Genomic DNA, 121,423 nt, shown 5'->3' with positions numbered 1-121,423 from the left:
ATAATGATAATCACTCTTCAAAGAATTGAAGTACCTGTATTCTAGGACAAGAAGTAGGGAATTAAGATCTGCCTCTTGCTCATTTGGTTATTCTTAAGAATTTTAGGTTCTTAATCTGACTAATGTGCTACTATATGTTTATGGTGGTGGAGACACTAAGAATGTTTGAAAGAGGGAGTAAGTTTGACTGTTCCTCTTCTAATCTTTTGTGTTTAGATTGGGATAGAAGGACTCTGACTTTATTTTGTAATGGGAGGAAGAAATTTTCCCAGAGCAAACTTCGTTTTTCACCAATGAAGTAACAGTGACTTTAAAAAATGGTAATAGTGTTGGCAAGGAAACAGTGAGACCAGGTACGTTGTTAGTAGGAATGAAAACTGGGATAATCTTTCTGAAAAACATTGTCAGAAACCTTAAATATTTCATGCCCTTTGATCTAATACGTTTTTTGAAGGAATGACCATAAATGCAGGCAAAAGTTAGGTATAAACATGTTAAGTTTTATTTATTTTACTTCAGAATTAGAAACCAGCTAAATGCCTTCTGCAGAATTAACTTTTGCTGAGGAGAAATGGCACAATACTAATTGAACAATTCAGTTTAACGTATTTATTGAGTACCTGTTATGCATTCCGGGAAAAAAGCAGGATACAGAGCTGTAGGTACAGTATGATCTCAGCTTTATAAACACATTTTATATAGAGGTAGTACTATGTATTAACATAATGTAAAGAAAACGCACCAAACGTTAATGGTGGTAAGAGTGATTATATATAATTTTAGTTCTTTTTTGCATCCTTATATGTTTCTCAATTTTCTGTAATGAAATTACTTCCATAATTTAAAAAGTAAGCTTGAAAAAGAAACATCTCCAGCAAGCATCCCATTTCAGTAAAGGTTTGTCGTCTTTAAAAACATAGCAATATGTGAATAAAAAACCAAGTTTGCCTTGAAAAAAAATCAAATAGAGATTCTTAGAGAAACGTACATAAAAGAATGATTCAGTCTTTGAGTAAGAGGATCCTTCATCAATTTTATATTTTAAAAAGTGTGCATGGTAAATTCAAAACCGTATGGAAGGCTATAAAATGACATCTTCCTCTTTGTATCCTATCCCCAGTTCTAGTCCCCAGAAGTAACCTCTATCAACAGTTTCTTTTGTAGTTTTCAGAAAAATTTTATGCATACATAAGCAAATATGTAATCTTTATTTTTTAAATAAATGGGATCATATTATATATATACTACTCTGCATCTTGCTTTTTTACGTACACAGTCTTGAAGATCTTTCCCCATCAACACATAGCTACCTCATTCTCATTAATGGCTGCAAAGCATTTCACTTGATAAACTTACCCATTCTCTGGTTGCGTTCATTGGTTATTACAGTTTTTGTGCTTGTGTTTGTTTTTCTATTACAAACATTGCTACAGTGAACATCTTTGGGAAGGTGTCTTCTTAGCTGTGGAAGTATACTTGAACGTCACTGAGTCAAAGGGTGTTTGCAGTTTGGATTATAAAAAATGCTGGGGAATTGCCTCCTGTAAAGGCTCTGTGAATTTACAGCAGCTAACAGGAGGATGTTGATTTCCCCACATCCTTGGCAGCACTGTATTATACTTTTGCATCTTTGTCAACATGATAAATGAAAAACTGTATGCATTTTATATGCATTGTGTTGATTTTGAATGAAGGTGAGCATCTTTTAATATTATTGGTTATTTTGATTTATTTTCTGAGAACTGCCTGTGTTTTCATTTTGTGTTTATCATCTTTTTCTTACTGATTTATAACAATTTCACGTATATTAAGAAAGTTAGCCCTTTGTCTAGCATATGCTATACATATCTTCTCCATGTTCATCTTTTGATGAGTATGTTGATGGTAATTTCTTGCCAGAATTTTTATGTGGTCCTGTATCAGCGTTTTTCTTTATGGCCTCTGGGTCTTAAGTCTTGATTATAAAATACTTTTCCCATTTCAGAAAGTAATTTAAAAAAAATTTACCCATCTATTCTAGCATTCTCGTGGTTTCATTTTTTTACATTTACATCTTGTATCCGAGTAAGGGATGTGGCTCCCTTTCCCCGCCTGTGGCTAACATCCTCAAGAGCTAACCTGTGAGCCACCTCCATGTATGGAGTGGTCCATCATCCACCTGCCCCCCGCCCCTGATTTGGCAGGCCGCCTCTGTCATGCACCCTGTTCCCACGCATGGCTGGTTTGTCTCGGCTCTCTTTTCCTTTGTTGATCTTTCTATTCTCTCTGTTTCAAAACTACTTTTTATAACTAGTTTTATAATATATTTTATATTCTTTTTCCCCCCAGATTTATCCTGGATCTTTTCTCAAGTTTGTTTCATGTGAAACTTTATATTATTCTTTTTCATGTCCTGGCCCCCCCACCAAAAAAAAAGTTATATTGACTTTAGGTATAATTGAAAGCTTATGCGAATGTCTCTGATATCACTTTTAGAACCATCTTCACCCCATCTGATAAACTTTTTCTGTCTATTGGTAGGAGAAAAATGCTTGTGCCCTGCACTTCTGACTGTCAGGTTGGGGCCCACGGCAGTGGGACATTTTGATAGGAATTTTCTATAGATACAATTCAGGTAAGGAACACTTATAAGAAGCAAAATTTCGAGTGTGATTGGCCTTTTAAAACCAATTGAAAACTGCTCTATTTTAAAAAAAAACTTTCTCCCAGATATCTAGGAAGAATATATAGACTAAACAAGTTTGAGTGTTCCATACTGTGACTGTCTGATTAGCACCTCCAAGGGGCATTGATAAAGACTCGCTGCTACTCAGCATATGTTTTGTGAATGAGCACACAAATGCAGCGGGTGTGTTTCCTCTGCCCTGTCTCCAAAATGTGCCTGCCAGGGACACTGAGACGTGGCCCTCTGGCCTCCAAAAGCTAACAGCAGAGGATTACTGTGGTGAAGCTATACAAGCGGACAGTCATAACTTCTGTGGAACCTGCCTTCTCAAGGAGAAGCACCCATAGAAGATAGACAGGACACAGTTAATAGCACCTTTTTTAGTTTCTGAGGAACACAAGGTAAGCGTCTGGGAGGGAGCCTGAAGAGAGGGCAGGAGGTGACATTGCAGTTGAATTTTTATGAAAAGGATTGATATGGTTCTTACTAATGTTTTTGCCTTTAAAATCTCTGAAAATTAAAACAGCCCAGTTCAGTGGCTCACAGAACCAGTAGACGCATTCAGTATCTACTTATTTCCACAAGAGCCACTCGCAGGGTCATCTAATGCGCACGTGAATTCCTGATACTGGGGCAAGGTGGAGATATTTCCATTTTAATCAGAGACTTGAAATCCTTCAAGTTTAATTAGTATCTAATAGTGCAGAGACTTTTACAAACTCTGTTATGGGTAAATTATAAGATCCTCAGTGGTCCTGGAGGTGGCAAAGGCTTCAAAGAAACTAGGCCTATTTTGCAGAACTGGAGGAGGTGGTAACTTGAGGTCAGAGTGAAGAACTGTGGCTCAATTCCTGTTCACCTGGTTGTGTTTGCTTTTGCTTGGAGTGCTTACAGTACTTGTAGGACAGAAATGCCACACCAGAGACTCCAAGAAGCATTAGAGCAAAGAGTACATACAGTGCTGTCTGGGCCTCTGTTGTACCCAGCCTGAGCCCCAGGAACTGAACGTCCTCTTCTCTCATGGGGCTGGCGGTGGGCTCAGCATCTAGGAGAGGACAACAGAGGCAGTGTGTGCATTGGTACAGACGGAGTTATCAGATGTATGTTAACCTAGATTAAGCCCGAGCCAGATCCTTGCGGTAGAGAAGCTACAGGGTGAGCATGTTGCGGAGGTGACGATACGAATCCTTCACACTGAGTTATGAGCCTCTGAAGGAAGTCACGTCATTTTAGTTTTGAAGCATCCCTCTGAGTGATTAGAGTATAATCTATACTGGATAATTGTCTCTTAATTTGTATAGTACTTTATACTTTTTCAGTCACTCAGCAAACATTGGCCACCTTACATTGTGCCAGGCACGGTGTTTGATCCTTGCATCGGCCCAGCGTTCGCTTAGTTTCTTGCCTAAGGCTGCACAGCAAGTTAGTGGTAGGGCTGGGACAAGAATCTAGACCTGCTGTTCCCAGACCAGGGCCTAGTTTCTCGATGTAACTTTAACCCTAATTCCTTTGTTCCATCCTAAGAATGTCTGGAGCATTCAAAGAACAGAAATGTTGGTTGAATGAATGAAGGGGATGGAGAGGCAGAGAGGAGGGTAGTAAACTAGAAGAAAATAGAAACAGGCCCCCTCGCCCCTCACCCTCTGGCTTTTGTCCCTCCCAGAGCCACGTCTCACCTTGCTGCAGACAAGGGTGTGGCCCTGCAGTGGGGTCAGGGAAGCCGTTGCACCGGACTATGGAGGCGTAGAACTTGGCTGACGCTTTGGGGATCCTTGGCAGAGAAGTGTCAGTATAGTTCACGAAATGCACACCGAACTTCTCTGCGAAGCCTGTGGCCCACTCAAAGTTGTCCATCAGAGTCCAAACCGTGTATCCTCGAAGGTCCACCTTATCCTGCACAGCTGCCCAAAGACAGGCCCCAGCTTGAGCTTCCCTGGTCTTCCCAAGACACCTTTCCACCAGGCCTACTGAGGCCGTGCCTGCCCACAGCTTTCCTACGGTCCCTGCATGCAGGTCAAGGTGAGCTTTTTTCAGCTCTTTAAGAGAGCTGCCCACCCTTTGCATGCAGGAATCGTTAGCTGGTCCTCCATGGGTGCTCCTGCATTTTCTAGAAAGGCTCAGCCCTGAATGGGAGTCAGGAACATGGGTAGAGACTAAATTAATCCTCCTGGGTCATGTGTAATCCCCCTTGTCTTCACATCATGGGTTATTGGTCTTGGACAGAGCCTTAGAGTGTTAATGCTCTTCCCTATAGAAAAATATTTTGTCTGGAATAAGATTTTCTAATCGTTTCTTTTTGCTGCTGCATTGCTCATTTTCTTTTACTCAGCATTACTTACCGTTTCTGTGTCATAGTCCCATCCCAGGTTGTTCTGCTGAGCTAAGGGCCTCAAACTTTTGCTTGGGGAACAAAAGATCGTACAGACAACCCCTCCAGCCCATTCCATGTGGCCCCCACCCAGACTGTCCTCAGGAGGGCACTGCTGTTCAGGGGCATTGACATCAGAGGATCAAGCAGAGCAAATGACAGGCCAAGAACTCGGGTCTTAGCTGTATCAGGCAACAGGGTTTGCTTGCTGAGCTTATATCTAGGAAGGAAGACTCTTAGTGTGCAGCCCCAAAGGCTTAAACCCAAAACGAGCTAGAAACCTCATCTTTCTCATCTCGGGCTTGTGGATGTAGTACTGCCCTGACTGCAGACGTTAGCATATGTTTCCAGCAGTGAAAGGTGCACTTGGAGGAAGGGCGGGGGCCTGGCATACCTTTGAGCGCCTCGTTGATGTAACTGCGGAGGTAGTAGATCCTAGCAGTGTCGTTGAGGTCTGATTCTTCCCGCTGGGACACTCCATTTTCTGTTACGTAGATCGGGGGGTTGTTGTACTCCTCCTTTAACCAGTTCAGGATCCTCCTGAAGCCGAAAGGTGTCATCTTCAGCCAGAAGGAGCCAGAGTCTGGCCAAGAGCGATCTGTGACGGAGGCAACTCCCCTACGAGTTAAAACGCTAAGGTTTAGGTCTCGATTTGTAAATCCCAAGAGGCCCTCTGCACAAAACAGGATTTACACTGGAAGAAAACCTAGATTTTTGCCTAGACTCGAGAGTCATAGCTACACCTAGAAGGGTCAAAAGGCCTCGGATTCTCTTTTCACTAGTTGTAGTGGCATCAGTCAGTGCTGGTGTAACTTTGGACAGGCCACCTAAGCTCTCTGTTCTGCTTTCTACCTGTACAGAGGAATGGTCTTACTCATGGATCTAACCCTCCACGGCTCTGTTAACAGGCCACACCTCACACTAGATGTGAAAGGGCTCTGAGCTTCCCTTACCGTAATCTCCCATGGGATGCGAGTGCTGTCTTCAGAGAAGAGGCGCCCTTGAGTCACCTACGTCTGGTCGACGCCACCCGCAGGCCACAGGCACAGCCACAGGCACCAGTATTTGGGCCTCCATTCATGTGATGATGGGGTAGATATGCTGGGACCTGCCTCAAGTGCCCAAGACCCTTCCTCTCTCTCCAGCGATGGGCAAGGAGAGGGCATCAGGTTGTGCCAGAGGGAGCTCTGCGGGGGTGCACAGAAGCTCATGCATTTCATTAGGAGGAACAGCCATTTAGATATTTCTTAACGTCCAAATCCTTCAGGAAAAAAAACCGTTGCGTTTTATCAGGAGCTGGATTTATTGTTCACCTGAACTGCATGTGGGGCGTTTCATAAGCTTGAGCACAGGTGCCTGGGGAGACAGTCCCAGGACCCATGAGGCAGCAAGAGTCGAGTGGGTGCGTGAACGGGGACCAGCAGGGAGGCCTCTCAGCCCTGCTCAGCAAGCCTGACTCTGGTGGTTGCAGGATGCAGTGGGGATGTCAGCGCTTGTTTCCAGAGAAAGAACCCGGACAGAGTCACAGCTACTGATGGGGAAAGATGCTTTGTCAGAAGAGGGACAAAACAGTGTGCACACATAGTAATCCTGATTTTTTGTAATAAACATTTCTGTATAACTATATACTATATAAACTGTATATAATATAAATATATAGAGAGGTAGTACACCCATACACACACACACACACTTCTGAAATGACACAAGAATTTCCTGTTCTTGCTTTCCAGTGTTTCTACTGTGAACATATATTATTTGTAATACAGAAATAATAGTTTAACCTTTACCCTCAAAAGGAAAAAAGAAGCTTGTTATTTTGACTGAAATAACATCTGGTAAGTGAAACAAATCTGATGAAAAAAGAAAACCGAAAGAAAAAAAAACCTTTTTTTCATGTTTTTAAAAACTCTTAAGCCTGTCTGCTTTTTAAATGGAAAGCATCTTGGAAACCCTAGCCTGAATTACTATCTGACTGATAGAGGTTCTTTTAGGTATCTCAGGAGATGGGGCTTATCTTGCAAAAACCCCAGGATACACAGCATGAGGAGGCAGTTTCAGAGGCTGTACAGGCCTCTAAGTGAGAGAAGAGGAGCACTTTGCTGTCTTTTCCAAAGATTGTTCCAAGCACCCTTCCTTACCTGTCTGCATCGAAGGAAGAGATCCAAGAGGCATAGTTGAGATCGTAGGCCAGGACAGTGGTGTAGTGATTGAACCCAAAAAAGTCATAGGTGCCGTTGATCCTCCTCTTCTCACTCTCTGTGAACTCAGGGAGCCTGGAAGGAAAGGGCCATTAAGGACGTGGGGTTTGGGAAGAGAACGTGCTGTGGGGTGTTGGTGGAGGGCTCTAAACTCAGGTACCTGGAGGTGACTACGGGCCTCTGGCCGGGAGCAAGGAGAGGCCCTCCCAGCTGCTGCTGAAGGCACCTGAGCCTCCTTCTACCAGACCACAGACCTCGCCTCCCTCTCTCTCTTCCTGTTGCAAGTTTTTACTGTGGTTTGTTTAGGCGTGCTATTTTTCTCCAAAGTCATCCTCATTAGTAGGGGAAATACTTTTACAAATTGAATTGACTGAACTTTTGAGATTTGGACTTTTCTGCTCACATGATTTCACTGCACTTTTTAAAAAATTAGTTAACTTATTTTTGACTGTGTTGGGTCTTCGTTAATGCAAGCGGGCTTTCTCTGGTTGCGGTGCGCGGGCTTCTCATTGCGGTGGCTTCTCTTGTTGCGGAGCACGGGCTCTGGGCGCACAGGCTTCAGTAGTTGTGGTTCACGGGCTCAGTAGTTGTGGCACACGGGCCTAGTTGCTCCGCGGCATGTGGGATCTTTCCGGACCAGGGCTCGAACCCGTGTCCCCTGCATTGGCAGGCGGATTCTTAACAACTGCACCACCAGGGAAGCCCTGCACTTTCTTTTTAAACATCTGGTGGAACATTTTCCTTGTATTCTTTTTTTTTTTAATTGAAGTATAGTTGATGTACAGTGTAGTGCCAATTTCTGCCGTACTGCAAAGTGACTCAGTTACACACATGTAGACATTCTTTCCATGTATTCTTAGTGAGACTTTTCTATACAATTCAATCAACATGCACTTGTGTGCAACACTTAGAGGTTCATCTCAGCCAAATCCTGACTACATGCTGCAGGTTTAGGGTTGCCTAGAGAATGCCCTGCTTAGGTGCCTGACACCTCACCTTGACCTTTCTGCTACCATTAACCTGGGGAAGAACCTTCCCTCCCTGGGGTTTCTGAAATACTGGGGCAAAACTAAGCCCCCGTGCCCACGCCTTTATTTCCCCGCTCAGGAGCCAGCAGGGGTTCCTCAGGTCCCGTGGCGTCAAGGCTGAGCCCCTGTGCTCGGCCTCCAGGCCCGGCACCATGTGGCCTTGGCCCTCCCACCGCTACTGGGCCAAGTCTCCCGAATTCCAGCTGCAGGTGTCCCACTCATTCCAACCTCTAGGCCGGTGCTCACACGCCTCCCCATTGGATGGAAGGGCCTCTGCTCTCCCAAATGCTGTTCCTTCTCAAGGCCCAGGCTCAGCTGATGTCCTGTCTTGTCCGTGAAGTCTCCTGGGTCTACCCAGCCTGCCCTGATCTCCTCTGAGTTTTCCTTGCATGAAGAAATTGGGGAATAGAATTCCTTGGAGTGATGAAGGTCACTGTCTTCCCAGCCAGTGTGTCAGCACTTGAGGAACCATATTTGGAACCCCCTCTTTGTGTGGACCTTGCCGGGCCTGGCCCTGGCCTGGGTACACAGTAGGTGCTCAGCAAGGTTGTGTTAATGGACTGGAGCACTCACTTGCTTGTTGGAGACCAGGGTTGACAGATCAGACCTTTTGGCTCAGCAGGACTTAACCCTAACCAGGCCAGCACACACGTGCGTTTTAAGGGCCAGGATGGATTATTTCATCCTCACAGGTATAAGACTCAAAGGCTGTGTTAGGAATGCTTGCCTTTTGAAGTTTTACCCTAGCCTCCCCTTCTTATGGTCACATGAGCTACCTTAGAGCTTGTGGGTATGTTCCCAGAAGGCCAGGGCACTGCGTCCCCTTCCCCACGCCACACCTCTAAATCCCCAGCCGGACGACTCTTAAACGAGCACGGGCCCTGCAGTCAGCCTGCTTTCAAATCCCAGCTCCATCACTGAACAGCTGGGCAGTCTTGCCATAATCTCTGTGCTTCAGCTTACTCATCTTTAAATAGGAGTGAAAGTGCCCACAGAAGATGGATCAATGTTAGCTGTTGCTGACGTTGCTGTTACTTCCTTGACGGAAGTAGGACTGCCTCGGTGCAAACCATTGCCACCCACTGGCCAAAGGACAAAAAGCACTCGGCTAAGAGTCACCCATTGCTACCCACATTCACTCCTAAGGTGATGAAATAGGATAAGATGAGCTGGGGAATTTGTCCTCGGAGTGAGATGGTGGGTCGCTAAGAAGTAGGTGCCCTGGGGACGGATTTCCTGGCTATTCTGAAGAAGAATAATAAGGGTAACTGCCTTTTGTCTTAACTGCCTGTCACAGCCATGCCAGGTCCTGGGCTAAGCAATTCACATACACATTCGCGTGTAATCTTCCCGGCAAGCAAGGAAGCTCAGACACGCCTAAGACACGCCTCTCTGACCCCAACAGCCATGCTCTCGTCACTGTGCCGTACACCCAGGAGCCTCAGTTGGGCACCACAGAGCAGACATCCTCCCAGCTCTCATGGCTGAGTGCGTGGCAGCGCCAGGACCTACCGAGACTTGTTGAGGCCTGCCGCCAAGCTCCTGTCACGGACCCGTGTCTTCATCACCTCGGGGTAATCCCCATTCTTGAAAATCGGATGTGCGAACCAGCCTCCCATGAACTGCGGGTGGGGTTAAGGGGGAACAGTCAGTGCCGGCATTAACAGGCGGGCCCACAGGAGCCCGGAGCTCCCGGCTCAGGTGTCGCTGACCCCAGGGCCCCTTCTCCCCAACCCAGTATGAAGCGTGCCTCTCTTCTGCGGCTGTTCCCATATTGCAGCTCAAATGCCCACAGGTCTTGTCACCCCGCTGGGAGCTCACTGTGGGAAGGGCAATGTTCTCACCCACTGTAGCTTGAGGGATGTGAACCGATTTGGCCCTGGACTTGACAAATGCGGCTGGCTGCCCTTAGGAGGGTCCTGCAGAAGAGGGGGAGAGACCCCAAGCCTCCAGGCCCTGATTTCCTCTCTTACCACAGAGCAGGTCCTTCCCCGTCCTCACGCCTAAGGACCCACCAGAACCTCTGGGAGGAACCAGGTGCAAGGCTGGTTGCCCAGGCAAAGGATGATTCTTCATGGGTTTTGGACTCGCAAAGTGAGGAACTTTTCAGTCTGTTTTCTTGAATGAGGTCCAGGCCATCCTTACCCTTAGGGGGTGTATGTGGCAACCAAGTGCTATGACGCTGTGGGTCCTGAGAGGCTTCTTCTGTCTCGACATCCTCCCCTCACCTGCTGGCTACTCCCTGAAATGTGGGTTGAGGACAGCCTTCCATTCCCAGTCAGATATGAGGCTTGGAACATACTCACTCTGGTAAAAGAAGCTTCAGTTCACTCTGAGGTGAGAAATTGTTTCTGTGGAAGCTGATTTTATTAGGGGACATACATATCATAGTCCTGAGCTGCAGGATCACAGTTCATGGACGAGCTGTGATAATGAGACTACAGCCTAACATTTCCTGAGGTTTGTTTTGATTTCAGAAAACAAATTATTGCTCTAACTCACCAGTTCTGTGAGTCTGAAATGAGGTAATGAATTAATTTTGTTCCAAGGCCTTCCCCCTAGCTGGCTAGCAAATGGGACATTAAGTTCTTGTTTGCACTTTTTAATTTGACCACCTTTGTCAAGTTCGTTTGTGAAGAATTTGGCAAACCAAGGCCATTGGTGTCCTTTCAGAAATGCCACAGTTTCCGGACTCCTCCTCAGAGCCTTTAAAAGTGGGGAGCAATCTGGAGAGAGAGAGAAGCTTGCTTTTTTTTCCTGATGCTGAAACATGGGAGAGGGTGCCTTCAGACCTCTTCAGAGACAGTAGCAGGAGCTAGGGAAAAGCTATGGCATGAAGAGCACCGTTCTCTCTCTCGTCTTGCAGGGGCCCAGGCTGAAATAAGGGTGGGCCGTGTTGTTGGGACCTGCTTACTTGTGCTTCCACTTCCCAGGAGCAAAATTCCATGACCAAAAGATGCATATCCTTATGTGAAGCTCATGGAAAATTCGGGGCGCTAATGAGTTTCACATAACCTAAAGCCCCCAACTTAAGGTAATTCTTAGGCAGAGTAAGTAAAATCAGATGGTGACACCTAGAGGCGAAATGTGACATTGCAGCCCAGTTCTATTAGCTCCTATAGTCAAACCAGATTGAAAAGGCAGAATTTCTTTCTGTTATTTAGCTTCAAGCCAGTGTTGCATCCAGTAAGAGCTATATGTATAAATTATTTTTTTAAGACTTGAAAGAAAACAACCCCAAAGAACTTTCATCACAGCAAACCTATGAGGTAGTTAGGTCACCTCCATTTCAAAGATGAGAAGACTACAGTACAAAAAGTTTAGATGATTTTCCCAAGGGCACAGAATAAGGTAATAGCAACGCAGGGCCTAGTTCCTAAATCTTTGTTTCGCAGTCTAATTCTGTTTCCATTAGATCGTGACAGGAGGGGAAAAGAGCAAGAGTAAGAACAATGCCCAGAGGAAGAACAGACCTGAACGTATCTCCTGGCGGCCTCCACGTCTTCCTGGTTGGAGGGGTCTCTAGGCTCAGCCCAGTCGCTGCTGATGGTGATGGAAATCATGCCACCTTGATGGGCGCGGTACACATTGTTGTACAGATGCCAGGCCTCAGCGTGAGCCTTTATTAGGTTGTGGCCAGCAATGTAGGGACCAGTGCCAGGCCTGGAGGAGATTCCTGGAAATATACACAGAGATGTCAGTGAAGAATAAATGTGGCCAAGAATATCACTTTCTGCCTATAGATGGCCTTTTCGTGTTTGGAAGAAAGGCTGAAGATTTTGGCTTGAGGAAGTATGGAATTCAAATCCTGTCTCCACTTTTTAAAGCTGGCCAGGTAACTTTGGGTTGAGTAATTCAGTCTTTCAGTTCCTTCCTCTGCAAAATGAGCAATAGAGAGTTCTTATGAGAAGGAAATGAAACAGTGTGTGTGCAAAGCACCCAGAAGTACTGTGTCTGGCAAAGAGAAGGCACTTGATTGACAGGTGTTGGTTTCTGTACCCCTCGCCCAAAGAGTGGCTCATATGTAACAGGCAAAGTACCCAGAAGAGTGTGTGCCTCAGGAGGTGACATCCTGGCACTCTGCGGGGACCCACAGTGAAAGTAAGAGTTGGAGAGTATAGCTGATGGAAGCATCTGACACAGAGATTCCTTGAGAGCAAATGTTATGAGAGAGGCTGCCTCTCATATGTTGAAGGAATGATAAACCAAAGTGTCAACCAAGGACCAATGGGAGATACATCTGGTAATGGGTCAAAGCAGATCTCCCCGTGGCTCTTTCCAGCTTTTACATGTAATCCCAAGGAATCACATAAATGAACACGAATTTACTCTCTAAGGCTCAGAACTCAAGAAAAGGAAAATTGGAGGGTTCTCAAGGGACAAGGAGAGGTCCACAATTCCTTATTAAAAACTCTTAGGAACACAGCACTGTAAATCAACTATATACTTCAATTAAAAAAAAACAAAAAACCCAGGGTTTGATGTATTTTGGGATTAAAAGGTTTCTGTGTCTTGGAAAAGTAATAAGTTGCATATAACATAGTTACATATGACCCCAGCAGGGCCCAGACAGCTCTCCACGATTAAGGACATTAATACGTCTGCTGCTGAACTTTTCCAATTTTAGCATATGTGCTGCCGAAACGAGCACTGCTCGTGCAGAACTTCTGAATGTTCACTCTAAGTGGGATGTCACCTCACATTGGTTCAAGTCAGGTTAAGCCCAGGTCAGCCAAATCATATATTGGAAACTTTTGCATTTTTGGAGTTGCAAAAACCACTGTGGATCTGTACAGTCTGATGTATTGTCCTTTCCTATATTGATTAGTCCACACCCTTGATCTCAGGCAGCTTCCTATCTGAGGCAGATCAGAGGTAGAGAGAGAGCAATGAAGCCATTTGGATGTATTGAGACGTGAAGTTCATGTTCAGCAAAAGTGGTGTCAGAAGGGGGAAGCTCTGCTGCCTGCCAGGCAGCCCTGAGCAGAAGGCAGGGATTATGAAGCACTGCCTTCGGGCTTTCGTAGCCTCCTCCTCCAGGGCTACCTGGATTTCATGTCTTTGTGGTGCTGAGAATGCCACACTCCAAAGAGCTGACAAGGGGGGGGTCTGGGACCTTTACCTGGAGCTGCTGTCCCATAGCCATAGCCCTGGTTAGCAATGACAAAGGGCTCGTTCAGTGTGATCCAGAACTTCACCTTGTCCCCCAGCCTCTGGAAGAGCACATCTGCATACTCCTTAAACCGCTGTACAACCGTCTCATTCTCCCAGCCTCCGATGTCCTGGAGTGCCTGCGGCAGGTCCCAGTGGTAAATGGTCACCTGTGAAAAAGCAAGATCAGCATTTCCATCAACCTCCTTTTCATGGGAAGCCAGCGATGCTGTATGCACCAGCGTAAATGTCTACTGCTAAAGCTGAGGATGAATGATGTGACAAATAAGCCTCAGGGTTCTCTGGCCGGAAGGGTAGGACAGCAGTGTTGAAGTGTGAGAAATTCATACCTCTGGCTCAGAGAAGCCTGGGTTTGAGTCTCAGCTCTGCCACCTACCAGCCATCTGACCCCAGGCTCAGGCCCTGAGACCTCCATGTCCCGGAATCGTTGTGAGGCCGAAATCACATGGCAGAGGACACAAAAAGTGGCTGACATCCTGCCATCTCTTCAGCAAATGTTAGCTATGGTTGTAGTCAAGGATCAGAAATGCTAGAGCTTCAGAACCACCGGGATAGACTGCACTGAGAGTCTGAGGCTCTGAGGCATTTTGCTTGTAAAGGGGCATCCCCATGGACATCTGTCTGGAGGTTCTTTCTGAGGACCTGGGAACCCTTTGCTGGAGAGGGGCCCCTATGGCCATGTCCGTGTGGTAGCCTTTCCTCTCTCCGGGTCTTCCCTTGATGCTCCTGACACACCCCCTCTTGGCCACGCCGGGGGTCTCCACTGTCCGCAGTCTCCACTGGGCTGCCAACCATCTTCAGCTCAGGCCCAGTCTCTCCCTTTGCCTGAAATGCCCTTCCCCTGCCCACCCACCCACCCAGACTGTCCTCTTTCTTCAAGACCCACACCTCCTTGAAGCTTTTTCCGGCCACAGCACTTTTCTTTTCTGCGGTGTCTCAATGCCCTTAAGAACTACAGGGAATTCCCTGGAGGTCCAGTGGTTAGGACTCCATGCTCTCGCTGCCAAGACCCTGGGTTCGATCCCTGGTCGGGAAACTAAGATCCTGCATGACACGTGGCACAGCCAAAAATAAATAAATATTTTAAAATCTATTTAAAAAAATAAGAACTACAAAATCATTAAGCCCTGAGTTCTGTTCTTTCTGATGTTGTGAATTGTTATGTGTAATGGAGCTCGTTTCCCCCCAGATCTTGGGCTCCTGCAGGGCAGCCACTGGCCATCCCCTCTCCATCACAGCTAGTGGTCACACACACTGTAATAAACGCCGCATGGATGATTTGTTCCTGCAGTGTTAGCAGTGTGAGAAGTCCAGGTAGCACTTTTATTTGTAAAAATCTCTGCTTTTGGGGTGGGGGGTGGGGGGGAGGGGTTAATGCGGAGATTATGCTCTGGCTGCAGTGCATAATCTCCAATCAATACAGCAGAGGAAACACACAGTATCATAGAACTAGTGCCCTCCAGCTGTTTATCATAAATGGCCCAGGGGAAAAGGAGAAGTATTCTTATGCTCCCAAGTAAAATGTAAAAGATTTGGTGACAGTAAAGAAGCCCACAAGTGAGCTTCTGTATTATTCATAATAACTCATGGCTTAAAAACACGTGCACTTTTGCCTCAGCAGTTCTGCTCCTAGAACCATATCCTACAGATAAACTTCCACCCTAGTGTAATTATGCATCTATGGTTACTCATTGTAGTGCTGGTTATAATGGCAAGAGTGGAAACATCACAGGGAAGAGTGTCCATTAATAGGGAAGTGATTAGAGAAGTAAGGTACAAACGATTACCACATAACTAAAACAAAGCAAAAAAGCAACAAATGAGGAAACTATGTATGGATATGGAAATATCTGTAAGAGCCCGCCAGCCACAACTAAGGAGCCCACGTGCCACAACTAAATAGCCTGTGAGCTGCAACTAAGAAGCCCACATACCACAACTAAGGAGCCCGCCTGCCACAACTAAGACCTGGCACAACCAAATAAATAATAAATAAAAAATTTTTTAAAAAGCAAGTATCAAACTGTATGTATCATACCATTAGGAAAAAAGAGGGGAAAAGGCATATACATACACATATACACATGCCTACTGGTCACATACACAAAAGGACATGAGAACCCAGCAAACTTGGTCACCTATGAGGGAAACATGGCTAGAGGTCAGCGGCAGAAGGAAAATCTTTACTGATCATTCAAAAATTAAATTTGAAAACAGCATTTTTTTCACACAAGAAATGTTCTCTCCAGCCCAACTGGCTCCCAGGGGACTTGGCCAAGGCCAGGTCAGGGCCCCATCTCACCTGGGGCTGGATGCTGGCAGCCTGCAGCGCGTCGATGAGCCGCATGTAGTAGTTCAGGCCCGCTTCATTGATGTATTTGGTAGTTCCGTCAGGGAGGATGCGAGTCCAAGAGATGGAAAAGCGATAGTGGGTCACACCCAGGTTCTGCAGGGCGACCACATCCTCGGCAATCTTGTGATAACTGTCACAGGCCACGTCTCCAGTGTCATCATTCCCAACTCTCAGTGGTGTGTGAGAAAACGTGTCCCAAATACTGAGCCCTTTGCCATCTGCTCTCCACGCACCTTCGATCTCAAGATGACAAGACATGGTCTAAGCAAGTCATGTAGTCAAGCCCTTCCCAGTCAGTGGGTGAGTCCTGACATAAGTCAGCATCACCTTCTCTGCCACCCCTCGATTTCTGAACTCCTACAGCTTCCTGTACATACTTTCTGAACATCACAGCACTGTCATGCTGCACTGCACAATTATCCGCTTGCTGACTGGCTTTCTTCCTACAAGACTGAGGTCTGGGCATTGCGTCTTTCATCTTGGTGGCCCAGCAGTCAATGCAGCAGTGTCTGGAGTATGGTGGGTGCTCACTAAAAGTTTGAATGAACAATTCCACATGCCTCAACCCCAATCACAGCCAAACAAATCCCAATGATGCCAGATGTAGAGGCAGAGTTTCTAATCAGGATGTGTATCACTGTTTCTGTGCCTCCTTTTCCTCCTCCCACCTAACCTATAAACTGACCACAAGCCACTGGGCAAATGCCTACCTATGGGCTTAGGTAGTCTGAGAGGTGTAATTTCCATAATTTACTTTAAAACACTTAAGCATATATAGTGTGATACTGTGTGATTGGCTGCAGCTAAGGTAGTGCTGGCATTCTCAGCAAGAAGACATGTCCAGGCTTGGCCTGCACAGCCCCTCTGAGAGTGGCAGGCCCTAGGTCAGCGGGAGTGCACCCCGTGTGGCCCATCTGGGTGCAGGAGATGGCTTGGTGGTTGGGAGACTAGTTAATGCAGGGGGACTAAGAAAATAAGTGACTATGTTGAAGATATTAGGAACTAGATTTCTCATCATTGGAGAAAAGAGATACAAATATGAAAAGTGGGAAGGCCAGCATTAACCCTGTAGAGTTGGATTGCAATGGAGGTATCTGTGTTTTTTAACATAAAGATTTGGGTGGATGTAGAACTAGATATATACGCACGTGTATGTGTGTGTGTGTGTGTATGTGTGGTGTGTACACACACATGCATTTCCTAGCTCTGTCCACTGAGCGGGCCTAGAAGTAATGACACCCCAGTAGCAGTGAGCACACCTAGCACCCAGGTCTTGGTTTCTAAATGCCCTTATCCAATAAAAGGAACCAGGGCTCATTAGAGAAATGGCTGATTACAGGGCCGGAGCAGAAAAGATACAAGATGAGCCTGGAACATCTTGTTGCACCAGAAAGAATTAACAGAGTGCTCAAAGAATGATGGGCCATGTCAAAAGGACACAGGATCCAGCTAAAGGACAATCCACCAGGCAAAAGGTGGACGATTTAAGCATCTGCATACATAATAATAGCAAAAGTATAACCCATTGGAAAAAAAATAGGACTTCACAAGGCCATACTGATGATATATATCAATATATATTTACATATAAGTAAAATGTAAATAAGTAGGAGAAAAGACAAAGCTTGACCTTTCTTTTGAATGCCACCTAATAAATATAAAAGCAATGATGAACTCAGAAAATCACCATTTGTCAACTCTCATAGTAATAAATGATTCAGGCCTGCAACCTGTGCCCTAGAATAAGTCCCTAACCCTAGCCCTAGAATAAGTAAGTCCAGCTATAAACCTGTGGGGCAGTGGTTCTCACCCAGGGACTATTTTGTCTCTGAGGAGACACTTAGCAATGTCTGCAGACATTTTTTTAGTTGTTACAGCTGGGGGAGGAGTCTACTGGCATCTAGTGGGTAAAGGCCAGGTTTGCTGCTAAACATCCTACATGTGCACAGGACGGGCCCATAACAAAGAACTATCCAGCCCCAAATGTCAATCAGACCCAGCTGGAGAAACCCTGCTACAGAAGATTCTGTCTCCCTGGAGCAACAGGATCCTGTCTCTGAAATCTTGGCATTTCCTCAAGTGCACCTTTCATGCACAGTGTTGACCAGAGCACCGAAGAGGACCAAGAGCTGAGGTTTTCTCCAGGCCATGGAATAGGATACATGAATAGTTCCTGTGTTAGTGTGCTTAGTTAACATATGTCTGGATATGGCAGAATTTGGTCTGAGACTTCATTATACCTTGGTAGTCTGGTCGTCTGGGGGTAGCTACCCTCACCTTCCTCAGAAACATTTTCAGCAGCTATGGTCACCTAGAAAAAATCCAAGGGCTGAGCAACCCAGAGTCAAGTCAGCGCAGACCACTGACCCCACCCAGGTTCCACACTGAGAATACAAACCCCTACTCCTGTATCAAAGAAAATAAATGGAGGAAGAAGATGTAAGGCAGGGTCACACCCCTAACTGCCTGGGCAAGTCACTCTTCGTTTTTTATCTTTCTTTTTTTTCTGAGGAAAAGTAAATCCTCATATTTTCTGTATTAGTGAGCTTCATTTAGCATGAATAAAGTAGAGGTATGATGTTATTAGGACATCAGAAAACGCCCAGGCCCATGTGATAGCCATTTTGATCGAACTGTCTGCTGGGAAGAGACTAGGTGAGAAATAAAGGCATCCAGCTGAGAATCTTCATATTTGCATGTCTTTGCCTAAGTATTTCTTCCAGGCTCCACCTGCTCCATCTGGCCTGCTAACACCCATCTCAGCACAGCCCTTGTAACTGTGATGGCCCACCTGAATTTGGGGATGTGAAGAAGCCAAGCTGTCTGGGAAAAGGGCTTCCCAGACTCCCCCCGCAAGGTAGCCGTACTTCCCTCCCACAGGTCTATAAAAATCCACTGCTCCCACCTGCCCTCTCCAGCCCTGACCCCAGAGCCTGGCACATAGTAGGTTTGCTGTAGATGGTGAATTGTCCTGAACTCCTCACCTGATATGAAGCGGTAGCCACACTCCAGCTGAAGCCCTTGGGAAACTGTCCATAGAGAAACTCGTCTTCCTTGGGCAGCGGCATGCCGTTACTGATGATGACCTCCGTGTAGTACCTGGCAGAGGCTCTTGCTGTGCGAGGCCTGTTCACGTTATTGAAATCAACATGGTACAGTCCAAACTTGACCGTGTAGCCATTTAGCCACTCAAAACTGTCCATCAGGGACCATGCAGCATATCCTCGAAGGTCGACACCGTCGAGCCTGTAGGCTGGGAACGTTCCACAGACAGCAGAGGAGAGCTTTACACCAGGAGGACTCCTCACTGCAGGTAGTCCTAAACCACCAACTTGTGCACACAAGTAATGTGTGCCCTGATAGATCATCTTGTCCCTTTCTTTTTGTCAACACTGATGCCCCCATAGCAAGTATTAATGACTGATCTTTGCAAAATCAAATTCTTTTGTTGGGGTAAAGGGACATGTCTGAAATTCAAGAGTCTCAGCCTACTTTAGAAGTTAAATACAGAAATGTGAATTAGAGAAGAGTTTATTGCTCTAGGGTGCATGGAACCCACCAGAATATAAGCTCCGTGTCAGCAGAAAGTTGTTTATTTTGTTCACTGCTGTGTCCCCAGCACTTAGAATAGAACTTGTCACATAGTAGTTGCTCAATAATAAATGAATGGACCCATGAGAATACTCCTGTGGGACCCTGTGTGTACATTTGGGGAGATGGCCATTGCTTTTTTCAGATTCCCAAAGGGATATGTAACCCCAGACCGGAAAGAATTATGGAATTAGGGTATAAAAGGGAGACCTGTTGATGGTGTGTAATCCACTCTGCCAAACCATTTCAGGCACATGACATGTGGACGTTGGGAGATTTTGTAAGGGGGACATGAACACTCACGTACCTTTCAAAGCTTCATTGATATAGGTTTTGTGGTAAAATATCCTATTGGTATCTTCCACTCTCGGATCTGTCAGCCCTGCTCCGTTTTCAGTGATGTAAATGGGGACGTCCCCATACTCTTCCTTGATCCAGTTGAGCAGTCTTCGCATCCCCCAGGATGCAGCTCTGTTCACTGCCGTGGAGGGCCAGGAAGAGTCTTCCCTCTCGGTCAGCTCCCGATCATCTTCATAGGAGGGCGGGTTTAACCTGGGTGTTGCATGCCGCACGATTCTGGAGGAGTAGGTGTTGAGGCAGAACACGTCGGCCGTAGCTGAGATGTACCTCTTCTCTTCCTCAGTGAAGCTGGGCAGGCGGGAGGTGGCTAAGTGCTGTAGTTCACTCCTGTTCCCCACTTTCCACTTCATGGCATCGGGATAGTCTCCGTTTCGGAAGATGGGGTGGGCGAACCAGCCCAGTGAGAACTGCAGCATTCGGTCAGCTGCCTCCACATCCCTGGGGACCCCCGGCGACTGGGGCTCTGCCCAGTGTGCACCGAGGCTCAAAGAGATGACCCCCTTCTGCTCTTGCCTGTACTTCTCATCGTAAGTGTGATAGACTCTGGCATGAGCTTTGATGATTGCATGGCCAATTCTGTAAGGTCCCCAGCCTGGGTCGTTCACATTTGGGGGAAATTTCCCTGAGCCATACCCCAACCATGCCTGGGATGTGGGGTCGTTAAAAGTCATCCAGAACTTGACTCTGTCACCAAAGGTCTGGAAACAAAAGTCTGCATAGCTGTTAAACAACTCAATCAAGGAAGGATTCTCCCAGCCTCCAATATCCTGGAGGGCCTGGGGCAGGTCCCAGTGGAACAGTGTCACCATGGGAGAGATGCTGCTTGCCACCAAGCCATCAATCAGCCTGTTGTAATAATCAACACCACGTATGTTGACAGAAGTGTTTCTTCCAGTCGGGAAAATCCGAGACCAGGAGATGGAGAAGCGATAGGCCTTCACCTTCAGAGCTCGAAGCATGTTCAGATCAGCATCCAGATGGTTATAGCTGTCACAGGCTATGTCTCCAGTAGCACTGTTTTTCACGTTGCTCCCTGGTGTGTGGGTAAAATTATCCCAGATGCTGGGGCCTTTGCCGTCAGCATCCCAAGCTCCTTCAATCTGATAGGCTGACGAGGACACGCCCCACAGGAAGTCATCCCGGAACGTGCCGTGGTAGAACAAATCTCTTTCAAACTTGGGTTGGTTGGAGAACTTTTCCCAGACTACTTTAGCCTTGGAGGGTACCTCGGATGGAAACGTGAAGGCTCTGATTTTCCGGGGGACGTTTGCTTTACTGGATGGTGGCAGTCTTTTTACTACCTTGGTGAGGAAACCATTCTTTTCAATCATGCTGGTGAAAAAGTAGGCAGATTTCCTGGGAGTCCTTGGCCTGCTGCTGTCGTTGAAGTTGACATGGTACAGCCCAAACCTCTGGCTGTACCCAGAGGGGCCTTCGAAGCCGTCGATGAGGGAACGAGCAATGTAAGATTGAACATCCACTGAGTCCTCCTTGACAGCTGTGGAGAAAACCAAAATTGGGATTGTTTTAAAGTCTCTTACTGATGTTGCCTTTTATTTTTATTATTTTTAAAATAGAGGTGTCTATTTTGGGGTTTGTTAGCACTGCAGCCCGGGAGACACAGAGTCAGGAAGCACTTGAATTGTGTTCCACTATAAAATGGGGGACGCTTACAAAGGCAAAAACTGCAAGGTTACATAAATTGTTTGTCGAGAATTAGGATTGGAGCTGGCAAGAAGTAAGGGTGTGTGTTAAGCAAGGATTGGTTGGGGTCTGAAATGATGACAGAGTTGCAAAGGGCTGATGTTACTTTTAAAAGGTTTTCCTTTTAACATGAAAGTTCGGGAGGTGACTTGGGTTACCCCCAAGATATTAACCCTTTTTCCTCCTCATAACAAGTAAAAGGAAAATCCGTAAGACCCACACAAAACATCAGGCCACATCTGTGGCCATAAGTCTCAATCGAAAGGTGTGTCCCTACCTTAAAATGAGTAATAAAGAAAAAGTGCCCCGGGCTTCCCTGGTGGCGTAGTGGTTGAGAGTCCGCCTGCCGATGCAGGGGACACGGGTTCGTGCCCCGGTCCGGGAAGATCCCACATGCCGCGGAGCGGCTGGGCCCGTGAGCCATGGCCGCTGAGCCTGCGCGTCCGGAGCCTGTGCTCCGCAACGGGAGAGGCCACAGCAGTGAGAGGCCCGCGTACTGCAAAAAAAAAAAAAAAAAAAAAGAAAAAGAAAAAGTGCCCCATCTGCTAGTGTCAGGACTCCTTGGTTTAATACAGAATACATAAATCATTTAATCTTTAAAAAATATGCTTTTGTTTTTTCTTCTTTATGTTTAGTAATATTGACATGAAATAATCACGCATTCCGTTTTTAAAAGGAGAAATAAAGCCTAAAAAAATGTATTCTCTGATTCAGTGGCTTGAATTGTGGTCCCCAAAAAGGTATATCCAAGTGCTGACCCCTGGTACTACTGATGTAACCTTATTTGGCAAAAGGGGTTTTGCAAATATAATTCACTAAGTTAAGGATCTCAAAATGAGACCATCCTGGATTAATCAAGGTGGGTCCTAAATTCAGTGACAAGCATCATCATAAGTGACATAGGGGAGAAGGCCATGTGAAGGTGAAGGCAGAGATTGGAGTCATGCAGCCACAGCCAAGGAAGGCCTAGATCCCCCAGAAGCTGGAAGAGGCAAGGAAGGATTCTCCCTCAGAGGCTTTGGATGGAAAGTGTTCCTAGTGACGTCTTGATTTTGGACTTCTGGCCTCCAGAACTGTGAAAGAATTAAAAATGTTCTAGTGAGTCAACCAGGAGTCAGAGCAATAGCTGTGGATGACTGTGTAAGAGGTAGGTAACGTCGCTCATTCACTCAATAAATAATTTAGTAGGCACCTACTTTATCCCACGCTGTGCTAGGCTCTGGGAACATAAAGATGAATAAAAGCCTCATAGGTTAGTGGGCAGAAGGAATTGCTGAGCCAGAAACAGAAGGGCCTATGGCTCCACTCACTGGATGTCTGGGCATATCATTTAATCTCTCAGAGCATCGGTTTTCATAGTTGTCCCATGAAGATAATATCTGCCCCTATTTACTGAACAAGGCTGTTTCAAGGATCACTTGAGATAATGTCTTAAAGGGATTCCTTGATACTGAGGAGAGTACAGGTGAAGTCTGACCTCACTAACAGTGGGATGTAGGTCTCCATTCCTTACTGCAGTGCCCAGGGCAGGGGTCACTTCTAAACTCTTTCTCTTTGATTCTAGACAAGGCCTCGAAATCTTCTCAACACAGCCCTCTAGGCAGACAGCTAGCCACTATCAGTTGATTAGGACTGACGTACTGAGATGAAACCTATTTGCCTCTCCTTTTTACTTGAAATAAAAAGACATATAAGGTAAAAATGAGACTGTAGATATAGGTTAAGTGGACCAAAGTGAATGATGTGGAATGTAGATTTTATACCCCGTCGAAGGAAATGAAGATCAGGCCAGGCTGGAGCGATGGGGGAAGATTTAATGGGCTGGAGTCCCACCCTGAGTGTCCTCATGTCACCCTGTAATGCCATCATCACCATATATTGCACTTTTCTGTCTGCGTCCCTCTGTAGACTCTGAGTCCCCTCTGGGAAAAGAAGGTGTTGGTTCAATATGGTACCCCTACTGTCTTGCACAATGTCTGGCATGTAATGGGCACTCAATAAATATTTGTTAACTAAATGTGTTAAAAGATGATGAGGTTTGATGGATAGATAGGACTCAGATAGGCAGAGTGTAGAAGGGAGCGCTGTAGGCACTAGCAATATAAAAGTAAAGGCTTGAGGCCTTTGAGGGAGAGAGTTAGGAGGCTGATATGAAGGACTCACACTATTACTACAAATACTACTTTTTGGCTTCATTTTCTTGGGAGACTGTCTTTGTCCCTCAAAACAAAACTCTGAAGACTTGATGAAGTACCACCCACGTTCCAATCACCAGCATATCCACATTCTTACCCTTGAGCACCTCATTGATATATTGATTGAAGTAGTCAATTCTCAAGGAATCATTGATGAGATCTTCACTTTCCCCTATGGGCATGCCATTCCCAGCCAGGTAGATTGGAACTTTGCCTCTTGTGTATTCCAAGGATACAAACTGCAACAGCCTCCTTATACCCCAGGGTACCACACGAATCCAAGGGGATTCGGTCTGGGGCCACGCAGGGTCCACGTGTTGGGAGAAGCCTCCAATGGTATCATAGCTGGGGACGCAGGTATCTCCTTGGGCCTTGCTGATGAGGCGGGAAGTGTAATGGGACAGACCCAGAAAGTCAGCGGAGCCCTTCAGGAGCTGCTTCTCTGCTTCGGTGAACTTAGGGAGCTGGGCCACAGGACTGGGGCACTGTTTGTTTGTCTGTTGGATCTGGGTTCTCAGGGCAGCCGGGTAGTCTCCATCCACAAAGATGGGGTGTGCAAACCAGCCCAGCATGAAGTGCAGGAAGCGTTCAGAGGCTCTCCGGTCCTCAGGCCTCCCTGGGGACAGGGGCTCTGCCCAGTCTGAGTTCAGTACAATGCCTACTCGCCCCTGCTGCTGTGGGCGATGTTGGCTGTTGTAGTGGTGCCAAGCCCTGGCATGAGCCTTGAGCACCACGTGAGCCACCTTGTGAGGAAGAAAGAAGGAAATACAGGTCTTAGTGACAACAACAGCACCCACAAGCCAATAACAAGTCAACAACAACGTCAGCAAGTTGACACCAAAGTCAGTAACGGTAGCAAGTTAATAAAGTCAACAGCAACAACGTCAGCAACATCCACAACTGTGTCAACAAGTCAATACCACCATCACCACCATCACCAGGTCGATAGCGACAGCACCACAACCACATTAACAATAACAGGTGTCAATGGCTTATCTTGTGTGATCCTCACTTATGTGGCAAGTACAAATACTATTACTATGATACAGGTGAGGAACACAGGATCCAGAGAAGGGGAGAGCACAGGCAGTCTGACCCCAGGCCTGGATCATCACCCAGTTCCTCTGCCTCTGTCCTCAGTAAGTGCTTTTTTTTTTTTTTTTTAATTTTTTAAATCTTTGGTTGCATTGGGTCTTCATTACTGTGTGTGGATTTTCTCTAGTTGTGTTGAGCGGGAGCTACTCTTTGTTGCGGTACGTGGGCTTCTCATTGCGGTGGCTTCTCTTGTTTCAGAGTACAGGTTCTAGGCATGCGGGCTTCAGTAGTTGTGGCACGCGGGCTTAGTTGCTCCGCGGCATGTGGGATCTTCCCGGACCAGGGCTCGAACCCGTGTCCCCTGCATTGGCAGGCGGACTCTTAACCACTGCGCCACCAGGGAAGTCCCAGGAAGGGCTTATTGACTAGTCCACAACTAATTGGCAGGGGCAATCACTTTAGTTAACACACAAAAGAGGGGGAAATTATTTCTAGCCTTCCTGTTCTCCTTTCTACTTAATGAAGTCTAGGAAGAGAAACCACAACCAGGATCTGCTGTAGACTTAACTCATGGTCTTACAAATGTCAACATCTTTCCTTGGTGGAGCACCAGGAGAAACGTTAAAGGTGGGGTACCTGGAGTATAACAAGCCTACATCTGAATATTGACTCTATCACTAACATGCTCAGTAAACTCAAACCATCTTCTCCCTCGACTTCAGCTTCCTTGTCTGCAGGAAGTGGGTAATTATGGATCCATCCAGGAGGATTCAATGCAACTGTGTACATACAGCACAGAGCAGAAACCTGGAGTGCAGGAGGAGGTTTGCTACAGCTTAGCACCTTTTTCTTTTCCTTTTTATCATGTGAAGATGATGACACCTATGTTTGAAGAATTTTACACCCAAAACGTGCTCTAGGAAGAGAAGCTCCTGACTGCTTCTAATGTCCCAAATGTTAGTTCTTAACTGGGTGGGTCCTAATCTCCAACAGCAAAGTGTGCTCCTTTCTAAAAGGCAGGAAGGCTTCCCTTCTAAGCTTGCTGGTGTTGGGGCAGGGTGCTCAGTGGAATACTAGGCAACCATCAGAAACAATCACTGTGATCACGTAATGACATGGAAAAGGTTTAATGACATTTCAAGTAAAAAATGGGCACTAGAATGATAATGTGTCGGTGTATAGATCATTGTATATGTCTTTGATTGTAACAAATCTGCCGTGCAGGTGGGGGATGTCGATAACGGGGGACTCTATACATGTGTGGGGGCAGGGAGTAAATGGGAAGTCTCTGTGTCTTCCACTCAGTTTTGCTGTGAACCTGAAACTACTCTAAAAAATAAAAAGACACATGCACCCCTATGTTCACAGCAGCACTATTCACAATAGCCAAGATATGGAAGCAACCTAAATGCCCATCAACAGACGAACGGATAATGAAGATGTGGTACATATATACAATGGAATACTACTCAGCCATAAAAAAGAACAAAATAATGCCATTTGCAGCAGCATGGATGCAACTAGAGATTATCATACTAAGTGAAATAAGTCAGAAAGAGAAAGACAAATACCATATGACATTATATGTGGAATCTAAAATATGTTCAAAAGAACCTATCTACAAAACAGAAACAGACCCACAGACATCGAGATCAGACTTGCGGTTGCCAAGGGGGAGGTGGGGAGGGAGAGGAATGGACAGGGAGTTTGGGGTTGGTAGATGCAAACTATTACATTTAGAATGGATAAACAACAAGGTCCTACTGTAGAGCACAGGGAACTATATCCAATCTCTTGGGATAAATCATAATGAAAAAAGCATACTTAAAAAAGAATGTCTAGGGAGCCTGAACCAAGATGGCGGAGTAGAAGGAGGTGCTCTCACTCCCTCTTGTGAGAACACCAGAATCACAACTAGCTGCTGGACAGTCATCAACAGGAAGACACTAGAACTCACCAAAAAAGATACCGTACATGCAAAGACAAAGGAGAAGCCACAATGAGATGGTAGAAGGAGTGCTATCACAATAAAATCAAATCCCATAACTGCTGGGTGGGTGACTCACAAACTGTAGAACACTTATACCACAGAAGTCCACCCACTGGAGTGAAGGTTCTGAGCCCCACATCAGGCTTCCCAACCTGGGGGTCCAGCAACGGGAGGAGGAATTCATAGAGAATCAGACTTTGAAGGCTAGTGGGATTTGATTGCAGGACTTCGACAGGGCTGGGGGAAACAGAGACTCCACTCTTGGAGGGTACACACAAAGTAGTGTGCACATCGGGACCCAGGGGAAGGAGCAGTGACCCCATAGGAGACTGAACCAGACCTACCTGCTAGTGTTGGAGGGTCTCCTGCAGAGGCGGGGGTGGGGGGGCTGTGGCTCACCATGGGGACAAGGACACTGGCAACAGAAGTTCTGGGAAGGACTCCTTGGCATGAGCCCTCCCAGAGTCTGCCATTAGCCCCACCGAAGAGCCCAGGTAGGCTTCAGTGTTGGGTTGCCTCAGGCCAAACAACCAACATGGAGGGAACCCAGCCCCATCCATCAGCAGTCAAGCAGATTACAGTTTTACTGAACTCTGCCCACCAGAGCAACACCCAGCTCTACCCACCACCAGTCCCTCCCATCAGGAAACTTGCACAAGCCTCTTAGATAGCCTCATCCACCAGAGGGCAGACAGCAGAAGCAAGAACTACAATCCTGCAGCCTGTGGAACAAAAACCACTTTCACAGAAAGACAAGATGAAAAGGCAGAGGGCTATGTACCAGATGAAGGAACAAGATAAAACCCCAGAAAAACAACTAAATGAAGTGGAGATAGGCAACCTTCCAGAAAAAGAATTCAGAATAATGATAGTGAAGATGATCCAGGACCTCAGAAAAAGAATGGAGGCAAAGATCGAGAAGATGCAAGAAATGTTTAACAAAGACCTAGAAGAATTAAAGAACAAACAATCAGAGATGAACAATACAATAACTGAAATGAAAACTACACTAGAAGGAATCAATAGCAGAATAACTGAGGCAGAAGAACGTATAAGTTACCTGGAAGACAGAATGGTGGAATTCACTGCTGTGGAACAGAATAAGGAAAAAAATAATGAAAAGAAATGAAGATAGCCTAAGAGACCTCTGGGACAACATTAAACACAACAACATTCACATTATAGGGATCCCAGAAGGAGAAGAGAGAGAGAAAGGATCAGAGAAAATATTTGATTATAGTCGAAAACATCCCTACCATGGGAACGGAAATAGTCACCCAAGGCCAGGAAGCGCAGAGAGTCCCATACAGGATAAACCCAAGGAGAAACATGTCGAGACACATAGTAATCAAATTGGCAAAAATTAAAGACAAAGAAAAATTATTGAAAGCAGCAAGGGAAAAACGACAAATAACATACAAGGGAACTCCCATAAGGTTAACAGCTGATTTCTCAGCAGAAACTCTACAAGCCAGAAGGGAGTGGCATGATATACTTAAAGTGATGAAAGGGAAGAACCTACAACCAAGATTACTCTACCCGGCAAGGATCTCATTCAGATTCGATGAAGAAATCAAGAGCTTTACAGACAAGCAAAAGCTAAGAGAATTCAGCACCGCCAAACCAGCTCTACAACAAATGCTAAAGGAACTTCTCTAAGTGGAAAACACAAGAGAAGAAAAGGACCTACATAAACAAACCCGAAACAATTAAGAAAATGGTCATAGGAACATACATATCGATAATTACCTTAAATGTAAATGGATTAAATGCTCCAACCAAAAGAAACAGCCTTGCTGAATGGATACAAAAACAAGACCCATATATATGCTGTCTACAAGAGACCCACTTCAGACCTAGGGACACATACAGACTGAAAGTGAGGGGATGGAAAAAGTTATTCCGTGCAAATGGAAATCAATAGAAAGCTGGAGTAGCAATACTCATACCAGATAAAATAGACTTTAAAATAAAGACTGTTACAAGAGACAAGGAAGGACACTACACAATGATCAAGGGATGAATCCAAGAAGAAGATATAACAATAAGAATTATAAATATATATGCACCAAACATAGGAGCACCTCAATACATAAGGCAACTGCTAACAGCTATAAAAGAGGAAATCGACAGTAACACAATAATAGTGGGGGACTTTAACACCTCACTTACACCAATGGACAGATCATCCAAAATGAAAATAAGGAAACAGAAGCTTTAAATGACACAATAGACCAGATAGATTTAATTGATATTTATAGGACATTCCATCCAAAAACAGCAGATTACACTTTCTTCTCAAGTGCGCATGGAACATTCTCCAGGATCCTGGGTCACAAATCAAGCCTCAGTAAATTTAAGAAAACTGAAATCATATCAAGCATCTTTTCTGACCACAATGCTATGAGATTAAAAATGAATTACAGGGAGGGCTTCCCTGGTGGCGCAGTGGTTGAGAGCCTGCCTGCCAGTGCAGGGGACACGGGTTCAAGCCCTGGTCTGGGAAGATCCCACATGCTGCAGAGCAACTGGGCCCGTGAGCCACAATTACTGAGCCTGCGCGTCTGGAGCCTGTGCTCCACAACAAGAGAGGCTGCGATAGTGAGTGGCCCGTGCACCGCGATGAAGAGTGGCCCCCACTTGCCGCAACTAGAGAAAGTCCTCGCACAGAAACGAAGACCCAACACAGCCATCAATCAATCAATCAATAAATAAATAAATATTAAAAAAAAATCAATAAAAAAATGAATTACAGGGAAAAAAACATAAAAAACACAAACACATGGAGGCTAAACAATACATTACTAAATAACCAAGAGATCACTAAAGAAATCAAAGAGGAGATCAAATAATACCTAGAGACAAATGACAATGAAAACACGATGATCCAAAACCTATGGGATGTAGCAAAAGCACTTCTAAGAGGGAAGTTTATAGCTATACAAGCCTATCTCAAGAAACAAACAAAATCGCAAATAAACAATCTAACCTTACACCTAAAGGAACCAGAGAAAGAAGAACAAACAAAACCCAAAGTTAGCAGAAGGAAAGAAATCATAAAGATCAGAGCAGAAATAAATGAAATAGAAACAAAGAAAACAATAGCAAAGATCAATAAAACTAAAAGCTGCTTCTTTGAGAAGATAAACAAAATTGATAAACCATTTGCCAGACTCATCAAGAAAAAGAGAGAGGGCTTCCCTCGTGGTGCGGTGGTTGAGAGTCCACCTGCCGATGCAGCGGACACAGGTTCGTGCCCCAGTCCGGGAAGATCCCACATGCCGCGGAGCGGCTGGGCCCGTGAGCCATGGCCGCTGAGCCTGTGTGCCTGGAGCCTGGGCTCCGCAACGGGAGAGGCCACAACAGTGAGAGGCCCGCGTACCGCAAAAAAAAAAAAAAGAGGGAGAGGACTCAAATTAATAAAATTAGAAATGAAAAGGGAGAAGTTACAACAGACACCACAGAAATACAAAGCATTCTAAGAGACTACTACAAGGAACTCTATGCCAATAAAAGGGACAACCTGGAAGAAATGGACAAATTCTTAGAAAACTATAACCTTCCAAGACTGAACCAGGAGGAAATATAAAATATGAACAGACCAATCACAAGTAATGAAATTCAAACTGTGATTAAAAATCTTCCAACCGGGCTTCCCTGGTGGCGCAGTGCTTGAGAGCCCGCCTGCCGATGCAGGGAACGCGGGTTCGTGCCCTGGTCCGGGAAGATCCCACATGCCGTGGAGCGGCTGGGCCCGTGAGCCATGGCCGCTAAGCCTGTGCGTCCGAAGCCTGTGATCCACAACAGGAGAGGCTACAACAGTGAGAGGCCTGTGTACCGCCAAAAAAAAAAAAAAAGTCCAGGACCAGATGGCTTCACAGGTGAATTCTATCAAACAGAGAAGAGCTAACACCCATCCTTCTCAAACTCTTCCAAAAAATTGCAGAGGAAGGAACAACTCCCAAGCTCATTCTATGAGTCCACCATCACCCTGATACCAAAACCATACAAAGATACTACAAAAAAAGAAAATTACAGACCAATATCACTGATGAATATAGATGCAAAAATCCTCAACAAAATACTAGCAAACAGAATCCAACAACACATTAAAAGGATCATACACCATAATCAAGTGGAGTTTACCCTAGGAATGCAAGGATTCTTCAATATATGCAAACCAATCAATGTGATACACCATATTATCAAATTGAAAGTAAAAACCATATGATCATCTCAATAGATGCAGAAAGAGCTTTTGACAAAATTCAACACCCATTTATGATAAAAACTCTCCAGAAAGTGGGCATAGAGGGAAACTACCTCAACATAATAAAGGCCATATATGACAAACCCACAGCAAACATTATTCTCAATGGTGGAAAACTGAAAGCATTTCCTCTAAGATCAGGAACAAGACAAGGATGTCCACTCTCAGCACTATTATTCAACATAGTTTTGGAAGTCCTGGCACGGCAATCAAAGAAGAAAAAAAATAAAAGGGATACAAATTGGAAAACAAGAAGTAAAACTGTCACTGTTTGCAGATGACATGATGCTATACATAGGGAATCCTAAAGATGCCACCAGAAAACTACTAGAGCTGATCAATGAATTTTGTAAAGTTGCAGGATACAAAATTAATGCACAGAAATCTCTTGCATTCCTATACACTAATGATGAAAAATCTGAAAGAGAAATTAAGGAAACACTCCCATTTGCCACTGCAACAAAAAGAATAAAATACCTAGGAATAAACCTACCTAGGGGGACAAAAGACCTGTATGCAGAAAATTATAAGACACTGATGAAAGAAATTAAAGATGATACCAACAGATGGAGAGATATATCATGTTCCTGGATTAGAAGAATCAATATTGTGAAAATGACTATACTACCCAAAGCAATCTACAGATTCAGTGCAATCCCTATCAAATTACCAATGGCATTTTTTACGGAACTAGAACAAAAAATCTTAAAATTTGTATGGAGACACAAAAGACCCCAAATAGCCAAAGCAGTCTTGAGGGAAAAAAACGGAGCTGGAGGAATCAGACTCCCTGACTTCAGACTATACTACAAAGCTACAGTCATCAAGACTATAAGGTACTGGCACAAAAACAGAAATATAGATCCATGGAACAAGATAGAAAGCCCAGAGATAAACCCACGCACCTATGGTCAACTAATCTATGACAAAGGAGGCAAGGATATACAATGGAGAAAAGACAGTCTCTTCAATAAGTGGTGCTGGGAAAACTGGACAGCTATATGTAAAAGAATGAAATTAGAACACTCCCTAACACCATACACAAAAATAAACTCAAAATGGATTAGAGACATAAATGTAAGACCGGACACTATAAAACTGTTAGAGGAAAACATAGGAAGAAAACTCTTTGACATAAATCACAGGAAGGTCTTTTTTGATCCACCTCCTAGAGTAATGTTAATAAAAACAAAAATAAACAAATGGGACCTAATGAAACTTCAAAGCTTTTGCACAGCAAAGGAAACCATAAACAAGACGAAAAGACAACCCTCAGAATGGGAGAAAATATTTGCAAACGAATCAACAGACAAAGAATTATTCTCCAAAATATATAAACAGCTCATGCAGCTCAATATTAAAAATACAAACAACCCAATCCAAAAATGGGCAGAAGACCTAAATAGACATTTCTCCAAAGAAGACATACAGATGGCCAAGAAGCACATGAAAAGCTGCTCAACATCACTAATTATTAGAGAAATGCAAATCAAAACTACAATGAGGTATCACCTCACACCAGTTAGAATGGGCATCATCAGAAAGTCTACAGACAACAAATGCTGGAGAGGGTGTGGAGATAAGGGAATCCTCTTGCACTGTTGGTGGGAATGTAAATTGATACAGCCACTATGGAGAACAGTATGGAGGTTCCTTATAAAAACTAAAAATAGGGCTTCCCTGGTGGCACAGTTGTTGAGAGTCCGCCTGCCGATGCAGGGGACACGGGTTCGTGCCCCGGTCCGGGAAGGTCCCACATGCCGCGGAGCGGCTGGGCCCGTGAGCCATGGCCACTGAGCCTGCGCTCTGCAACGGGAGAGGCCACAACAGTGAGAGGCCCGGGTACCACACACACACACATACACACACACACACACACACAAAACTAAAATTAGAAATACCATATGATCCAGCAATCCCACTACTGGGCAAATACCCAGAGAAAACTATAATTCAAAAAGACACATGTACCCCAATGTTCATTGCAGCACTATTTACAATAGCCAGGTCATGGAAGCAACCTAAATGTCCATCGACAGATGAATGGATAAAGAATATGTGGTATATATATATAAAATGGAATACAATTCCTTTTCATAAAAAGGAATAAAATTGGGTCATTTGTTGAGACGTGGATGGATCTAGAGACAGTCACACAGAGTGAAGTCAGAAAGGGAAAAACAAATATCGTATATTAATGCATATATGTGGAACCTAGAAAAATGGTACAGATGAACTGGTTTGCAGGGCAGAAAATGAGAAACAGAGGTAGAGAACAAACGTATGGACACCAAGGGGGGAAAGCAGTGGGGGGGGTGGTGGTGGTGTGATGAATTGGGAGATTGGGATTGACATGTATACACTGATGTGTATAAAATTGATGACTAATAAGAACCTGCTGTATAAAAAAATTAATTAAATGAAATTTAAAAATTAAAAAAATAACTGTTGTCTATCAGATTCAGAATAAAGACTAAATACCTAAAAAAAAAGTCTATATGTGTATAAGTGAGTCACTTTGCTGTACAGCAGAGATTGATACAACGTTGTAAATCAACTATACTTCAATAAAAACAACAACAACAAAAAGAAAACAAGGGCACTAAGCTGAGTGCACACTGTGACTACACTATGAATGTAAGGAAGCCATGACTGGAAGGAAATACTAGTAGAACTATGAAAAATATCTTTTCTTGGAAATTTTTCCTTAATGGTGTCATAATGTTTTATAAATAAAAGGAAGAATTGAAAGAGAAAAGTGAGGTGGGGCTTCCCTGGTGGTGCAGTGGTTAAGAATCCGCCTGCCAATGCAGGGGACACGGGTTAGTGCCCTGGCCCGGGAAGATCCCTCATGCCGCGGAGCAACGAAGCCCGTGTGTCACAACTACTGAGCCTGTGCTCTAGAGCCTGCGAGCCACAACTACTGAGCCTGCGTGCCACAACTACTGAAGCCTGCGCGCCTAGAGCTCGTGCTCCGCAATAAGAGAAGCCACCGCAATGAGAAGCTCACGCACCACAACGAGGAGTAGCCCTCACTCGCTGCAAGTAGAGAAAGCCCGCACGCAGCAACGAAGACTCAACGCAGCCACAAAAAAAAAAAAAAAAAAAAAGTGAGGTGGACTTTCTCATAAAAGTCTCTGTAGAAAAGTCTCAGGAGCCACGGCTGTAGGGATAAGAAGCCTAAGGTGTAAAGGCTGGGATGAGTTTTACAACAAAGACAAACAGAAAGGTTCAAGCTTTCCCCTTTCAGAAGTGTTCTCTGTCTCCGTGGGTACGGTCACTTGCTGAACAAGAGCAGAATGGAAGCCTTGATTTAAGTGCTATATTTTGGCATTTATTCACAGTATTCCAGCTCACTCTCGTTGTGGGTATTTTGAATTGTTCTCTAATTGACAGTTAAGTGTCTTGATGGCACTTAACATCTAGCCTGGGGCCCAGTGAATGCTCCTCTTTCAGAAGAGAAGAGAACCCAAAAGGTGCTGGGGGAAAGCTAGACTAATTGTCCTGAAGAATGCAGCCAGGGAAGCTGGTAGGTTTCCTGCGAGCTTTTGAAGAAAAAGGGAAATGATGGATGGGACCCATGTTAAGCCATTTTAAATTTTGTCTCAAGGATACACATCACCTTCTTGTTGAAATGATACCCTGATTGCCCTCTGGAAAGACCACCCTCCCCACTGCCACTTCCCTGTCTCTCAGCCAGTGTGTTGAGGGGTAGAGCTGGGACCTGGGTCAAAACCAATCAATGCCACACAGTCCCCTAGCCTAGACCCAGTGACTGGTTCAGGGATGGGCACGCGACCCATGCAGAGACAATGAGCACGGGGAGAACTTTCCTGGGAACGCCAGAACAGAGGCAAGCTGTCTTTTCTGTTTTCTGCTGATCTTGAAATATGAGAGAAGGATTGTGGCCATCTGGCTACCAGCCAGCCCAAGAATAAAGCCAGTGAGGGGAGCAAGAGAAGAAGAAAAATCGAGTCCTGGTAACATCATCTGTGGTCTAATCAAGCTCCACTCTGATCAGCTAAAACTAAGACTCTTCAGTTTCCAGAACTCAGAAATTCCCTCCTTGTTTAAGTCAGTTTGGGTTGGGTTTTCTGTCACTTGCAATTAAGAGTCCTGGCTGACATGGAAAACTTGCTTTGGAGTCAAGGGACTTGGGCTCAAATGTTGGCTTCACACTGCTAACCCACTAGCAATGTCATCACGACCAATTGCTTCTCCTCCTAAGCCCCGATTCCCTCATCCATCAGAGCCGTTCTGAGGAGGTGGCAACAATTTTTAAAGTGCCAGAATAGTGTTTGGACAAATAAGGTGATTAAGAATTTATGGTTCCTTCCCTCCCTCCCTCTGATTTCCTTTAAAGGAACAAGAAAGGAAAGACTTGCTGATGGGAAGGTAAAATAAACATTTTTCCAACCCAATGTCCTTTCTCTTCTAACAAGTAGGCATTGCAAGGATGGGAAGTACCTTAAAAGAGGCCATCCCTGGGTTGGAGATGCCTGGTGCGTGTTGGCCGGTGCCGTAGCCCGCGTAGCTCATCACCCACGGCTCGTGGAAGGTCACCCACAGCTTCACACGGTCCCCAAAAGTGGAGAAGCAGAAGGCCGCATAGTCCAGGAAGATATCCACCATGCTCTCATTCTGCCACCCGCCGCGATCCTGCAGGGCCTGAGGCAGGTCCCAGTGGGACAGCGTGGCCATGGGCTCGATATGCGAGTCCAGCAGCCTGTCGATCAGCATGTTGTAGTAGGCGACGCCCCGGAGGTTGGGGCTCTGCCCCTGCCCAGTGGGGAAGATGCGGGACCAGGAGATGGAGAACTTGTAGACCTGGGCCCGGAGGCCACGAAGCAGGGCGACATCAGTGTCCACCTTGTGGTAACTGTCACTGGCCACCTCTGGCGTTGCTTGGCCCTTGCCGGTGTTCTGGTGCCCAACTCTGTCCCAGATGCTCGCCCCTCTTCCGTCCTCGGCCCAGCCTCCTTCCACATTAAAAGCCCCTGTGGAGACGCCCCAGAGGAAACCCTCAGGAAAAACATCCTGCAGGAAAGCATCCCTTTCTGCCCTGGACTGGTTGGCAAACATTTCCCAGACTCTCTGATAGGCTGAGTGGGGCAGAGAGGAGTCTACTGCTGTCTCCGGGTCCAGCTGCAGGAGAGTCTGGAGGGTCAGGTTGTCAGTCAGAGAACAAGACCAGCTGTAGGAGTGAAGTGACATAAAGGGACATAGTATAAGTAATGACTCTGTAAGTTACAAATGCCCCCAGACCGATGAACAGTGACAATGTGTGTAATCAGTAAAGATTCCGGAAACACCGACCCAAAGTCATGGGCAGCAAGTAGATGGGAAAATTATTATTATTGTCTCTTCTTGGTGAGTTATCATTGCTCCTGCATGAGTGAAAATACTGTACCAATGCTACTGTTTGCTACATTAGATCACCCTTGAATACAGTCTTCAGTTCTAATGAAAGTTTTTCTTCTTATAGTGTATATTTATAAAACATAGCTAATAATAATGACTTCAATTTACTGAGACTTTTGATTCTATGGTGACCACTATGATAAAAATGTATGTACATTATCTCATTTAATTTTCAAAATAAGTGTACAAGATAAGTACTACATTATTTATCTTCTTCCTACAGAGGAGGAAACTGAGACTTAAAGAAATGAGTAACTTCGGGCATCAGGGGGTCAGCAGCTACTTACCAGCTGGTACAGAAATATTTCAATAATTGAATGACTGGTACATCTCTACTGATGTGTACCACTCAAATGTCAACCCTGACTATAACCTCCTTTCTTCTTCATGCTGCCTGGATTATGGTCATAATGGCAGGAGCTCAAGCATCCATCCTGCACCATGAGGTAGAAGTTTTGTTAAGAATAACAAAGCAACAAGATAGGAGCCTGGATTCCTGATGATTTTTACCCACTCTAGACTGTCCATCTTCAGGCTTTATTTATATCAATAAACTTACATCTTGTTTTTTTTAAAAAATGAGAATTCCTCCTAGATTACACAGCTTGCAAATGGTACAGCACAGAATCTGTGCTTTTAACCACATATCACTATGTATGTGTGTAGACGTGTAGACATTTATGTGCATGTTATGTTTTATTTCAGAAATAAATGTATCTGAAATAAACATCAGAAATAAACATAGCTGAAATAAAGCATAACATAAAAATGCTATTCTCATACACAATGAAGTCTGATATATTCTATTTACTTCTAATCTGTTTTCCTTCTCTCTCCTTCCTTCCTCCTTCCCTCCGTCCCTTCTTTCTTTATTGTTTTCTCTATCTGAGTCCTGTCCTGCAGGCTGGAAAGCAGTGCGTGATAACATGCAGCAGTTACACCAGCAGAGGGCAAACTTGAGGAAGGATTGGTGGAGGTGGGTGTGTTTGGCCTGGAGAAGAGAACACACATGAAGAGAGGAAGTGGAGTACAAGAGCATCTCCCTGTCCTTGGGCCATCGAGGGGCTGACACTTATACAAGGTTGGCCCAGAGCACAGAACCGGTAGAAGTGACGGAGACACTGCAGAAAAGACCTCCCTCCCGTGGAGTGGAGCCTGGACCTTCCAAATTTAAGCTCCTCCTATTTTATTAAGCATCAACTCATCCGCATTTGGTAGAAAAGTGGTGAGGGGAAATGATAGCCTATAGTTGTGGATTACCCAAAACAGATGCATGACTCTGGAGCACACCAGGGGCATGGAGGGGTGCCCACTCAGCTGTTCTGACCCAACCCTTCTGACTATGACCGTCCTTCTGGCTTGGGTGAGAAGAGGTCTTAAAGAAACAAACTGCCCCTGGATAACACAGAACTTGCCATACAGGCCTTGGAGCTGGGAGTCCTGGGTTTGCCTAACTTGGGAAGAGATTTAGCACAGAAAGTCTCTATGCCCAGCCCTCCAAGTGTCCTCCTTCAGCCACCCCTCACCCCGCACTCTAAGCCACCTCAGAGCATCCCAGGTAATGCTCTTTTTCCCTCCTCTGGGGAGCAGTCTGTATCTCCTGCCATACTCTGTGCTAGAATCACTGGCGGGCCTCTCTGTCTCACTTCTGAGGCCTAAAACACTCCGACAAGAAAATGATGCCCGTCCTCTCAGGACGTGCTGCCACCTGCCCCTGCAGGTTCTCCATCAACATCCACCTGAGTGAGAACCCCCCGCCCCCACTCTCGGTTTAACGTTAGCCAATGTTGGATCTTCCCTGCATGCAAGGTACTGAGAGATCAAGGTGTTAGAGAATCCTGGAGCCGGTGTCTCATGTCATCTTGTGGTTTTGCAATCATTGTGATCTCAGGGTGCCCCCTTTCTTTTTCTTTTGCCATGTCATGCGTGACATGTGGGATCTTAGTTCCCCAAGCCGAGATGGAACCCGTGGCCCCTGCAGTGGAAGCACAGAGTCCTAACCACTGGTCCGCCAGGGAAGTCCCCAGGGTACCACGTTTATTATGACCTCTTGAGTTTTATTTTCTGAAAAGATAGCCCAGCACTCCTCAGCTGACTCCACGTGTGAACAGAGAGCAGTTCTGATCTACTTGCTCATCATACTGTTCATACTCCCGGCACAAAGCCTGACATGTGCAGCTGCTTAGGGTCTGGTGATCTGAACTGCTGATTTGAAGTGAGTTGAGAGGACTGAACAATGGAAGGAGACACAGCTGAGGACAGCCAAATGCTGCAAGAGAAAAAGTGCAAAGAGGTGGTGGCAACTGAAGTTTATGATCTTGGACAGAGCTGTGCTAGAAATGTCTGAGGTGAGCTCTAGCTGAAGGTCTGGGAAGCCAATGATTGCCTCCGGGCCTTGGTCCTTCCTTGACACACGGTATATGATGCTCAGGTGTGTAACATACCCCCACGGTTCTGAGAAGTTCCCTGCACTGGCTTCCACACCAAACTTTTCTCGAGAAGCGCATTGGAATATAAGTGCATGAGAATGATATAATTATGGAGATAACCTCAAATCTACTCTAATTTTTTTCAGTATGTCACTTACAAATTTTGGTACTTTAGTCATGTGCAAAGAAATTATTTGCAATCCCACAATAATTTAAAACCTTTGTCCTGAGAAACTGCTGATTTAGGCTTCTGCCCTGCTGCACAGCTGGCTTTCCTATCTATGCCATCTCCTCACGGGTAAGATGTTTCACATTTTGTGTGAGGAAATGGTGCAGAGAACTCACCTTACTTACTCAGATCACATAACTTCAGGGATGGGCAGATCTATCATTAACCCAGCCTGCTCGTCCACAACCTCACAATGCCTCCAACAAGATCTAAACTAGAAGGCAGGGGTTTAAACACCAGCTCTGCTAGCTGTGTGCACTTGGGTGAACTAGAGGAGAACCATGTGGTGGCCAGAGACACTGCTCCCTGCTTTCCCCTCTGAGCCTTCATCTCTTGTCTCTAGAATGGCCACAAAGGACTCACTGGTCCAAGAGGCAGATGACAACAGTCCCCTGTGTTTACACATGTGAAAGAACAACAGAGTATTCTGCAAATATCAGTTATTGGTAGTCCCACAGGAAATCTAACATTACCTTTTCTTGGAACTTGATGAACTGCTCAGGAATGTACTAAGATCAAACCCAATGGTGAGCACTTGTTCTTCCCTTATGGCTGTAAGAGAAGACATTTAATTCACTCCACCTGAAGCCCAACCAACAATATGCATGACTACTATCAACAGTTTTCCTCACTTATACACCACACCCAAACCCCAAGCAATGGCTCCAAACCCCTCTGGAAAATTCCACAGGCTAAAGATTTATAGAACTCAAAAGTGATAGAACAGTGGTTCTCAAACTTCCATGTGCATCAGCATCACCTGCAGAGCTTGTTCAACACAGGTTGCTGGGCCCACTCCAAAGTTTCTGATCACAGTTTCTGATCTGAGGTGGGCTCTAGAATGTGAATGTCTAACAAGTTCCCAAGTGATGCTAATGCTGCTTGTCTGGAGACCAAACAAGGAGAACAACTGACTCAAAACTCAAATATCAGAAAGGGGCGGAATTTTATTTTTTTTGTAAGAAACTATGCATAAACATAAAATTGACCATTTTAACCATTTAGAAAGTGATGGGATTTAAGAACGGAAATCATTATACCATCAAAGATGAGTTAGGGCAAGAGTTATTAAGTGGTATCCATGGATGCAGTTCAAGAGGTCTGTGAAGCCAGCTCAGCACTGGTTACAGGTAGTAGAAAGGGCACTACCAACTTCTCCCATATTCTGACCTTACAGGGAGACTGAACTGGATATCCAGGCATGCAGGAGCGTGCCCCTTGGCCCTTCCTGCAGAGTGTCTAGTGGTCCTCAGCCCCTGAGGCCTTAGTGGACCTCCTAATTTCCCTTGGCCGGATTGGACCAGGAGCAACCTTCTTCTTCTCCTTCTTTTAATAGCCACACCATGTGGCATGTGGGATCTTAGTTCCCCAACCAGGGATGGAACCCGTGCCCCCTGCAGTGGTAGCACAGAGACTTAACCACTTGACCACCAGGGAAGTCCCAGGAGCAATCTTCTGATTACATGGCCCACCCATCAGATTCACACTCAAGAATTTGAACTAAGAGACACCAAGGAGATGCTCCATGAGCTGTGGGTCCTATACCTGAAGATTTTGATTAGGTAATGGGGAAATGAACAAAAGTAAGGTGGCTGAGGGGAGAGAGGCAGCCCTGCCAAGGGGGGCAGAGATGAGAGACCTTAGAGGGAGGGGTAATGGAAGTGGACAGATGGACACAGGGCAGTTGCCATGCTTTCACCTGACATCTGAGGCCTGATGGTCTTTATTTCCATGAGACCAAGGCATCCTTACCATCCTCGTACAGAACCTCTCTCCTTTCTTGGGTCAGTGGGAGCTAAGGGATCAAGACCAACAACAAGAAGACAAGGGACACTAAACTCATCTGGGATGGGCTCTCAGACCACCCCTCCTCTGGTCGCTCCTCCCATTGGAACCCCAGACTTTTAAAATAGCTACCCCACAAGCCAGTGCACCAAATATCACTCCAAACCTCTCCAGTGATGGTCCACTCACCTGTGAGAAGGCTGAAGAACTGATCAGCTGGGTTCTTCCTCATGGAGAGGCAGTCCTGGAGTTTCAGATTGAAGATGAAAACTTCCACTTTTGGCTCAATAGTCTGAAATGATATAGGCCAGCAAGTGAACTGAAGCTGCCTAGAGTAAGTTTTTTGTTAACAGGGACAGATTTTAAAGATGAGAAGTCACGACACTCAATTTGGTTTTGGAAATGACCGCTAGCCATCTCAGTCAATAAAGAGAGCCGACTCTAGACTTGAGGGAGAAAAATCTACACTTTTCAATAACATAGACCATTCTCTACACTGACCCCCACCAAAGAGACAGGCTAATTTCTGCCATCACCTCAGGCTACAAGGTACCTCCTAGAACCAGTCACTGTGTTAGGACCAGGAACAAGGCAGTCTGCTCATGTCAGGGGCCTGTGCTGCTACAAGAAGCTCAATCAGGTGCCACTGTCAAGATGTTTATGGATGTCTAGGGTTTGCTTCAAAACAATCTGGTTTGAGAGGGGGAAGGTAGGGTATAGATGAAACAAGATCAGCCACGAGTTGATAGCTTTTGAAGCTGGGGATGGCTTCAGTTTACTTTTCCTTCTACCTTTGGATATATCTGACATACTCCATAAAGAAATTTAAAAGAAGCTACCTTCATTAGAATTGGAGCAGGTATAATTTCTCTCCCATTTCTAGCCATTTCAGTGTCAAAAGAAACATCTTTAGGCTGACATGTTGTTTGACCTCACTTTAGGTTACCTTTTTTGGGGGAGGTTGGGTTTTGTCATTTTTCCCACACTGAGTTTTCCTCCTCTAGTCGTTAACAGCCACTGAGAAATACCAATAGCAACTACTTAAAAAGAAGCCAGGCGGGTTCTTTATTTTCTCAGAGAAACCAGTAACAATGAGCCTCAAGCCTTAATCTCCGAGAAACCAAGTAAGTCGCTCAGAACCAGTGAGTGGAGCTGTGACCCACGTAGTCTTGTTCTTTCCCTGGGCCAGGTCAGTGCGCAAAGCCAAACTCCTAAGGGAACCGAGGGTTTTCCCCTCCCTGGAAGATCCATATGCAGTGAGGCAGCCTGTGGTATCACAGGACTGGAGAGCTGCAGGAGCCCTCTGCTGAGTGGGGAAGCCTCTGGTGAGCAAAGCCTCTTCTGAGAAGGGAACGTGGGACTCCTACATGTACCTCCTGAAGAATTCAGAACCTGTGGGTCCTCAGGCCCTAAGACACCTGTGTGCCAGTGGGGAGCAGCAGCTGAGGCTCAGAGAGGGGGTGCAGGTGCTCTGAGGAGAGTGGAGGGATAGTGAGGGTTGGCTTGTCAGGATAAATATCTACATGACCACATCCATGAAATGTCTGTTTTAATCTCAGAATGAACACTGGAATTTGGATTCTCAGTAGTTTTCTACACAAGAGAGCAGAGGATCCATGTAAATATTTACCTTAACAAGCCAACCCTCATTATCCTTTCCAGGGAAGACTATCTAACCTCCAGATGTTCTCTATAGGAATCTCTCCAGATGCAACTCTGCAAGTATGTGGACTCTTTTATTTGTTTACTTATTTTTGGCTGCACCGAGAAGCTTGTGGGATCTTAGTTCCCTGACCAGGGATTGAACTCGGGCCCTTGGCAGTGATGAAAGCACAGAGTCCCAACCACTGGACCGCTGGGGAATTCCCTGCAAGTATATGGACTCTTGGAGGAAGTTCAGTTTACACATCAGCTGAAGCATTAAATGTCTAATATGCTCTCAGGAAACTTTGCCATTCATCATCAATATGGAAAACAGCTCAAATTACCTGCAATTGACTCAGCTTCTGCCGGAAACCTGCCTCGCTTTGGCATCCATAAGATAAATCTAGAGAGAGGAAGTCAACTGCGTCCTGGAAATAAGTAAATAGGATCATCAGAGCACAAGGAATTTCAAGACAAAGAACTGCTCAGAAGTATTCTTTTTTTGTTTCTCCCCTTATTACTAAATGGAATACTCCAAAGTGGGATTTTCCAAGGGAAAAGCAGGATGAGGAAAAGCTGGGGACACAGTGAGAATGTGTGTGGGGTGTGCCTACGTGCTGTGGGGAATACATCACGTGTGCACTCAGCAAAGTGCCTGGCACACAGGAAGCTCTCAATAAATGCGCACAATTGAATGAGTGAGTGAATGAAAGAAGCACCATATGCCAGAAAGGGTGGGTTTCCACCAAGTGGATGAGCACGAAGGAAGGGAGTCAGAGGCCAGAGCTGCCCTGAGCAGCACCCTCCTCATGGCCTTCCACTTTGCAGGACGGAGGCAGTGCAGCCCTCACCCACCCACAGGCCCCTTAGTAATTTCAGCAGACCCTACTGGGGTTTGGGGTTTTGTTTTAATTGTAGGCTATAGTCACTGGCTACATTCAGGCCACAGTTTAAAGTCCATCCCAGATGGCCTTAGCCTGGTCCACATTATTATTGGAGAACAGAACTCTCATGGTCCATGGACACCCCCGTCTGTGCTCCAGTTAAGGACATACCCCTCTGCCCTGTCTCTGGCCTACATATACTTTAAGAACTACAGATTCAGAGTCTAAACATATGCAGATACCACGGTGATCCCCTCCCTACCCTTTTCAGCGAGCCATTTCTATCCTGGCCATGACCAGATCATTGCCTGTCTTCTCCCCTTCTCTTCCCTTGGGACAAAGACCGTCAATAATGGTATCTGCTGACAACCCAGTGCACTGTGACATTTGATAACTGACTCTCCTCTGGCTCCCTATGGCTTTCCCAGTCAAGTTATCACTGGTGTTTACTCAACATTCCACAGGCTTGCTCCCCGCTGGTGAGCTCCACTCGAACCTTCCCCTCTGCCCTATCAGCGCTTGCTTTGTTTGTCAATTCCATACAGCACATGATCATTGAGTTCATACCCTTGAAAGTCACTGTGCTGGGTTTAAAGATGAGTGAGATCCACAGAAGCTTCCAACTTGATACAGAGTGTTAACAGATGCACTGACTATATGAAGAACAGGCAGAAAGTTCTAAGTGCTATATGAAAAATCCACATCAGTGGTCCTCAAATCTTGGTGGGGATTAGACTCACCTGGGAACTTGGGAAGCCTATGAAGGCCCACGGCAACCCTCCACATTAAGCCTTGGCCTCTGTGTTCTTTACTAGCTCTCCAGGTGATTCTGGTACATACCAAAGCTTGGGAACCGCTGATCTAAACAAGTGGCTAAGGGTTCCAAGCTGGGAGAGATCACATCAGGTTGAGTGAGGGAGTATTATTAATAGAGGCCTCCTGATGGAGGGCACATCCACACAGATGTTAAAAATAGATAGAATTTTGTTGGAAGAGATTTGAGGAAGGCCAGGAGGATAGGACTTGAGGTAGGGAATGCAGGAGAGTCGGCAGGAAAAATAGCATACACGCTGGGACAAAAAGGTGAGGCCAGAGAGCAAGAAGGCCTGAGTGAGCCATATTCTGGAAGGCCCTGAGGAATTTCACCAATTCAGGGGAGTGTAGCTTCTCAGTAGGGAAATGAACAAAACTGTGCTTTCGGAAGGCGGCCCAGATGCGTGGCAGGAGTGGGGGCAGAGAGACCAGTTCAAAGACTGCTGCTTGACAAACACTTTTCAATCAGCACTTTGGTCTCCTGAGCTCATAACTGATAGCAATTATCGCCCCTCGTAAAAGAATTTAGATGGTAATATGGCCATACAATCAGTCTTGGACCTGGCCATTTCAGAACCTTATCATGTCTGGTTTTTAAATCCCTGAGCTGGTAAATCTGAAATTGGACCTTGGCATATGGGGCCTCCATCATAACACAGACACCAGTGCTGCACAACTACAGAAATCAGTTGTTTTCTCTGAGGGCGTTCCATACCGCCCAGCAGCCAACATTACAAGGGCCAAAGCTGTTAAATTCTCAGATGTTTTAATTTTTCTTATTAAAATTATATTTAAAAGGTGTATTTAGACGAGGTCAAAACCAGGATGGGCACTCTAGGGGGACATTACTTTTTAAAAAAAAAAAAACCTTTACCCTAGTATCTGTTTTGCTAAAAACACTGACCGCTCTTCTAAGAAGCTCTTTTAATAAAAAGTCAGAGCAAGAGCAGAGGCATTTGACTTCTTTGTGCAGGCAAAATCTGACACTTGACCAAGTGAGAGCTGGGGCTACAACAAATAGGATTTTGTTTTAAAGTAATTATGAATCTAGAGAATGCATAACACTCATAAGAGGCATTTGTAAGAATGTCAAGCAAACTATTATACAGAGGATGGATAAACAACAAGGTCCTACTGTATAGCACAGGGAACTATATTCAATACCCTGTGATAAACCATAATGGAAAAGAATATGAAAAAGAATACATATATATATATGTATAACTGAATCACTTTGCTGTACAGCAGAAATTAACACAACATTGTAAGTCAACTATACTTCAATAAAATAGATTAAAAAAAAGAATGTCAAGCCAACAGACAAAAATTTCTCTTGGTTTTTTAAAATTAAAATAGCAACTTTCCTGAGAAGTTACAGATACTATTTCTTTGGGCTGTCATTACCTTGGCAAGTGCAGACGTAGACGGTTCTAGCAGGAGCTCGGAGACCACCTGGGCTCGCAGGACGACAGAGAGCTTTTGGCCTGAAACCAACCAGAGGAAGGGCTGAAGGTGAGAGAGGAAGGAGCCTGTGAACCCAGAAGCCCCTGGCGAACTCATTTCCTCTTGACCTTTCTATTCCATGTTCACTGACTTTAAAAAGGATTTCTTAAGAAATCACTCACATGATTTTACCCTAGCTGAAAGATTTTAGAAAACAAGGTAGCTTTTTAAAAAATGTCCTGGGCTTCCCTGGTGGCGCAGTGGTTGAGAATCCGCCTGCCGATGCAGGGGACACGGGTTCATGCCCCGGTCCGGGAGGATCCCACATGCCGCGGAGCGGCTGGGCCCGTGGGCCATGGCCGCTGAGCCTGCGCGTCTGGAGCCTGCGCTCCGCAACGGGAGAGGCCACAACAGTGAGAGGCCCGCGTAACGCAAAAACAATAAATAAAATAAATTTTTAAAAAAAATTAAAAATGTCCTTTTAAAGAGTGTTTCATGTAAATCAGGATGGTGAAGTGCAGGACACTCGTAAAGTCTTTTGTAAGAATAAAAGCAGTTCCTTCCCCCAACCCTGAGCAATGTAAAAGGCGGAAAGGAGAGAACTGCGTCCTAAGTTCCTAATAAACCTTGGTCTCTGCGTGCTTTACAAGCTCTCCAGGTGATTCTGATACACAGTAAAGCTTGGGAACCATTGGTTCCAAACAGCTAAGAGTTCCAAGTGGGGAGGGACTTTTGAAAGGCAGGGCGTTCTCAGGGGACTGCTGTTACCTGTCCTTTTTTGCTGTGCAAATGTCCATTCGACACTTACTGCGCATGAAGGAAATATAAATCTGTGCAGCTTGTACCCACTTGCTTTGACATTTGATCACCTAACAGTGGTGCTTAAGCTTATGTGCATCAGAATCACCTGTCCTTCTCGTCAGCCCACTGGGGTGGGCCCAGGAGCAAGTGCCTTTTAACAAGCTTCCTGGGTGCTTCTGAGGCAGTGATGCTCAGACCACAACTCGAAACACGCTGCTGTGGACTTGGGATTCCTCAGTTGTTAGCAGTGCCATCTAACTCTTTGATGTGCATAAGTCTTTATCTCCTGCTGGATTGTGTGCTCCTTGAGGGGCAAACTTAAACATTTCTCTAGGCCCTCCAAACAGCAAGCTTAGGACTGGGTGCATAGGCAGGTGCTCAGACCTGTGCTTTGGAAACAGTAAACAAAAATTGAATGAAACCAGAGTTTGAGACTTAAACTATAAGACTATATGTCTGACTTCTCTCCTGCATCCAAATTCTGTACAGGAGAAAGATCTCCCCAGTCAATGAAACCACTATTAACAACCGCTGCCAACTATCAAAGTTCTTATTTTGATAAACATAATGGAACTTTGAAATCCCCTGAGAAGGGAATATCACTCAGAGACATTTAGTCCTCATTCTGATAAGATAAAGATATTTGCCAGTTATTCAGTGATTGTGCCCGATGGAGCCATTTCATATTCCACAGATTTCCATGCTTCAGTCTATCATCACATCAGCTCACATAGAACACATGTTCTCAGACTGTGCTGAACACTTTAAAATGTACAATTTAGTATTATCTCTGGATCAATGACATGACACAAGAGTACAGTTAATCCCTAAGCACAATTGACCCACAAATCACTTCTATTTGACTTTACAAGCTGTTTTTAGAATCAGAGTGAACTAATGTACCTGAAGTCCCAGAAATTCTCATATCATACAAAATAAACTTCCCAATATGGTTCCCAACCTGTTCCCAGTGCAAGCACAAACTATACTTCTTAAAATAATGTAAAATGCAGATTACTCAAAACTAGATTCTCATTCTAAGCTTGCAGTTTCATGTTTTCTTGGGAATGAAATGGGGGGTAATTGCTCTGGCTTAAGATAATTTATCTTGTAATTTTTGCTGGAGATGGTTAAAAGTCGGTATTCTTGTCTACAGAACTCAAAGTCAGTATTTGCTGTGGGTTGAGAATTAACTGTTTCAAGGCCATGTAGAAAAATCACTGCACAGCACTGTGTAAGTTCATGTCCTTCACAGGCATTAGTAGATTTCACTAAGGATAAGCTCAATTCTGTTTCCACCACAAAGGGAAGTTCTTCCTCCAAAAACCATTGCCGTTGTCCATTAAAAAATAGTCCCTTTCCGTTTGCTCCTTTCTCTTTTGCCCTAAATGCTTCAATAAAAGTAATACGGACAGTATTGAACTGCCAGTATCAATGCTTCAAGAGGTGGGTGGGGACTCAAGTGTTGCTGTAGATTGTGTCCCAGTGTTGTACAAGAGGTGGGTGCTATGTGCAACTCTACTCTTATGTGAGAGGGATGTTCACTCTCCTGCTCTCCCTCTGACTCTCTGCTAAGAACCTTCTTTTGTATCCTTCCCATGGTGCACATTAAAAACATCAATAGGAGGTTTATAATAACACATATAGAAAGATTAGAAAAGAACTTTTCAGAATTGTGGTAAAAATACATAACATAAAATTTACCATTAAAATTTTTTTAAGTGGCTTTAAATACATCCACATTGCTGTGCAACTGTCACCACCATCTACCTCCCAAACTTTTCCATCATCTCAAGCTGAAACTCTGTGTCCATGATCAGTATCTCCCCCATTTCCCCCTCCTCCCAGCCTCTGGTAATCATTATTCTACTTTCTGTCTCTGTGAATTTGATCATTCTAGGTCCCTCACATAGGTGGAACCATACAATATTTGTCCTTTTGTGTCTGGCTTATTTCACTTAGCATAATGTCTTCAAGGTTCATCCATGCTGTAGCATGTGTCAGAATTTCATTTCTTTTTAACGCTGAATAATATTCAATTGTATGTATCTAGCATATTTTCTTTATCCATTCATCCTTGTCTGGGCATTTGGATTATTTCCATCTTTTCGCTATTGTGAATAATGCTGCTATGAAAATGGGTGTGCAAATATCTGTTCAAGTCCCTGCTTTCAATTCTTTTGGGTATATACCCACAAGTGCTAGATCATATGGTAATTTTATGTTTAATTTCTTGAGGAACTGCCACAGAGTTTTCCATAGTGGCTACACCGTTTACATACTGGCCAGCAATGCACAGGGTTATAATTTCTCTCTATCCTCACCAACACTTGGGATCTTCTGCTTTTTAAAAATAGTAGCCATTCTGGTGGCTGATGCACATAAGCAGGAGAATTAATCAATAAAATGTGGCTTAGTCCCACAATGGAATATCAGATAGCAGTGAAAAGAAGATACTATAGCTATATTCAACAATATGAATAAGTTTTTGAAACAGTTTTGTTGGAGAAAAAAGAAGTCCTAGAGGACTACAAAAAGTATAATACTCTTTCATGATGCTCAAAACCAAACCAATCAAAATTGAAAACTATATTGTTTAAGCACACATGCAGTTGGGATAGAAACTATATTTTTTAAAAAGTAATGGAATCTCAATGAGATACCATCAGAATGGCTAAAATAGAAAGGATGAAAATGCCAAACGTTGGTGAGGATGTGAGGCCACTGAAATTCTCACACACGGCTAGTGGGAGTATAAAATGGAACAATTGCTTTGGGAAACTGGCAGTTTCTTAGAAAGTCAAATACATCTCTCCTCTGAAATCCAGCAATTCCACTCCTAGGTATTTATCCAAGAGAAATGAAAACATATGTCCATGCAAAAACTTGTACAAGAACGTTCATAGCAACTTATTTATAGGAGATAAAAACTGGAAATTGCACCAATGCCCCTCAATTGTGATACATCCATGATAGAACACCACTTAGAAGAAACAAGGAGCAAATTACTAATACAGCAACAAAATAATCTCACAAACATGCCAAATGAAAAAAGACAAACAAAAAAGTACATACTTATCATTCCATTCGTAACTATGCTGATAGAAGTCAGATCAGTGGTTGTTCCTTGGGTAGAGATTGATTAGGAAGGGATAAAATTGATCAGGAATGGGATTTTTGGAGGTGTTGGTTAATGTCTTATATCTTGATAAAGGTATGGGTTACATGGATGTATGGGTTTGTCAAAACTAATCAAAGTGTAAAATTAAGATCTATGCACTTCACTGTGTGTAAATCATACCCTGATAAAAAAATTCTTAGGAAAAAATCAGAACTGCATTTCACCTTGTTTATTTTCTAATCAGCAGTAAATGGGAGTTTAATTTTTTTTTTTTTTTTTTTTTTGTGGTACGCGGGCCTCTCACTGCTGTGGCCTCTCCCATCGCGGAGCACAGGCTCCGGACAAACAGGCCCAGCGTCCATGGCTCACGGGCCCAGCCGCTCCGCGGCATGTGGGATCCTCCCGGATCGGGGCACGAACCTGTGTCCCCTGCATCAGCAGGCGGACTCTCAACCACTGCGCCACCAGGGAAGCTCGGGAATTTAATTTTTAAACATATTTTTAAAACATGGTGAATTTTGGGGGGCTACAATATATTTAGTAAAATCCCAATTTTTCTGTAATTAAATATTTTTATTCAAAACGTTTGACCTTGTACCTCCATTACGGACACCAAATGGGGAAGAGGGGAAAGCCATAGACTAATAAAAATGGATGGAATATTTAGCACAGTGGTAACCTGGGATGGGGTGGGGGAGAATGGGAGATGAGATAGGGAAGAATATACAAGTAGACATAAGTTGTGGTATGGTTTGTTTTGTTTTATAAACCCTCAACCTTCCAATTAATTTTTTAACATTAAAAAACTGAGATATAATTCATATACCATAAAATTCATCGCTTTAAAGTATACAATTCAGTGGTCTTTAGTACATTTACAAAGCTGTGCAACCATCTCCACTAATTCCAGAACATTTTAGTAACCCAGGAAGAAATTATATAACCATTAGCAGTCACTTCCCATTCTCTCTTCTAGCCCCAGATATAGCTACTCTACTTTAGTGTCTCTATAGATTTGTCTACTCTGGATATTTAATATAAATGAAATCATATAATATGTGGTCTGAGACTGGCTGCTTTCACTTAGCATAATGTCTTCAAGGATTATCATGTTGTAGTACGAATCAGTACATCATTCCTTTCAAGGGCTGAGTAATACTCTATTGTACTGATATGCCACTTTTTGTTTATCCATCAATTGATGGACATTAGGGTTGTTTCCACTTTTGGTTATTACGAATAATACTGCTATGAACATTTGTGATGCGTTTTTGTCTGGACATTTGCTTTTATTTCTCTTGGATATATACCTAGGAGAGGAATTGTTGAGTCATATGGTAACTCTAAAATTTAACTTGAGGAACTGCCAAACTGATTTCCAAAGTGGCTGCACCATAATTCATTCCCACCAGCAAAGTATGAGTGTTCCAATTTCTCAGCATCATTGCCAACACTTGTTATTGTGTCTTTTTTTAAAAAAATAAATTTATTTACTTATTTATTTTTGGCTGCATTGGGTCTTCATTGCTGTGCGCGGGCTTTCTCTGGTTGCAGCAAGTGGGGGCTACTCTTCGTTGCGGTGCGCAGGCTTCTCATTGTGGTGGCTTCTCTTGGTGTGGAGCACGGGCTCTAGGTGCATGGGTTTCAGTAGTTGTGGCACGTAGGCTCAGTACTTGTGGCTCTTGAGCTCCAGAGCACAGGCTCAGTAGTTGTGGCACACAGGCTTAGTTGCTCTCCAGCATGTGAGATCTTCCTGGGCCAGGGCTGGAACTTGTGTCCCCTGCATTGGCAGGCAGATTCTGAACCACTGCGCCACCAGGGAAGTCCCTGTCTGTCTTTTTTATTACAGCCATCCTAATTGATGTGAAGTGGTGTAATATATATATTATATATATGTATTATATATTATATATAATTTTTTGCTGTTTTCTTACTCTTTAAAAAATTGAAGCATAATTGACCTACAACACTATGTTAGTTCCATGTGCACAACATAGTGATTCAATAATTCCGTGTTACAAAATCACCACAGTATTGTTATATTTTAATTGCTGGACTGAGTGGTCACTCCATGGGTGTTAGTTATTGTGTGGCTGAACCACACTGACTCTATTTTGTCAGCTCCACCTTAGGCCCACAGTCCTAACCCCTCCCCTTCCTGTGTGACTGAGCTTTAGCCTACTCACAAGTAATGCACCCAAGCCAGATAAGTTTCCTATCAACTTTTACCCTTGTCTTCATCAGATACAAGAACTGGAAGAATGCTCTTTAGCTGACACAGATGGTTAATGGTCCTCAAGGAATAATGGTCATGAGACCCCCAAGGGGATGGAAAAACTTCCAGTCCCACTGGTGCAGATGTGCTTCTCCCTTAATAATCAGACTGCATTTTTAGCTTTGGCCCCTTTAAATTCCCTTGTGCCCCTTTTGGCAGTAAGGAATGCAGCTGCAAATGCTTCCAGATCACTGTTCACCCGATCTTACCCATATGTAAATTACCCACAATAAACTCCATAATTGCATTTTATGAAGTTGCCTGCTTCACTTTTTGGTCTCAAAGTTCCTTTTCAGTTTGGGGGATATTATTCAATATCCCCACCTTCAAAAAGTTATTTTGCTTTTAACCAACATATGTTGGTTAAAAGCGGCCATGGCTCACGGGCCCAGCCGCTCGGCGGCATGCGGGATCTTCCCGGAGCAGGGCACGAACCCGTGTCCCCTGCATCGGCAGGTGGACTCTCAACCACTGCGCCACCAGGGAAGCCCAACATAATTTTTAATAGTGAAAATTAAATAAACTTATATACAAAAATGAAAGAATATTTTAAACTCTATGATCCATTAATATAATGGGAACCTGTAACAACACTGAAAATCATGCTTTCAAAGAGTTTTTAATAAAATGAGAATATATTCATTAAATATGTTAAGTTTCAAAGGCAGAGTATACAAGTATGCAGATGTATTATATACTATGTATAAAAATATACATACAGTATATAATAAAAACCAGGAAGCATATATAATCCAAAATTGGTTCTCAAAATTGGTGTACCAATTTTTTGGTGTACCTAGCCTAGATTCACCTACGGAATTTATTAAAATCAATGTCCTGATTCCATCCGGGCCTACTGAATTGGAACCTTAAACTAGCCATGAAGCAGGAATACGGACAATTGTAAGCATGCTCTTCTCACTATCTGTCAGCATATTATTATTTTATCTTTGTATTTGTCTCCCCTGCTGGAATATAGGCTTCAACTAGAACATGTAACTCGCTTTGCATAAGAAAAAGGGGAGGCTCAGGAATTCCCTGGAGGTCCAGTGGTTAGGACTCTGGGCTTCCACTGCAGGGGGCATGGGTTTGATCCCTGGTCGGGGAACTGAGATCCCCCAAGCTGAGGGGCATGACCGAAACACACACACACACACACACACACACACACACACACACACAAAATAAAAATAAATAAATAAATAAAAGAAAACGGGGTGGATGAGAGGATGGGCAATCTTGAAATGGTAGGAAGAGTCAGGGATGCAGGACTGGAGAAAGGAGGACAGAAAGATAATCGGTGATAGTGCAGACTCAAGATTGGGCAAGGGGACTTCCCTGGCGGCGCAGTGGTTAAGAATCTGCCTGCCAATGCAAGGGACATGGGTTCGAGCCCTGGCCTGGGAAGATCCCACATGCCGCAGAGCAACTCAGCCCATGCGCTACAACTACTGAGCCTGCGCTCTAGAGCCCACAAGCCACAACTACTGAGCCCGCGTGCCACAACTACTGAAGCCTGCGCGCCTAGAGCCCGTGCTCCACAACGAGAAGCCACGACAATGAGAAGCCCGCGCACCACAACGAAGAGCAGCCCCCACTCACCACAACTAAAGAAAGCTTGTGCACAGCAACAAAGACCCAACACAGCCAAAAATAAATAAATAAATTTATTAAAAAAAAAAAAAAAAGATTGGGCAACGGGGCTCAAAAGATATTTTTCAAAGGGAATGCTGGGCACTGTACAATGTAAACCACCCCTACCTACCTCCACTGGGAAATCTTCAGTACGGTATTAATTTCTCACTAATAAATAGATATGGGGGACTTTTTTTAGGCTGTGCTTTGTGGCATGCGGAATCTTACTTCCCCGACCAGGGATGCTTGAACCCATACGCCCTGCGGTGGAAGCTCGGAGTCTTAACCACTGGACTGCCAGGGAAGTCCCAAAGGGACTATTGGAGGTAAGTGGAAAGAAATGCTGAGTCCTGCTTTAAGGAGGGTGGAGGAAGGTGGGTAATGAAGGCTGCCGGTGGGTCAGCCACCTGGGTCATGTGTACTCACCTTGAGAAGCATATTTTTCATGGAAAATCTCATAGGCTTTTCTGTGGGCATCAGTGAGGATCTGGAGACGTGAAGATCTTGATTCCTGGTGGGGAAGCTCCATTATCACTTCCTCCAAGTCACTAAAAGTGAACCAGATCTCAACTAGGTCCCCAAAGGAGTGGAAGATGAAGGAGGCATAGTCAGCAAAGAGATCAGCAAAGGCCTCAGTTCTCTGGACGGTGCTGGCAGGAAGGGTCTGGTGGTGCAGGACCACCAGGGGCTGAAGCTGAGCACTCCTGAGGGCCTCAAGGAGTTGCCGGTAGCACTGCACTGTTTCCTTGTCTGGGTTCTTGGAGGTTCCTTCTGGGAGTAGCTGTGCCCACGGCAGAAATACTTTGTAATGAGTGATCATAATGGCACGAACACTGCTAAAGTACTCTGGCAGGAAAGAGGGCAGTGGCTGGTGACAAACATAAATTTCTTTGTCTCCTGTTACAAAGGGAGCATCCTGGTTTCCCAGTGGACCCCTCAGGTTGTGTAGCAAGTCGCTGGTTAGAGGACCAGCAGCTGAAATGAAGTTTCTATCAGATTCCCAGTCTAACCCCCAACAAGAAAAACTTAGGAGGACAATAAGGACTAAATGCCAGACTAGCTCCATCTTCAAGGAACTGTTAGGAGGTATGTGGAATACTTACTTTATAACTACAGTTGAGGTTGTAAAATATTAAGTGACTGTAAACACTTACTATGTAACTGGGTTATCTACGATAATAAAATCAGTATGTGATTCACCTATGTAACATCAAAAAAATTTAAAACTATAAGAGATAACACAAAAACCTCAAACTTCTCACACAATTTATGCCAAGGAACCTGGGAAGTGTCTGCAGAAAAAAAGTTCTCCACATTTTTTCTTACTTACAAATTATTTTAAAACTTATTTACATAGCAGAACAAAAGTGAGTTCCTCGCCAAACTTTTTTTCTCCTTTAAAAACATGTAGCGGGGGGGGCTTCCCTGGTGGCGCAGTGGTTGAGAGTCCGCCTGCCAATACAGGGGACACGGGTTCGTGCCCTGGTCCGGGAAGATCCCACATGCCGCGGAGCGGCTGGGCCCATGCGCCATGGCCGCTGAGCCTGCGCATCTGGAATCTCTGCTCTGCAACGGGAGAGGCCACAACAGTGAGAGGCCCACATACAGAAAAAAAAACACACAAAAAAAACCATGTAGAGGGACTTCCCTGGTGGCGCAGTGGTTAAGAATCCGCCTGCCAATGCAGGGGACATGGGTGCGAGCCCTGGTCCGGGAAGATCCCACACACAGTGGAGCAACTGAGCCCGTGCGCCACAACTACTGAGCCTGTGCTCTAGAGCCCGTGAGCCACAACTACTGAGCCTGCGTGACACAACTACTGGAGTCCGCGCCTGGAGCCCTTGCTCCGCAAAAGAGAAGCCACCACAATAAGAAGCCTGCACACCACAATGAACAGTAGCCCCCACTCGCTGCAAGTAGAGAGAGCCTGCGCACAGCAACAAAGACCCAACGCAGCCAATAAAAAAAAAAAAAAAAGTAGGGACTTCCTGGTGGTTCAGTGGTAAAGAGTCCACTTTACAAGGCAGGGGACACGGGTTTGATCCCTTGTCAGGGAACTATGATCCCACATGCCACAGGGCAACTAAGCCTGCACGCCACAACTACTGAGCTCTTGCGCCCCGTCTAGAGCCCGTGTGCCACAAACTACAGAGCCCACGTGCCGTGGAGCCTGTGCACCACAACTAGAGAAGAGAAAAAACCTGCATGCCACAACTAGAGAGAAGCCTGGGAGCCGCAATGAAGACACCACGTGCCACAACAGAAGATCCTGCATGCCTCAGTGAAGATCCCAAGTGCCGCAACTAAGACCCCACGCAGCCAAAAATAAATAAATAAAAAATCTTAAAAATAAATAAAATAAAAATATGTAAGTAAATGATGAACACATTTTGTAAAAGATTCAAACAATACAGAAATATATATGAAAACTTACTAATTCCCCTCTTCCCTTCCCTTCATAGGGTAATCACTTTCAACACTGTGCTTCCTTCCAGTTTCCTTTCTCTGTACATATTAATGGCTGTTCAGGAGTTGGAATGCCAGTGTTTAAATCTCATCTGGCGAAAGTTACTAAATTTCTCTGTGCCTGCTTCCTCATCTGTATAATGGTGACAGATAGGTTGTGAGATTTAAATGAGGTCATTCATTAGCATATTAAGAACAATGCAACTGAATGATAGCTATTATTGCATATATATAATGCAAACATACATGTGTATAACATTTAAAATATATAATTTAACATATATGGAATTATGTCTTATGTAGCATTCCTCAGTTGTTTTTTATTTTCCTTCACTTAATAGTGCTTGGAGCTCTGTTTATACCAGAATATGTAGACCCACTTCTTTTTAACAGATGCATAGCATTCCACAGTAAGGTTGTACCATAGTTTAACCTCTTGCGTATTGAACACTGGTTGGTTCTTAATTTTAATATGTTGCAAATTAATATCTGTATCTTTAGTTATACATCTTTGTCCACATTTCTTTTCTTTAAGATAGATTCTTAGAAATTAAGTTGCTGACTCAATGGCATGCCCATTTGGAATTTTTATTGTAATCCAAAGTCTTCTAAAACAGGCTTCTTCAAATTTAAATCCTACCTACAGTTAGAAGTGTGTCTAAATCTCTCTGGTTTGCTCACACCTGTTATAAAACTTCATATTTTGGACACTTGTTTCTGTTTAGAGGGGTAGCTTTTCAGGTTAATTGGCTACTTGTTTTTCTTCTTTATATCCTTTGTACATTTTTATTAACTTATTATTGATATAAGAACTCTTAATAGAGTTTGGATATCATGTATTAAAATGTGATAGAAAAAAAATTTCTCTCTAGTGTTAGTTTTAAAATTTGGTTTATAGTGTCCTTCAAAATACATTACTTGGTACCATATTTTTGAAAGCTTGTGTGAAATGTATTATTTAATATTCTTGTTTCTAATCTTTAGATCTTTAGCCCATCTTGAATTTTAACTTTGTTTGTGCTGTGTGGTAGGTTTATCAATTTCTAATGGGTTATTGAATAGGCCATTCTCTCCCCACTATTTGAAATGCCAACTATCAGAAATGAAATACCTATCTAGACATATGTGTTTCTAGACTTTCTACTCCTTGTCTATCTATTCCTGTGCCAGTACCACAGTATTTCAATTTTTATACCTGTGTAGCGTAGTACTTTTCACTTTATGATAGGACATGGCCTCTTCTATCATTCTTTTTCCTAGAATTGTCTTGTTAATGTATATATATATTCATTTTAATAAAGTTTTATTTCACTTAGTGGAATTTTCAAGGTGGCCCTGACAGCTTCATATAAATGTATCATTTTTCAGATTCCTGTGTTTATAATCATTGTTATCTCTCTAAAAGCATATTATATTAATTATAGAAATATTAAATAAATGCATTCTCATAAATATCCCCAAAATTTAGATAATAGTTCCATTTGCCTTATACCTAATCCCAGCTACTTCCTAAAAAGTATTCACCATTTATTACATGTGTATGTACATAAAGAATATACTTTTACCTAACAAGTTTACAAAATAAGAGGTACTATAATGTGAGTATTGATCTACAACTGGTATTTTTACCATATAGCACAACTTGGAGATCTTCACATTGTGCAAATATTGATATATCTTATTCTTTTTGAAAGCTGCACTTTGTGACCTTGCATAATCATTAATTTGTTGATTAGGTTTTAGGTTATTTTCCATTTTCAGTGTCACAATGTCACAATGAATGTCATTGTATATACCTTTTTCTATACATATATAGGTTATTTCTTCAGGGAAAATATTGAAGAGTACAATTGCTGGGTAATAGGGTAGTCAGTTATATTTTAACTTCTAATGGTACTGACAAATTTTTCCCTAAAAGGAGTGTCCCGATTTATACTCCTACCAGTAGTGCATTACAACATCAAATTCCAGACAAACCCACCAATGCTATTACAATATTATCAAATTATTAGTGTGTTTATAATTTTGAATGATTTTTAAAATTGATTTGTATCAGCTCTGTATCCATTTTGGGAAATAATCTTTTTCCCATTATAAACTGAGAAAATATATAGCTATTGAACATATATATAGTATATTCTTCTCATCTGCAGCTTATTTTTCCCGGACATTAATCCTTTCTCTCGTATATAGGTTGAGAAAACATTTTCCCAATCTGTAGCTCTGGTTTTTAATTTTTAAACTTTGGTGTAGTCAAATTTATTAATTTTTTTCCTTATGGCATCTCTGCTTATACATAGTTTTAAAAAGCCTCTTCTACAAAGTTATAAGAAAAGCTTGTATTTTTCCTTTTTAAAATTAATTTTTAAAAATTGATACAATTGACATATAACATTATATTTGTTCCAGGTGTACAACATGATTGTATACACTGCACACATATCACCACAATAAATCTAGTTAACATATCCATCACCACACATAGATACAAATTTTTTTCTTGTGTGTGGTGAGAACGTTTAAGATCTACTCTCTTAGCAACTTTCAAATAGAGTGTTATTAACTATAGTCACCATGGTGTACATTACATCCCCATGACATTTATTTTGTAACTGTAAGTTTGTACCTTTTGACCACTTTCACCCATTTCACCCACCTACCACCTCCACCTCTGGCAACCACCAATCTAGCCTTTGTACCTATGAGTTCATTTTTTATTTTATTAAAAATATTTTTTTAGGGATTTCCCTGGTAGTCCAGTGGTAAAGAATACACCTTCCAATGAAGGGACACGGGTTTGATCCCTGGTCGGGGAACTAAGATCTCACATGTTGCAGGGGAACTAAGCCCACATGCCACAACTACTGAGCTCACGCACCTCAACATGAGAGCCTGCATGCCGCAAACTACACAGCCCATACACCCTGGAGCCTTCACGCCACAATTAGACAGAGAAAACCCGCACACCACAACTAGAGAGAAGCCTGTGCACTACAACTAGAGAAGCCCATGTGTCACAACGAAAAGATCCCGCATGCTGCAGCTAAGACCCAACATAGCCAAAAAAATAAAATGAATAAAAAAGTTACTCTAAAAATGTTTTAGATTCCACACAGATTATACACTATTTGTCTTTCTGTCTTATTTCATTTAGCATAATGCCCTCCAGTTTCATCCATGTTGTCACAAATGACAAGATTTCCTTCTTTTTAGGGCTGAATAATACTTGATTGTACATATATATACATTTTATGCATTCTTCCATCAGTGAACACTTAGGTTGCTTCCATGTCTTGGCTATTGTAAATAATGTGGCAATGAACATGAGGGTGCATCAATCTTTTTGAGTTAGCTTTTTCATTTTCTTCAGATAAATACCTAGAAGTGGAATTGCTGGATTTATATGGTAGTTGTATTTTTAGTTTTTTGGGAAACCTCTATGTTTTCCATAGAGGCTCTCACCAATATTATACAAGAGTTCTCTTTTCTCCACATCCTTGCCAACGCTTGTTATTTTTTGCCTTTTTCATAATAGCCTTTCTCATGGGTGTAATGTAATAGCTCATTGTGGTTTTGACTTTCATTTCCCTGATGATTAGTTATGTTGAGCACCTTTTCATGTATGTTGGCAATCTGAATATCTTCTTTGGAAAAATGCCTATTCAGATTGTCTGCCCATTTTAGATGGTTATCTTGTATAAATTCTTTACATACTTTGGATATTAAGCCCTTATCAGATACAGTATTTGCAAATATCTTCTCCCATTCTTTTTCATTTGACTGATGGTTTTCTTTGCTGTGCAGAAGCTTTTTAGTTTGTTGTAGCCCTATTTATTTATTTTTGCTTTTGTTGCCTTTGCTTTAGCGTCAAATCCAAAAAATCATTGCCAAGATTGATATCAAGGAACCTACCACCTGTGTTTTCTTCTAGGAAGTTTATGATTTCAGGTTTAATCTCCAACTCTTCAATCCATATTAACTTTTGTGTATGGTGTAAGGTAGTGACCTAGTTTTCCCAACACCATTTATTTAAGAGACCGTCTTTCCCTATCGTATATTTTTGGTTCCTTTGTTGTAAATTAACTGACTATATATACATGGGTTTATTTCTAGGTTCTCTATTCTGTCCTACTGATCTATACGTATGTTTTAATGTCAATACCATAATGTTTTAATTACTATACCTTTGTAATACAGCTTGAAATCAGGAAGCATGATACCTCTAGCTTTATTCTTTCTCAACACTGCTTTGGCTATTCTGGGTCTTTTGTGGTTCCATACAAGTCTTAGGATTGTCTGTTCTATTTCTGTGAAAAATGCCATGGAAATTTTGATAGAGATTGCACTGAATGTGTAGATTCCTCTGGATAGTATGGGCATTTTAACAATATTAATTCTTCCAATCTGTAAGCACGGAATATCTTTCCATTTATCTGTGTCTTCTTCAATTTCTTTCACCACGCTTATAGTTTTCAGTGTACAGGTCTTTTACCTCCTTGGTTAAATTTATCCCTAGGTATGTTTTTTCTTACTATGCAACTGTAAATGGGATTATTTCCTTAATTTCTTTTTCTGGTAGTTTTTATTAGTGTATAGAAATGCAGATTTTTGCATATTGATTTAGTATGCTGCAATTTTGCTGAATTCATTGATCAATTCTAAGTTTTTTGGTGGAGTCTTTAGGGTTTTCTATATGCAACATCATGTCATCTGCAAATAGTGACAATTTTACTTCTCCTTAATTTCGATGCCTTTCTTTCCTAGCTCTGGCTAGGATTCCAATACTATATTGAATAAGAGGTGAGAGCAGGCACCCTTGTCTCATCCCCAAGAGTATGATTAGCTGTGGGCTTGCCATTTATGGCCTTTATTTTTAATATTTGGCCATGCTGGGTCTTAGTTGTGGCACATGGAATCTTTGTTGCCGTGTGCAGGATCCGTTTTTAGTTGTGGCATGCAGGATCTAGTTCCCCGACCAGGGATCAAACCCGGGCCCCCTGCAATGGGAGCACAGAGTCTTAACCAGGGGACCACCAGGAAAGTCTCTATGGCCTTTATTATGTTGAGGTACTTTCTCTCTATATTCAATTTGTTGACAGTTTTTTAAAATCATAAATGGATGTTGAATTTTACCAAATGCTTTTTTCCCCATCTACGGAGAGGACCATGATTTTTATCCTTTTTTGTTAAACTGGTGTAATACACTGATTGATTTTCAGATGTTGAATCATCCTTGCATCCTGGAATAATCCCACTTGATCATGTTGTATGGTCATTTTAACATACTGTTGAAGTTTTGTTAAGGATTTTTGCATCTATTTTGTACATCAGGGATATTGGCCTATAATTTTCTTTTCTTTAGGTGTCCTTGTCTGGCTTTGGTATCAGGGTAATGCTGGTTTCATAAAATGAATTTGGAAGTGGTTCCTCCTCTTTGATTTTTTGGAAGTGTTTGAGAAGGACTGGTATTAATTCTTTAAATGTTTGGTAGAAGTCATCAGTGAAGCCATATGGTCCTGGACTTTTGTTGGGAGGTTTTTGATTATTGATTCAATCTCCTCACTACTAACCAGACTACTCACATTTCACATTTCATCATGATTCAATCTTGGTAGGTATGTTTCTAGCAGTCCACTTCTAGGCTATCCAATTTGTTGGCCAACAATCATTCACAGTAACATCTGATTCTTTGTATTTCCATGGTACAACTTGTAACACCTCCTCTTTCCTTTCTGATTTTGAGGGCTTTTTTTGTGAGTCTAGCTAAAGTTTTATCAATTTTATCTTAAAAAGAAAAAAACCAGCTCTTAAGTTTCATTGCTCTTTCCTTTCTTCTACTAACTTTGGGCTTCATTTTTTCCCCCCCGAGATAGCAAGTTAGGTTGCGATCTTTGTTTCTTGATGTAGGCTTTTATCCCTATATACTTCCCTCTTAGACTGTTTTTGCTGTATCCCGTAAGTTTTGGTATGTTGTTTCCATTTTCATTTCTCATTATTTTTAAATTTCTTCTTTGACCCATTGGTTGTTCAGTAGGTTGCTTAATTTCCACATATTTGTGAAATTTTTAGGCTTCTTGTAGTTGATTTCTAGTTTTATACCATTATGGTCAGAAAAGATGCCTGATATTGATTTCAGTCTTCTTAAACGTATTGACTTGTTTTGTGTCCTAACATATGATCTGTCCTGAAGAATTTTCCATGTGTGCTTGAAAAGAGTCTATATTCTGTTGCTTTTGGATGGAATGTTCTGCATGTCTGTTACATCCATCTGGTCTAAACATGTTATTTAAGGTCAGTGCTTCCTTATTGATAATCTGACTGGATGATCTATCCTTTTGATGAAAGTGGGGTACTAAAGTTCCCTGCTATTATTGTTTTGCTGTCTATCCTGTTAATATTTGCTGTCTAGGTCTGTTAATACTTGCTTTATATATTTAGGTGCTACACAGCTTTATTTGCACATTTTCTTTTCCATGTGTCCTAGAGATATTTCCATTTCAAACATCTTCATTTCCCTCATTTTAGTTTGCATAACTCAGAGCATTGCTATATCACAATATATGTAGTCATTTGCTTATTGATGGACATCTGTCGGCATTTGGTTGAAAATACATTAAATTTATGGATCAGTTGACAACTTACAATATTTAAGACGTCCTATTCAGAAAGAAGTTACATCTGCTTACTAAATACTCATCTAATTTTCTTCATAAAGATCTTATACATGCTCCATCATCCATTAGCCACTTCGTTTCCCTGACAACATGTAGAGAAAGGGGGTGTGTGAAAAAGTAAGCACACTTATTCAGATGGGTAAAAACTGATTTTAGTTGTATTAATGGCCTCACTTTGCTTTAGAGCCCCTACTTTCACTAACGACAGAATTGGGGAGGAGAAGACAGATTCACCATTAAGGAACTCATCTTCCCTGGGCTTCACACTTTGCTTTGGGGTTCAGTATTTGATCAAATTGAAGTTCAAATTTCTGTCAGGCTGTTTCTCTTTTCGGAACCTCCTCACCCCATTTTCTTTATCAAGTTGGGAATCAGTGCATGGAAGGAACTCTTTCTTGCTGTCTTCTGAGTTTTTACTCGTTGTTCTTCCTATCACCTGTTACTGAACGTCCCTGCCTTGGTCCATGCCTTATCCTAGACTCTCCTGTCTCAACAGGAAGTCTGAGATCCTGTACACTGAAGTTTCCTTATTCCAACAGGCTCTCCTACCTCCATTAATTAGGAACATAGTTTTCACAGGAGCTTATACCCTGCAGCTGCTAACTGCAACTTCTCTATCCATTTCTAGTCTCCCTTACCCTATTGTACGCAAACCAGTGGAGAGAGGTTTGTATTAGTGAACTCAAATACCACATATAAACATTCCCCAACTGGCCCCGCAGGCCCCAGAATCATCTGTTGTCAAAAGCTGCAGCAAAAGGAAATGCTACATCATGTACATACTGATCAAAGCTAAGCCTCAGGGACTATTAATATCATAAACAGCAATAACTCTTTTCCTGGAAAAATGCCATAAAATTTAAGGGTGGTCTGTAATATAGAAAATGACATATTGGGGACTCCCCTGGCGGCCCAGTGGTTAAGACTTCACCTTCCAATGCAGGGGGTGTGGGTTTGATCCCTGGTTGGGGAGCTAGGACCCCACATACCTCGTGGCCAAAAAACCAAAGGAAAAAACAGAAGCAATATTGTAACAAATTCAATAAAGACTTTAAAAGTCGTCCACATCAAAAAAAATCTTAAAAAAAAATGTATTTCCCTTAAAAAAGCAGTTAGAAAATAATTCTGAGACCTTACTCTTAGGATATATAAGTTAAAAAAGTTATTAAAGAGTAATGCAAAAAGTATAATAAACTTTTTATTTTCATAAACTGTCTTTAAAAAAAACCAAAGAGAACTGGAATTAACCTTGGAAAGTCATCTCCAAGGCCTCTTAGCTTTCACACTAACAAATTCTTATAAGGACTCTCCTCACAGGAACCTACACCTAAATGTTTACCATAATGCCGTATTTCCACCCCTTTGCCCCAGGAATCAAGCAAAAAGGGAAAGACTCATATTCATGAATAAATGGAAGCAATAATTTATAATAGAAATAAAGCCAATAGACAACTGCAGAAAAAGTTATTTTGGTGAAAAAAAGTAGTTGGCAATTGAAAAATGTTATTTCTCCAATAAGACACCACATAACAAAAACAACAGACCTTTTCCTACACATGAAAACAAAGGTCTCAGTTATAGAAATGACACACTATTGCAATCCAACTTTTTTTAGGCAAGAAGCACACTAAACAAAGGGATAAAACCTGCGTTGGTATAAAAGGAATGTGACATATGAGGCAATCAACTTGGTTCTTCTTCCTCAGAGTAAATCTTCCTGAATCATCACTCCCAGAAGCACTTCTCTGGCTAGTAGAGCTCCACCCAGACTCCACGCCAGAGGTGGAAGGCCAGTTTCTCTGGTTACTTTCAATAGCTCAATCTTCAAGCAAGTAGTTAGGGTTAACTACTAAGTAGGGATCTTCTTCATAGCTCTCACTTCCTTCTGTGGAGCCTTTCAATCCAGCTTGGGTGAGCTCAATTAGAACATGATCCTATGAAACACAAACGTTTGTCCTCAGTTCTCCAGCAGTATTATAAGAATGCTAAGATACACAGGACTTGGACTTGACCCTTCTTCTGAATATTTGTGACTAACATTTTCTTTCATTTCCCCCCAGAAACTCTCTCAGAAAAAGGACTATATCTTAAAGTCAATATCAAGCTTCTGCTAAGTCACCTTCCCATTAGGATATAGACTTTTTCATATCATAAACTTTTGAAAAATTAAGAAATACATCAGTAAGACTGACATTGTGATTTTAATCAGGTTCCCTAGCATATATATCAACTACTTATAAATATAACTTCAAAAAAGAACATATGAATTTTACAATCATGCAATTGTATAAAATCCTCTGATAAGTATGTTTATGATTCTGTTTATCACTCTGATAAGTGTTTAATTTCACTTAATATTATGTTAATTTTTAATTATTGGCCACTGAACTCTTTTATATACCATCCATTCATAATTTAGTTAGAAGTAGAATCTAAAGATAATTAACATGAAACAATTTTCCCTCTGACCTATTAACTAATTAAAAAAAGCAGAACATGCCATGTGGCTTAATAAACTTGATGACAGATTTGAAGCCATGATGTAACTATAAGTCTAATACGTCCACAAATGAGAAAGGCTCCTACCGAAGGCCCATACAGAGGAACTCAGGAAATAGTGATGTGATCCTAAGAAGGTGGAAAAGGCCCACAGTATAAGCACTAATTCCACTAAGAGGGATTGGACACTTTCAAGCACTCACTCTATGTACTAACACACCTTCACAGGAAGCATATTTGATTAGCACAGTACAAGTTCCTTAGTCTTCTGTACTGAGTTGGCTCAGGCGGTGAGTCAAACTTAAAAAGGTAAGCCCAATTTAGATCAGTTAATTTCACAACGTGTCCAAATGTGGATTTCTTGCATGGACCATCTTATCTTACACTGATCCCAGGGCCACAAGGGAGGGAAGGGCTGGCCTGATGCAAACACATTGCCCACCACTAACTAGATAGACAACTCTGAGCACAACGCCACCCCAGTTCAGCTTTATTTTTATACATATTATTCATTAAATTTTGAATGGAATAGTTCTTCCCACACCCCCACACCTGTAACCATAGACTCATCTAGTTCTATAGGGAAATAATTTTTCAGATGACAAACCCTGATATGTGACAACTATAATATTTATATAGTGAGCATTGTGAAGTCAACTGCAATCTCTGCCATTTGAACAGAAAAATTCAATCATTTAACAAGTATTTGAGCCCTCTATGACTTAGGCACCACTGTAGATTCTGGGGACACAGTGGCTAAAGAAACAAAGTCCCTGTCCTCATGGTGCTTGCATGTTAACAAGAGAGACAAAATAAACACCTAAATAAAGACTATACTGCCAGGCAATGATAAGCACTATGAAGAAACAAAGCAGGGTAAAGGGGTGACAGCAAGGAAGAGGCTATTTTGACGTGTCTAAGGAACAGTGACAAGGCCAGTGTCACTAAGCAGAATGGGCAAGGGGAAGAGGCTATGAAAAGAGGTGAATGAGGTGGGCAGGGGCTTGCTTGTGTAGGGTTCTGCAGGCCACGGTACGGAGACTGGATTTTATTCTAAATGTGAGAGAAGGACTAGAAGGAAGGGCACTAAAACAATTTGATTTGTTAAAAGATCTGTCTGGCTGCTGGGCAGAGAGCCACTGCAAGGGAGGACAGTTAGGAGGCACCCATGGAGGTCCAGGCACGGTGGCTTGGGTAGATGTGACGGTGGTGAGAAGAAAACAGAGAATACTGATACTGAAGGCAAGGCTCACAGGATTTGCTTATAAAAGGAGAGAAGTTGTGAGGGGAAAGAGAAGTCAAGGAATCAAGGATAATTCTAAGGTGCTTGGCTTAAAGCAAATGAGTAAGTGAAACATTGCAAGGAAAAACTGTTTTGAACACATTAAGCGTGAGACGCCTATTAATTTGCAAGTAGGCAGCTAGCTACATACATTAGCAATTTAGAGGACAGGTGAGAGCTGGAGATATAAATATGGGAGTCATCACAAATGGTTTTTAATTCATAGAACCAAATGAGATCACTTAGGCAATGAATATAAACAGAAAAGAGGTCTGAGAACTAAGCATAATACTTCATTTAAAAAGTGACAAGAGAAAGACTCAGGAAAAGAGAATAAGAGGAAATAACCAGTGAGAAGGAGAAGACCCAGGAGAACATGGTGACTCAGAAGCCAAGTGAACAAAGTATTTCTAGGAGTGATCAACTTTTTTTTTTTTTTTTTTTTTTTGCGGTACACGGGCCTCTCACTGCTGTGGCCTCTCCCGTTGCAGAGCACAGGCTCTGGACACACAGTCTCAGCGGCCATGGCTCACGGGCCCAGCCGCTCCATGGCATGTGGGATCTTCCCGGCCCGGGGCACGAACCCATGTCCCCTGCATCAGCAGGCGGACTCTCAACCACTGCACCACCAGGGAAGACCAGGAGTGATCAACTTTGACAGATGCTGCTGACAAGCTGAATACTGAAAATAATCAACTGATTGGAGTAGTGAGAAGGTATGTATGTAATGGTCCTTTAAGAGAGTAGGAGAATGAACTGCCTAGGGAAAAGTAATAGCATCGGGCAGTGCTACTGTGAGGTCAGTACTACTGTGACGTTGATAAGACAGAAGTAAAGAATTGTCCATTTGAGATTTGTGGTCATGAATTTAAAATAAAAGTGGGCACATGGTTGTATGCTTTTCTCCAGATACTTTTAACTGCATAGATATAGGTATAGAAAACGAATTAGACTGAACCAAATCTGGAATTTTGCCAAGCAAGTAATATAAAAGAGAATGAATGAAGTTGAAAGTATAAGAAAAAAGTGATCATGGGATAGATTTTAAGCTGGGTAATGGGGGAGATAACATGAGGAAGGATAAAATGCAGAAAATAGGTGACAGTGGTCAGGACGCTCAAAGGTTTATGGTAGAGTGGAAAACAAAGGTTAAAAACACACAAATAATAAGACCCTAAATTCACTTTACCAGCTTTAAGTTCTGCTTATTTTAGCAGGAGAAATAAGTCAATTAACTGTTAATAATTCTCTCTTGTTTTATACAACTCCTAATTCTGACTAGATCCTAATGATTCAAAATAAATGAACATCTAATGAACCTACAAAGATTTGAGGCATGAACTCCTTCTGTAATACCTCAGCAAGCTTAATTATATACGTACATAGTGGGTGAGTCGATAAATGACTTTCTCTATGATTCTCTTTTTATTTATCAGCTCCTCTTCAGAATCTATTTCTGATTCGATTTCCTTCAAGTACCAATTAACAAGCTCACTCCTCTTTAATGCCGACTCATCCTCTTCTGTAACAACAAAAAATACATTTAAAAAGGATTAAATTATCCTTGTAGCAAACTGTATTGCCAATTCTTGGAGTCTGCATGCACAAGATAATGTACAGATTAGATAACCTTCAATCTGTCAGAAAACATATCTGCTGAAATAAGATTTGCAATCTTCCAGCATAAGCCTGAAAAATATTACTTGAATTAAAGTATGCCTTACTTTATCCTGAAAAGAAAAATCTAAAAAAATAGAGATTATAAGAAACAAGTTTCTTAAAGCTATAACGACTTCAAAGTATGAAGGTGTTTCCTTCACCTTCTCATGCTTCACCACCTATGATAATCTGTCAACAGCAGTTGAAAGCGTAAATTAGGAATGAAGTCACAGCAAGCAAAACTGCCTAAATACAACTATTCCTATTTGGAAAGGGGAACACTTTATGGAATTGAGGTCAACCAAGGAGTGAAATCCATAGGTGTTCACTCAAAAATAAAAAATTACCAATTTATTCCAGCAAGGTCTATCCTTATTGACTGAACTACCTGCCCTTTAGAGTCCAGAACTCTAAATTCACAAGAGAAGTTGGAACCTGGCAATATTTTAAACTATCACAGATATAAAGTATACTAAAAGAAAACTTCATTTGTCTTGATTTTAGAAATTGCTAATAAAATACAAAATCAAAATAGGAAAATTTTAGCTTTACTGATGATGCCTCTGAAAAGTTTTATTATGGTTGTACTGAAATTTCAGTGGTTTGTCCAAATGCTTTTGAGTAAGTAATCTCTTTGGTTTACAGTTTAAAGTTTTGCCAGGGGACTTCCCTGGTGGTCCAATGGTTAAGACTCTGCACTCCCAATGCAGGGGGACTGGGTTCCATCCCTGGTTGGGGAACAAAGATCCCACATACCGCAATGAACCAACGTGCCCTAGAGCCCATGTGCTGCAACCAGAGAAGCCTGAGAGTGGCAACGAAGACCCAGAGTAGCCTAAATAAATAAATGAACTTTAAAAAAAATAAAGTTTTGTTAGAAAACAGCTGTCTATCTGAAGACTGAGAATTAATAACTTACCTGGCTGGGTGAATAGCGTCTTTTTTCTTTTTTTAGGGAAAGGAGGAAGACCTAGAATTTATCTGTGGAATGCACCGTGTGGGTGCTAATCGTATCTTTGCTCCATTGATGGTTGGCCATGTTTAAAACTTAGTTGCATGAGAGAGAGAAAGAATAAGTACAACATGAACACAGGAATGTTTGCTCCCAAATCTTTTTATGTGAGAAGGGACTGGAACTAAAACCTCTCTGTCCTAGTGGCCTCTTTACTGCCTTCTTTCCTCCTTCCCACTGGTCCACAGTTCCCAGGGGAATGAGGGCAGAAACTAAAGGGCTTAAATCTTTTAGTAAGCTAAGACAATCTCTGGTGTTCTCTTCCTCCATCGCAGTTAGGACACTCTGATGAGAATATGTCTGGAAGCCAGCATACTGACAGTCAAATAAGAATTTTTTGATGGTTAATCACCAAACCGAAGTTTAAGTTCAACCCCTTGATTTAATCACTTTTCCTTCTGCCTTGTGGCTAATTACAGGTTGAGAAAACCTGGATAGCATGGTAAAGCAGTTAAGAACAGGAAGGGTAGTAATGTTCAGGTATCACACTTTACCTACAGAGAAATGAGGATTTTACTTCATTTCTAGTCTGGAATGTACTTGTGCTAATAGCCTTTTGAGTTTCAATTACTTGTCTATGATATATAAACACTCTAGGAGTCCAACCATTTTAAACAAACCCATTGTAAGGAAAAGTGACTTTGCATCTGTAAAAACATTTGTTAAGTGCGTCTTTATATATTATCAGATCCCAAATTCAGCTTCACAAATATTAAAATAGGCCAAGGACATTAATAAGAATGAGTCATAAACCTTTGACAATGAACTTGTGGGGAAATGTCTGGGCTGGTAGATATGCTGACATTCCCTAGTAGATTTTGTTTGCCAAAGTGAGCTTGTCTAACAGTTTCTCATCTCTTCTGACAAAATAACACAATCTTTAGCAATCAGAAGTTGTTAGCTGATTCACTTTGTCATAAAGCAGAAACTAACACACCATTGTAAAGCAATTATACTCCAATGAAGATGTTAAAGAAAAAAAAGATGTTAGACAAAAAAAAAAAAGTTGTTTATGTGAATACAGCTTATGTAAGTGACTCAGCATGTGAGCAGCACTAAGTATGTATGGCCTCACCTTCTTCCATCTTTCTGAGATGAAGCACAATAAGGTTAGAGATTCGGCAGTATTCGGAGAAGCCCAGCCTTAAGGAGGCTTTTGGAACAGCATCTTGGTTCATGTCTTCACTGTGGTCATTAATTCCATTCACAGGAGCAGGGATATCAGCATGACCTAAGTGAAATATTAACTGTTTGAATCTTCTTTCTGTGCCTCCAATACTCCCCTATTAAATGTTTACAAATATACTACTTATATTTTAATACTACTATTAATAATATTAATATAGTTATATAATTATAACTATATTATATACTTATAATTATATAACTATATATAAATATATATATTATATATTTATATATATAATATATATAGTATATATATAAATATATAATATATAAATATTTATGAATATTTTTATAAATATAAATATTATATAAAATTTTTATATTTATAATATATATATATAAATATTATAAAAATATTTATATTTAAAATATATATAAATATATATATATTTTATATATAAATATATAAAATATATATATAATTATAAAAATATTTATAAATATAAATATGTAAAAAACTATAATTTTTAATATTATATATAAATTATATATATAAATATATATAATATATAAATATAAATATTATATAAAATATAGTTATATAATTATATATATAATATATAGTTATATAAATATTATATAAATATATATATTTATATATATAAATATTTATATATATTATATATATTTATATTTATATATACATATTTATATTATATATATATAAAATAATATTTAATTATATATATAATTATATTTATATATATAAATATATATAACTATATTTTTATATAATATATATAAATAAATATATATTTATATAATATATATATTATATAAAAATATAGTTATATAATTATAACTATATATAAATATATAATATATATAAATATATATTATATATATAATATATAAATATATTATATATTTATATATAATATATATATTATATAACTATATATAATATAAATAATAATATAGTATTAAATTAAATAATTAATTTAATACTAATATTAATAATATAAATATATTTATACTTATATATATAAGTATAAATACTTATATTTTAATACTATAACCATATAGTTATACTCAGTATTTAGTAATTGTATAAATAAATTAGAAAGTTTATAAATGCCACCAGTGAAGACAAAAACCCATTTGGAAGGGATGGGAAGATTGGGAGATAAAAGGATTTCATAATCTGAAAGTGCATTTGCAATATTAAGTCCACTGTCTCCATTTTGGTGTTTTTTCTCTCAGTCTTTCAAGCATATATATTTTATATCAAGTAATTATATTTTAACTTAGAAACAGTTAATAAAATTCAATATCCATTTTTTCCCCTTTTGCTAATAGACTTCACAACCATCAGTAAGTGCATTTTTACCATGACATCTCAGAGAACATTTTGGTCCCTAACTCTAGAACAGTCATGAACAGACACCTCACCATGGATGCCATCTGGGCCCTCATCTACCTCCATCTGGGCATCTTCGTCTTGATCTAGATTGACATCAGGTGTTTCTACACGGATGATTGATTTATTCAGTAACCTGAAAGCTTCCTTCACATGTTTAGGCTGGACCTAAGCCAATCAAGATGAAGTAAATCAGTAAGCCAGTCTTTTTGATACAACAAACAGACTTTCTCCATATGAAATTACAGTGGCATTTTGGTTTTCTCACATTCTCCCTCTACACAACATAAAATATGAGAGAACACCATAAATTCACCAGAATGGTTAAAAGGACCAACAATATTGAGAATGTAGACAACTTTCATTCACTGCTGCTGGGAATATAAATTGTTACAACCATTATGGAAAACTGATTTTCAGGCTTTACTAAACTGCACACACCTACAATCTATGACCCAATGATTCCACTCCTAGATACACACCAAACAGAAATGTAGGTATAAATACATCAGATGAACTAAAAGACCTGCACATCCCATAAGAACCCAAATTGGAACTATCCAAATGTCCATTAATAGAAGAATGAGCCAATCACTGTGATAACATTCACTGATAGTTACGTGTATTTAACCACAACTGGGAGGGGAAAAAAGGTTGAAAACAACCTAACTAACCATCAGGAAAAGTATGGTTAGAATACTATATAACCATAAAGAAAAAAAAAAAAGGTTATCCTCAGAGAACAGTAGCAGTGACTGTAAACAAACTGAAAGGGTAGCTCTTAGAGATGCTAGTAAGGAATGTTCAACTTCCTGATCTGGGTATAGATTACATAGATACGTTCATTGAAAGTTAACAGAACTGTACACTTGTGATTTGTGCACTCTCTGTACGTATGTTTTGCCTCAAAAAAAAAAAGCCTACTTAGAAGAAAAATTACAAGTCTATTTGGGGGTAGGGGGAGACTGCTTTAAGTCTTTGTATGAATAATCAACAGTCTCTCTAAATCTACTCCCTTCCTAATGAGCTGAGCCCTATAACAATAGATAAACCCAGCAGAGCAGCCTTTTTTTTTTTTTCCTTTAAATACATTACCACCTGCAATGAAACTTTAAGCCATTTGAGAACAGTCAATATCAAGACATATCCTAGTAAACTTACTGGTCTACAAAAATAAGAGAGAATACTTTGGAAAGAGAAAAATATCAAACTACTTATGGAGGAAAAATTAATAATCAAGGGCTGGCCTCAGATTTTCGCAAAGAACAACTGATGTCAGGATACAGTAGAAAAATTTCTAAGAAAAGAAAATATGAGCCAGAGGTTGGATGTCATTCAGGTAAAGACTACAAATAACCCTGCTGAACATAACACTCAGGGAATATTATTCCCATGAACTCATCTTTTTCATCAAACCCTTGAAAAAAGGCCAATTTTCAATCAGTGAAGTGATAAGTTAGAAATCGTAACAAATTTATCTCCAATGATCATGCCTTGCACACATTTAGCTACAAAACTAAGACTTAAACAAACGTGGGAATCAAGAGTGACAGAACAAAATGTAAATGGTATATGTCCTGAAGATAGAGGGGTACAGGGAGACCCAAGAGATGGGAGTAAATTTGCTGATAGCCCCCAAAATGAGCGGAAGACGTAAATAAACATTTCTCCAAAGACATATAGATGGCCAAGACGCATATGAAAAGATGCTCAACATCACTAACTACTAGAGAAATGCAAATCAAAACTACAATGAGGTATCACCTCACACCAGTCAGAATGGCCATCACCAAAAAATCTACAAACAATAAGTGCTGGAGAGGGTGTGGAGAAAAGGGAACCCTCTTGCACTGTTGGTAGGAATGTAAATTGATACAGCCACTGTGGAGAACGGTATGGAGGTTCATTAAAAAAACTAAAAATAGAATTACCATATGACCCAGCAATTCCACTACTGGGCATATACCCAGAGAAAACCATTAATTCAAAAAGACATATGCACCCCAATATTCATTGCAGCACTATTTACAATAGCCAGGTCATGGAAGCAACCTAAATGCCTATCAACAGATGAATGGTTAAAGAAGATGTGGTATATATATACAATGGAATATTACTCAGCCATAAAAAGGACAGAAATTGGGTCATTTGTAGAGGCGTGGATGGACCTAGAGACTGTCATACAAAATGAAGTAAGTCAGAAAGAGAAAAACAAATGTCATATATGAACACATATACATGGAATCTAGAAAAATTGTACAGATCAAACTTTTTGCAAGGCAGAAAGACAGAGAACAAACGTATGGACACCAAGGAGGGAAAGGGGAGGTGGGATGAATTGGGAGATTGCAATTGACATATACATACACTAATATGTATAAAATAGATAACTAATGAGAATCTGCTGTATAGCACAGGGAACTCCACTTTGCTGTACAGTAGAAACTAACACAACATTGTAAGACAACTATATCCCAATTAAAAAAAAATTTTGCTGATTGCCTCTCACCTGTAACAGATGATAAATCAAGCCATGGATAAGCATATCTGACTGTGCAAAGGTAAACAGTAAAATATTATTTACTAAAATCAGGTGGTTGGGAGGGAAGGGAAGAAGAAAGAAGATGAAACATGCTAATTTTATCACTTCATAGTAGAGAACCAATAGAGAACTAAGGGTACAATATAAAGTTATAATAATAAAAGTAACCACTAAAATAACTTTCTGAATCTCAGAACTACACATACAAGCAAAAGCAAAGTGACCACAAAATGAAAAATCATGTCAACTATAAAAAGAAAACAAAAACGAAAACCCAAATAAACCTATCTCTCATACCAATAAATGTAAATGGGTTTAACTTACATGCTAAATAAATTTTCTTTGCATCACAAAACAAAATCCGACTCTATGCTGTATATGTATATAAGACACACTTAAACTTACTCAGAAATGCCGAAAAATAGTAAAAAGTTAGGCAAAGGTATACCTGTATACCTAACAAAGAAAGCAAGGTGGAGTTCAGGCCAAAAGGCATAAATGAGACAAAGTTAGAGGGTACAAATCTCAATGAAAATATATGTATCAGTTAAGAGAACAACAATATCAGTAAAATAGAATTTATAGGAGAAAAAAGGATAAATACAAAGAGACAATAACTATGTTGGTAGAGAAATAAAACCTATTCATAGGAGACTTTTCTTTTAATTAATTAATTAATTTTTGGCTGCACTGGGTCTTCATTGCTATGTGCAAGCTCTAGTTGCAGCGAGTGGGGGCTACTCTTCATTGCGGCGCCCAGGCTTCTCCTTGCGGTAGCTTCTCTTGTTGCGGAGCACGGCCTCTAGGCACGTGGGCTTCAGTAGTTGTGGCTCACGGGCTCTAGAGCGCAGGCTCAGTAGCTGTAGCTCACGGGCTTAGTTTTTCCACAGCATGTGGGATCTTCCCAGACCAGGGCTTGAAACCTTGTCCCATGCGCATTGGCAGGCGGATTCTCAACCTCTGCACCACCAGTGAAGTCCCCATAGGAGACTTTTAACTTTCAATCTAGAGAAGATACAGTAGACCAAAAAACCCCACAAAAAAATAGAAGACCTATGTAACATAATAAGGTAACCTCCCCCTTCACAGATATATAAAATTATATACACTGTAAACAGAGACTAGGCCTTCCATTGAAGTGCTCATGGAACACTTATGGAAATGGGCTCTGGGCTACAAAGCATCCAAAAAACCAAATTCCAAAAAACCAAAAAACTAAATGAGAAACATAGACATCATTTTCTAATCACAATGCAGTAAAATTAAAACAAGCAACCAAAAAAACATTCTAACTGGATATTATTCTAACTGGATATTATTAAACTCTGAAACAACTCTTGGTAGTGGATACTTTTCTAGGAAAATGTAGCTTACCAAAACTGACCCAAGAAGAGATAGAAAATCTAAACAAGACTGACTTCCATGGCAGAAATTAAGAACGATGCACCCAAATTGTATACACTAGACCCAGAGAGTTTTACTTGAGAATTCATATCAGTAAAATAGCAGATAATTTTAATGCAATAGAAAACCATTCTAGAATAGAGAAAAAAGGGGAAAACTTTCAAAAATGTAAATGAAATAACCACGATAATAAAACAGACTGCAAAAACAAATGGAATCAATGTTTTTTATGAGTACTGCTTTAAAAATTCTAAATAACAGCAAACAGAAGCCAAATGCATTAAAAAAAAGTGGGATTTATTCCAGGAAGGCTTGACATTAGAAAGTCTATTAATTTATTTTTCATTTTAATAGATCCAGGAGGAAAAAAAATCATGATTAACTCTATACACACTAAAAAGACAACTGGCCAAAAAAAAAAATCTTCTTGATAAAAATATTCAAGACATAATAATAAATGTATAGTTCCTATTGATAAAAACACATCGTATCTCAGCCACAGAGCCAATTAGGAACAAGAAAAAAATGTCCAATGTCATAATTATTAGACATTGTATTACAACAGCAAAGGTAAATTAGTGGAAAATATGGGAAAAGATTAAGTTTCTTTTTCAATAATAGAAAGAAAAACATGCCATTTATCATTTGCAAATACGAACAAAAATCTGGAAAATCAACAGACTCAACTGAAAAACTACTACAAACAAAAGGCATCAGTATAGTACAAAACTAGCATACAGAAATCAATAGTTCATATATACACGCAACAACCAGTTAAAATATAAAATGAAAAAAGTCTACCTTCAATACCCACAAAAATAACAAAATATCAAGAAATAAATTCAACAAGAAACATGCAAAAATCATATGAACTTTAAAACCTATTGAGTGAAACAAAAGACATATGTGGAAAAATCTAGAAACAATAAATGCTGGAGAGGGTGTGAAGAAAAGGGAACACTCCTACACTGCTGCTGGGAATGTGAATTGGTACAGCCACTATGGAGAACGGTATGGAGGTTCCTTAAAAAACTACAAATACAACTACCATACGACCCAGCAATCCCACTACTGGGCATATACCCTGAGAAAACCATAATTAAAAAAGAGTCACATACCAAAATTTTCATTGCAGCTCTATTTGCAATAGCCCGGAGATGGAAACAAACTAAGTGCCCATCATCGGATGAATGGATAAAGATGTGGCACATATATATAATGGAATATTACTCAGCCATAAAAAGAAACGAAACTGAGCTATTTGTAATGAGGTGGATAGTCCTAGAGTCTGTCATACAGAGTGAAGTCAGAAAGAGAAAGACAAATACCGTATGCTAACACATATATATGGAATTTAAGGGAAAAAAATGTCATGAAGAACCTAGGGGTAAGACAGGAATAAAGACACAGACCTACTGGAGAACGGACTTGAGGATATGGGGAGGGGGAAGAGTGAGCTGTGACAAAGCGAGAGAGAGGCATGGACATATATACACTACCAAACATAAGGTAGATAGCTAGTGGGAAGCAGCCACATAGCACAGGGACATCAGCTCGGTGCTTTGTGACCGCCTGGAGGGGTGGGATAGGGAGGGTGGGAGGGAGGGGGACGCAGGAGGGAAGAGATATGGGAACATGTGTATATGTATGGCTGATTCACTTTGTTGTGAAGCGGAAACTAACACACCATTGTGAAGCAATTGTACCCCAATAAAGATGTTAAAAAAAAAAAAAAGACGTAAGTGGAAAGATAATGAGGTCTCTGGTACTCAGAACTGTTAACGAATGTTTGCATTTGTCATTCTAGACACCTGAAAGGAAGGCACTGCTTTAACCTCTTGAACTTAGGCATGGCCGTGTTAATTCCTCTGACCAATGAAATGTGACCAGCAGTGTCATGTCATTTCTAGATAGAAGGTTAAGAAATGGCATATGATTCACCTTGTCTTTTCTGTCTTCTGTGATCATGGAAGTGTATGTCAAGAAAGAACCTTTACATCAGCCTGAATTTCTGAGCGATGTGAAGCGCAGAGCCTCTGGCTAACATAAATGAACATGAAGCATGAGCAAAAAAATGTAATTGTTTCTGTTTTAAACAGCTGAGATTTTTATAGTGGCATAATCTAGATTCTAACCGCTATTATGCTTTCTTAGAAAAAATCATCATAAAGAAGTCAATTCTCCATATTAACATATAAATTTAACATGTTCTCAATATCAATAATTTTTGGGGGGTATACTATTTTTATTTTATTCATATTTAAATTTCACCTCAAATACTGAGCTCAAGTATATGCTGGCCCTATGTTCAGATTTTTGAAATAAAGATAAATGGACAGATAGCTTTAAGGCTGAATGTATTTCATATTTCACAATATATTCAACAATTAGGGAAAATCGAGGGGGTGGTATAATTATATACCTTTATACATTTAGTAGCACAAGTACAGGGAAAAGCCATGCAACTGGAGGAAAAACCCATTTCAGGGCTGAACAGAGAGGTCCTTGAATGCCAACAGAATCTCCCCTTGACTTCAGACAAACCAAGGAGTCTGTCAGTATACAAAAAACACTGAATTCAGGAGCAATAGGATAGGTATTAAGGAATTGGTTCTTGCCAATCAGGATTATGTGGGCCAGTCTGAAGTGAGCAGAGGTGGCTGGAGGCTGGAAATGTTGTAGCTCAAGTTCAGAATCTATAGATTAGAACAGCAGTCTAGAGACAGAATGGTTAGTGCTTTGTTCAAAAATTCCTGGGTTTTCCAAACAAGTTCCTAGGATGCTTTCCTCAAACAGTGAATATCACTCATCAATAAAAACCAAAACAAAACAAAGCCAGCTGGCTATTAAGTTCACAACAGCCAAAAGAGAACAATGCAGTGGAACATGCATTGGAACAAAAGTGCAACAATGCAGTGGAACAAAAGAGAACATTTAAAATATTGTGGTACTAATGCAAGAGGAGGCTAAGACAGCATAGGAACAGAATTCAGGAAAGAGATCCTAACAAACACAAGAATATATAATAAAAGCATACCAAACCAGTGTGGAAAAGACGGATTGTTCAGTAAGTGGTGTTGGAACAACTAGGAAACTAGCTGAAAAAGAATCAACTGATTTACACCTCACGTCTTACAGAAGGATAAATACCAAATGTTTGAATGATTTAAATACAAACAATGAAACCATCTAAATGCTTGAGGAAATCCTGAGAAAATTCTTTTATAATCTTAGAGTGGGGGAGGCCTTCTAATAAAACAAAGTAAAAAGTGAACAAAGAATATGATCATAAAAGGAAGTAGAAATGGCTCTTAAATATATGCAAAAACACTCAATTTTATTCAGGAACTGCATCTGTGTATATATATATGCATATATGTATATTTATTTTATATCATATGCATTTACTACCTATTGAAAAACCAAAAAAAGGAAAGAAAAATCTGTTAGAAATTCTCCAAGACACATCAGTTCTATGAAATTCATTTTAAGAAACATTACAATGAAGAAAAAAAAAAGGTACAAATGTTAGTATGGTTTTTAAGAATTCCCCTCCATCATGGCCTATTCTTTCTCTACAGATTCCACTATATTCCTCCCAATACCCTTCACTCTAAACTTTCCACCTTCACTCTAAAAATTCCTACCAAAATTCTATACACCCTTCAGTGATCCAGTTTAAATGTTGGCATCTCCCCAAACCCTCCACCTTTGTTATGAAATAATTCATTGATCTCTGTACTCTTTGCTGATGACACTCCATCTAATATCGCCTCTCATATTTCACATGCTTAATTAAACATATGTCTTGCTCCCACCAAACTATCAGCAATGGAAGACAGGGGCTCTTTTATTCATCTCCTAACTTACAAAGATGTCCACTAAATGTCAGGAGAATCAAAGAATAACAAGTAAGACAGTGTGAAAGTATTTTGTAAACAGTAAAGTACCACATCAGAGAATTTGAAAAATTAGACAAAAGGAAAAAAGCCAAAAAATGAAATCTATGAGATAGAAATGGTGAATGAAGTAAGAACAGTGGTTACTTCTGGGGAAGGAAGGGTGCAAGGGAACTTTTTAGGATGATGTAAACCTTCTTTGTTATAAGCTGAGTGGCCACAAGGGTGTACGTAAAAAGTCAAAGCTGTACATTTTTCTCTATGTGAATTATACCTCAATCATACTATTAAGAAAAATAGCCAAACTCCTTCCTCAAACAAAATCTTACACTGTCTAAAATATAAAGCTAGATAAAAGCAGGGCTTGTTTGCTTGAAGCAGAGATGAGGGCATCCTTCCACTCTGCCCCCCATTTACTCCCTAAATACCCACTGACATGTACCTGTAGAACCCAGGGCTCAAAGAACAATTTAATATACACATGTTATACAAAGGAGAATTCCCTTATTAGGAGACTGGAGGCTACATTATCATATCTGTATCCCCTCCCACAGGCCTAGCACATTGTAGGATTTAAACAAATTTTCCTTGAATGAATGGCATTAATCTTGAACTCACCTTTATATGTATGTACTCTATAATCTATGCCATGATTATCTCATTATCATTAATCTAACTACTACATTCAAAAAATGGTTGACAGCAACATTCTTCAAGGGGAAAACCCCAGGGTCAGGGGTCATGTATCCTATGAGCACTCAATAGTCATATAAAAATAAATCTGCAGCTAATGCTAGTATGTCTTATACCAAACATAAAAACAGCTTGTAAGCCAACAAATCAATTTCTCTTTCCCATTATGTTAGAGTGACTTTGATACCTCATCACAGCAGTGCATCCGAGCCATTGCTTCAGAGAGACGGATCATGCTCTCAAGCTGTCGCACTGTAATCCTCCATGAAGACTTGGTTACTCCAGAACCATCCCTCTGGCGGAGGCGTTTATACTGTTCCACAATGAAGTCCTCCGACTCTTTAGAAATCTGTTCCAGAATATCAGTGAAGTCAGAGCATTTCTACTTAATGGGAGCAGCTTTAAACATTAAGTTTAAGAGCCTTCCAGGTGAAGATACTCTGGGGGAACTAAGAAGGTCAAAACTTTGAAACCAATGACAAGAAATTAATACTGAAATGCCTTTCAAAAGAAACTAATACAAAGGAGGACTATGAATTCCATGTACTAATTTTATGAATAGGAAGACAGTAGAGTTAGTATTTAAGCAAATGACCATTTCTAAACAATGTATACTTTTATACCCAACATGCGAAAGCTCATTAAACAGATTACTGCTCAGGCTATTCTTGAGGCTCAGTTAATTAACTTATGCAGTCTTTGGGAAAAAGAAAAGTCAATATATATAATACTGCCCCCTATCAGTGGCTTCACGTTCTGTGGTTTCAGTTACCTGTGGTCACCTGAAGTCTGAAAATATTAAACAGAAAATCCCAGAGATAAACAATTTATAAGTTTTAAATTGTGCACCATTCTGAGAAGTGTGATGAAATTTTATGCTGTCCAATGTCCCATCTGGGACAAGAATCATCCCTTTATCCAGTGTATCCACACTGTATATGTTACCTGCTTATTAGTCACTTAGTAGCCATTTTGGTTATCAGATCAACTGTTAGGGTAACATAGTGCTTGTGTTCAAGTAACCCTTATTTTACTTAATAATGGCCTCAAAGTGCAAGAGTAGTAATGCTGGCAATTCAGATATTCTCTTATTGTGCCTAACTTATAAACTGAACTTTATCACAGGTATGTACGTATAGGAAAAAACATCGTACATATAGGGCTTGGTACTATCTGTGGTTTCTGGCATCCACTGGGGGTCTTGGAACATATCCCCTACTGTATATATACCTTATTATTAATTAAATAATAACAACAAAATGAGGCATTCTAAAGAATACTGTTTTTCAGAGCAAGGAACTAAGCATATTAAGGAAGCATGCCAAAGTCAAGAGGGACCAGCGTAGTCATGGAGAATAAATGCCTCTGCAAACAAAAGTGCTTTACCCTTCCCTTGGGACAGTGAGAGTCAATCCCAATATTAAGTGAAGGTGATAGATAATTAAAATCTAAGCATAACTCCCAAAAGTCAAGCCAGAAAGAGTGTAAAAACCTCAACCAGAATCAAACAATTTTTTTTTTTGTACTCTACTTTAGGAAAATGTCAAAAAAAATGCATTATGGAGGTTTATCTTAAAAATAAATGTCCAAGTGAGCACCCTGGATCCTGTATTGTAAAAGTTACTCATGTTCATTACAATAACCTAGAGGAATACAAGCTTCCCTCAGAGACAGATTTGAGAGCATTCAGTAGACTACTGATTTAAACACATGCAGTTTTAAGATTCTTAGGAATAATGGTTGAAATAAAAGGATATCCTACATTATTTGGTTATTCAAAACTGTTCACCCATAAAAATCTTTTTATTATACCTAAAAAGTTAAAGAAATTGAACTTTTCAGACTTTTAAAAAATTCCCTTTCTCAAGTCTCTCTGAGGAAACAAACTGTTCTCAAAAAAAACCAAAAACAAACCAGAAAACCCAAACCAAAATCAAACCAACCAACTAACCAACCAAATGACCTTAAACACCCAAACAAGTCAGGTTCAGTTAATTTCCATACAACGCTTTTGTTTAAATGCCACTTTCATATACTTATTATGCCCAATTACAGTACAAAAGGGCAGGTTACCTTGGGCTTAAACTGTCTTGCAAAAAGAAGATACCTCCTGATATCATCAAGGGAATACACACGATCAATTGATTCTTCAATTCTTGAATGCAAGTCTACTATTCGCCTGGCGATAGCATAGTCTGTAACCTAATTCAAAATAAGAAAGTCATTTTAATCAGTTATAGTAATATCCACTCCAGACTATCCCAGGCATTAAGAAATTTTTTATAGCTAACAACAATAGCTCTAATATGCCACCATAAGATGTATTAATGGGTTCAAGTTTCTGATGAAAATTTAGTACCACATCCAAAATCAAAAGTTTAAATGTATACCTTTGCCCTACTCTAAGACTATTCCTGAAGGAATTTACTGACTTTAATATGGCAGAAATAAGATTTCTAGGGCCCTAAGTGTGTCTAGAAGCATTAATTCATGCAACCCTCACAAAAAATTTACTAGGTAGATAATTATTACCCCCATTTTACAGATGAATAAATTGAGGCCTGGAAAGATTAAGTAACTTGTCCACACAGTTAGTAATAGAGCAAGGATTTGAAGAGTCTAGTTTCAGAGTCCATCCTCCTAGCCACTACATTACGTTGCCGCTTATGAACATACGAATGATGATCATCACAGAACCGTTATTAACATCGAAAAAAATAAAATCACACTAAAAATATGCAATACTCTCAAATAGTACAGAAAAAAAAAGTAGAGATACACAGCAAATGGTAAAGCAAACAGGGCAAAAAGTTAATGTGAACTGAATAAAGGGTATATGAGTATTATATGCACTATTATATTTCCTGCAACTTTTCTGTAAGTTTGAAATTATTTCTAATTAAAAAGCTAAAAAACTAATTTAGTAAATTATATATAGACAGAAATATATGAAAATCAGACAATGCCCAACAATGGGGAGGAGGGGACTGGGTTAAACATTTATATAGATTTGTGAAGGAAAAGAACCAAACCCAAACATAAAAAACGAAAACCCTCTAAACATTCACATTAATGGGAGGCAAATTTTATCTAGATGAATTTAAAATTTTGCCGTAAGCAAGAGGTATGCATTGTACCTAATGTACTGTAGGACCTCCATGCTCAGCAATTAAAAGTACAGTACAACATGACCTTCTACAGAAGGTCATTTTGTACTTCTGTGCACATCTGAGATGTGCAATGTTGTTAAATATTTAAGTCTAAGTATAAATAACTCTAATACTGACATGTTAGAATGTAAGTAAATCTGCAGTTTTTTTAAAAAAAATTTCTTTTATTTATTTATTTATTTATTTATGGCTGCATTGGGTCTTTTTTGCTGCGCGCAGGTTTTCTCTAGTTGCAGCGAGAGGGGGCTACTCTTCATTGAGGTGGCTTCTCTTGTTGTGGACCATGGGCTCTAGGTGTGCGGGCCTCACTAGTTGTGGCTCACGGGCTCTAGAGCAGAGGCTCAGTAGTTACGGCGCACGGGCTTAGTTGCTCCGCAGCATGTGGGATCTTCCCAGACCAGGGCTCAAACCCGTGTCCCCTGCATTGGCAGGCAGATTCTTAACAACTGTGCCACCAAGGAAGTCCCTAAATCTGCAATTTTATATTCAATCTTAACATTCTTACACAATTAGGAAAAAAAATGTGACACATGCAATAATTTGATAGGAAGACAGAGGAAGACAAATGACTCAATTTGAAAAAAAAAAGAAAAAGAAAAATTTGTTTGGAACCCCAATTCTTTTCAACCTTAATGAAAGAACAAAAAACAAAAATCTAATAAAAATCATGGGCTTCCCTGGTGGCGCAGTGGCTGAGAATCCGCCTGCCGAAGCAAGGGACACGGGTTCATGCCCCGGTCTGGGAGGATCCCACATGCCATGGAGTGGCTGGGCCCGTGAGCCATGGCCGCTGAGCCTGCGCGTCCAGAGCCTGTGCTCCGCAACGGGAGAGGCCACAATAGTGAGAGGCCCGTGTACCGCAAAAAAAAAAACAAAACAAACAAACAAAAAAAAAAAACAAAACCTCTTAAAGAGTATGGTTGGGAATTAACTGAAATACTGTTTTTTTGAGAATTAAAAAACAGTAACAAGGGGACTTCCCTGGTGGTCCAGTGGTTAAGAATCTGCCTTCCAATGCAGGGGACGCGGGTTTGATCCCTGGTCAGGGAACTAAGATCCCACATGCCGTGGAGCAACTCAGCCTGCGCGCCACAACTACTGAGCTCGCATGCCACCACTACTGAGCTTGTGTGCCTCAGTTAGAGATCCTGAGTGCCACAAACTACAGAGCCCACATGCCCTGGAGCCTGTGCACCAAAACTAGAGAAGAGAAAACCTGCATGCCACACTAGAGAGAAGCCTGTGCAACACAACAAAAGATCCCACGTGCCGCAACTAAGACCCAGTGCAGCCATAAATAAATAAGTAAATAAGTAATAAATCTTTAAAAAAAACAAAACAAAAACAGCAACAAAACCAAAAAACTTGATATTCAACACAATTAAGCAGAACAAGCAATTCAAGTGATTTTCAGTTGCTTAATAAACCCCTGTCCAATCCTGTGCCACTCTGAGAGAAATGAAAGGTCAGTGACAACACATGCACCAGTTCTTCAGGAGTACATCCTCCAGGCTTGTCTCACTCAATTACTCAAACTGGAAATAATAAAGGAAGCTCAGAGCGATAGCTCATAGTTACCTCATTACATTCATCCACAAGTATAAAGAAGAGATCAAATCGGGACATGATAGGAGCTGACAAGTTTATATTCTGTTTCAATGATTTTGATCTGTCATAGTGTCCACTGATTGGGTTTGCTGCTGCCAAAATGGATGTCCTGGCATTTAGAGTAGCCTGACCACAAAAGGAAAAATCGTGACAGGTTTAAAAAGACAACTGTAATGGCATATGACAAAATGCTCAACCTCATTCATAATGAACTAAATGCAAACCAAAAGAATAAGATATCATCTTTCACGCAGTGAATCATCAAAATTAAAGTCTGATAATATATAGCAACAGGTACTCCCATATGATGTTGATGGTATGATGTGCACACCCTTTAAGCCAGCAATTTCTTACTAAGAATTTATCTTGCAGCTAGGTACAGGAAGATATGTACAAGGATGTTTACAATATTGTTTGTAATACTAAAGGCTGGAAATGACCTGAATGTCACTCTTCTTTATAAGAGTCTAATGAGTCAAACTGGGGTATGTACAATTGAAAATCATGGAGTAATAAAAAGACAAGTGGATCTAATATATACTGGTATAGAAAGATTACCAAAATAAAATTATGAAGTTAAATGAACAAGGAACAAAACTGTATGTGTATTATGCTTATTTATGATAAAATATTCCTAAAAGGGACATAAACTCAGCAGATACTTCTGAGAATCTATTGGTGCTAGGAGTTGGAGGGGAAGATTTTTTTTTAACTTACGGTTTAAAGTATTGCTTACATTTTTCTTAACTATTTGAATGTATTACTTTTATTTTTAAAGTTTGATTTCTCTCTAATGCTAGTTACAATATTGTACTTATTATTTTCATTTAAATAATCCATCGACTTGATTAATAATCCTCAAGGCTGTGTTTTCCGTTTCAGTAAACTGCATTTCATGTTGAAGTAATGCATTTTATCCAAGTGATCGACTAGAGCTACATTAATCTACAAGGCTAAGGCAAGATGCAATGGAACAGAAGTGGACACACGTACCTTCACTCCTGCTTTAGTGATGGAGATGGTCTGCTGTTCCATAGCTTCGTGAATAGCAACTTGATCCCGCACCTCCATCTTATCAAATTCATCAATACAACACACACCCTGTAACCAAACAAACCTAGCATAAGAAACTGCCTTTCAGATGTCAAACGGCAAGGAAACTCAAAGTTTGCTACCACAGAGACCTTTCAGTTCTTTTAAACAACTAAGATAGGTAAGTAAGCAATCCTAACTCCCTCTACTAGAATAAGATAGTACAATAGTTCCCAGAGCTCGAGGGAACCATACTCTTTTGACTCATTTTAAACCAAGAGTGAAACTAAAAACATGCAGTTACTTATTGCACTTTTATTCAACATCAAAACCTTGTATAAATCTCAGGGTCAAAATATTCTGGGTTACTACCTCAGTGTTGACTTTAGGCTGGGAAAGTGAAGGATGGAGTTGGAACATAATGTTTATAAGTATATATAGCTACAATTTACACGCATTCACAGAGCTAACTGATCTATGACAAATACATGCAAAATGCAATAGATACACTCATAGATGTGTCACAGTCTAGAAAGGAAAACTGCTGAGAAGTACTAGTCACAGCAAACACACAAGCTCAGGGCAAGTAATACGTTCTAGAGAAGTTCAGAAAGTGCTAATTAATGATGACAATCCCAATTTCTAGATTAATAAAACCATGAATTATTTATTAAAAGTACTTATTAAAAAGAGGACATCTCCTTAATAGGAACGTATAGGCCTTTATTGATAGGGATGGGGATATTCTGATTTCTTTATATCCAAGAGGGTAAAACGTTCTTACATTATCAGCCAGCATCAAAGCTCCAGCCTCAATGACAAACTCATGAGATTCTTCATCTCTCACAACAGCTGCTGTTAAGCCAGCAGCACTGGATGCTTTGCCACTGGTATAGACAGCTCTGGGACTGAATTCCTCCACGTGCCTGTTCAAGGTTATCATATTCATTAATATATGACTACAAAGCAACCTTTTCAGGATTATCAGCTGGTTATGGCTTATGTCAAGTAAGAATTTAAATTTCTAAAAGAACATTTGAAAGAGGCATTAAGAAAAAAAGCAATTCATAAAGACACATGCCATAGACCAAAGAGAAAGCCTTTTCTCCTTTGGTCTTTTAAATAGGTCAAATCCATTCCTGTTAAAGGAAGATGAAGTTCATACATGGCAAAAACAATAATAAACAGTTCAGCAAAAATGATCTATTAGAAGGCCTTGCACTTAAAATGAAAACAAACAAAAAACAAAACAAAACAAACAACTACAACGAAAAAAAGAAAAGAAAACAAAACAAGATGGGACATTTATTCCAAAAAGGCAAGGCTGGTTTAACATCTAAGAATCAATAACATGCCATATTAAAAAATGATAAGAACCACCTTAACAGATGCAGAAAAAGCATGTCAAAAAATCTAACGGCCATCATGATAAAAACTCAACTAACTAGAAGAGACTTTCCCTCAATCTGGTAAAGGGCATCTATGAAAACCCACAGCTAACATCATACATAATGGTAAAAGGCTGAATGCTTTCCCCCTAAGAGCAGGAACAAGACTTAGGGGTCTGCTCTTGCCACTTCTATTCAACATTATACTGAAAGGTTCAGCCAGGGCAACTAGGCAAGAAAAAGTCACCCAGATTTGAAAGAAACAACAACTATCACCATTTGCAGTTAACATGACCTTGTCGACAGAAAATCCTATGAAATCCACTATAACAGTTAGAACTAATAAGTCAGTTCTTGCGATGCTGCAAGATAAAAGATCAGTAATTGTATTTCTACACACTTGCAATAAACAACCCAAAAATTTAACTAAGAAAACAGTTCCATTTACAATAGCATCAAAAAGAATAAAATACTTAGAAATAAGTTTAATAAAAGAAGAGCAAGCTTATACCCTGAAAACTACAAAACATTATTGAAAAATTAAAGAAGACCAAGATATCCCATGTTAATGGATCAAAAGACTTAATATTGTTAAAAAGCAAACATAATCGTGTACAATACTGTTCAGAGGCAACACTGCAGTACATCTTTCTGTGGTGGTGGTGGGAGAGGTGGGAGGCAGGGGCAGAGGAAATGAGAAAAAAAGAGAATTCTCTTAACACAGGACTATTACCTTCAAATCTAGAACTCAGTCCCTGATATACTTGAAGGAAATAGTATTTAATTATAAAACTTCAACTAAAAATGTTTCAGCTTCTAGAACATTTCCATGTTAAAAATTTCCCAGACAAATAAAGGAAAGGCAGCTTGATATAGTATGAAGAGCACATGCTTGGCAGTCAAAATGCTAAGTTCTAATATTCATGGCTTAGAGGCACTTGTCAGCTCTATGCAGTTAGGCAAATTACTGAGGCTCAGAGAAGTTTTGATTGCCTCCCTAAAAGAAGAGAATAATATTACATGCCTGTCTGGATGCTGGTAGGATAAGACATAACACACACACACACACACACACACACACACACACACACACACACACACACACACACACACACACACACACACACACACACACACACACACACACACACACACACACACACACACACACACACACACACACACCACCAAGAACACAGCAAGTGCTCAAAAACTGGTTGCTCTTATCTTGACCTCTAAGTTTCTTACAAGTTTGAAAGTAAGCAAGTGTTTTATTATAGCTTTTAAAAATAAGCAAAAATTGCTAAAGTAGTACTCATACTGATAGGTTTAGCATAAAATGTCTCATCTTTATCACACTGTTTTTGGAAAGAGTGTCCTCTTTAAGAACCTTAAGGATGTTTGTATTCTTAATCTCAGCAATCCTATGCCTAGGAATTTACCCAAAGGAAAATAATAAAATAAAAACTTATACACATTATGATGTTCACTGTATTTGACTATTAAAATAAATTACTGTTAAATTGTCTAATATCAGGCTAGGGGAATGATTTTGTAAGTTATACCAACAAAAAACAACAATCATGAACATAAAGAAACATGGAAAAATATTTAGGGTAAATTAAAATTATGCATGCTGTGACTTACAACCATGAGAATATATATTCATATATTCAAAGACTTTTACACAAAGATTAAAAAAATTCTATGTGGGACTGGAATTACAGACAATTTTTCCCTATTCCCCAAAATTGTAAAATGTTCTTACATTCTACTTAACAAATTAAGGTGTACTTAACCTAAGAGAGTTATATATTCAACAGTCATAATTTATACTCCTGCTCCGGTAAGGGCACACTGACTGCATTCTTGGTAGCACAGAAAGCCTGGAACTACGCATATTGTTTTCTCTGCTGTACTATCTCAGGCAAACACTTACTTGAGAAACTGGCTCTTAGCTGTACTTGGGTCACCAACAATGCAAACATTTATGTCCCCTCGAAGAGAGGTTCCTTCCCCTGTTGTCTTTGGAACACCACCAAAGAGCATCAGCAAGATACCCCGTTTTACTTCGTCATTGCCTGAAATGAAAATCCAAGGTATTTTTCAACATGAGGTTAAACAATTTCACAGGAAACTACAAAGGCATATTTACCAACCAAAAGAGCAGAGACCGCTGAAGAAAAGCTAAGACTAGAGTAAAAATATATGGTTCTTGTCCTGTGAATGTAAAGTCACCCAGTCACTGTCCTAATGTCTTCACCTAATCATAGATGGCAATGCTCACCATTCTAAGAGCCTCTCCTTGTCCGTAAGTCCTACTTCCTAAACAAAGCCTTTCCCCATGTCACAGTCCTCAAATATCTCTCCCCATAAATAAACTATGTCCACTACAGCCTACCACATTTGCTAGTTCTTTCTACAGGCAAGTCTTACAGCTCTACCAAGAGTTTGAGGAAATGGTCCATGACTTACTTCTTTTGTATCAGGTACAGTGACCCATGCTGAATATAAATACAAGCTAACTGAACTGATATGGATTAGATAAGATGCTGAATGTGATTTACAGCTGCTTCTGAGAACTGTTTATAAACGCAATATAAGAAGGAAATGCACAATTAAAAAAAAAAAAGACAACACCAGATTTTTAGAAATGTGATACCAGAAGAAACATTTTTCCGTTTTAGTTATTATGACTTTCTGTGAATTCCATCAACAAAGTGCTAGGTACATTTATACAAAACACTCCTTAAAAGCAAAAAATTAAAAATCCAATCCAAAAACAAAATTTCTCTGACTCATAACCTATATGAAACAAATGTGTTGGAGGTGTGGTAGTTTTAAAATGGCCCACAAATTATTTGATAATCCGCTTTTCTAGATGGAGCTTAATTCTCCTCTCCTTAAGTGTGGCTGGGCTTAGCAACTTGCTTCCCACAAATAGCCTATGGTAGAAGTGAAGGTGTCTTAACTTCTGACACTAGGTCCTGAGAAGCACTTTGCTTCCTCCTTGCTCTGCTCTCTTGGATTGCAGGCTCTGGGGGAAGCCAGCTGCTGTGTTGTGAGGACACTGAACCAGCTCAATGGAAGAGACTCATGTGGCAAGGAACTGAGGCTTCCAGCTGACAACTAGCACTAACATAAGCAGTGAGTAAGCTCCCTCATCAGTGGATTCTCCAGCCCAAGTCAAGCCTTCAGATGACTGCAGCCCCAGATGACGTCTTGGCTACAAACTCATCAAAGACTGAGCCGGAACCACCTAGCTAAGTCTCTCTCAAATTTCTGACCTATAGACTTTATGAGATAATGTTTGTTGTTTCAAGCCATGAAGTTTTGGTATAATTTGTTATGTAGCAACAGTTTAGTTTACAGGGGAATGGAGCAACATAAAATTTGACACCTACTCATTATAAGGGAGGACACTCTAAAATCCACAAAAGATTATTAACATAAAAGAATTTCAGTTCAATTTCATTGACCAAATATTTAAGTAGAAAAAAAGGTTAATTTTCAATGATTAAAAATATATACCTAGGGACTTCCCTGGTGGTCCAATGCTTAAGAATCTGCCATCCAATGCAGGGGACGCGGGTTCAATCCCTGGTCAGGGAACTAAGATCCCACGTGCCACAGTGCAACTAAGCCCGTGCACCACAACTAGAGAGCCTGGATACCACAACTACTGAGCCTGCATGCTCTAGAGCCCATGTGCCACAACTAGAGAACCCACACACACCACAACTAGAGAGAAGCCCGTGCACTGCAATGAAGAGCCCACACACCACAATGAAAGATCCCGCGTGCCGCAACTAAGACCCAATACAGGCAAATAAATAAACAAATAAATATTTGTAAAAATCCCAATAGCTTAAAAATATATGTATATACCTAAGAGAAATACCCATAATCTTTTTTTTTTTAAAAAGATGTTGGGGGTAGGAGTTTATTAATTAATTTATTTATTTTTGCTGTGTTGCATCTTCGTTTCTGTGCGAGGGCTTTCTCTAGTTGTGGCAAGCGGGGGCCACTCTTCATCGCGGTGCGTGGGCCTCTCACTATGGCGGCCTCTCTTGTTGCAGAGCACAGGCTCCAGACGCGCAGGCTCAGTAGTTGTGGCTCACGGGCCTAATTGCTCCGCGGCATGTGGGATCCTCCCAGACCAGGGCTCGAACCCGTGTCCCCTGCATTAGCAGGCAGATTCTCAACCACTGCGCCACCAGGGAAGCCCCAAGTACCCATAATCTTATGAATTCTTGCCATAACTCCAACTGAATGCGGAAGATAAGGATGGAAAAAACAAGGGTAAAGCATGAGGCCTGAAAATTTAGTCAAATCCTCAACACACAAGGGGATTTAATGAAGTGAGCAGCTAGTAACCAAGAGCTAAGAAAATATGAAAGAAGAAACCACAAGCTATAGGCATAGTAATATAGCCAAAAAACATCAAGAAATCTCTCTCCACCATGAAAACTAAAAAGAAAAATGAGATCAGGATATTAATCTGGCATATTAGAGTATACTTAAGTGCAGTTCTATCCTAAAGCCAGAAAAAAAGACTAAATGACCTTTTTTAAAAAAAAAAAAAAAAAAACTATGGTAGAGGGCTTCCCTGGTGGCGCAGTGGTTAAGAATCCGCCTGCCAATGCAGGGGACACGGGTTTGAGCCCTGGTCCAGGAAGATCCCACATGCTGTGGAGCAACCAAGACTGTGTGCCACAACTGCTGAGCCTGCACTCTGGAGCCCGCAAGCCACAACTACTGAGCCTGTGTGCCACACCTACTGAAGCGCGTGTGCCTAGAGCCCGTGCTCCGCAACAAGAGAAGCCACCGCAATGAGAAGCCTGCATGCCACAACTAGAGAAAGCCTGCGCATAGCAATGAAGACCCAATGCAGCGAAAAATAAATAAATAATAAAAATTTAAAAAAACTGGTAGAGTGACGAGGGCTTGGCGATTGCCGCCCTGCAGGCGCACAAACGGCTGTCGGGAGGCTGCTGTGTGGCGGCCGCTGAGACCTTCTCTGTCTGAGCCACAGTTCCTGAGTCCGGGGTCCCGTTTCCCGGAACCTTCAGATTTAAAGTACTACATGAAAATGAAAAGAAAGGTGGTGTATGCTGCCAGCAGGCTGAGATTGGGTGCTAATGAGGAAGCCTTCATTTTAAAGGAAGATTATGAAAGAAGATGAAAATTAAGATTGCTACAGGTTTGAGAACAAGAAAGAGATATTGCTTTACAAATAAGAGAAGATATAAAACAGAGAAGAAATCAGCAACTCACTCGTTTGGCAGAAGAACTAAGGACAGAATGGGAGGAATCACAAACTCAGAAAATAAAGAACTTGGAAAAACTGTATTTGGCAAGTTTAAGAAATATGGGAGAGGGGCATCAACAAGCCAAAGAAAATGTAAGTGAGCACTTATTTGACTACCTGCCTGTGGTAGTGATACTTGTTAAAAGTAGATTACAGTTGTTAGACACTTATAAAAATGTTTTCATGGGCTTCCCTGGTGGCGCAGTGGTTGAGAGTCCGCCTCCCAATGCAGGGGACACAGGTTCATGCCCCGGTCGGGGAAGATCCCACATGCCGCGGAGCGGCTGGGCCTATAAGCCATGGCCGCTAAGCCTGCGCGTCCGGAGCCTGTGCTCCAAAACGGGAGAGGCCACAGCAGTGAGAGGCCCGCGTACCACAAAAAAAAGAAAAAAAAAAAAAATGTTTTCACGTATAGAATTTGCTGCGGGCAGTCCGAACTTTTTTGTAAATTTAATATAATTTAAGAATTCTGCTAGGTTCATTTCCTAGTAAGAGTCATGTCAAGAATAATCTATTTCCAATGATGTTTAAGTTAACATTATTCTCTAACAAATTTATGGTTACCAAAGGGGGAAGGTGGGGGGGATAAATTAGGAAGTTGGGATTAATATATACACAGTACTATATATAAAATAGATAACCAACAATGACCTAGTGGATAGCACGGGAAACTATACTCAATATTTTGTAATAACCTATAAAGGAAAACAATCTGAACAAGAATATATATATGTATATAACTGAATCACTGTGCTGTATACCTGAAACTAACACAACATTGTAAATCAACTATACTTCAATTAAAAAAACCAAACATTATTCTCTTCCAGTCCTTAACTATCTGTGTAAATAAAATAGTAACCTTCAGGAAAAAAAAAATTGTGGTAAAATATACACAACTTTTAAGTGGTCCAGTGGAATTAAGTACATTCATTATCTTTTATAACCATCACCCCTATCCATTTCTAGAACTTTTCATCATCCCAAACAGAAACTCTATCCATTAAACAACAATTCCCTATTTCCCTCCTCACCAGGTAACCTCTTTCTACTTTCTTTCTCTGTGAATTTACCTGTTTTAAGTACCTCATTTTAAGTGGAATTGTATAATATCTGTCCTTTTATAAATGACTTTTTAAAACCCCTTCTAAACCCACTAAAAAACTTTCATAACCTGACTTTTGTGTTTTAAGAAGTCACATGTTGCTGTTTTATAATCATTATTTTGATTTCAAGTTTATGCCACAAATGGATAGAACTCTTACCATGTATAGTAGGGAACAGGCTTGTACAAAGATTGTGGTATAGATTTTTATCTTGACTCATTTCAAACACTTTCTCCCACTCCTTCACAGTCATTTGGTTCTTAATGCTCTCAGCTGTCTGTTCCTCATCTCGGAGCTCTTTTCCTCCGAACTGAGGGGTGGAGAAGAAAGGAAAAAAATAGTAGTATAGAAACAGTCAAAATAATGTGAAAGAGAAGAAACATCACCACAAACGAAATATAGCCTGGGAGGTCAACTTCAGAATCTGCTGACTGTAAAGGTTTTTAAAAAAAATCTCCTAACCAGTATGGCCTAAGTTAAGATACTGAAGAGCTTGTCATTTGTCCAGTGATTTAAAAAAAACAAAAAAAGCTACCACTATTGTTTTGTATTGCTATCTAAATGAATCTAGATGCTCATGAGATGAGCCATAATAAAATGTTAATCACTGATATGAAGATGAAAATGAAGAAACAGTACATTATGTTCACCACTCATTTTCCAAACTTTTCCTCACTGCTTTCCCCTCCTGGAACAAAATCAAGCTCTGAAGAACTACAATACCTGGGGTCGATCACTCTCAGAAAGAGCAGTATACTGTACTTCCCAGATACTAAATTTTTCTACTTGTACTTTCTCGAGGAACGTGACAGAGGAACTTTAACAATTAAAAACAGAAAAACAAAAACAGAAAAACCACTATGAATAATAATAGTACCAATGCTCTTAAAGCATTGAGCTCTTATGTACAAAAATAAATAAGACTTTTCCTTAAGATCGGGAAGACAGACATGAAAAAATCTGGTTTTAAAACTAAAGAACAAATCTCAACCCAACCCTGTTTTTAACACTGAGTTTGCGGCAGCCTCAGGGGATGCCTTTCTTAAGCTCTGCCATTCTACTAAGAAGACTCACCCTCGGGTTGGTTGGTGCAACACAACAGGCAAGAAAGACCAGCCTGTATGAAAGATCCCTAACACCAAGTGCCCGGAGCCCTCGAATGCCTTCTGTCTCATATCCATCAACACCACTGACACGGTAATTAGTTTCTGCACGTGCTCCTGAAACAATGAATGATAGACTGTTTCACAGCTCAAATACTGAAGGTGCTGAGAATCAAAACTGCTCAGATAAATGAAACCTATAAATGCAAATATTTCATTTAGGCTTTGAAATTTTTCAGAACAGTAGCTTTTATAGCAAACCAATTTGTTTTTACTCTCATCATAGTTCCTTGCTCACCCTCTGATTGGTAGCCAAAAATAAGACAAGGAAGACGCAAGAAGCTAGATACTCTGCAGTTCGGGTAACTGAGAATTTGTTAAATTTGAGCCACAGATTACTGACCTGGTATGCTAAGCTTAGACACGTCAGGCACAACAATCAGCGTCCCTGTAAAGTCACACTTGTCACCAGCTTGAGCTGACTCCACAGCTTCAGCCCTCAAGATCACTTCTAAACTGCGAGGGATACTCCCTCGAGGAAGCTCAGCTTGAGTCTCTTGAATACGAACCTGTAACAAAGACAAATAAATTGCCAAGGATGAGAAGAGATCTATTTCAAATGCCATGCAATCTAAATTAAATGCCACAAATATCGACATATCCTAAATTATCTTACTAGTTTGCAGACTTCTGACATGTGCCAACATTCATCTTAAAAATTCTCTACCATAAAACTTTCAATTTGGTAAGAGATTACATCTACTTAAAAACTTCAAGTTCACTTTTACTGTCATTAAACAACATGTATTTTTTTCTTTGTTCAAACTGACTTTAAATAATTGTTCTGTGTTCCATCTTCCTCTAAATTGTCAGGGAAATTTTATGAAAAATTTCACATCTTTTATACCCTCCACCTCAACACAACTGTTAACATTACTTAAGACACACATATTTTTACTGTATTATTTGAAAGAAGTTGCAAAAATCAAGATACTTCACCCCTAAATATTTTAGCACTCACCTCTTAAGAATAAAGACAGTCTCCTATGTAACCACAATACCATCAATCACACCAAGAGATTTAAATATTTAATTCCATAACGACTTCTTTATCTAGTCCATCTTCAAATTTCCCCAGTTGTCAAGAATGTCCTTTATTACAGCTGTTTTTTTCCCCCCCAAACCAAGACCCAACCTAAATTTCATATTTTGTATTTGGTTGTTATATCATGTTCTTTATCAAATATAAAGCATCTTTTACCCAAAGTTGTTGGTAAGAACACATGTTTCCTATAAACCAAGTATCAGAATAAAACAAGAAAACTAAGTAAGGACTAAAAACTGAATTTAATATAAATTATTTATTTTAGTCTGGTACTCATTCTCCAGTGCTTGAGCTGCTGCAGCTTTTCTCTTTGCATATATCAGAGTTACTAAGCCCTGAAGAGCTTTAGCCCCTTCATTCTTACTGCTACCATCCAACTCTTGCCCAGTTACTACAACTGCCTATTAGTCTCTTGTTAAATACCACACACAGTTGTCTCATTAATCTTCCTTTAAAATTCACATCATCTGAAAACTTATCCCCTTGCTTATCAAGATAGGTCCAAGCTTCTCAATCTGAGATTTAAGGCTCCAAGTACTTCCATGCTTCATACCAAATCATCTCTCAGATGATCTCCAATTTGGTTCCTCTACTTTAATCATGATAATCTTCATTGCTATTGACAAGCATGTCCATTTTCACCTGTCCTTTTATTTATGCCTTCCTCCCTCCTAACCACCAACTCCAAGTCTTACACCAACAAGTCTCTACTTCTGCAAAAATTTTCCTAACTCTAGCTTGTAATAATAACAGTAATAATAATGGTTACTGTTTATTCTTTGACAAATACATTTTATTTGCCTGAAGGAGCTTCCAATCCAAGTTATTAATGGTTAGAACACATTTATATACTGATAATTGAAATTTGCATTACAAATTTTTAGCTTAAATCTGTAGTCACACTTGATGAACCTTGACTTACATAAAAACTGAGTTTAACATTGCCTAAGTAAGCTTATAATAATTACAAGTGCCTAGAAGTGAATTATTAGCATAGGCTGAATCTGATCTAAAAAGAAATTAATAAGCACCTTTTGAAAATCAACAAATCTCGATTTATTTGTATCCAGCAGGAATCTCCTTCTGTTGGCACAAACTGGATTTCGGCAGATGTTTGGCTGTGTGTATCTGAATTGTTGTTCTACATCCTTGATCACTGTCTGACAGTCCAAGCACAGGAAAGTTCCGCTCACAAGCTCTGGATGAACTGGGTGAGTCCGTACCACCTGCCCACTGATGCGAGTGAGCAAACCAATTCTGGATGAGTTGAGTTCTCGAATTCTGTTTAAAGACAGATATTGTATTACTAAATATTCATTTTCAAACTAAAAATTTTCACTTTTAATGAGAGGATATTCAATGATAATTTATGCTTAAAATAACAACAACAAAATAAGAGACAAGGTATTCTTTGGACTCTCCTACAAGAATAATTTAGTCAACATGCCCATTCCTGAAGTATAATGTACATGCATCCACAACAAAATACATAAATGAATAAATAAGAAAAACTAAGTAAAGGACATGAAAGAAATGCAATTACAATTATAAAACACAATGATCCCATTTTTGTTTTATATGCAAATACATTTTTTTCTTACCTACATTTCTAAATAAGCATTTTCACAGTAAAGTTATCCTTGGGAAAAATTATCATAGGAAATTTTTTTTTTCTGAACTTGAAGGTTTAGAAAACACTGTATTTCACAAACCCATTTTATATTAAATAACTTGGTAATTTTATAAGTAATTTTAGTAGTTTAAGTTTTCAAAATATCACTTCAATTTCCTCCAACAAATTTATTCTTTAAATAACTGCTAAAGAGGAAAACAGTTTAAAAGCTATGCTATTTAAGCTCTTGACAATTCATTAATTTTTGTGACTGTTCTCAGTTTTCATATTTTCTCACTAATTTTTCACCTCAACATCCCTTAAAAGGTCTCCTAAAATACTATAATCCCCAGAAATTGCTTCACTTAACATACTTCCCATCCCATTTTCCTGGAAATACATATTTTCCAAAACTAAATCTTCTGGATAACTGGATATAACTCTTTATAGACCTGGATATAACTCTTTATAGACCTAAGACTACAACCTTCTGAGCTTTCTGACAATTAAGTGATGCCTATACTATTTGGGGAATTTTTTTTTTTCAAAGAAGGGTTTCTTACTTGTGTCTGGTAGGAAGATCTTGGAATGCAACATAAAAATCCTTGGCAAGAGGGATCTCTTTACGGTCTTTGACAAAGGTTTTCAAGGCCCGACACAGGTAAGGGTAAACTCTGAAAAACAAACAAAAAGTAAATCAACTGACAACTTCAAGAGGCTTACCAAGGGCTCCTTCCCCTTATGCTTCCCAACAGCTGAAAGTAAGGAATTTCATCTGGCTACAACCAAGCTTTAGAATTTAACTCTGTGGGACACTTCTATCATCTGATCCAGGTTTAGAGCATCTTCAATCCTCTCCTATTCCACCATAAATATATCTAAGACAATAGAAACACCAAAGATAAAATGCTGTTCCTGAAAACCTATTATTTTTAAATAATCATTTAGCATGCACACAGCAGGTCACTCCTCTGTCCAAGATGACTCTACTTGAACCACCTGGGCAGTATACTACCTAGCAAGGCAGCCTCCCACTTGTCAAGGCCTACTATTTTCTTCCAGGTTTTATTCTTGATTGATAGGAAGTGGATAAGGGCAGGGAAGGAATTTGTGTACTGATTTGAGAGCAAGTTGGCAGAAACGTTTCACTTGACTGGTTAGATGGAAGTGTGCATGTTCTCTTAACTTTTAAATAGCTGAGGCAGCTTGGTTTAAGTGGTAGGATCTGGAAGTCCTCTGAAAAATCAGCTACTTTCAGGAGACAGAACTGCGGCACGGTCTGTGCATGAGGTAGAGGCACAGGTGTTTCCACCATCAGCCCTGATTTTCTATTTCCCTCTCACTTGTCAGTACAACTTTTCCTGCTACATACTATCACAATAAACTCTGCTGCTTATCCCTCTAACCGTTCTTGATAGCCATATATGACTAGAAACACCGAGACAAATTCTCCATCTCCCAGTACACCAGGTAAAAGAACAGGACTGTGACTCCTTACTCCTGGGTCTTCATTTCTCTTTCATAACAGTCCACAGTGTTTATTTTAACCTGATTTTATTTAAACTAAGTTTTGTGTAGAAAGATATTTCTGGCTTTATATAGCAATTGAAAGCAAAACAAAAGCCTAATGTCTAATTTCTGCCAAAAAAATACCATTCAGCTTTTAAAATGTTTCAAGGGATTTTATATGATATGGGGAGAGAGAGTGGATTAAATGAATGACATAGCAATAGCACTGAAGCCTGAAACAAAGCAATCCTCTTAACACCTGGAAAAACTACATAGAAAACAAAGGTTTTCAACATTCGCATGTGAAAAACAGTCAACTCCACAAAGGCTTAAATTAGTTCAGAGCAGCACTAAAATGACCACTGGCTGTATCGAAGGGCCTCTGTGACAGCTGCCCTTTTGCCTCACAAATGAACACTTCCATTCTAAGAATAGCTGGCTTCCCAGGCTACATGTCTATTTAAAGCGAAGATTAATACACCAAACCTATAGAACTCCTCTTGAATGGTGGTGGAAAGTTGCTGGTTAAATTGCTCCAGGTCCAAAAAACTCACAACCAATGTGTTTCTCTCGGGACGAATTAACTCCTCAGCTAACTGCAAGTACTTAATTTCTCCATCGCTGTTCTGGAACCTGTAGATACATGCAAGTCAGATTAAACCTAAGAATTAGGCAGCAAAAAGAAGAATGTGAATGCCTGATAATTCAGCATATTGGTTAAAGACCATCAGTTTTAGGGTCAGACAGGCCCATTTTAGTAGTTGTATAACTTGGGGCAAGTTACTTACCTATTCTAAACCTGTCCCTCTTCTGTTTGAAAAAAAAATAATAAAAAAGATTAGAACATCATCTTATCTCTTAAGATCACTGTGAAGATTAAATGAGAAAATGCCTTTAAAATGTTTTGTACAAAGCTGGGAACATAGCAAAACTACGTCTTCAGATTTAAATCTGAATTTCTTGATTTAACACTTTCCAATCTTAACTGTATACACCAACAATAAAGGAATAGTTAGTATTTGTTGATTAGAAAATATTAAATCAAGATATCCAGGTTAGGAGATTGGTTCAAGATGGCGGAGTAGAAGGACGTGTGCTCACTCCCTCTTGTGAGAGCACCGGAATCACAACTAGCTGCTGGACAATCATCAACAGGAAGACACTGGAACTCACCAAAAAAGATATCCCACATCCAAAGACAAAGGAGAAGCTGCAATGAGGCGGTAGGAGGTGTGCAATCACAATAAAATCAAATCCCATAACCACTGGGTGGGTGACTCACAAACTGGAGAACAATTTTACCACGGAAATCCACCCACTGGAGTGAAGGTTCTGAGCCCCATGTCAGGCTTCCCAACCTGGGGGTCCGGCAACGGGAGGAGGAATTCCCAGAGAATCAGACTTTAAAGGCTAGCGGGATTTGACTGCAGGACTTCGACAGGACTGGGGGAAACAGAGACTCCACTCCTGGAGGGCACACACAAAGTAGTGTGCACATCGGGACCCAGGGGAAGGAGCAGCGACCCCATAGGAGACTGAACCAGACCTACCTGCTAGTGTTGGAGGGTCTCTGGCAGAGGCAGGGGGTGGCTATGGTTCACTGCGAGGACAAGGACACTGGCAGCAGAAGTTCTGGGAAGTAGACACCTCCTGGTGTCGCCCACCAAAGAGCCTGTAGGCTCCAGTGCTGCGTCGCCTCAGGCCAAACAACCAACAGGGAGGACGCTCAGCCTCACCCATCAGCAGACAAGTGGATTAAAGTGTTACTAAGCTCTGCCCACCAGAGCAACAGCCAGCTCTACCCACCCCATCAGGAAGCTTGCACAAGCCTCTTAGATAGCCTCAACCACCAGAGGGCAGACAGCAGAAGCAAGAAGAGCTACAATCCTGCAGCCTATGGAACGAAAACCACATTCACAGAGACAGACAAAATAAAAAGGCAGAGGACTATACCAGGTGAAGGAACAAGATAAGACCGCAGAAAAACAATTAAATGAAGGGGAGATAGGTAACCTTCCAGAAAAAGAATTCAGAATAATGATAGTGAAGACGATCCAGGACCTCGGAAAAAGAATGGAGGCAAAGATTGAGAAAATGCAAGAAATGTTTAACAAAGACCTAGAAGAAGTAAAAAACAAACAGAGATGAATAATACAATAACTGAAATGAAAAATACACTAGAAGCAATCAGTAGAATAACTGAGACAGAAGAATGGATAAGTGACCTGGAAGACAGAATGGTGGAATTCACTGCTGAGGAACAGAATAAAGAAAAAAGAATGAAAAGAAATGAAGACAGCCTAAGAGACCTCTGGGACAACATTAAATGCACCAACATTTGCATTATAGGGGTCCCAGAAGGAGAAGAGAGAGAGAATCGACCTGAGAAAATATCTGAAGAGATTATAGTTGAAAACTTCCCTAACATGGGAAAGGAAATAGTCACCCAAGTCCAGGAAGCACAGAGAGTCCTAGGCAGGATAAACCCAAAGAGAAACACGCCAAGACACACAGTAATCAAACTGACAAAAATTAAAGACAAAGAAAAATTATTAAAGGCAACAAGGGAAAAACGACAAATAACATACAAGGGAACTCCCATAAGGTTAACAACTGATTTCTCAGCAGAAACTCCACAAGCCAGAAGGGAGTGGCACGATATATTTAAAGTGATGAAAGGGAAGAACCTACAACCAAGATTACTCTACCCAGCAAGGATCTCATTCAGGTTCGATGGAGAAATCAAAAGCTTTATAGACACACAGAAGCTAAGAGAATTCCACACCACCAAACCAGCTCTACAACAAATGCTAAAGGAACTTCTCTAAGTGGGAAACCCAAAAGAAAAGAACCTACAAAAACAAACGTAAAACAATTAAGAAAATGGTAATAGGAAAATACATATCGATAATTACCTTGAATGTGATTGAATTAAATGCTCCAACCAAAAGACACAGGCTTGCTTAATGGATACAAAAACAAGACCCGTATATATGCTGTCTATAAGAGATACATACAGACTGAAAGTGAGGGGATGGAAAAAGTTATTCCATGCAAATGGACATCAAAAGAAAGCTGGAGTAGCAATACTTATATCAGGTAAAATAGACTTTAAAATAAAGAATAGGGCTTCCCTGGTGGCGCAGTGGTACAGAGTCCGCCTGCCGATGCAGGGGACACGGGTTCGTGCCCCGACCCGGGAAGATCCCACATGCCGCGGAGCAGCTAGGCCCGTGAGCCATGGCCACTGAGCCTGCGCATCCGGAGCCTGTGCTCCGCAATGGAAGAGGCCACAACAGTGAGAGGCCCATGTACCGCAAAACAAACAAACAAACAAAATAAAGAATATTACAAGAGACAAGGACACTACATAATGATCAAGGGATCAATCCAAGAAGAAGATAAAACAATTATAAACTTATAGGCACCCAAAATAGGAACACCTCAATACACAAGGCAAATGCTAACAGCTATTAAAGAGGATATCAATAGTAACACAATAATAGTGGGGGACTTTATAACGCCTCACCTACACCAATAGACAAATCATCCAGACAGAAAATTAATAAGGAAACACAAGCTTTAAATGACACAATAGACCAGATAGATTTAATTGATATTTATAGGACATTCCATCCGAAAACAGCAGATTACACTTTCTTCTCAAGTGCACACAGAACATTCTCCAGGATAGATCACATCTTGGGTCACAAATCAAACCTTGGTAAATTTAAGAAAACTGAAATCATATCAAGCATCTTTTCCAACCAAAACGCTATGAGATTAGAAATCAATTACAGGGGAAAAAAAAACGTAAAAACACAAACACATGGAGGCTAAACAATATGTTACTAAATAACCAAGAGATCACTGAAGAAATCAAAGAGGACATCAAAAAATACATAGAGACAAATAACAATGAAAACATGACAATCCAAAACCTATGGGATGCAGCAAAAGCAGTTCTAAGAGGGAAGTTTATAACAATACAATCCTACCTCAAGAAACAAGAAAAATCTCAAATAAACAATCTAACCTCACACCTAAAGGAACTAGAGAAACAACAAACAAAACCCAAAGTTAGTACAAGGATAGAAATCATACAGCTCAGAGCAAAAATAAATGAAATAGAAACAAAGAAAACAACAGCAAAGATCAACTCTATGCCAATAAAATGGACAACTTGGAAGAAATGGACAAATTCTTAGAAAGGTATAACCTTCCAAGACTGAACTGGGAAGAGGCAGAAAATATGAACAGACCAATCACAAGTAATGAAATTGAAACTGTGATTAAAAATCTTCCAACAAACAAAAGTCCAGGACCAGACAGCTTCACAGGTGAATTCTACCAAAGGTTTTGAGAAAGCTAACACTCTTCCAAAAAATTACAGACAAAGGAACACTCCCAAACTCATTTTATGAGGACATCACCCTGATATCAAAACCAGACAAAGATACTACAAAAAAAAAAAATTACAGACCAATATCACTGATGAATATAGATGCAAAAATCGTCAACAAAATACTAGCAAACAGAATCCAACAACACATTAAAAGGATCATATACCATGATGAAGTGGGATTTATCCCAGGGATGCAAGGATTCAACATATGCAAATCAACCAATGTGATACACCATATTAACAAATTGAAGGATAAAAACCATATGATAATCTCAAAAGATGCATAAAAAGCTTCTGACAATATTCAACTCTCAAAATATGCATAAAAAGCTTTTGACAAATTTCAACACCCATTTATGATAAAAACTCTCCAGAAAGTGGGCATAGAGGGATCCTACCTCAACATAATAAAGGCCATATATGACAAACCCACAGCAAACATCATTCTCAATGGTGAAAAACTGAAACCATTCCCTGTAAGATCAGGAACAAGACAAGGATGTCCACTTTCGCCACTCTTATTCAACAGTTTTGCAAGTCCTAGCCATGGCAATTACAGAAGAAAAATAAAAGGAATCCGAATTGGAAAAGAAGAAGTAAAACTGTCACCATCTGCAGATGATACTGTACATAGATAATCCTAAAGATGCCAGCAGAAAACTACTAGAGCTAATCAATGAATTTGGTAAACTTGCAGAATACAAAATTAATGCATAGAAATCTCTTGCATTCCTATACACTAACAATGAAGGATCAGAAAGAGAAATTAAGGACACAGTCCCATTCACCACTGCAACAAAAAGAATACCTAGGAATAAACCTAAGGAGACAGAAAACCTGTACTCAGAAAACCATAAGACACTGATGAAAGAAATCAAAGATGACACAAGCAGATAGAGATATATCATGTTCTTGTATTGGAAGAATCAATATTGTGAAAATGACTATACCACCCAAAGCAATCTATAGATTCAATGCAATCCCTATCAAATGACCAATGGCATTTTTTCCAGAACTAGAACAAAAAATCTTAAAATTTGTATAGAGACACAAAAGACCCCGAATAGCCACAGCAATCTTGAGGGGAAAAAACGAATAGCCAAAGCAATCTTGAGGGGGAAAAACGGAGCTGGAGGAACCACAGCTGGAAGTCCCAGACTTCAGACTATACTACAAAGCTACAGTAACGAAGGCAACATGGTACTGGCATAAAAACAGAAATATAGATCAATGGAACAGGATAGAAAGCCCAGAGATAAACCCACGCACCTATGGTCAACTAATCTATGACAAAGGAAGCAAGGATATACAATGGAGAAAAGACAATCTCTTCAATAAATGGTGCTGGGAAAACTGGACAGCTACATGTAAAAGAATGAAATTAGCACATTCCCTAACACCATACACAAAAATAAACTCAAAATGGATTAAATACTTAAATGTAAGGCCAGACACTATAAAACTCTTAGAGGAAAACATAGTCAGAACACTCTATGACATACATCACAGCAAGATCCTTTTTGACCCACCTCCTGAAGTAATGAAAATAAAAACAAAAATAAACAAGTGGGACCTAATGAAACTTAAAAACTTCTGCACAGCAAAGGAAAGTATAAACAAGATGAAAAGACAACCCTCAGAATGGGAGAAAATATTTGCAAATGAATCAACGGACAAAGGATTACTCTCCAAAATATATAAACAGCTCATGCAGCTCAATATTAAAAAAACAAACAAGCCAATCAAAAAATGGGCAGAAGACCTAAATAGACATTTCTCCAAAGAAGACACACAGATGGCCAAGAGGCACATGAAAAGATGCTCAACATCACTAATTATTAGAGAAATACAAATCAAAACTATAATGAGGTTTCACACACTGGTCAGAATGGGCATCATCAGAAAATCTACAAATAAATACTGGAGAGGGTGTGGAGATAAGGGAACCCTCTTGCACTGTTGGTGGGAATGTAAACTGATACAGCCACTATGGAGGTTCCTTAAAAAACTAAAAATAGAATTACCATAGGACCCAACAATCCCACCACTGGGCATATACCCAGAGAAAACCATAATTCAAAAAGACACATGCGTCGCAATGTTCACTGCAGCACTATTTGCAACAGCCAGGTCATGGAAGCAACCTAACTGCCCATTGACAGACAAATGGATAAAGAAGATGTGGTACATATATACAATGGACTATTACTCAGCCATAAAAAGGAATGAAACTGGGTCATTTGTAGAGACGTGGATGGACCTAGAGACTGCCATACAGAGTGAAGTTAAGTTGGAAAGAGAAAAACAAATATCGTATATTAACATATATATGTGGAATCTAGAAAAATGGTACAGATGAATCATTTGCAAGGCAGAAATAGAGACACAGATGTAGAGAACAAATGTATGGACACCAAGGGGGGAAAGCGGGGGGCTGTTGTTGGTGGTGGTGATGGTGAGATGAATTGGGAGATTAGGACTGACATATATACACTAATATGTATAAAATAGATAACTAATAAGAATGTGCCATATATTAAAAAAAGTGATAAGTAATAAAAAAACTCAAAAAAACCCAACTCTATTAATGATATAAAAAAAAAAGAAAGAAATACAGGTTAAAATCCAAAGATTTAATTTCTAAAGAGAAAACTGACAGATTAGCTGTTGATTTATGAACCAGAATACAAATAAATACACAGAAATGAGGTGCTTCAGCGCCTAAGACCTTCAGGAAAAAGGAAACATACACACACACAAAGTAAAGCTGGTGTGTTTTTTCCAAAAGCGTATCATACGAACATATTTGATTTTTGTTCTTCTAACATAACCATGCAGATTAGTTTTGAGAAAAAATCAATTCCTCCTTCAAATACAGCATGTTCTAACTGTTAAATACCTAAATATCTATCTGCAAAGCACTATGCCAGAGGTACCACAGGCTGGAAATGACAGCATCGTCCCTCTGCTGGGGTTGACACTCTCATAGGAGACATTTCTACTAAAAAGAGGGACAAGACATCTAAATGTTCATAACAAATGAACGAACAAAATGTAGTATACACATACAACAGAATATTATTCAACCTTAAAACAGGATATTTTGCAATGTCTCAATATGGATGAATCTTGAGGACATGGTGCTAAGTGAAATAAGCCAATTACAGAAAGACAAATATTGCATGATTCTACTAATATGAGGTATCTAAAAGTCAAATTCAGGAATTCCCTGGTGATGCAGTGGTTAGGACTCCACGCTTTCACTGCCGTGGGCCCGGGGTTCGATCCCTGGCCAGGGAACTAAGATCTCACAAGCCATTGGGAGAGGCCAAAAAAAACCCCCAAAAGTCAAATTCATAGAATCAAAGAGTGGTATGGTGGTAGGAGGAAGAGGAGAATGTGGAGGTACTACAGGCATAAAGTTTCAGTCAAGCAAGATGAATAAGCTCTAACAGATCTACTGTACAACAATAACACAGTAGTTAAAATTTTGTTAAGAAGGTAGATTTCATGTTAAGTGTTCTTTCCACAATAAAATAAAAAGGAAAAAGAAAAAGGAGGAGGTAAAAGAATGTAACAGGGGAATATAAACTAATTTTGCCTAACAGGAACATCTACAAAGGCTTCATGCATATAAAAGGTAACACTGGAATTCGGCATTGAAAGAGTTTCAAAATTTGAAAGAAAAAAAAAATGAGTGGTGGATAGATTGGCTACAGATGTTTGCAAGTATGTAGCAAAGTCAGGAAGGGTATGGGAGGAGTGTGGATAATGACAGAATGGCTGTGGAAGATCAAACTGGAAAAGGCAGCTGTGAAGAATTTGGATCTTATTCCATAAGCAATGGCAATCAAAGTTGGTATTTTGAGAGGGCGTTAACATTTTTTCTCCAACAAATACAGGGATTATTTGTCTTGTTCATCATTGTGCCCAGGAGTCAGCTGCATGGCAAACTTCAAGGAAGCAAAGGTAATTACATTATTTGTTAAAATCAAACATAACTGAGGACCTGTGTAATGTGGTGTGGTGGCTAGGGGGGATTAAGGATGGGATTTACATTCAGATGAAACGGCTGACAGGTAAATATATTACCAGAGATGACAGAAAATGGCAGCTTGGGAACATAAGGGAAGAAAGGATTGGTGCTGCCTGAAAGGTTTCTAGGGTTTAACAAATGAGGTATGATTCTTTAGCTAGGCTTTGAAGGATGAAGAGCTGTCAGGCAGAGAGTAACATTGCCAAAAGTAGGGTAATATAAGTTAAACTATGGTTTTAACTCTATCAGAATTTCACAAGACAGCAGAATTATTCACAGTGGTAAAAGTGTGGAAACAACCTACACATCCACGGATGGATGAAGAGACAAACGAAATGTGGTATAGACATACAATGATATACTATTCATCCTTCAAAAGGAAATTCTGGCGCATGCTACAGCATGGAAAACCTCAAAGACACACTATGCTAAGTGAAGTAAGCTGGTCACAAAAGGACAAATATTGTATGACTCCAAGTCTGAGGTACCTAGAGTAGTCAAGTTCATAGACAGAAAATAGAATGGTGGTTGTCAGGGGCAGGAGGGTCGGGGGGGAATGGTGAATCATTGTTTAGTGGGTGCAGAGTTTCAGTTTGGGAAGAAGAAAAGTGGTCTGGAGATGGATGTTGGTGATGGCTGTATAACAAGGTAAATGTACTTAACGCCAGTGAACTCTGTGTTTAAAAAAGGTTAAAATGGGGACTTCCCTGGTGGTCCCGTGGTTGAGACTCTCTTCCCAAAACAGGGGGCATGGGTTCGATCCCTGGTTGGGGAACTAAGATCCCATGTACCACAGGGCACGGCCAAGAAAAAAAAAAAAGGTTAAAATGGTAAAGGTTTTACCACAATAAAAAAAAAAAAAAAAAAAAGAATTTCCTGCCATGTTATGAGCCTTAAAGACGTGGAAGTCATTAAGGCCCTTGAGAATAGCTAAAAGAAATTTTAAGGATGGGAAGCATTTTCGTAAGACATGTGCTAATTTTTAAAAGCTTCACTATAACTAGCGCTAACAACTTAGTGGAGTTTCTAAATATTAGTAAAACCGCATATGACTTTTTTTTTTTTTAGGACTATGGCAAAGAGTCTCAGGCCAAGATGTCATCGAGGAGAACTTCAAATGCAAGAAATGATCAAATTAAAAAACTGAGCTCTTAAAAAAAAAAAAGAGAGAATTTCCTAAGACATTCCGCAGTGCTTCCACTTCTTCCTGGAGGCGGTAGAGTCCCACTCAGGGAAAGCAGAGCTATATCTGCACAATCTAAGAAAAGTAACTGGTGGCAGTGGCTGAAAGCCAGGGAGAGGGGGTTTGAGATGCCTGGAGCCTAAAAAAAGGCAACAGAAAAAAAAGAAAAGTGGGGTTTGGAGGGTTGGAAGGAAAGGAAGAGACGGAGGAAGTGCGTTCAGCGCCATAAGCAGGTCGGGCCCTCGCCCGAGCATCTGTCAACCACGGGGTTCACTCCGGCCCTTTCAACTCCACGGGCTCCAGGGCTGCCAGGCCCTCGGTGGACCCCAGTCAGGCCCCCGCCAGGATTCATACGCCAGTTCGGCCTCCCCCGCGACCCTGAGGACGCGCGGCCTAACTGGACGAGTTACTCATCCCCACCCAGCCTCAGGGTCCGAACAAGGAACCGGGGGCTACGCGACCACCAGCCTTACAGGCTGTGAGGACTGAACGACGGGCCTAAAGCGCTCGGCCCAGGGCACTGCGCACGGCAGGAGTTTGCGGAAGAGCTCCAGATGGATTTCACCCCCGGAAACCAGCCCAGCCGGCCCAGCCTCCTCTCTGCGGCCCGCTCTCCGAGGCGCGCGACCCCTCAGTTCCCGAACACGCGCGGGGCCCACGGCGCCCCCGGGCTCCGGAAGCCGCGAGGGGCGGGAGGGGAAGTTCCGCGGGTAAGGGGCGCCCTCCGACTTACTCCTCCAAGAAGTCCACGAATAGTTTCTGGCACTTCTCGGCCACCTCGTCGCGGACTTCCAGGTGCTGGCTGCCGGCGCCAGGCTCCGCTGCCGCCGCGAGGTCCATCGCTGCTTAATGCTGAGGGGCCGCCGGCGCCTCACTGGACCGCAGAGAGTTGCTTCTCCCCGGACGCTGCCGCTCGGCGCGCACCTCCTCTGCCCCGCCCCTTCGCCGGAAGGCCGGAGCCAATCGTGGCGCAGGAGCTCGGGGATTTCGCGCCAAACCTGTCCAATGAGCGCGGCGTCTCTCTCAGCCCCTCCCACGAAACGGAGATTTCGCGCCAAATGCAAAGACCAGAGAAAGCCGGGTGATCGGCCTCTGCGCCTGCGCAGTTGTTCGTGTCCGGGGGAATTTGGCTGCTGGAGCGAGTTAAAACGTAAGATCTTTGCCCGGGGGTGGTTTTTCAAATGTTCTTCAAATAGTTTCACTTATATTAATTGAGCAAGAGGCGTAATGCCTTATGGAAGAGGAAAATGAGTAAGATTCCGACCTCCTGCTTGAGCCATCTAATTGGAGGATATAAACTGTAAACCACCGGCTGAAACCCTGTAAGAGTCAAAAGTGACGTAGTAACAGTACCAGGGGGAGGGGAGAGAAGGGAGTTGGCAGAATTACTCTGGTTGGTGCTGACCGGGAAAAATCAGCGAATATTTGACGCTGTTGATTACTTCCCCTCTCAAACGCACTCTTGGTTTGTGTCCTCTTGACTTCCCCTCTCTTTTGCCATATTTTCCCGACTTCGTTTCACTTGATTTTTCTCTTATCTCTTTGGCCATTCCTGGTTAGCCTCCTTTGTAGGCGCCTCTTTAGGGAGTGCCTTAAATGTTCTCGTCCCAGAGCCCTCTTTTTCCATAAAGGAGCTCTCTTGGGCGATCCCCTTCACTCACTTGTTTTCAATTTACCAAGGCCTTGGTGCTGATGACTTCTGAATCTGTATCACCAACCAGTTCTGTTTCCTGGGGCTCCAAGAAATTACAAGAAGCCTGGATCAATTCCATTTTTTGAGGCTTCCAAGCACATTAAAAAAATATATATTTTTAAATGCCGAACAGGATGACATGAAGCTACAGTAATTCTTTTAACACACACACATAGAGAAAGACACTAGTCACAAGATATTTACAAGGTTTAACCAAAAACTCATTACTTGTGTGCTGTAGTGTATTAGTGTGTATATTGCTTCATTTGAAGGGGATGGGAGCCCTTGCAGGCCTGTACCCTTCAGCCCTTCACCAGCTCCAGATCTGCCTGCCTACAAGACATCACCACTTGTATATACTTTAAGAACCTCAAACTCACCTGTTTCATGATATTCACAGCCCTTCTGCACTGGCACAAGAATGGATCCAGGAGCTATCTAGGAGCAGATTGCTGACCAGATTCTGTCTCATTCTCTCAAAAGTCCTCCTTCTTTTCTTTCCCATTTTTCTTTTTCCCCCTTCTCTTCCTCTTCTGTCCTCAAGGTAGATTTCCCAGAACTAAAGCACCGTGTACAGAAGGAAAAAATCAAAGAACAGGAGTGCAGAGTTCCAGGCTAATTTACAGCTGTGCCCACTGAGAAACTTGGAACTTGCTCTTCTCAACTCTCTACACCTCACAGGCCCTCCCTTTCCCCTTCAGACATGCACCTCTGGACCAGAATAGGAGATGAGGTCTCCTAGTGAGGGTAGTGGAGCTACCTTCCATAGAAGAGGAGGATGTGAGTTATGAAACATATCTGAGCTGTATCCCAGAGAGTAGTATGCCTCTGTGTGTGTGTAAGCCTGAGACTGCTATCCTTAGAAAGGCCTGCTTGCAAGGTTGGCCTTTGGCTGGCACTTGGGAACTTGACTGGTAAACAGTTCCCTACACTGATATTACACTTTCCCTAAATGGTAAGGATGGCTCACTGTGCCTGAAATGCTTTTTACAAACAACGTGGTTGATACTGAATATCTTCTGACAGTTTGGAATCTTGACATGTGCTCGGTAGACGGTGCTTATGTGACCAGCCCCCAGTAACAACACAGGCTTCTCAAATGAGCTTCCCTGGTAGACATGTGTGTGTTATTACAGTTTGATGCTGGGAAGGAATTAAGTGCATTCTGTATGACTCCAGAGGGGAAGGACTCTAGGAAGCTTGTGCTTGGTCTCCTCAGGATTTTGCCTCCTGTGCCTTTTCCCTTTGCTGATTTTACTTTCTATCCTTTCACTGTAATAAATCATAGCCATGAGTATGATTATATGCTGAGTCCTGGAGTCCTCCTAGCAAATCATTGAACCTGAGGATGGCTTTGAGGAACCCCCAACACAATGTATGTGTTTTTTAACCTTATAATAGAGAATTTCAAACACACATAAATGTAGACAGAATAGTATAATGAACTTTCATTATGTAACCCCGATAAGCACTAACATGTGGCCAATCCTGTCCCAACCACACACCCCATCTGCTTTTCCCTCTCCATAGTGATTATCTTAAACTTTTTATTTTAGAATCGTCTTTTAAAAGAGTCTTGCAAAAGGTAGTCATATACTCTATGCCCATTTTTCCCTATTGTTAACATCTTACATTACCACAGTACATATGTCACAATTAAAGAAGGAACTTCAGTATTATTAACTAAACTCCATACTTTATTTCGATTTCAGTAGTTTTCCCCTAATGTCCCTTTTCTCTTCCAGGATCCCACCCAGGATACCACATTACATTGAGTTGTCCTATCTCTTTAGTCTCCTCTGGTCTTGCAGTTTCTCAGAATTTTCTTGGTTTTGATGACATTGACAGTTTTCAGGTATACAGCTCGGGTATTTTGCAAAATATTCCTCAGTTGGGATTTGTCTGATATTTTTTCTCATGTTTAGACTGTAGTTAGGGGGTTTGGGAGGAAGACCATAGAGGTAAAGTACAGTTCTCATCATTCCCTTATGATTTTGAAGCACATCCTAGATATCATATCATTTCATCTGTAGATATGTCAGAAGGCATCTCTATAAGATAAGGGCTCTTTTTCCTGAGACATATCTTTGGCCGGGCTGTAGCAGTACAGGTTGATGATGCTGATTCTTTTAAAGCTAATTGTAATATTTTCCTTGATTACCAACACTTCAATATATTTTGAATAAAACCAGCAGATTTAATTTTTACATGGTTTAGGTGGTGTACAATATTCAATAATATATTTATCAAATCATATGATGAAATATTTTCTTCCAAATAAAGTCAATCCTCATCTTATAAAATATGTAATATATATTACCTCTTATTAACTAAACAAGAGAATTAGATGTTAGCTGCTGATCAATTCGTTTTTAGCAGTACATGATTAAATGCCTTTTTAGTCATTTGCCTTCCACTTTAGTTACTTACATATGAGAAGTTTGGTCATAATGTGTAGCAAAAGTAGTGGTGAGGGCAGTGGTAATGATGGCAGTTTCTACCTGTTTTTATATAATACTTATTTAATTTTTTCCAAAGGTGAGTGCCATAATTACACACACACACAGTTACTGCAAAAATATTTAAAACTTTCATTATATTTCTCAATTTATTATAACATCATTTTGACCATACTTATATTACATTATTATACTTCAAGAAAAGAGGAGCAGCATATAAATTTATTCTTGTTTTTATAGCTATTATGAAAATGGGTAATTTAATTATATTGGTATTATTTTAATATCAATTTGACTGCTTTTAGTCATTAGTTTTACAAAATGTCTTCCAGATTTTCTCTCCCAGTGTTTTTTAGGACTATTTCTTGAAACAATATTAACATTTTTGTTTGCATTGAAAAACGAAGTTGGATTTTTTTCTAACAGAACAGTAAGTGTGATTTAGCCGATTCATTTACAATGAGGACAGGCTTCGCTAAGTGTTATGGGGTGGATATTTCTGGACATTGAATGACCTAAATCTTGAGCTCTGAGGTTTTGGCCAACATTTATCTAAAGAACATTATAAAATGAAAGAAGTTTATTTTCAAAAATTGTATAAGCAAAGGTTTGTTGAAATTAACTTTTTTTTTCTTCTCAAGTTTAGGAAAGATTTGGACAGCAGAAACAGAGTGAGGAATCCTCAGAAGAGATGGTAGAGCAGCCTTAGGAATAGATGTGATCACCCAGAGAGCATCTGAAGAAAGAGAAGGTAGGTCCAAGCATGAGACCCTGGGGAATACCAGCATTTAAAAGGAGGCTGAGGGGCATCCTAGGACTTCCCTGGTGGTGCAATGGTTAAGACTTCACACTTCCAATGCAGGTGGCCTGGGTTCAATCCGTGGTCAGGGAACTAGGATCCCACATGCTGCAGGGCGTGGCCAAAAAATAAAAAAGGAGGTTGAAGAGGAAAATGCCATGGGAGAGACTGGGAAAGAAAAAGAACAGCCAAAGAAATAGGAGGAGAATCTGAAAAGCCAAAAGAGAAGACTCTGGAACTAGTCATTGTCAGTGGTAAAGGCTGCAGAGTGGTCAAGGAGGACAGAGACTAAACATGGCGGAAGGAGCTTCAGTGATGTGGAGGGGTGGAAGTTAGATTGCAGGGGAGTGAAGAGAGCAGAGGAAGCAGAGTGAGTGGCGACCACTCCTTACTAAGTTGGGCTACAAAGACAGAGTGGATTGTAAGGGACGTGCTCTGCTCTGTCTGGGTTGAGAGGCCCTTGACACAGGCTTTGGTGCTTTTGAAACAGTTGGCTGTTGGAGCACAGGTGCAGGGAGAGAGAGCCAGTCAGCAGTTACTCTCTCCCTCTGGCAACCGAGGAGAAGAGGGGAGACTACATGGTCCCCACCATTTGCGATGGAAGGGGTTATCTCACTCCACAGAGGCCTCCTGTTACACCCTCTTCCACTCGTACGGCCAGGGTTACCACCTATGGTAGCAAGGCTGCTGAAACCCAGTCAAACTCTACCAGCCCAGCCAATCGCCCTGGTAGAGAGCTTTGTTCCAGATTGCACAGAGTTACTAGATGGGCTAGCAGTTTCCCTGCACATAGCCCTTCTCCAAGAAAATTGGCCTTAGCTAATCCTACTTGTCATCCCCAAAAGGCAAATATGGGGAAGCCTTTTACTCTACAAAAGTATGTACAATAAAGGAGTACTCACTCAGAACCTTGCACCAGAATCCAGTTGTACCTGGAAGGACGTTTTGTATGCGGAGTAATTGGCATAGCTTCAACAGTTAAGCACATGGGCTCTGGATGTGAGTCCTGGCTCCAATACTTAAGTGATCTTGGGTAAGTTACTTAACCTCTCTGTGCAATAGGTTTGCTATCTGTGGGACAATAATAGAAACCATTAACAGCACTATCGTTATAAAGAGTAAATAAGATAATATGTATAATGAGTTTTTATCTGAGGGGTAATAATAGAACCTGCTAATAGGGCTGTCATTGTAAGGATTAAAAGAGATAATACGTATAAAGTGCTTCATAATACGTGCAAATATGCCTGGCACATATTAGATATCATACTCATATTCTATTTAGCCCTCATCAGTACTGATTCATTATAACGCTATTTATCTCTAAAATATTTTCCATAAAAATATATTTGTAGGGGAATTCCCTGGTGGTCCAGTGGTTAAGATTCTGTGCTTGCACTGCAGGGGGCATGGGTTCGATCCCTAGTTGGGGAACTAAGATCCCGCATGCCACGTGGTGTGACCAGACCAAAAAAAAAAAAATATATATATATATATATGTGTATATATATATATGTATACTTGATGGCATATATATATATATATACTTGATGACATAAATACACTACGGTATAGCATGTGTGTGCTGTGTGTGTTGTGTGTGTGTGTGTGTGGTGTGTGTAACCTTCCTTTGAGTGCTCCTATGAGTGCTAAGCCAAAGAGAACCACTGTAGCCTGCTGTACTGTATACTCTGTACCAGTAAAGGTTGGTTAGCCCACCACACCGCAGAACTGCACATTGCCATCTGCCGAAGTGAGTGTGTTCTGCAACTCACCGTATTAGGACTACCAGCTGGAGATGGGTGGAAGATGGATGTTATGAAGGGCTTCATAAACATCACTGCCACTTGGGAGGAAAGACCAAGAATGATATGACATGTGCCTGGGAGAAACATTGGCCCAAGGCATGTCTTAACTTCAGAGTTATTGAGGAGATCCAAGAGCAAATGCCAGTGTTCCAGGAATGCATTTCCCTAAGGACTGTGCTATGAGGACCCAAGTAGGGCTGATATGGCTGGCATTCCCATTTGCAGGGACCCAGAGACCCCTTGGCAACATGGGATATGTGTCCATTATGATTAGACCTGTCTCCTTACTGTCTCACCTCCACCGTGAGACTTTCTGACCTCCCAGCCTACAGTTCTCTCTCCTTTCTCTGAACTCTGGAAACATTCCATCTCCCAGTTGGCACACGTAGTTTTCTGCGTGATTAGGTTGGTTTTCTTTTCAGGCTGTTATCTTTTGGCTTGATATCAAACATTTTTATTGACTGATTAAAACTGGGAACTTGGGAAGACTTAACATCTCTAAGAAACCAAAGGGCACGTTTTCTTAAGAAAAATTTTTATTATAGAAAATTTCAAATATATTAAAAAGTAGAATAGAATTATGCACCCCTATGTATCTATCACCTAGTTCAATCTTATTGGATCTATAACCCCACCATCTTCTCCTGACATTAAATTATTTGGGAAATTTCTGACGTTGTATAATTTCTTTTGTAAACAGTCCAGTATGAATCTGTAAAAGACAAGCATTCCTGTAAAAAAACATACAGCCACTATATCAGATGCTCTTATGTACCCCTTCAGGTCCTCACGTGTCTCTTGTTCCAGTTCCATGAGCACTCTGAGCCACTTGATGGTATCTCCTGCCCCCTGTGCCTCTCAGGTTTCCCTGTTGTCACCACAGAGGAACTGGCTCATGCCTCTTAGAAGCACCCTGGAGGAGAGAGGAAGTCAAGGTCACACAGAATCTTTGATCAATGGGAGAGGAGAGTCAGTGGTTAAATTGCTTTCCCCTAACCAATCCCTTACATGTGGGTATGTAGGTTAGGTTAGGGTTTTTCCCCCTCCCTTCTTCCCCTTGCCCCCCATTAGAAACAACAGTGCAATAAACCTCTTTGTATGTGCGTATTTCTGGAGGATAAATTTCTGGAAGGGCTGGTCCTAGGTGAAAGGGAATTAATATTTTCGATTTGCCTAAACTGCCAAATTGGTTTTCAATAAGGTTGTACCAATTTATTCTCTTACCAATGCACAGGGCATTTTCATTTTAAGTGAAATAAGAACCTTAAGCCAAATGGGTTAAATTCTGACCTTAGAATTACAGGTGGCGGTCTGTCCGTGAGAAATGATTATTTGGGTAATAGAAGCTACCTGGTACCCCAAAGTCTCAGCAATCCCCAAACTTTGCTCCATTCATTCATTTATTCAATCATGCAACAAATATTTAATGAGTACCTACTATGCATCAGTACCAAGGTACTACTGATACTGCAGTGCCTGTCTGTTGTGTAGCTTATATTCTAGGGGGCCAGGCTGAAGTGGAGCACACTGAAAACTTGGATAGAATTCATTCCTTCTTGCTGTTGAGCCTCAACCAGGTAAATTGTTTCTGTTACAGTTAGCCCAATAATGACCCAGTGTTTTATAAAGAGATAAAACCCATCTTCTTGGCTTGAAATTGAAAAAGGAAATTTTACAACCTATTCTTCAAGACAAAAAGAGATGCATACTTTTCACGTGCAGTTGTGGCAGGCTGTGCCGGCATCAGGGGCTAATCATCCATCTTTTATCAGCCCCAGGAGACTCATTCTGGGCCTATAAGACTGGTGGGTTGACAGGCAGCTCAGAAAAAGAGGCACTTACAAGCAGCTCACATACAACCAAACGAAACATTTTTCTGATCTGAATGCAAGTCCACCAGGTTATTGTGAATAATTAAGTGAAAGGAAACAAAAAAGAAACACAAAACCAAAAAGAACCCGTGCTCCTTTCCGCGGTTATAGAGGATTGTATGACTGATAGCGATGTTTAGAAAGCATTGCATTGCACAGTTATGTGGGAGGCAATAAGGACAGCTAGTCTGATTCCTAGCATGGCTTCAACTAGAATATCTGAGAGTGTGTGGCATGTGTGGGTTTTGTTGTTATATTTTTAATTAACAGGAACAAAGGGCTGTAGTGCTTCGTGCTGCTACTGGTTCTTTCTGTGCTACAGCTCAGTGTATGAATCCTGTCCTTCAGTCATCAGTGTGTTGGGGTATCCTTCAATGGGCAGACATTTCTGTAGATAGGGCTCTTAGAAACTTACAACCTAATGATGGAGGCAGGATATGAATACAACTAAAAATTGCAGAAAAATGCAAGTATACCAAAATACATAAAATATAAAGTGATATGAAAGTAGAAAGTTGAAATGGAGGATTCTAATTAGGATATTTTCTGTAAATTGAGATAACCTATGGGGAGGCAAAAAAAAACTTTCATTCCTTATTTTATAATAAATTATAATTTTAACAATTGCAAGTAATACATATTCAGAGGGGTACAGATAAATAAAGGCAGAGAGATACAGATAAAAGACAATAAAAGCCACCCCAAATTGTATCACACAGAAATATTATTGGTTAATATTTTGATAAATATTGGGTGGGCCAAAAGGTTCATTCGTTTTTTTCTGTGAGATGGCTCTAGTAGCACTTAGGTGTCTTTAACTTCATTCGAAACAGTTTTGTTAGATTGTATGTGACAGCTGTCATATCAGCGTGCATTTAAAAAAAGACTTATCAGAATTGGTGATTTTTTTTTTTTTTTTTGGCTACGTTGGGTCTTCGTTGCTGCGCACGGGCTTTCTCTAGTTGCAGCGAGCTGGGGCTACTCTTCATTGCGGTGCGTGGGCTTCTCATTGTGGTGGCTTCTCTTGTTGCGGAGCACGGGCTCTAGAGCACAGGCTCAGTAGTTGTGGTGCATGGGCTTAGTTGCTCCGCGGCATGTGGGATCTTCCTGGACCAGGGCTCAAACCTGTGTCCCCTGCATTGGCAGGTGGATTCTTAACCACTGCGCTACCAGAGAAGTCCTCACAATTGGTGAATTTTTGTGTAGCCATTTTAATATTGAAGATGGAAGAAAAAAAGCAACATTTTTGGCTTATTATGCTTTATTATTTCAAGAAAGGTAAAAACGCAACTGAAACGCAAAAAAAAGATTTGTACAGTATATGGAGAAGGTGTTGTGACTGATCGAACATGTCAAAAGTGGTTTGCGAAGTTTCTTGCTGGAGATTTCTCGCTGGACGATGCGCCACGGTTGGGTAGACCAGTTGAAGTTGATAGCGCTCAAATCGAGACATTAATTGAGAACAATTTATGTTATACCACTCGGGAGATAGCTGACATACTCAGAATATGCAAATCAAGTGTTGAAAATCATTTGCACCAGCTTGGTTATGTGAATTGCTTTGATGTTTGGGTTCCATTCAAGTTAAGCGAAAAAAACCTTCTTGTCTGTATTTCTGCATGCGATTCTCTACTTAAATGTAATGAAAAATTTCCATTTTTAAAACAAATTGTGACGAGCTATGAAAAGTGGATACTGTACAACAATGTGGAATGGAAGAGATCGTGGGGCAAGTGCAATGAACCACCACCAACCACGCCAAAGGCCGGTCTTCATCCAAAGAAGGAGATGTTGTGTATATGATGGGATTGGAAGGGAGTCCTCTATTATGAGCTCCTTCTGGAAAACCAAACGATTAATTCCAACAAGTTCTGCTCCCAATTAGACCAACTGAAAGCAGCACTCGACTAAAAGCATCCAGAATTAGTTAACAGAAAACACATAATCTTCCATCAGGATAATGCAAGACCGCATGTTTCTTTGATGACCAGGCAAAAACTGTTACAGCTTAGCTGGGAAATTCTGCTTCATCCACCGTATTCACCAGACATTGCACCTTCGGCTTTCCATTTATTTAGGTCTTTACAAAATTCTATTAATGGAAAAAATTTCAATTCTGTAGAAGACTGTAAAAGGCACCTGGAACAGTTCTTTGCTCAAAAAGATAAAAAGTTTTGGGAAGATGGAATTATGAAGTTGCCTGAAAAATGGCAGAAGGTAGTGGAACAAAAGGGTGAATACATTGTTCAATAAAGTTCTTGGTGAAAATGAAAAATGTGTCTTTTATTTTTACTTAAAAACCGAAGGCACTTTTTGGCCAACCCAATATATTTCAGTATTATTTTAATGGCTATCTAGATTACTATAAAGTCCACCCATGTAGTATATTTTTACAAATTTAATTTAAATCTTTAGATGTTTTTGAGGAATTAATGAGTCAAAGGGGAAAACATTTTAATACTCTTGATATGTGTTTTCAAACTGTCCTCCAGAAAAATGATACACTCTCCAGCATTGTGGTAGTACGATTGCCATTTTTTCCCTCCTTGCCAATTTAAGAAGAAAAAATGAGACCACATTTAGTTTTTACATGTATTCTAACGATTTTCTGGGGAACCTCACCAGCTTTCAATAAATACAGTTCAATGGACTGCACTAAATCTGGATTTCTTTGATTGTTCCATTGTGGCTTACACAAGGGTATGCTCTCCTGTTGCATTTCACACAGAGGGTGAAACTCTGAGACTACATCTTCCTCATTGTCTTAGTCCTTAGAAATGGATTCTGAGACAGAGATTTCTGTGCAGGAGATTTATGGGGGAGTGCTCTTGGGATCAATACCTAGTGGAGTTAGGGAAAGCACAACCGGGTAGAGGGAGAAATTGAACTGCGATGCAGTTGCAACAGAGACCTCAGCTGATCCCACAGATAGCCCTGGAGGTCAGATGGCCCCTCAGAGCTGTCCCACATAGAGGCAGGGGACTGGGCCTTTGACCCCAGCATCAAGCAGTCATTGGATGCAGGCTGCCCTTGGGGAGGAAGTGTAACTTTAGGTGGAGCACCTTCCTTCGGTCAAGGGCAATTCCTAGAAAGGGATATGGCTGTGAGTTTTCAACAGCCAGCACTCCTGTGGCTGGTGGTGAATGAGGTCCTGAAGAGGGTGTCTGGGTGGCACATCACAGAATCCACTACAGCCCACGCTTGCACCTCTCAGATCCACTTGCTTCATATGGTAAGTAACTCTGCATCTGGGAACAGCATCTCCAGGATCCTGGTTGGCTCTTTTCCTGGAGAAACTTACAAGAGGAAGGTTAGTAGGATGAAAGACGGCCCTTGCAGCTGAAGCTGATCTTGAGGCTACAACTGGTACTCATCATGACTCCTCCTCTACCACTCATTCTTATCTTTTTTTTTTTTTTGCGGTACGCGGGCCTCTCGCTGTTGTGGCGTCTCCCGTTGCGGAGCACAGGCTCCGGACGCGCAGGCTCAGCGGCCATGGCTCTCGGGCCCAGCCGCTCGGCGGCATGTGGGATCTTCCCGGACCAGGGCACGAACCCGTGTAACCTGCATCGGCAGGTGGACTCTCAACCACTGCACCACCAGGGAAGCCCTACCACTCATTCTTGATTCCCCTCACTCTCAGCCAGCACCTTTGCTGTAGGTGGCTTACCTGGTGCAGTGACAGAGAACTTTGTACTTGAGGGACCTAAGCTTTTGGTCACCATACCTTTCTCAGGTCATGGCTAAAACTGGTTAGCAGATGTACGAGGAGAAGCCCTACTGGATTATCTGATGTCAAACGTTTTCTTCTGTCCCAGCTGCCCTTCCTCCTGCCAATCAGATCAAATAAACCTGCCAATATCGTGTCTCTTCCTTGTCTCCTGCTTTCTGGCATGAGGAACCTGAAATGGCCAAACAGCAGTTACAGTTTCTAGTTTATGGGGCTCTATTGTGTCTCCTGGTGGAAGTGCTAACTCTCTGGAATCCAGGACCTCTAGATCCACACAGTCTCATTCTGTGGGGAAGAGAGCACTAATTTCCCAGGTGGACCACTGGAAGAGATGGTGAGCAGGGCCACTCCTTACACCTCTTGTATCCCGGACCCTTGTATTCTACCTAATGGGCACCGTGCATC

General features: G+C 41.0%; 2 protein-coding genes across 4 annotated transcripts; both read right to left on the bottom strand.

The window, feature by feature from the left end:
* Positions 1-1,768: 1,768 nt before the first annotated feature.
* LCT (lactase) lies at positions 1,769-63,795 on the bottom strand. 2 transcript variants are annotated; one of them, XM_067742064.1, is made up of 17 exons: positions 53,839-63,795; positions 45,542-45,621; positions 42,785-42,868; positions 40,986-41,088; positions 39,485-39,563; positions 35,400-36,126; positions 23,735-24,380; positions 19,686-21,236; positions 18,772-19,040; positions 15,737-16,027; positions 13,385-13,583; positions 11,736-11,938; positions 9,775-9,884; positions 7,175-7,309; positions 5,428-5,651; positions 4,342-4,566; positions 1,769-3,710 (listed from the first exon to the last, which is right to left on the bottom strand). In XM_067742064.1, the coding sequence occupies exons 1-17, from the start codon at positions 54,476-54,478 to the stop codon at positions 3,490-3,492; spliced, it is 5,787 nt and encodes a 1,928-aa protein (XP_067598165.1). In that variant the 5' UTR covers positions 54,479-63,795; the 3' UTR covers positions 1,769-3,489. The 2 variants fall into 2 exon arrangements, with proteins under 2 accessions (XP_067598165.1, XP_067598166.1); XM_067742065.1 differs by lacking the exons at positions 1,769-3,710; positions 4,342-4,566 and having other exon boundaries at positions 5,595-6,561.
* Positions 63,796-63,951: 156 nt separating this feature from the next.
* On the bottom strand, positions 63,952-109,572 carry MCM6 (minichromosome maintenance complex component 6). 2 transcript variants are annotated; one of them, XM_067742066.1, is made up of 18 exons: positions 109,392-109,572; positions 99,521-99,667; positions 98,089-98,199; positions 96,945-97,194; positions 95,212-95,377; positions 94,780-94,925; positions 93,865-94,015; positions 89,228-89,369; positions 86,685-86,826; positions 85,862-85,969; positions 84,839-84,994; positions 82,164-82,292; positions 80,278-80,439; positions 74,062-74,103; positions 71,585-71,720; positions 70,080-70,235; positions 67,716-67,855; positions 63,952-64,486 (listed from the first exon to the last, which is right to left on the bottom strand). In XM_067742066.1, exons 1-18 carry the CDS (start codon positions 109,496-109,498, stop codon positions 64,370-64,372), a joined length of 2,508 nt encoding a protein of 835 aa, XP_067598167.1. In that variant the 5' UTR covers positions 109,499-109,572; the 3' UTR covers positions 63,952-64,369. The 2 variants fall into 2 exon arrangements, with proteins under 2 accessions (XP_067598167.1, XP_067598168.1); XM_067742067.1 differs by lacking the exon at positions 74,062-74,103 and having other exon boundaries at positions 109,392-109,571.
* Positions 109,573-121,423: the final 11,851 nt, after the last annotated feature.

Source organism: Pseudorca crassidens, chromosome 6, assembly GCF_039906515.1.
Source record: "Pseudorca crassidens isolate mPseCra1 chromosome 6, mPseCra1.hap1, whole genome shotgun sequence".
NCBI lineage: Eukaryota > Metazoa > Chordata > Mammalia > Artiodactyla > Delphinidae > Pseudorca > Pseudorca crassidens.
Note: the sequence above shows the minus strand (reverse complement) of the source record. Positions and strands in the feature narration are given on the sequence as shown.

Coding starts and splice junctions, on each gene's coding strand:
- LCT (XM_067742064.1), bottom strand. CDS start 54,478: ATGGAGCTAGTCTGGCATTTAGTCCTTATTGTCCTCCTAAGTTTTTCT. Junction 24,381..35,399: donor CAGGGATGGCCTCTTTTAAG/GTACTTCCCATC, acceptor CTTCCTCACAAG/GTGGCTCACGTGGTGCTCAA. Junction 13,584..15,736: donor CTGCCAGCATCCAGCCCCAG/GTGAGATGGGGC, acceptor GCTTTTTCACAG/GTGACCATTTACCACTGGGA.
- MCM6 (XM_067742066.1), bottom strand. CDS start 109,498: ATGGACCTCGCGGCGGCAGCGGAGCCTGGCGCCGGCAGCCAGCACCTG. Junction 85,970..86,684: donor CTTTGATGCTGGCTGATAAT/GTAAGAACGTTT, acceptor GTTTGGTTACAG/GGTGTGTGTTGTATTGATGA. Junction 84,995..85,861: donor TCACTAAAGCAGGAGTGAAG/GTACGTGTGTCC, acceptor TTTTGTGGTCAG/GCTACTCTAAATGCCAGGAC.